At 33.1% G+C, this 131,618-nt stretch overlaps 2 protein-coding genes across 5 annotated transcripts; both read right to left on the minus strand.

Moving 5' to 3' along the window:
• Positions 1 to 3,273: 3,273 nt before the first annotated feature.
• LOC129801938 (uncharacterized) lies at positions 3,274 to 111,566 on the minus strand. 4 transcript variants are annotated; one of them, XM_055847426.1, is made up of 10 exons: positions 111,156 to 111,566; positions 72,398 to 72,825; positions 48,350 to 48,465; positions 47,728 to 48,148; positions 44,602 to 45,278; positions 21,132 to 21,286; positions 11,143 to 11,790; positions 9,882 to 10,077; positions 6,113 to 6,240; positions 3,274 to 4,943 (listed from the first exon to the last, which is right to left on the minus strand). In XM_055847426.1, exons 2-10 carry the CDS (start codon positions 72,514 to 72,516, stop codon positions 4,842 to 4,844), a joined length of 2,562 nt encoding a protein of 853 aa, XP_055703401.1. In that variant the 5' UTR covers positions 72,517 to 72,825; positions 111,156 to 111,566; the 3' UTR covers positions 3,274 to 4,841. The 4 variants fall into 4 exon arrangements, with proteins under 4 accessions (XP_055703401.1, XP_055703402.1, XP_055703405.1 ...); XM_055847427.1 differs by lacking the exons at positions 72,398 to 72,825; positions 111,156 to 111,566 and adding exons at positions 58,457 to 58,614; positions 59,135 to 59,201; XM_055847430.1 differs by lacking the exons at positions 72,398 to 72,825; positions 111,156 to 111,566 and adding an exon at positions 59,848 to 59,906.
• Positions 23,925 to 26,158, minus strand: LOC129801939 (uncharacterized). The gene is made up of 2 exons (XM_055847431.1): positions 25,771 to 26,158; positions 23,925 to 25,710 (listed from the first exon to the last, which is right to left on the minus strand). The coding sequence occupies exons 1-2, from the start codon at positions 26,127 to 26,129 to the stop codon at positions 23,994 to 23,996; spliced, it is 2,076 nt and encodes a 691-aa protein (XP_055703406.1). The 5' UTR covers positions 26,130 to 26,158; the 3' UTR covers positions 23,925 to 23,993.
• Positions 111,567 to 131,618: the final 20,052 nt, after the last annotated feature.

Here is a 131,618-nt window from a genome sequence, read left to right on the forward strand (position 1 = left end):
AGCAGTAAAATTAAACATTTATTATTATTTATTTATTATTATTTATTAATTTCTCAAACAAATAGGGTTCGCCCCTCTTACAATGTTTGGCAAAAGAAGAAGAAAAAGAAAAAAAAAAGGTTATTGACAAAATTTAAGTAAGTGGATATAAGGCAAAGGCAATATTGAAAAAAAAAGTAAATTAATTTATTAGGACTGAGACTGGAAGTACCCTGTTATTCCGTCAACGGATAGTCGGGCATTCGGGGGAATAGAATTATATAAAACTATCCCCTTGACAAAAAGCGTGCGGGAGAGCTGATTCGAGCTAGCTCTAGGAACCAAGAGTCCGCGGACCCTGGCAGAGGCCCCGGGAATCAGGAGTGAGGCCAAGTATTGCGGTCTCCCAGAAATTATCAAACGGAAAAGGAATGACACCGCTCTCAGACGGAGAAGTGATGGGAGATCACAACCCACCAGGATATTGCGATGCTCGGAGATGTGATCACGGGGGCCGAGGCCACAAACGTACCTGACACAGCCGTGGAAGGTTACAGATAGCCTCCGCAGTGTCTCACAATCCGCTGCGAAGAACAGTTCAGCCCCATATGTTATTATGGGTATAAGCAACGCCTTAACCAAGAGAAGTCGAGTATTTTTTGGCGTGAGCTCACGATACCTACGAAGCGTCCGCAGAGTACAATAAACTCTTTGGTTGATATGAGAAATGTGGTCTGACCAGGAGAAGGACGAATTGAAGATGACGCCGAGATTGCGTGCTTTCTCAACAAACGGAATCGATTCTCCGTAGATTGTGAGAGGTGGAATCGGACCACACAACGACCTTTTAGATATTATAAGGGCCTGTGACTTTTTAGGGTTTAAATGAAGGCCATTATGAATCGCCCAGGACTCTATGCGAGCTAAAACCATGTTTAGGTGGTTAAAAGTCTCTGTTGGATTACTTGGGTCACCATCAGAAAACACTTGCAGGTCATCTGCATATAGATGGTAAGAGCAACCGAGTAAGGACGACGGAAGGTCATTTATAAACAATGAGAAGAGAAGTGGGCCCAATAGCGACCCCTGAGCCACGCCACAAAGCAAACTTGAAGGCCCAGACAAGCGACCACCTGCCCTGACTCTCTGAGTGCGTCCACCGAGGTAGGACCTAACCAGAGACACGGCGGGAGAAGAGAAATTAAATTTTTGGCACAGTTTAAAGCAAAGGAGGTCATGAGGAATGCTATCGAAAGCTTTGGAAAAATCTAAAAGAAGTAGCACGACAAATTTACGATTATCCAGAGACTGAGCAATATCATGTTGTACACGAAGTAATGCAGAAGTAGTGCTGTGCCCAGCGCGAAATCCTGACTGAAATTCAGCAAGAAGACGCGCAGAGTCTAAATAAACAGTGATCTGCTCTAGAAGTAAGGCCTCAAAAACTTTAGAAAGAACGGGTAATAGACTTATTGGTCTATAGTCCGACAGATTCACTGGGTTACCAACTTTAGGAATGGGTATTACCAAAGCCGACTTCCATAGACTTGGATAGGAAGAGGAAGTGATAATGAAATTAAATGTGCTACATAGGATTGGTAGAATAACCGGGAGAATCAATCGAACAAAAGCCAAGGAGACCTCATCATCCCCCTTTGCCTCAGATCTAACACGTGAGATGGCAAAAATTACTTCCTGGGGCGACACACACTGAAAACCGAAGCCCTCCCAAGGCTCATGAGGCAATGGTGGGCAGGTAACAGGTGCAGCCGCCACACTAGAAGTGAAGTACCTATTTAGTTGATCGGCATCAGGGCCAGATGCAACTGAAGAGCGAAGAGATGGTTTCAGGCCAAGCCGTCTGATATTTCTCCAGAGAATATTAGGTGGAAGATCAGTATCGAGACACCGTGAGTAATACGCTTTTTTAGCTCTGCGAATCTGGGACGAAACTCTATTACGCAAACTAATGAAGATAGCGCGATCGGAAGAGAGACCACTGCGCTTCCATTTTTTACGAGCTGCCTCGCGTTTCTTCATGCTCTTCAAGATAGGAATAGTCAGCCAAGGGGTATTTAAGTTTTTTATAAGTACCCGTTTTTTAGGAACAACATCATCAAAAATGGTATTGATTCGATGTGTCAGCATATCAATGCGATCAGAGGCACTTGGCAAAAGAGAGATTTCGTCCCAGCAGTACATAGCTGCCGCAGACTGGGCCAGAGATGGAGCACACTTAGAAACATCAGGGATTAAAGTTGTCTCATTTCTGAACATTGGAGAGTTTTAGGTTTTCATTAGAAGGAATATTGAGAAAACTGAAAAAAATGTGACGCATCTACAACTAATGGAGACGTAATTTAATAACATTGTTAAGCAATTTACTTTTGTAATCTGCACCTTTTGTTGATATGTCAGAACGGAAATAAGACTTGAAATAAAAATTGATGAAAAAGAAAACCACATTTTATTTTCCTCTATTCTTTAGCTATTCTGGGCTTTTGTAAAATCGATGGACTGAATTAATGGGAAAGTCTTTCAAGCTCTCTTTTGTTGGTATAGTGCACTTGCCAAAGTCTGGGATCTGATGGATTGTATATCCTAAGAAGTCTTTTGAGTAGTGGGAGTCAGTAGAATGGAATAGAACGCAGTCAACAAGAATAATACAGAATACATTTGCTGCAGTAAAATGCATGTATTATTATTATCCTGAAAGTAAAGGGGAATTTTACGAGAAGTCACATACCATTTGCCAAAACAGACGAGTTGGTTGAGTGAAAAATAAACTGAAAAGTTATTTTTCGCATCTCTTACTATCATCGCTTTTCCGTGTTATATTTGAACCATTTCTCACCAACTTTTTTTGTTTCACTTTTACCATCTCTTTATAATATTAATCTTTCAGGTATCTTCTATATGAGGGAATTTCTAAATGCACCCCACTGTGCTATAGGGGAAACTGGGGCACCACCAAACACGGGGTAAAACCAAACACTGTGATTTTTTAATCGGATATTCGACTTCACAGGACAAGACTTACAAAAATTTATAGGCATTGTAGGGATGCTTGTCTACTAAAGAAATGGTCGAGATAGTCCAAGTAGTTTAGAAATAAAAATTAGTGTTTGGTGGTGCCCCAGTTTCCCCTAGACCGGTGAGTTTCAACAACTCTAGCAAACTTTCTTTTTAATTTCAAAACGCATCGAACTTGAGTCACTCGGTGCTTGAATTATTTAAATTCTGTAATAGAACATTTAATCTATTTAAGGATTTTATAAAAAAAAGAAAAACAACTTTTAGCTGTTCACCTGTAAGTTTATTGATACATATATAACTTTCTTCATCTTCTTTTACAATTCATCATCTACAAATATCTCCGTTTGCAATTATCTGCCTTACTTGATTTTACTTCCATCTTAAGCGCAAAAATCATGCATAAATATTTGTTCAACAATTCATTTTGTAATGCCAAAGGTTTTTTCTCTGTTATTTAGAAGCTCCTGATACATTTAGTGATTATGCTCCTGTTTTAATCACTGCCTGTATGAGGAGTTTCTGTTTCTGAAGAAAAAACATTTGGCAAAATCTTAATCTAGATCAAAATAAAATTTTTTTGTAATGTTAAAAAATGGCCAACATATTGCACTTTGACATTTTTCTAAGTGATTTTTTGCGTCCTCAGATGTTAAGTTTATTTTATAATCACTCAAAAATCCGAAAAAGACAATTTTTGGGCATTTTCTATCTAGCGCATATTTTCGCATTTTGCGAAGAAGGTTTTTTTGTTTTCTAAGCAATTCTGGTGATCTTATGAAACCTGTACTCAGTGACCACCAAATGATGCAAAAAGTTAACCAAAAAAAAACTTAAATAGATACAAATTAAATATTTTCATAAATCATAATCATCTTTTTGTCGTTGTCATATGATCGTGTACACTGTCTTATCAATAGTGAGCAGCATTTGTTACTTTTACATTTTCGTTTGTAAGTAAATAAAAAAAATCAAATATCAGCGTTTCTTTGCAAATTGTCTTTGCTATGTTCTTTTTTCATCACTTCAAAAATTTCAAAAATTGATAAAATCTTTGAGCGTGCTTTTTTTCGTATAATCATTAAATGTCTGGATTTCATTCTTTGTTGATAAATAACACACGATATTTAATTGTAATTTTTTTTCAAAAATTTGCTGATTTATATTTTTAATAGATTTTTTTTATCTTCATGCTTCAATAAAACACTAAATAACATTCTCTGTTGTCAATCGAAAAAATTCAAAAACATCAAATATGGTCACAACAATTAATATAGAATATGTTTTATATATTTCTTCAGTGGGGTTAAATATAACATTTTTTACAATAGTTTGTTCAGTAATTTGGTTTTAATTTTTTTCTTCAACAAAAATCACAAAAAAAATATTTATTAAATAAAAAAAAATTAATTTTTTCAAAAAGTAAATCATACTAAAACATTCTCTAAGTTCTATTCACATTTTTTTGCGCATTTCCATAAAGCAGTAAAATATCTCTGCAATATATTCTTCATTCGTGTTAACATGAGAAAAAAATTAAAATAGAGTAGATAAACAAAAATTGTTCAGATTGAAAAAATAAATAGAGGAACAAATAACAATATAGTTTTTGATAGAAATATTCAACGGAGTATGTCTTATATTTCTAACAAGAAAACAAAAAAGAATTTTAGATAATTCAAATAAAAGAAGATTCTAGTAGAAACTTGAATGGAGGGATTAATAAAACAAAAAAATATAAAGATATCTTTCTTTGTCAAGATAGTTGGGGGTGTAGACGATAAAAAGAGGAGGTTCAACAGCCACTAAATAGAGTTGTCAATTTGACACTACATCATGGGTTGTCCGTTGACGTGTTGTGTGCCTGGTGGAACTCTGTAACCAGGATAGTTGTGACTGAGGGCGTTCTTGGCAAAAAATGTCGTGTAATCCTACAAAAAAGACCAACAATAGAGTACCAACAGGCAAAGACATTGTGTGTTAAAACTGCGTGTGCTTTTGTGTTGGCCCTGAAATGCATGAAAGAGAACAAACCACCCTCACTGGGGAGGTTCCTGATGACGTACTGATGGAGACAGGAAGGCTCCTGAAGGTATCAGAAAGGTGACAAGAAAGTAATTTGTATTAAGTGTACTTTGAGAGGGGGACTATCATCACACGAGGCACTCATTCAATTCCGTAAAGAAGTGTTAAGGACAGAAAATAACAACAGAAAGTTTCGGAACAAAACAGCAGAACAGAGAAAGCTTTAATTAGCGCCTTAGCTTTAAAAAGATAGTCAGAATTATGCTTTATTCAGGCTAAGATAGAGAATAGATTGTATCATCAGGAAAATCTAATTAAATATTTAGAAAACCACATATTAACTTGGATTTCAGCATTTCAATCTTTATCCAAGATCTATATATAGAAAACCTAATCAATTCTTGAATGTTTTACTGTCTTCGAGATTTGGTCGTATATTGTTTCAAATAGATCTCCAAGAAGCACAAACAACCATTATGACCTTTACAATATCTTGAGTCAAAAAGTTATTCTAGTTTATTAAACTTACACCCACTCTTTTACTCAATCTTACTTCTCATCCTTACCATATTCCTCAGATATTGTGAATAACGAAATGGATATTTCTGTTACCAAGAAAATCTACAAATGTTTATTTGGGTCAAATATTGCCAATTGAAACTTTCTTTTGTCCTCCATTTGGGAAAGTGTTGTTTTCTTTCCAAGGAATTGCAATGGCAAAAGCATTTCCATGCCAAATAACCCTTTTCAGAAAATCAAGATTTCATTCAGAAACTGCATTTTGCAAGAAATTTCATAAATAATTAGTTATATAGATTCTGCAATTGAAGCAAATGCACTTTTGACATTGTTCTTTAATGTTAAGTCATAAAGCAATAAAAATCCTCCTCCACAATTACTTTTAATTTTTTTTTAGATTTAGAATATTTAGCCAAATAAATTATCGAAAAACTTGAAAAAAGCTCCCCAGTTAGGGTGATGTTCGCATTAAGAATTTTAGTGTAGTGTTTTGTGTGCCTGGCAAAGAAGGTGAATTGTGGACGGAAGCCCACTCTTAGAAATTAAAAGTATTAACTTTATGAACACGTCGCGGACGACAAGCTGGTCCGGCGGCTAGACGCAGCCGGGCCTCGTTCTCAGCAGCAGCTTGCTGTTTGTACTCCGGTGGAGGCCACTTTTGATCACCACGCATATTGGAGCCTCCTGAAAAAAAAAACAAACAAAGAGTTAAGTCAAATAATTTTAATGTAAAATCGGTTAGTGAACTACTTTAACAAATTCGAACTGTCTAGTTTTTGAAAAGGGGGTCCGTGGTGCAATTGGTAAGAGCGTTCGACTCTTGGGCAGTGTGACGCCCAGATCGACTGTTCTGAGTTCGAGTGCCACCCGGTCCAAATGACTCAAGTGTCTGAAAGGACATATTTCTCACACACATTATAAACCGAATAAATATTTTTACATTGAATAATGTATAAAATGGTAAAAATAGTCCGATATATAAAAAAAAATAAAGTTTTAGAAGATAAGAAAGTTATGGATACCATCATTTAAAGTTGTGATCCTAAACGAATATTTTTACAGTAAGTTGTCTTGATTGACTCCTAAAACGCGATAGTGCACTGAGAAAAAAAGAGGGTGCGATTAACTTTTTTTCCACAGAACTTTAACACTTTTTAGGTGTAAAAATATATCAACATTTTTTAATGTTAATTTTACAGCTTTTAACTGCTCGAACTCCAAGAGAGAGCAGTTTTCACAATACAATTTTTTTTTTCAAATTCTTACCATCCTGGCTGCTAAACGGTAAGAGATATTTTTATAAAAAGATAAGAGACACCGGTCTTCGGTGACCCCCCCACAAGTCAGCATGCTCTAGCGAACTAACTTACCCAAAGTACCCCACCATCCCTTTTATCCCCTTCAAAAACATGTTTTTCGACTTTGCAAAAAATTTGCCCTAGCTTTATCAATGATTTTCGGATATATTTTGTAGTTAGTCGAGGTGAACATTTTGTCCTTAGACACCTATCACCGGTTAATTCGCCATCTTGAATTATTCAAGGTCAAAGTTCAACCAACCTGGAGGGTCTAATTTTTAACGGATTTGGTCAAATTTAGACATTTTTGAAAGATATTTTAATTCTGAACCCTACTGCATCGGTCACAATCGGTGGTGAATCGGTAGAGTAAGGGTAATAGCCCTAATTCAAAAATACTGTTTTTCGCACTTTTTCACTCTTTTGACCCATATAAAAAATCAACGGTAAGAGATATCAACTTCCGGTCTTCGGTGACCCCACCTCAAATGACATTACCTCGAAAGTACTCTCTTTAGTTTTTTCCTTTCCCCCTTCATACGTCTCCTATCCCCCTAAATTACGTCAAAAATGAGGTTTTTCTAACATTGCACAAAATTGGCTCTAGGGATTTCAATGATTTTAGGATATGTTATGTAAATGGTCCAGCTGAAGATTTCGTCCTTCTTTCACCGATTAATTTGCCATCTTGAATTATTCAAGGTCAAAAGCCTAATTTTCAACCGTTTTGTTAATTTTATTAATTAAAAGGTTTATGATTTTCTGAAACCCTCTTCTTGAACAATTTTCAACTTCAAGCTGGTTTTGTGGTGATTTATAGACAAATTTAATTCGACAGTAATTTTATATGCACCAGAAAAATTTGCAAAAAGGAATATAAGGCAGAGCTCCTTCGCGGGAATTCGAGCAGCTCGCAAAGCCTTGAACGCTTTGCCACCCTTTTTTAGGGTAAAATTAGCATGAAAAAGGGTAATTTTAACCCTTAATACACCTGAAAAGGGTAATATTTACACCGATTTTGGATCAATACTGCAGGGTAAAATTAACATTTTAGGAATGTTATTTTAACTTTTTCGGATTTCTCTCAGTGTGAACATATTTTATCAGCCTTCACCCACCCAAATACAAACAAATAACTTTTCTATGTGCAATTGATGCAATTAATCCATATTACTCTCATATACATAACTCTGAATAACAACATGATGTATTACATATTACATGCTGTTGAAGCCAATAGCAGTTTTGGGCTGTTTTCGTAAAAATACACAATAACAGAAAGTTGCTAAAAAATAATACGGCACCGTAAATTCTAGTGACTTTGCCTTCCGGGGGTGATTTTCCCACCCTTTTGATACCCTGACCTAGGATACCCTAGGCTGAGCTAGCTGATCCTAATATTTAAAGACGGTCTCCACTGATCCTCTCTGCCGTGTTTCATCGATAGGGGGAAGTGGGGCACATTTGAAAGTGGGGCACCTTTGAAATTGGGATTTTTCATCTATTTTTAAGTAGATCTGAGCCATGTCGTAATGTAATTTAGCTTCTCAATCTGTTTGTGCAGCTAAATTATATCACGATGAGGCTCAACTTTATTTAAAAATAGGTGAAAAATCCCAATTTCAAAGGTACCCCACTTTCAAAGGTGCCCCACTTCCCCCTAATGAATATCTTTAAGTGCCAGAACTAAAGAAAGGCTTACAAAGCTAGAATGACCAAGTTAAATAATGTGGAATCACCCACACGGTATCCAATGAAGAACATTCGAAATATATACGAGTGTTCATCTAAACTCGAACTTAATACGTTCAGCCGACCTATTATATGACATAAATTAAACATAAAGATTGTTAGTTAACCCTTTAAGGACGATTGGAACACCGGTGTCCCATAAAGAAAATAATTTTTCCTGACTATCTAAAGTTTTTTTTTCCTTATATCTGCACATAATTGTAAAGTGGAAGGTTGAAGGAATCTGGAATATTTTTTGCAAGTCTCTAGCTACTTTCTGTGTAGTAAATATTTTAGCTAAAAAATTGCGAATTTTTAAATTCCCAAATTCATAATTGATTTTATTTATTTTTTATACTTCCAATTTTTTTAAGCAAAACCTTTTTGGCAATAAAAACTACAATATTCATACGTAATATTTTTCATTAAAACAAAAAATATTATTCATTGGTATTGTCAGAAAAATTACTTAAATTTTTGGGCTATTTTTGTCCCTATCGTTCATAGAAGCACAAAATACAAAATGCGCCGAATCGGACTCTGTTGGACTTTCCAAGGTTAGATGTAAGACTTATCATTGACTATGTTTCTTAGATTTTATTGTTGATTTTCAGTCCGTAAAAGTATCTCGTTGTTAAAGGGTTAAAACTGCTCTCTCTTGGAGATCGAGCAGTTGAAATGTAGAACGACAGTGGAGCCAAATATATTTAGAAGAGGAAAACCCGTCATGAAAGAGACTCTTTGTATCAATGAGAAGTGTTACAACGCCTAACGTTGAATGCGACTATAGGTCGATAGTCTCAATAGTCTCCAATAAATAGAATGGTAATGTTTTTAAAAATATAATATTTTGTGTATAACACACCTTCATAAACATTGTTATTCAAGAAATACCATCTAATTAACAACGGGTTCAGAGAAAAGTTTCGTTACTTAACGAATTACTTATTGTAAATCTTAAAGATCATGTTCTAATGAGTAAGTTGAAACATTTGGCAATTTCAAAAACGACTAATGTATTTGCTTTTGAAAATCGTAAATTCGTAAAATTAAAAAAAAAATTAATTTAGGAACATAAACTAGAACGAATTCCCGCCTTCATATGTACTCAGTTAAACAAGATCGACAACCGGAAGAGGACTAAATTATTAACTTTCATGCTTGATCAAAATTAATTACCAAAGATTTTTGTACAAGTGCCAAAGCATCGTGTCTATCTCTAATCTGAAGCCAAATTTTCGATCCGAATTGAACCGATTATAGGCGGTCAATCCAAATCTGAAACCATTAACTAACCTTTGAAACTGAAGACTGGAGGTTGAGATGCGTAGACTGGTGCCGGAGTTTGAGAAACAGGCAGTTCAGTACGAAGGGTTATGACACCCGGACTTTGTTGACGAACTGCTTGGTTCTGAGCTTGATAGTACTGCTGATTCTGTGTATCTTGCTGATATGATGTAGATGTCTGGTAGGATTGTGTCTGGAACTGATTCTGAAGAATCAAAATATTTATAAGAAAATTGTATTTTTTTTTTTAAAAGCAACTATTGCAAGGGGCATCAGCGATAAAAATCGATACGCTCAGAATTTTCTACAAAAAGCAAAAAACACGATGAGACCACCCAAAATTATCTGACTTATTTCATCATTTTATGTCTCCATTGCTTATTCATCAATAAATAGCATAATAACATAAAGCACCATTAATTTAGTAATAACATCAATTTTCAGAGATCTTAAGAAATTTCTCCATGAATTGCTTCAGCAATACCATTATCTTGATAGAACTTTGTATGCAACAAGTTTCACGCATTTATAAAGCAGCAGAAAATAAATAATGCAAATTTCTCTTGTACTGTTTGTGACACTTTTGGCGAATTCACTTTAAAATCCACATTTAAGTGAAAGGATTTCGTATTTATAAATAGAGTTTGTTGACACAGCAGAGAAAGCTACTTCATAGTGTGGGATATTTTAAATAAGGAATGAGAACTAGCATTGCTAATAGATTTATGAATCTTTCTTTTTTTTTAATTTATTCTAGAGTTTACTTGCTAAAAGAATTTGTTTATACTAAACGCTTTACGGCTTTTGTCACATTGTTATTATTGTTATTAAAAATTCATTAAATATAAATTAATTATAATAATTGGCTCATTATGTATCCTAATGCCATATTAACCTTTAAATATACAGTTGTTCTTCAGAAGTTGTTGAACTAAGCAGATGACGTTATAAATAATATGATATCTCTTTTTCACGAAAAATTGCTAAGTGAAGTGATTGATGCAATAATGTCAGTGATCCCAAGCAGTTAGCAATATAAATTGGGGTCATTTCATGCAGCCACATCAAATATTGTTATGAAAAATAACTAAGAAATGCCTTGTCTTGCAATTAAAATGATGAAAACAATAAAAGTCAAGAGGCTATTTTGAGAACCGTCTGCATTTTTGTCGTTGTTCAGTAATGCAAGACGATGTTCTTCCGGAGGCCTCCTGGCGCAAAGCCAGACTCTCCGCATTGGTGTCTCAGCGTGAGAAATTCCCGAACGTACCTGATAGGGCGCAGCCTCGTACTGGGGTGCCTCGTATAATGGGGCCGCGGGACTCTGCTGGGTATATCCGACGCGCGTTGGGGTAGCCGCTTTCACTGGAGCCCAGCCGCGTGGCGTAGGTGAGTAACTTCCGCCAGGGGAGAGAGTAGATGCTGAAGGATCGGGTGAGAGTTGGGCTATTGGAGGAGATAGAGGGGCAGCAGCACTAGGTTGGGATGCTCCACGTCGCCAAGATGGCACCTGAGACTGAGGCTGTGGCTGTGGCGACTGACCGAGAGCAATACCACCAGAGAAAGCTGCAGTGCTAGGAGAGGATCCACGTGGGACCTCGGGACGATTGAGGTAGGATGGTGCTGGAGTTGGGAACTGACGGGAAGGCTGTGGTGGCTGCGTCACCGGTGCCTGATTGTATTGCGGCTGTGAGTACGACTCTTGCTGCGAATACTGCGGTTGGGTGTAGGTTTGCGGCTGGGTGTAAGATTGTGGCTGGGTGTAGGATTGCGGCTGATCGTACGATTGCGGCTGATTATACGATTGCGGCTGAGCGTACGATTGAGGCTGACTATACGACTGGGGCTGCGTATAATTCTGAGATGCACCTACCACTGGGGAGTAGGAGGCAGGCTGCGCGCTATAGGGGGCACCGTCCTGAAATTCAATAGTAAATGATGTGATATCATGCATAGACACACACAGTGCGAAAATGAAATAAACAATCATAATTTAACAGTTATTCAAATTTAAATTTATGACAGTTAAAATATTTTAAATTTCATGTAGATCCAAAACTATTCAATGTTCGGAAATTGAACTCAACAATGCAAAATAAATTTTTCATGCAGAAATAATACTGCAACAGAGCAAAATGCATCATCCCATAAATGGTACATTGCACTTCAAATTCCGACCAAAAACATTTACAGTATGGATAATGAATTTGGCATTCGATGGGACAATTGGTGAAATATTTTAATTATCTCACTTTACACCCATTTCACTTCTTGTTGGTAATAATGTGAATTAAATCTATAAAATAGCTTTTCATCATAGACCATGGTAAATTATTCAGATGAAAAAAGTGATTAAATTAGATGAATAATGAATAAATATAAAAGAAAAATTATTTCCGCAGATTTAAAACTCTTTTCAATTATTTTTATTTAGTAGATGACCCTTGACTCAATTTTTCCAGCCGATGCAAATGATTGAAGGGTCTGAAGGGACATAAATTTCTCATACAAATTGTAAACCGAATAACAATATGCAATCCGAATAATGCATGAAATGGCAAAAGAGTCCAGTGCATCAAAATAAATAAATAATCATAAGGTAAAGTACCCTCTAGTCGGCCGGTTCCTCAACTCGGCCAGTTGAATTATTTAACCAATTTTTTAACGTTTTATAGTCAATTTCTATGAAATTTTCACTGACTTACGTTATATATAATATAATACACCTTATAATGTTAAATCGGTAAGACCATATTATAACAAATCTAAGTAAATTGAATAAATAGTCGCATTGGCCGAGTTGAGAAACCGGCCGACTACAGGGTACTTTACCTTATTTGGTACATGCTCCAAAGTAACAGAAAAATGCTTTCAGTCCTCGCACACACTCTGGCTTCGAACATTTCATATTTTTCCCATATTTCTTTTTTTTTGGAAACGTGCGACTTTAGACTACCTTTTGAAATGTCATAAGATCAGATTCATTAAAAAATATAAGAAAAATTAGAAGTGTTCGAAACTAGTATGTGTGTGAAGCCTGAAAGCCTTCCTCTACTATTCAATATCAACACTTGTTTTTTTAAATAATTAAATTTTGTTTTCAACTGGTTCAAAGGCTTAACGGTTGAAGATGTAGATCGACCTCGAACCTTCCTCTACTCTCACTCCCGCTGATCGTTTTAAGCTGAGTTTCTTAATAAAGGTTTTTTTTAATTAGGGTAAGTGTGCCAAATTTCGACATAGTTGCCTGCAAGCGCCAAAGTCTCAAGTTTGAAATGTAATATCTTTAATAGAAATTGATTTTTTTATTCCTTCTACATAAGGAGTGTTGCTTAGAACCTTATAGACAGTTTATCGTCTTTAGTTACTTTAAAATCATTCTTAATACATTTTAAAATGAATAAAAATGTAGACATAGCTTTAATGCCCTATTTCGGCCACCTTCATTCTCATAGTTCCTTGCCCTTTAGGAATTCTTCCAATGCCTTTTTCACGTCATCTCGTTTGTCGAAGCTACATTTTTTTGTTATTCTTTTGCATTGTATAATCTCTAGAGTAAAAAATTAAAAATTCATGGAAACTCTAGGAACAAAAAAGGTGGCCGAAATTGCAAGCTGGCCGGAATTTGGCACACTTACCCTATTCTTTTAAAATAAAAAAATTCATCTATTCAGTTTTGAACCGTTTTATAAAGAATTAATATTCATTTCAAATAGATTCATATTTTTTAATCAATATCCATCTAAATATTTCAAAAAGTGTGAATTTTCTTATAATTTTCCTTGGTAATTGTTTTTGAAATTTACTTTGCTAATTTTCCTCACATTGTTATCCCTTAGTTTAAGCGCCTTATTTATGAACAAAGCGTAGCTTGAATTTCTTAATATGTACCATAGAGTTCCCAAAAGTGTCTCAATGTTTCTCACACTTTGCCAAATTTTCCAATTTCACGTGTGGTGAAATTTTGGTCCTACACCTCCACAAATTCTACTCCTGGAATTATCATATAGAAACACACAAGTTTTCACCAGTTGGAGGCCAAATGTTGGGAAGCAAAAGATGGGTTCTGCAGGATGAGGGCTCAGGAGTACTCCATCGTTATCGTGTTGAAATAATAATTAGGCGTCTCATTAAATTAAATTGTATGAATGTTGTGTAATTCCCCGACTTTGTGAACAACCCACGGAAGGCATTGGCAGTGTAATACTGAATCCAAAATGGGAAATATTCCACTAATTTTGGAACATTTTCCATATCTTCTGCACGGTCTTTCCGCCCTAAAGAAGCGCAAAGGCAGAATTTTCCGGTGGGATAAGTAATCTCTCAAAATTAACTAAAAAACCCCCCCCATCCTGGTAAAAATCATTTTTCCCTTGCGAAAATTAAAATGATCATTTTCCGTGAATCTTTTCGCACCTAAATAATCAATAAACTCGTTCATTTATGTGAAAAATAGAAATTAAAAGATCTGTCAATCAATTTATAAAATGTAAAGCTGTCCTTCGAGGAATTATACTAGAAAAAGCTCATATTACACAAACTTTGTGTAAATTATTTTAAACATTTCTAGGAAAAGAGTCTTTGTTGATCTTTGTGGAATTTACTGACAAAATTGAGAAGTCAAGAGGTTGAATGCAAAGTTACAGCATAAATTTAGAAGCATTGGAAATAAATAGGACTTTGGTGAAATAAATACAAGGAGGATGTGGCAACAGCGGATCCGGCGGATAGCTTAAAATATCGTCCACTTTTAGTAACCACGGATATTGAAAATAAATTTATTAAAATGTTATTGAATAATCTTCGCGAATATTTAACATAAATATAGTATTTTTCTGTCAAATGTTTATTCTTTTTATAATCCCTCTTCATGGAAATCGCTTAAACATACTGATTTTCTTTTATAATTTTCCCTCCTGAGAGTTAATAATATAATAGAGTAAGCTCCTCCCAATTATAGGTCACACCCTTGGTCTCACAGGTTCTGGTTTTTCTCAGAATTATTTAAGTTATAGTTATCTTTCTTCCATTATGAATTAAAAAAAATGATATTACATGATTTTCTATCGTTCGTAAAGGGTTAAAGGAATGATATTTTTTCTTATTTTGTGGCACCATTCGAGTTTCAACCAAGAAGAAATTGATGGAAATGATTTTCTTAAGCAGAATTGTAACACTAAACATAGAATATTTTAAAGTATCAACTTTAATTGACTGTAAGTCTGTAAGTTATGTAAAAGCCTTAATTTAATATGAAAAAAAAACAGAAATTATTCATTAGATTGAATACTAACTCTTTAAAAAAAATCAAGATTTAAAAAAAATTGGGAGTACAATGAAGTATTCTCCATTTTTCTTAATTAAAGCATTTTCCTTGGCTGAGAAGGTTTCGTTCTCAACTTTTGCTATTAAAAACTATCTCCAATTTCGTGTTTTAAATGCTGATTACTTTTTTTTATTTGTATTGAGCATACTCTCATTACACTATTCGTTTTATTCTGTGCTTTTTAGCTTAATTAAAAGCGGAAAGCATCACACTTAATTAGATTTTCAAAAATTACATTTAGTTTTAGATACTGCCTCTGATGTAGGGACTTATTTACCATGACATTATGGCATTTACTGCTCAAATTAATTTTCAATATTATTAAATCATCGTGAGGTGGGTCAAAGGTAAAAAAAAAAGAAAACACAGAGTATCGAGGGCAAGCTTTCCTTTCAAATTATAAATTTTCGCTTTTTAATTTCTCAATTTAAGGTAAATAAACTTCTCTTCTTGGCAAAGGCACACAAACTTTTTGGAAAAAAAAAACTTTTCACTCAACTGAATTATTTTTCGAGCACATAGCATATCGTGCTGAACGAGCACCTAGAATTTGTGAACTTTTAGGCATTTCTCACGCGATTGCCTTATGGTGAGCGACACAATTGCTGAAGCTCAGAAGTCACATCAAGTTTTGCAGTTGAGTTAAGAAGTGTTCTTGCATTTTTTCCACCTCAACTCAAAACACAATTAGAACTTTTGTGTTTCACGGAAACTTTCATGGGAGCTTCAAGAGTTTTTATAATTTTTGTTTGTCATATAAAAACTGGTCATTCTGGCATGGCACAAAATCTACAAAGAGCACCATCTTTTCAACGAAAAAATAAAAATGCACTTTATAGATACTTTAATTAAACATTTGTGTGATGAAAGTTTTGATCTTTTTCCCACAACTCACAAGTGTGTCTATATTCTTTCGCAGCATGAGATTGCACATATTCTTAATTAAAAGAAAATAGTAATTTTAGGATTTTTCCCTGAAATATTCTCACGCAGATTCAACCTTACAGGGTATTTCACAAAATAGATAAAATACCAACAAAACCTCATGAGAAAATAAATTTAAAATCCTTTCTGACCACTTTTACTGGGAACACCCGATAAATTTGAACTGGAAAATGTTGAAATTATTACCCGTTCCACCGTGCTGTCTAAACAATGATATACTGCAAAGTATGAACAAGAAATGACATTCCATGTTCCACGATGAAATTGTTAATTAAACTTACAGCTTAACGCTGAAATCTTTTCATTTCATTATAATGGTTTCCAAAGAAATGAAGACCTTCTATTACCAGAATCCTACAATAATTACACTGAAATTTTTCACGAGCTTGCTAGCTGACCTAAATATTAAGGTGTTGTATACTGCAGTATATACTGTACATATTTGCTCTAAATCTATCCGTGTTATAAAGTAAAAAAAACCTTTAAGTTTATGAATAGGTTCAAATTTCAAATTGGTTGTGACGAGTTCAGGCACTTTGCAAAGTCTGGGATGCTTTGCCACCTCTTTATTTTAATAATTATGGGTTTTTAACCGATGTATTCCGGTCTTACAATCACTATTTATACTGTTGTATCTAGTTGAACGTCTAAAATTATGGTTTTCCGTGATTTTCATTTCGAAGGTTATTACATAGGTATCACCGAGAAAAATGTGGATGGTAAAATTTACCATCCTCCATACAAAATTCTAATGGCCGGATTGTAAAAAAGTCACCCAGCAAACGCGATATTAAATTGGACTGTCAAAAATTCGTCGGTTGCCTCAGCAACTGTGCTAACTGCATTTGCTTTGTGTCAGCATTCGTTGTAAGCAACGCATCGCTGCGCGGCATTTGCAATGAATGCAGACACAAAGCGGATGCAGTTAGCACAGTTGCTGAGGCAACCGACGAATTGTAGAATCTATTGCATGGATAGTAAATTCTAATAGCCGGATGGTAAATTCTAATATCCCGGATAATAGATTTTACTGGCCGGATGGTAAATTTTACTGGCAGGATAGTAAATTTTACTAGCCGGATATTAGAATGAAAAATGTCGGAAAAATTTATTTTACCTTATTTTCATTGATTTTTATCCATTATTGTTTGAGGGCTTGGTGCCCCCTTCTTGGATGATATTCTCTGTTTTTCAAGCCATTTTGGTGCGTGAAAATTGATGACTGCGCCGAGATTTGAACACGCGCCCTTTGTGATGACAGTCCAGCATCTTTCAGCTGCGCCACGAATTGCTACAATCTATTCAAAGCATATCGGGAACCGTTGCATCGGCACACACGATATTCCAAAATGACATTCTAACAGCAGGATGGCAAATTTTACTGGCTTGGATAGTCATTTCAATCCAAATTACTATCCTCCGTTAAAATTTACTGTTTTCCAGTTAAATTCTAACATCTAATATGCGGCCAGTAAAATTTACTTTCCGGATATTAGAATCTAAGAGAGGTCAAGGTAAAATCTAAATGAGGATAGTAGATTTTACCATCCGGCTATTAGAATTTAATATCCATAGGATAGAAAATTTTAAAATGGCAAGATAGTATATTCTAAAGGAAAATTTCTATGAAGGATGGTAAGGTAAGGTACTCTCTAGTCGGCCGTTTAACAAGTCGGCCACTATGTGTTCTTCAAGTCGGCCGGTGGAATTATTTATGCATATTATCTAATTTTGCAATAATATTCCAGGAGTTTTATAACATCATAAGGTCAATAATTGTATAAATAACACAAATGACCGAGAATACAAATGAAATTAGACACAAAACATTAAAAAAATTATTAAAAGTCAGAGGATTCAAATTTACCTTAAGCAATATTGGTCATTTTTCAGCATATTTTGATGTTCTTTATAATATTCACGACATTTTTTCACAAAGAGTCATTCGATTTATTACCTGTACAGATTACTTTAGCAGTCAAATTTTGAGTCAAACCGCAAGTTGAGAACTTTAACTAACTCACTGTGCAAAAATTTATTTTCATTATTGATAAAAATATTAATTTTCTGTCTTAAATGTGAAGGTGTGAAATTTTAAAGCCATGTTCCTCAATTCGGCCGGCTAAATAAAAGAATAAAAAGAATTTTTCTCTTACAATTTTTTGTTTTCTTAAAATTACTATTCTTTAAAGGTTTTCTTTCTTTCTTTCTCAATATCCTTTTCTAGTCCGTAAAAATGTTACGGGCTTTTAAAATTTGAAAAATGGGTGGCCGACTAGAGGAACCCCAGGTGGCCGAGTAGAGAAACGCTTATATTGAAGTGGCCGAATTGAGGAACACTCTACATTTTTAAAACATTTTAATTTTTTAATAATCTAAAATTATTTTATCTCCAAATAAAGTGTACAATCAGATGGACAAAGATCTATACTACAACTTAGGGTGAAAATTTGATCAAAACAGGCAAATTAAATGTCCTTTTACATAAGTTTTTCATAAAACCCATCCTTAAGTGGCCGACATACAGCCCCTTACCTTATTTTCTACTATCTTTTGAGGCAGTAGAATGTAAAGACACGATTTGTAGAAAATACCATCCAAATTTTTCTCGGTGATATCTTTATACAAACAAAAGTACTTATTATCTCAATTTTGATTACAAAATGGCGGTGTAACGTGTGTAACAGTGCATAGACTAATGTTAGATATTTCGATTGTACCAAATGATTTGATATTTTTATGAAAGGTTAGCTCCGCATTTTCGTTGTATGTAAACAACGTGTTTTTACCTTTCTTTTGGTGAAACTCTCATCAAATTCTGTTAATTTTTCACTGAGATACGAAATAATAATGGAAAAAGAAAAGGGAACTGATCATGTACACGTATCTAAAAAATCCTGGAATCAATCACGCAGACCTTGGAAAACTCATAAATACCTCACGCCAGACCGTCCGGAGGGTGATTCTTCGACAGTAAAACCACTATCCAGAAACCTGGATGTGAAAAAAATCGGGGTATTGGAGATCGAGATTTGGAGAAAAAGATGATCATGCGCTACAAGAAAAATCCTTCGACATCTGTGAGGAATATGGCTAAAAAACTTAAATGTTCTCCCAGTATTGTGCACAAAATCAAACAGAGGAATGGTCTGAAAACTAACTCAGTTCAGGAAACTCCAATCTAATTGACCGGAAAATACCGGGCACTCAAGAAACTCATAAGAAACCTGCGGTTATCTATAGGGTACATGGGAAACCCACAAATTTTTCAGGGAACCTTCGCAACGCATACATTTTTTCGGAGAACTTGGGAAACACTTTCAGAGAAACCATGAGGAATTAGAAGAACCCACATATTTTTCAGGAAACATAGTGAACTTGAAGATTTGCAGTCGAAACTACTAATTAATTAATCTCTTCAATGTCGAAAATTTTCAAAAGGATAATAGTCAGGGAAAAGTCTTATTTTTCAAAACTTATAATTTCATGTGATTAGATTAGATTTCTGAAGCTATAAAGCCCTCTATACACTAGAGAAATTTATGTCCATATTCAAGCAAATTTACTACGCTTATGTGTAGTTAAAACTATCAAATAAGGACAAAAATTTCCTTAGTATTGAGAAAAGTGGTTTAATACTCTTCAATATGGACATAAATTTCTCAAGTGCGTAGGTAGAGGCCATTATGGCAATAACACACTTTTAGAAGTTTTCGTCAATATTTTGAATATTGAAGAAATCTCGTATGCTTGTGTATAAAATTGTCGAAATTTTTTCAATAATTATGCCACATATGGACAGAAATTTCTCTAGTGTATAGAGGGCTTTATAGCTTCTCCGGGTCCCTGTCGGAATCCCAAAAGCCAAAATCTCGGACGCCAAAATCCCGAATTCTTAAAAGTATCATAGCTACTCCCACGATTGCACCCGTGCATACTGAAGAAAAAGGGAAATTCTCTGTACCTTGGATAATTATTCTACACATTATTCTCCAAAATAATTTAATTTGCGTGATAACGATTAACCATTTTACATTCGTTAAATATTTCTACCGACCAAATCAAAAATTTCATTTAGTGGTTAATCTACACTTTGACATTTTTAATGTGATATCACTTTTTAAGCATTACATATTTTTTGAGTTGGAACAACTTCCCACAATTCTGATCAAAGGTATTTTCCTTGCACGTGGTTTTCAGTGTCACGACAAATCAAATTTATTCACCAAGGAAATATTCTATTATTAAATAAGAGTGGGTTTTAGATGAATTTTTATTATTTTTCCTTGACTGACACATTTTTCGTTTTTTTTTATTCTTTGATACTGACATTGGAGAGCAAGAAAAGAAATGTGATTTTCAGGGTAGTGACGTGAATTTTTGCCTCCTCTTTGATATTCATCGTGCGAGTAAATAGAAACGTTCCAAATAGAGTTTCTTCAATGAAAATCCATTTCTATCCTTTTCTGTGTATTTGACATGAATTTGCATATGCTATTGAGATATTTTCCACATCCTCCATAACTTTACTTACCGTCATGACATTTCCGTCAGTCCCCCCCCAACAAGAAGAACAGGCAAAGTAGCTGTTCAGGTGGAGGAATTCACTCAAAATTATTCCAAGAAGATATAACGAGATTTAAACGGAAATTATTTGACAGGTAGGAAAGCTGTATGGACGATAGTAGATTGACAAATCTTGCTTGGAAATCTTCGTAAATATTTGCTCAATATGTGAATGATTATATTCAAATGAGCTTAATATCCGTAAAATAATGTTTTTTTTTTTGTTTTTAATAAAAATAGGTAACTCATAGAGGTGGAAACTATTAAATATATTAGTTGTTTACCCCTTGCAAAATCCATAAAATATTCAGCGGAAAATGCGTAAATGCCACAGTGATATTTTCCCGCATGGATCATAAACTCTGGGGAGGAAACCAAGTGGGTGGCATATAGTTAAAGTTCCCGCGAGGATGTCAACCTACCTGGTGGGAAGTGGCGGCTGATGGTGGGACAGAAGCGGGAGCCACCGGCTGGTATTGCTGCTGGCTCTGTGGCTGTTGATTGAAGAGTTGATGCGGGACCTGAGAGGGGTGGACAGTGACGTCGGAAGGGGGTGGCCAGGCGACTCGTCTCAACCCTGCAAAAAAAATTTATATCATTAAGCTAAACTCTCAACTATCTGAAAATGTTATAGCAATATTGCGCAACAAAAATCACAAATTTTAACTGAATAATTCTATTCATGCAATTCCAATTTTTGAATGAGGTCATTTAGCATGACGAAAACAACCAGGTAGGGTAGAGGATAAAAATTTATTTTACATTCCCAACAGTTGATGAGGGGTATATCAGACATGTTAAATTATCCGAATTCCAAATTAATGTAATATGTAAATAAATAAATGATATGTACAAATAAATTGTGAAATAGAATCTTGTATTACCAGCGATTGCAATAAAAAAATTTATATTTGAAAACAATATTTAATGAAAAAAAAACAATATTCTGAGTACATGGAACATTTAAGCTTTTCCCTTGAAACGGTAAAATTAATATTGGAATTTCTATTTTGAAGTCAATTAAATAGTTTTTAGTTAGTAATTTAATAGTAGCTTCTAGTTAGGACCTAAAAGCTTTTCAGTGTTAAACATATTAGTCTCTTTTCCAATGAAGATATGTAATAAAACAAGAAACCGCCGAGTGAATCAGAAACTATGCTATAGGTGCATATACTTTAAATTTGAAAATGCAGCTGTCACAGTTGTTGATCCAACTGACGGAATGCAATTTTTTTTGATAAGTTTCGTGAATTTTCAACAAATTCGCTGCTCAAATTTCAAACTCAAGTTACCACTTTCATGTGAGGTCCTACAATCTGAATCAAACGATTTCTGACAATCAGTGTCACGATGTCTCGATGTTTGTCCTCCTACTCTGTTCGACCGTTGGCAGGCCTAGAGTCTTTAAGGTTAGAGATAGCGACCTGAGACATCCGAGGGACCATCCATAAAGAGCCTTAATCACGGGATTTCGATGCTGTTAAAAATGTTATATATAGAGAACGTATTTCTCAACCAAATGGGGTAAACGTTTTGATTCGTTAAAATATCTTGAAAGATCCAATAAATCTAAAACTTATTAAACTGTCAGAGTGGATTAAAACTTATTTATAGTCAGAGTATTATAGAGTATGGATATGTTGAAGTGTCTCTTGTAGCCTATTGATTTACTTTATTTACTTGAAATATTAATACGATTGTTCGCACTGACTACTCGACATAATCTTTTGAGACAGTTAATGTTTGGCATGCCAACCGCAACATCTTCGGTACTGACACTATTTTTCTTGAAATTGATTGTCATCGAAGAATCTCTTAGAAAGTCTAACGCTATATTTCTTCTTGGTGATTCCTCACATTCAGTCCCAAGGAGGAGAAGTTATGGTTAGCATGTTGTGTATAGACATAATACATAAAACTTTCAACACATTTGGATATTTCCCTCTAAGTACGCACGATTTTCTTTTAGTAAAGAATAGGACTAAGTCAATAATAATAATAATAAATAATAATTCTGGCACTACAATCCATTCGGTAACTACTTAAAAAAAAAAAGTCTTATCGAATTAACAGGAAAAGTTTGTCAAAAGGATATTTCCTTATACAGGGATGAGGATGTCCGTCCCATGCCCATGCCTTCGTGATTCGAAAACCACTGATGCTAAAAAAAATTCTGATGACCTAGATGAGATTCGTACCCGGGACACTTGCGTCATAGAACAAGTACTCACTATACGAGTTGTCCCATTGAGTGCCCTATGTAAAAACATCATACCTACTATACTAAACGAATTTACATAATAAAAACTATGTTATGCTACTTGGGATACACATTTTCGTGCAGTCTTATAGGGGAAAGTACTCTAGGTTGGACCAGAAAAATGAAGTTCAATCTTTGAGATTTTTTCTGGGTAAACCGCAAAGTGAATTTCATTTTTCACTACACCGAAAAATTCTCTACTTTATTAAGCTCTTATGCCTACCTCATTTGGCGTTCAAAAGTTCTTAGTTTTTCTTTACAAGAAAAATGGAAATATGATGTCAATTTATTCCAAGGCATGGTCTTATTTTTGCCTTCGAAAGTGACGGTACATCCCTTTGAATCTAAAATTTTCTAGGAAATTATTGCTGCTGAAACACTAAATGGAGTATTAATGATTAGCCTGAGGCCTAATGCACTCACGGAAAGCAACACTGCAGTAAAAAATGCTAAAAAATATTTCTTTTTTTAAATTTTCTGAAGCACTTGTTTTTGGAGGAATAAAAATTGTTGGAAAAGTCATTTTATTAATATGACAACCCTAAAATACAAATGGCATGTTCAGCTGCTTTGAAATTAATATCAATTGAGGTTATGTCCATCCCGGAAAAAAATATAAACAAAATGTTGCGGAAGTTGTGTCTTATGTGATTTCTTTCTGATCAATCAGTTCTCCTGCCTCTTTCGAGAAACTGAAAAACTATTTTGAAGATTTTTAAGCTACAAAGTGCCCTTACAATGAAATTTGCGGTAAAATACCCCACAAAAAGTTTTAAACAGCACAGGATCTAAGCTGACCAACTAAATCAGATTAAAAATTAAATTTAAAATTTGTTTTAAATTGTGAGGACTGTTCAAATAAATTATCATATGTATGTAATTTGAAACTTTCATTTTTTTACAGATATTAAAGATTGATTTAATTTCATGTAATCCTTTTTTATTTCATTTTTTCCGTAAAGCTAAAGTGAGTGATGCAAAATAACAACAATGAACAGCATAAATAATTAAGAAAAAATAGGTTTTATACCGACTGCTTGCTTGGTCGTCCTCTCTTCTTTTGCGGATTCTCCTTAGAAATGGGATTCTTTTTTGTTTCTTCCTTAGGTTCTTTCTTGATTCTCTTTTTTATTTCTTTCTTTGGTTCTTTTATGAGCCTCCTCTGTGTTTCTCTCTGTTGCTTCTTCTCCTCTTTCAGGCGCTTTTCCTCTGCTAATTTTTCCTTTCGTTTGAATTCCGGTGATCCGGTAGGAATTGCCGATGTCATACCACGATTTCGTTGTTTCGAAAGATGTCGAATTTGTGGGTTGGGAAGTGGTCTGAGAACTTCCAGTCCTCCAAAACGGAGTCGTGAATCTGATGAAAATGTCGAAGTCTTCATAGATAGATCTATTGGCCTTTCTGCATTGGACATACAAATCTTCTTAAAAGGTGCTACTTCAACTTCATGGTCATCAACATTTTTATGAGTTGAAATTGAGAGATCTAGGACTTCGGTTGGTGTTAGCGATATCTGCTCTGCCTCGGTTAGTGGATTCAGACTTAGACCAGTGCTCATAGTACGTTCTTCAACAGAATCAAATGAATTGCTGAAAACATGACTTTTCGACGGAATTTGATGGAAAATAGGGTTGCTCGTAGTGTCTGTGCAAAAATTTGCGGAAAAAGCAGCATTTTCCAAGGCACTTGACTCACGTTCCCACTTCATTGGATTCATATTTTTTTCAAAACTAAGCTGTGTATCTTCTGGTGAGGTGGACGGATCTGCAATCACGTGAAGATCACTTCTGTCATCCATCGGCATTTCAAATCTGCGATCAACGAGATCCAATATTGGTTGATACGATGTACCAGAAATATTAATAGGTAACTCAGGCTCCACTCTCGAGTTCAGAGCTGTCTTGATATTTACGTGAGCATTTGTGGACACATGATAGGAAGACTGGGATGAGGTGATAGGTTCTCTGTCTTCAAAAAATTTGAACAATTTGTTACCATCCAGTGGGTAGATCCCTCCAGCCCTGAATCCAGATTTTATGTTACTGGAGGTAAAGCTCTTTTTAAACGGCATTGCGGAGAATCGTGCAATATTATGCACTGTCACTTTTTTGCCCTGGAATTCAGACACACAGTATTCCTTAAATGGATAAAAAACAGCCAGGTCCAAGGGTTGTGTCTTATGGCTGGTGTGTGGTGGTAGAGTGATCATATGGATACCGTTATTTCGGCAGAATCTAAGGGCCTCAAGAGATAAGTGAGATGAATGATTATCCAAAATCAACAAAAGTGGATTTTCAATCGACACTTGTACATGATTTTTGAAGTGCTCCAAAGTTCTCAAGAAAAACGTAGCATCCATATACCCTTTTGTATTAAACAAAGGTAGCGCACCATCCACACAGCCTTCCATATACTCCGGGTGATGTCGTTTGCGAGGGAATATGATGACAGGTGGAATATACTCCCCTGCTGCATTAACGATACCCACAATTGTCACAGATTCACTCCTCTCGGCAGAGACACACATCCCAACCTGTTTCATGCTTTTTCCGGCTACCACATTCTGCGAACGCAAGACTGTACTCAGGCCAGTCTCATCAATATTATATATTCTGTCTGGCCCGAAAGAATATGTGTTCATTATACCTGTCAAATTTTGGAAATATTGAAACACACTCTCTTTATTGAAACCAAGGTTTCTTGCTGCAGAAGTATTTTCCGGCTTTCTAACCGAAAGTTCTCTGAAAAAAAAACGGAATTTTAGAATTGAGATATTGAAATTGTGAATAAAAAAAGCATACTTGTGTCTTCTCAAAAATCCTCTTGCCCATGCTTTCCCTGCCATCTTGTCTTCTGACCAATTATTTGGAATCGTCCTGCCTTCACTGACTGCATACGTATACGCCAACTTTCGTGTATCTTTCAGGGTCAGGCCATAGTTCATCTTGGAACATTCCAGCAAATATTTTGCAAGGTTCTCTTCCTCCTTCATTGTAAGGACTTGTTTAGTCGCAAACTTGTTGTTGACATCTCGGTGTTTTAGCCCCATCATTAATGTAAGATTCTGGCTGTCTCCCATTTCTTCCTTAGCCCTCTTAAATCGTGTGAGCAAAGTTGTCTTGGCAATCCCGTAGTAGTGTGATGCCTGGTGTAGACTCATTGTTTTGTCTCTCAGTTCTTGGAGAGCCAACAACATCATGCCCTCATCAATTGCTTTTCTCTGTCTTTTATACTCCATGCCAGAAAAAAATCACTACGAATTTTTCAAAATTCACTACTTCAAACTGCACGTGAAACCCGTGAAACAAAACAAAATAATCTGTCAGGTTATGTCGACTAATGACACATCAAATGGCGGTAGAGTTACCAGATGAGCATTCGAATGCATGAAATTCTAAAATTCGAAGGGAAGGTATGGGTGGTTTTCCAAGGTGTCTCCCACCCACAAATATGGTATACCTCTCAATAAAAACTGTGTTGACGAATATCAACCATAATAAACCCCCCACTATCTACAATATTAGTTTTGTTCCAAAAATCATTTTAAATATAAAAAAAACACATGTTCAATTGACCACTAAAATAAATTTTTGAGTCCATTTTTCATTTTTCTTATAGATTCTAAAAATGAAGGTCTAGACCCTCTATTTTTGGAGGAGATTCGTGATTTATACTAAAATAGATAATATTTAGTAGAAAACTGTATGTCGTTGAGGAAAAATATAAGAAATTTACAATATTCGAAGGCATGAACTTTCGAAGGGAGAGTACTTTCCCCTAGTGGTTTCAAGGACCAAAATTTCAAAACTTTAGTCTTGAAATAACAGTAGGGAGAAGTAAGTCAGCTTTTAACTTGAGCTTTTTCCTTAAAACTGAATCTTATTAAGATATAATTTAGCTCAACAAACCAAATGCGTGGCTAAATTGCATTATGATAAGGCTCAATTCTATTTACAAATACGAGAAGAAACCCAATTTCAATGCCGCCCCAATTCAAAGGTGCCCCACTTCCTCCTATCAAATTTTTCAATATAGTAGTTTCATTAAATTTGGCATAGTTAACCTATCTTTTCCTACACTTGTACTAGTTAAATTTTTCGCTATTTGGTGTAAATTACATTTAAAACTGTGTGTTGTGTATCTAAAACATCTCTCGTGGTTAGAATGGTAGAATATGGCAAAAAATTGAAAAACAATTGTTAATAAAATTTAGTCACATCGAAAAACTATTGAAAAGGAATCGTGAATATATTCCATATTTTGTTGTTCGAATCCCAAGTGAGGGCAATATGCAAATTTAGCTCATCGATTTTTATCTATACAGTTGTAGATTGTCCTCCCGCAAAAGATTAATATTGTGATAGAATATTGAAATTTTGAAGTCTTCCTGAAAAAAATTTATAGCCATTTATATTCATATTTTTGTACGTGTATCTAAATATTGCTAACATGAGAAGCTGAACCACAAATTAATAGGAAACCAATGAATATTGTTAAATGACGTTCTGATTTCTGATCGGTCTATAATTGAAAAAAAAATCTTTCATACTTTTCATGTTTATTATTATGCATGACATTTGTATCGAGAAATTTGTTGACAAATTTCTTCGAAAATTAGAATGACTTAGTTCCTCTAGTAAGACCATTTTATTCTAATGTTTATGTAACTCACAAGTTCAAGTATTCCACAAAGACTTTTACACTTTAACAGCCCTATCTAACAATAACATTAGTGCAAGAGATTCCTATTTATATCATATCCAACTGTGAATTCATAGTTGATATAAAAGCAAGAAATACAACTTTTACGATCAAATCATGGTATTTTTATATGCAAAACTAAAGAGTTTCATTTCTTTTAAATAATCCCACAGAAAATAAAATTCAAAATTTTTATTTTTATAATAACTGAAAACGATCAATATCTCAAAGCGTTGAAATGTATAAATTTTTTCAATCTACAAGATCGCATTTTACACACAGTTAAATTAATCGGTATAGAACAAATTTTAAATCTTTCTAAATATTTCGAAAAATCCATCAAGTTTTTATTGCAATTTTCACTATCAATACTTTATACAAATATTCTGCATCGAAACCAATTTGAAACGACCTACACCAAACAAATTGCATTTTATGACAAAAATTAATTTTTTCTCATGCATGCATTACAACTAATTGATTATTTTTCATATGAAAATTTTTTTTTCTGTAATTTGTCATGCGGAATTTTAATACTAAAATGCATATTTTCAAAATTGAAATGGATAAATTCATTCCGTTTATTGATTGTGTGTCACAGGTATCAATTAAATCAATGAAATTAAATTATACTTCCGAGATAATTAGAGGAAGGTACAGTGAAATTTTAATGAGATGAATATTTTATTCATTCGTTTCAACGTCAAAATGTTAAAAAGATTTGTCAATAGATATGTCCCTGCGGGATAGGAAAACTGTAGGATTTTTTTAAAAAGTGAAATTACAACATAATCAACAAGTTAATTAATGGGCAATTAGTTCAAAATTTTCATTGAATTATATTTAAAATTACATTTTAAACATCGTGTTTTTACAGACATTATATATGTTTGGTATTTTGTGTTATCCCAGCATTGAAAAAAGAATTTCAGCATCGAAAAACATATTATAAATTAGTAATTTCCGTATATTTGTATTAAAATTGCATCATGGATGAAAATCCAAAATCTCATTATGGAAATTGAAATATTAAAAGGTTGTGAAAATGGGTCAGAAAAAAAGATATATATGAAAAAGTACAATAATAAAATAAAATTCTGGTGATGCTTATTAAAATAGAAAGTTAAATTATTGCAATTTTTCCCACAATCTTACCACTGAAACATAAAACTGCAGCTTATTAAAAATTCTAAAATAAAACAATAAATATTTAAAATTCTCCAACTACCAAATTATGAAAAACTCATTGAAATCCATGGAACCATCATGAAAAATGGATTGAAAATATTTAATGATTTGTTGCATAAGTGATAATATTTATTTGAGATTCTATTATTTCGTATACTATCGTATTACTTTTAGTATATTTCAGTGAGATATTTCTCATAAAATAACACCGAATAAATTATTTATTTTAGTTCCAAAAATATACAGCAAATCAACTGTATTAAGGATTGTGATTTGATTAAAATATAGGTAAGCATTCATTGCCATGACATATTTTAAATCCATCTATATTTTTTTATTGACTAAGACGTTGAGTGCTCTCAATCTCTCAATTACAAAATATAAGGATAATGAAATCTAGAGAATTATTTACATAGGTATTGTGCTTAATATAGACTAGTTTTTCTACGAAACATTTTCTTGATTCTAGAAAAGAAATTTACCTAAGAAAAGAAAAACAAAAATATGCTATAACTAATAACTTAAAATCTATAGCAAAATATTATCATTTTGGTAATTTATATACAAAAAACGGAATCAAATACTGTCAGTTTTCGTAAGCCATATGAATACCTATCTGATACAGGATAAAGGGACTTGGCATTAAGGCTTAAATTAACACTCAAGCTATAAGTACTTTTCGAGACTTTACCGCCGCGATTTGAACTATATACGCCTCAATTCCAAACTGATTTTTTCCAGTATTCAATTCGATTGTGAATTGCTAAAATATCTTGCATAAATTTGGACACCAAAAATTTTCATTAAAAAAAATATTTCGTTTTGTAATTGACAACTAAGCAAAACGGTTAGCAATACTATTTTAATAGTTCAGATGCACGCCACTACGCGTGCAAAGCAGTAGAGAGAAGTGGGGCACCTTTGAAAGTGGGACACCTTTGAAATTGGGATTTTCCACCTATTTTTAAATAAAATTGAGCCTCATAATTTAGCTACACAAACATATTGAGAATATAAAATATATCCCGATTAGGCTCAATTTTATTTAAAAATAGGTAAAAATTCACAATTTCAAAGGTGCCCCACTACGCAATATTCTTCACATTTAAGGACTATTTTCTATGGAACCTTCTTAAAAGTAAGGTATGAAAGATATGGCTTAATTCAAGCTTTAAAGGCATCTAAACACACTATCATTTTGGGCACAAACTACCTCCAAAACAAAACAGCCGTTTTCGAGAAAAAAAACGGAAAGATGTTTTTAGGGGAATCGAGGAAGGTTGGAGAGAAACGTATCTACTGTTTTTTTAGGGGAGGAAGAACTGTAAGTGAACACTAAAAGATGATATCTCTTAAAGCTTAAGATACAGAACGGTAACAAGTTGAAAAAAAGCTAATTATACATAGTGCCCTTTCTTTGAATCCGAGCACTAAAAAACACGACGCCAACTTTCGAGATCCTCTTCGTTAACTACCAATTTAAAATAGAATGTTGGGGATCTCATTGGCTCTATAGATAAGACCATTGGCTCTTTGGCGGTGAGATCTCTGACTTGACTCTCACAGCTGTGAGTTCGAGTCCCGCCCGATGCAAGTAACTGAGAAAAAAGACATTTTTACTGTGATAAAACGTAATAAAATGCACCACCTCTGCCCAAAAACCTTCAGGAATACGGAAGAAACATTCACTACGGGAAAGGCGTTCCTGGGCGATCTATGATCAGTACGTTCTTCCAATACGAGGCACATTGTAGTACCAAATAAAGTGTCTCGATACGATTAGTAATAATAGAATGTTGACAGTAACGGCAATGTTGTGGTTTTTACGCCAAATTTTAATATTGCCAAAAGATCATTATCAAGTAAATTGGCGTTAATATCTCAAAATATTTCATTTTGAGAGTGAGTATTGTGTTTATACATATATTGAATTTAATGTACAGTTTTCCCAAAAAATAATATTGAAGTGTAAGTGTATTAGGAGCTCTCCCATCTAGTTTTTTAAGAGTTTTAAACCCGCGTAACCCCTTAATGTAATTATTATAAAAAAATAATTATTAGATTTTACATTTCCATCAGTTTTTGACTAACTTACCTCTCAGTTTGGGTTACTGACAGAAATATAGTAAAAGTAAAATCATTATTCTGATTATTTTTACGTTAGGCCGTCTTTCGGCTAAAGTCGTAAGTGTGCCTAGGGCATGAGACAGTTGTAAATATAATAAAATAATATCATGAGTAATTTTTCAAAATTTGCGTTATAATTATACTTGCTTTTAGTTTCCTAAATTGCATAGTGAATAAAACTAATATTCTAAACATAGCACAAAAAATATTTTGATCAATTATTCAATACCAAAAGACTTTTTTACGTTAGCACCATCCCATGTTGAAAATTTCACCAGATTTCTTAACATAAAAACCCCATAAGAATCAGGTAAGTGGGCTACAAACCGTAAAAGGAGCCCCCACCCTATATTACTTTCGAGCAATTTAAAAAGAAAGAAATTCTGAGGAAAACTCATCAATTAGCATTCAAAAGGCATCATGTAAGTCAACGTGTTTTTCTCACATCTCTTTTCTTCAAATACCACAAATTCATTCAATTGATCGATTTTTGTGTGACAAATTCTTGAAGAAGCTACAATAACAGCAAAAAAATCAGTAAAAAGAAAAAGAAAATGGGTGAGATATTTTTGAATTGTGCGAAATATCACGAGAAATTTCAAGTGGTCGGGAGCACAAAATGTGTACAAAATAATTGTCTGAAAATACAACTGATGGTATATTTTCATCGTGACGAAAATTGCTCTCATGAAATATTTACATTGTTATTTTGCAAATCATACCACACAGTATCTTATCCCCAGTATTAACCTCACCAATTCAAAATCTACGTAAAATATTAACAGTGTCTCACCATTTTCATTTGACTTTTTATGAAGCCAAAAAGTGCCATTTCACGAAAAATCATTTGGGCTTATTATCTAGAAGATTAACTGAAAATTACCAAGGACACATTTGAGTTTCACTCACGTGCTAAAGTTCAAGGAGTTGATGAAATACTTGTGATGACACAGAGAGTGATTGCACTGGCTGACATTCTTAAATAAAGTATCACAGTGACTTCTATTAATAATAGAGCGTTTCGGGAAAATTAATCATAATTTTTTTTTGTGTCGTCTGACGTACAAATTCTTCTATATTTTCGTCACTATGATTTTCGTCAATTTTTCGCACAAATACAAATTCAGAAAACCCGAATCACAGTGAAGAGTTTTTTTTTAATTAAGAAAACTTTAAACATCTTAAGAAAAGAAATTGTTGAAAATTATTCTTTTTAATTTTTGCAAATTCCTAAAATTAAGAATAAAATGAAAGAGTGGAAGTACTTCTTTTTGAATATATCCCCATATCAGAGCATTTATCTAGTAAAACATTTGTAGGCACACAACAAAGACACTGTAGGGGAAAGCGTGGTACTTTCGAACAACTTAAGTTTAAAAAAATTTCTTCAATAATGTGTTTCAAAAAAATTTGGCCTATTATTATATTAGTAGTTAGTCGAATGTCTGAAATTTCCAGAAAAGAAGTATAGGTTGAATTAATTAAGAAGACAGAAAAAGTTGAGTTTTCCGAAGCCTGAGTCGTCCAAAAGTAGCGCGCTTTCCCCTACTTATTTCTCTAGTTTCCTGTCTTATAATGGTAATTTAAAGATATCTCAGTTAAAATGAAAACATGCCCTTTATACGTTGAAAGTATCGTTGGTAGGGGAATAAAAGCTTGGTTCGTACACAGTAAACAATCTAATGAATCCAATTTTCTATTTGGTTGCAATGAGCTAGTTCGCCACTTCTTAGCCATGAGATAGTTTTATTAACCTCATGAGACGATATGAGAAATGGTAAACCAGATTTTTTTGAAACAAAAAGAAAATTCGCATCGTTTGAGGGTTCATTGTGTTCGAACCATGCCTACATTCCCCTATTTAAAAATTCGAATTAAATTTCGAATATATAAGAAAAAGTTTTACACAACGTTTTGTGGCTTTACAGAACATCACTACAAAATTCTGAACTAAAAAAGTTACTATCTTATTATGAAGAATTGTTGTAATTTATTATGAAATTCGTTTGATTTTCTCCAAAATAAAGTAAAAACCGTGCACGTTTAACCATTTAGTAACTTCGAAACTTAAATAGAGAATCATGTAAGACTCATAGTGAAATTAAAACATTGTCCAAATAACTTTTATTATTTGTCATTTAAAATAGATCTAATCAAAGTTAAAAAAAAAACGAAAATTGGCATTAGAATCCAGAGAAGTTTTTTTGTATTATTTATTAATTACGAAAGGTGGCTGACATAAGTTTAAATTTCGAAGTGCTTCAAATGTCAAACAGGTTTTTCAAATCAAACAAATGTCAATCGTGTCAGTCCTGTTAGTAATCAAATCAACGAAAATATTTCTGTAGATAGTCCTGTTTTATAAAAATTTCTCACGTTATAACTGAATAATTTCTGCAAACAGGAAGCATTATTTAGCAGAGACACTTTTAGATAACAAAACTCCGGCTGTGAACATAACACGTTTCTTTCAGTATAATACTAAACATGTTCATTTGTTGTCAGTCTTAAAAGCTTAAATGTTCAATTGCGAAAATTATGATACTCAAAAACGTATCTATAATCATATTGACACGAATTGCAATATTGTTTCGACCAATTCTACAATACCTTAATTTGACATTTCTTTAATGATGTTGTACGATTTTATAAAGAAATAGGGGATAGTTTCAGGTAGCTGACGGTTTTCTGATTCAATTACCAACTTTCAAAAAGTGCATTAAAAAAAAACAAAGCCCTGCAGCAAGTTTACCTTGGTTTTAATTTGTTATTCCAAAATATTTATTTTCAAAAGTCAGAAAATGCCTGAAACTACCCTTGCCTTACGCTCAATGGATTGGTGTTACCATGTCAATTTTTCTTTGAAGATCACATTTTTTAAGCAACGTAATTTCCATGTAAATAACCACATAAAACATTATTAAAAAACTTTCTATCGTATTGTCTGGAGTACACATTAACGTTTAAGCATCACTGCTTGATTTTAACACTTTTTTTTTTAAATTTCCTTTCAGTGTATTTAGTATGCCGATTTATTATACAATTTTTCACATTCCATATTTATGCACTAATTTAATTATGCATCCATATGTCTGGAAATAAAATTATAATTTAAATGTTTAACTGTACTTTTTTTTTAAAAGCTTTAAACAGTAACTGCAAAAGTCTATAAATTTTCACAACACTCTTAGAATTTCATCTACTTGATGCTATTTTAACTTCCCTCAACACGTGGTGTGAAATCGTGATAATAATTGTAGATATAAGATATCATATTTAATGTCATTAAAATTTAAAGTGCACTCGAGTGGAAACTAATTTCAATGAGAAACACGCGACACTAAAAATGCGAACACTTTCGGAGCTTTAATTTTCTGACAAATGAACCCAAATCCTCCACTGAAATCCACTTGTTTTCAACCCCCACGGAAGGCAATTTAGCATTCATGCAACAGTAGAGAATTACCTTCAGTAATGACTAAATCGTTTGTCATTTCATGGAATGTTGGTGGAAGATTATTAATTGTGTGTCGAGTGGGCACTAGGAAAAAAAAGAACTATATACACACACACACTTCACGAACAAAAGCCCAAGCGAAAGTGGAAAGCACCACCAAAGCTCAATGGGGTGGTTGGCAAAAAATTCCATCGTGGAGCAGAATGGGGTTTGGAAAAAAAAGCTCTGCAAACAACTAAATGAAGGCTTAGGAGGGGAATTTTTTGGTGTGAATAAAAGGGGCAAACTTAAACTGATTTAGTGTCACGAAATTCACTACAACATGGAGGAGAGGGTGGTAGGCAAACGGTTAAAAAAGAGCTTTGCGTGTACTTAATTGTTCAACGGCTCGAGTACAATTAATTGAGAAAATCTCGCTAGTGCTAAATTGTGCACAAGCCACACATACTTTGTGGGGGTATCTCGAAGAGGAGACTCAATTGAGCTGATGTTGCCTACAATACTAAATGTCACCGCAGGTGAGATTGTGCTCCTCTTAAAATGATCTCTCGTCACAACACAATGTGAAAATTGCCACATTACACGCGCTTCTTTCCCATCTGCCTTTACATTTTACCACGCGGATTCATCTACACTTCTTCTGTTCCCTCTCCCCTTCCCCAAGTGAGAGTAAACGAGACGCAACAGTTAATCTGATATTTCTATCTCATCATCATCGTGAATTTTCTTCTTATTTTCTGTGTGATTATTTCTGGTGAGAAGGAACATAATGCCAAATTCTTTGGGGCTATCAATTGCTACTGGTAATGGACTTTTCAGAAATCGTCTACACTTGTCAAAATTCATCAAAAATTATACAGTAGACTCTCACTCAATCGGCTCTTTTTCAATCGGGCGTCAAATTTTGTTGACAATTTTCACGCTTAATTATGAAGGTAATTCGCTCAAATTCGCTGTAGTTCTTCCTATTTTATCGTGATTCTTTATAATTGAGCCCTTTTTGTGGAATTTACAAAGGCTTTGATGCCTAAATCTGTTGATAAACCGGATGACATTTCGCCCCATATTCCCGATTGAGAGAGAGTCTACTGTACAACCAAAAAATTAGGTTCTCATCCAATGACCCTTAGATTTCAGAATATGAAGATACCTGTCCCTTAAACTTTTTTTTTGAATATTAATTTGTAAAAGTGAGAAAAATGGTACTTATAATTTATGCCAAATCTTTGCTCTTTTCTATGCTCGAAAACTACTCTGAAATTGATATCACGATATACAATATACAATAGACTCTCGCTGAATCGGATCTTTTTCAATCGGGCGTAAAATTTTGTTGACGAATTTCACGTTTGATTTTAAAGCAAATTTGTTCAAATTCGCTGTATTTCCTCTTATTTTATCGTGATTCTTAAAACTTGAGCGCTCTTTGTAGAATTTATAATGATTTTGATGCCCAAATCTCTCGATAATTTGGATGACATTTTTCCCCATATACGCGATTGAGAGAGAGTCTACTGTACATTGTGATTTTAAAAAAATCAACAATATTTCCCGTTAATATACGTTTTGAAACAAATTTTTTGACAATTAATAAGGTAATTTATTAATGGCCTCTACTGGGATATAGTTATTTATTCAATTTACTTAGATTTAGCGTGTGGATTTGTATTAATGTCATGTATAATATAAAGCACTGACAATTTCATAGAAATTAACCATAACGCGTAAAAAATTGAATAAATAATTTCACCGGTCGACTTTAAGGTACTTTAAATTATAGCGAGATGCAATTTTAATTTTAAAATGCAAGATTATTGTTCATGTGGTAAGTTTATATCAATCATAGGTATATAAAATCTCGTTCTGAACAGATTTTGTCAATCAAGTTATGGAATTTTATGTTTCGTTCGCAAAGTTTTATTGGAAATTATTCAAATTAATAGCCTAATGCCTTCACTGAGAGAAATCCGAAAAAGTTAAAATAACATTCCGGAAATGTTAATTTTACCCTGAATTATTGATCCGAAATTGGTGTAAATATTATGCTTTTTAGGTGTATTAGGGGTTAAAGTTACCCTTTTTCATGTTAACTTTACACTTAAAAGGGTGTAAAATTAACATTAAAAAATTTTGATATATTTTTACACCAAAAAAGTTACGAGGAAAAAAAGTTAATCGCACCCCTTTTTTCTCAATCACTGATAAAAAAAGAGGGTGCGATTAACTTTTTTTCCTCATAACTTCAACACTTTTAGGTGTAAAAATATATCAAAATTTTTTAATCTTAATTTCACACCTTTTTAAGGGTAAAATTAACATGAAAAAGGGTAACTTTAACCCCTAATACACCTAAAAAGGGTAATACTTACACCGATTTTGGATCAATACTGCAGGGTAAAATTAACATTTACGGAATGTTCTTTTAACTTTTTCGGATTTCTCTCAGTGATGTTAGGCATACTTATAACTTAAGCCGAGAGACAACTTAACGTAATTATAATGAAAATAATTATTGTATTGCATTTCCATTTGTTTTTTACTGAGCCAACTTTCGGTTTCAGACGATAAATGGCTTAGTTAGTGGAAAACTGATGGGAATGCAGTCAAATCATTATTTCGATTATAATTACGCTAAGCTGTCCCTAGGCTTAAGTCGTAAGTGTGTCTAGGGCTTAACAGAAGAGATCTGTACAATTTCGTCGCACTGCTAAATAGTAATTAATGAGGTTTCAAATTAAAGCGAATGAGAAAAATATTATAGTATTTATGAGGAACCATTTTTATGCTATTTAAAACCATTTGTACCTATTTTTGTGGACCAAGTTCAGCTTTTACTACTGAATAACAATTTTGTAATTTTAGCAAATAAAAATGAAAATATTTAATATTTCGAACGCATATTAGAAACACTTAATGTTAATCATTTAAAATTTTAATGAGCGGTGTATTATACCAAAAATTAGACAAATACTTGTGTATTATTTTAGATTGTGAACTGGTATAAAAATATTTCATGATATAATTAAAAGTCTTGACCATCAGACAAAGGTTTTCAATTGATATCTTTTATTATAAACACTATTTGAAAATAAGCATAGAATGGACCTCAGAAATTTCGTATTACTAATCAATTTTATTTGACAAGAATGGTATAATTTATACGACATTTTGATAGGAGTCTTAGTTTTGTTTAGCACTCTTATTTGCCTAAACAAAACATGCATTGAACACTGTGAAGTTAATGGTTCTAGTTTGGTTTGGCTCCTACTGAAACGGTCCCACTTTGGTCTAAAGCATTTGGGTGAACACATACATATGGAAAATTCAAAAGTTTCATAGAATTGCAGGGTAGGGTAAAGTGATATAATTTGGAATTAGTGTTACAAGTTGGACAATTCGCCTGTACAATTTGGACATGGCTTTTTTCTTGATAAATACAGTACAAAATTTGTTTTTAAGCACAAGGAACCAAATTATAAAATTAAAGCATTAAAAATATACAAATAAAAATGAAGTACTAAATTTATCAAGATAAAAAAGCCCTGTCCAAATTGTACCATTGTCCAACTTGTACCACTTTACCCTATTCTATTCTCATAAAATAGGAAGTTCAACATTTGAACTTTTACGTCCACCTAAGACATAGGATTTGATTTATTAAGTAGCAAATGACCTATTAGATTCTGAAAAATCAATAAAATTGGTTTATAATATTTAGGATTTTCAAACCTTCAGGAACTGGAATAAACCTTTAGTCTGAAGACCGTTTTAGTATCATATTTCAAACATAGTGAATCATTTTATGTTAAATCGTATTGGTAACTTTTACTTTTCACTTTTAAAGAAAACTTTAGTACGAATAAGCCTACGTAAATATAGCAATTGCCAAAGAACAACATTACAAACGTACAACCCTTGTGAATTTATAATTTGTATACTGGTCGAAAGATGGCGAATGACAGTTTACTAATCATTTAGTAAGTCTCGACTTATTAGAAAATTTTATCTATAAGTACCTAAACAAATATTTTTATCATTTTATTTACATTTTGAGCAGTTCTGAGTGAGAGTAAATATGAGGAGACCGGAGAAATCAAAACTCGTCTAAAACCGTTATGCTCTAGACACACTTACGACTTAAGCCGAGAGACGACTTAGTGGAAAATGTTAGAAATGTAGTTTAACCATCATTTCTAATATAATTACGCTAAGCCGTCTGTCGGCTAATCCTCATGTCTGTCAAGGCCCTTGAGCAGAGAATTTGTATGCCCCTTGGACATAGCGATTGAAAGAAGGAACAAATTCCTGGCTTCGCATTAGATTCGCATAAAGACTCACGACTGAGAAAATAGACCACTCCGTGGGTTGCTGAAGCACAAGGCCTCACAGAGAAAACATGTTATATATCTCATTCCACCTTTTTCAAATCACACCAATTTTTCCCGTGAGATTGAGTGCGTATTGGACTTATCATTAAAAATAGAACATCACACAATCACGGTCATACAAATTTTCGTGAAAATATCGCAACTAATTTTCATACGTCATATTAGATGGGATTCTTTCTAATTTTAATTGCAGGAAAAATTAATAAACCTCTCTTCACGCACTCTTTTCTGAAATTATATGGTTGACATTAGTATAGTAAGAACCATTTCCCACTTATTTTCAGAACAAATCATCTAACCAAATTAGCATGAACTTGAATTTCTTCTCGACAGAATATCTATTAAATGTGTAACATTTTAGTGCATCTTATTTTATTATAAATGGTATTATCAATGGGTAACCGAGGTAACCTCAAATTTTGTTAGTTTTACTATTTAAATTATAAGCACGTTCTATCTATGCAAAATAAGTATGAAACCTAATTCTGTGATTCAAATGGTACACTTCACCTCGATGATTTGCAAAAAGCATCAAAAGATGAATGGTTGGATTGATAATGGCTGTAGAGATATGAAATAAAATTCAGAAATTTCCATAATAAAATATTCGACATGACGATGCTGAGCACCATGACCCCTTGTATGGTGGCAGCTATTTTCTTTTCAATATATTTCTAAATTATTTTATTGCATTTTTTTCAAATCCCAATCCCAAAGGGAAATACTGGAAAATGGTAAAGAGACTGAGATAGACCATACGACAAACATTGAGAAATATCTCATATTTTATTCATATCTCTTTGACCTTTACTCTGATTTGATCAATATGTACAAAGGTAGAATTTCCCTTTCATATTCAACAAATATGTTTGGTTTTCCATTAAGGCACTTCACCTATGCTATGAAAGCTAAATTTATTGAAGACTTTGAGAGAAACGTCTCTGGTTTATTTTAGAGTTCGGAATTACAGAAAAATATTTTTAAACCTTTCTTTGAAAGCAATAGTTATCTTAAAACTTGGTAAATTATTTTCAAAGAACTCATCAAATTTTCTGACTGAGAACAACAGAGACAATCTTAAGAATCCTCAAAAGTTTTACACAAACTAAAAACTCCAAATCACTGCAAGTTGTATGATCTATAAAGCTTTTAATACATGCATGCAAATTTTGAAAACTTGCTTTTATAGATAAATTTATTCTATTTACTAAGATGAAAGACGTAAATTTTAATGTCTCGTTTCCTGAAATTTTATTTCCATTTTACTTCTACGTTACAATTTTATTAAAAAAAAATCAGAAATTTTTCACACAGAAATTTCTATTTCATTCGAATAGTAAATCAATGAAAATAATTGCTGAAAAAAATGTAAACTTAAAAAAGAGTCGTTTCATAATCGTGACAGGGAAATAAAAACATCATGAAACTATTTGTGCCAATTTGTAAGTTTAAAGTTTTATGATACGTTTTCACTGACAAGTTTGTTCAAAAGGAAATACATAACAAAATAAAATTATAAAATCAACAAACAACCAAGCAATATGTATGAAGCATGGAAAATAGCAATTTATCACGTTTAATAGCTTTAGAGTCTATAAAGTAAAATCATAGATATTATATTTTCTTTATAAAATATACTTGACGATTCTAAGGTAAAGAGATAATAAATATATAGTTTTAAAATTAAAAACTTACGATTCTATCATTTAATGCACTATGAAGAGGCAATATTTTGTACAAACTTTTAGCTTTCAAAAATAATTTAATGAATGTAAAAAAAACATATCCATTTCAGCAAAGTGCAGTTTATTTGTCTTGAATATTCTGAGACAAGTGCTAAGTTCTTAATCTTTAAATTAGCCCATAAATTAGCCTGTAAAAATATTAAATCTAAAGTGTCAGGCTTTCAGGCCAGAAACCTCCCGAATAATCAATATTACAAATTTTTTAAAGTTATCTTAAATCTTATCATTCAAACATGTCACGAAAATAATTTTTAAATTTAAATCTTTAAATATGAACAACTCCAATTTAATATTTCAATATTTACACTAAAAACACAAATGGTCTCTACATACCACAGAAATTTATGTCCATATTGAGGAGCTTTTCCTACACAAGCGTAAGGAATTTGCTTCAATATGGTCATAAATTTCTCCATAAAGCTTTCTTTATATCTTAATTAAATTCTAAAGTTTCAAAATTCATCCTAAATTAAAGTTACAATGATTTATATCAGAATTCAAGGGGAGGACCCTAATATTAAAAAAAAACGCCCGGTAAAATAATGACTCCATTAAAAGAAATGCTTAGTGCAACCAATGACACAATTAAGCCATGCAATATCTCTGTTTCATTCAATTTGCATTAAATCTTCAGCTATTTAGCTTAAGTCTAAATATTGAGATTCAATATAGTGTTCTTCCAATATACAGGCCATCACCCAATATGCAACAATTTATATTGATTTTATTTTCAATAGTATCAATTTACCCGCCCCTGATATCCCAAAAGATTAGAAAAGAAAATAAAATTGAATGGAAAAGTGTCTCAGCTTCGCCAAATGCTCGAATTCGTAACTTTGATTCTATATAAAAAATTCAAAATTCAAAAATTTAACTTTCCAGATTTTTATTCACTGTGTAATTTGTTTTTAAGTTTACCGGTTCAAAACCTACTTTAACCGATATATTAAATCTCTTAAATGGTAACTCAAGACTGCCTATAATTGAAGTTCAGATGAAAACGGATGTAGGGGAAACTGGGGCACCACCAAACACGGGGTGCGATTTTTTAATCGGATATTCGACTTCAGAGGATAAAACCGATAGGAATTTATAGGCATTATAGGGATGCTTGTCCACTGAAGGAATGGTTGAGATAGTCCAAGTAGTTTAGAAATAAATATTAGTGTTTGGTGGTGCCCCAGTTTCCCCTAATACGGATTTAAAAAGATATAGACTAATCAAATAATTTAAGACTTTTCCAACAAGCATAAATACGAATCCGTTTGGTTGAAGAAAAAAACCGCTTTCAAAAACCTTTTTAAGATCTATCCTTGTAAGACGAATATTAGGAATAGGGTGGAATAACCGGCTATCGCCATGTTTAGGAAAAAATTAAATTCATTTAATCATAACTTTTGAATCCTTCTTACAAGATAAGTCAAATTTGACACAAAGTTACTTAGATGTATTGGCTCTACTCTAGATACGTGAAAACAATAATCCTAGAACATAACGCTGGACTACTTAAAAAACTGATTTTTATTAATAATGCAAAAATAACCATTTCATCGCCACTTTTTACCACTTTTCGCCAGTTTTGTAAAATTTGTAACCACTTCTCGCCACCCACTTGAAAAGAACCACACTCGGTTATTTTAGGCAATGCTATGAAAAGAATACATCCACCATTTCTCTTTCCTTGTGATCACTTTATTATTACTCTCTTTAAATGATTTTTCTTCACTTTAATTTGAGAAATCAAATTATGGGGCTTTTGCAGAAAGTAAACAATGCAGATTTGACAACTGAGAATGTACGAAGTGAAGTTAGCGTCGCCTATTGAAAAGATATGGCGACAGATGGTAAAATCAATTCCAGAATATTACCACTTCTCGACATGCCTCATTTTTATACAAAAATAATATAAAATGAAATATTGATTGACTAAATACAAATTTTATGTATTCCACAAGTGCAATTAAATATTCAATAGACAAATTATTTACCCAAATAGGTATTTTTGGCCTGATGAAAATTTGACGACACTTAGTACATTTGGTAAGAGATGTTGGATTCGATGCACTTGCTTAAAATATTGCTCTAAAAAGTGATCAAAATCGTGAATCCAAAACGAATAATTATTATTTTTCGATTCTATGCGTAGAAGCAGAAACAATACAAAAAAATTGCGACTCATTTATTTCATAAATTGCGAAAAATAGCGATTTCAATGTAAGTGGCGAGAAGTGGGGCACTGGCGAGAACTGGTGATTCCACCCTAACTCAATTTATGTTGTCGTAGTAAAAAACACGGGTTAAAGAAAGATTAAACTTACGTTAATGATCCTGGGATCGACTTATCGAAGTTATGAAGTCACTACCTGTAAATATTTGGCCACTAACCTATGGTAACTAATGAACCGATTAGGCAACGATCGGAAAAATAGCATGATATGATGAAATCTTCTGAATTATGAAGATATGTACAGAAAAATTATCTCCAAGGTCTCCAAGAGCTGGAAGAGGATAGTTTTCGGATGCCAAAAAATCGACAGATTATATATAATGCTTTTTCAGACGAGTTCGAGCAGTAGAGGAAGCAGAAACTCATTGAAGCACCCTCAATTCGTGTGAAAGAATTCCCATTCAATCGGATTAAAGACCGAGTATACAATTTAATCGACACTGAAGTCTTAAATCTTCTTAATCATCATGTTCGATTGGCGGGAAGTATTAGAACGTATTTGCTTGCTTGACAAACAAAACCACCCCGAAACTCAGAGCTTCTAATAAATCAATCGATACATTCCTATTCTTCTGCAAACTTATACAGAAAATGAGTTTGGACACTCGAGGAAGAATGTGACAATGAACTAGAACTGTGGATTTCTTTTATTGTCTAGAGTAGAAGGAAATAATTCGAAGAACATCAGTATTTATTGTTATCAATTGTGTCGAGAGTTTCGTTTGTTCGTTTTGAATTATTCTCCTCTTATTGGAAGAATTACTCAGTCCATTGATCCATTAATTTACTACCCAGGATCGCCACTTCTTAATGCGGATGTTTCTTCCATGTCCCCTTTACTCAAGCCTTTACTAAATTTCGTATAGTGGTCAGTTATAGTGCTTAATTAGATGAACCTGAAATTATCTTACCAATTGAACTATTTTTCCAAGCATTGAGCACCGTTCTTGGAACCCATTACGTCATAATTCAATTTATTCTATCCAATGATTCATCATCGAAAAGCAGTAAATATTTCATTTTATATAGAAATATAATACTTTATATTAAAATCAATTTATTAATAAGTCGAAATTATTGAACGATTTTTTCTATGATGGTTGGTACCGACGATAAGACGACGGTAAACGTACAAGACATGGGTGCCAGAAAAAGATAATAATACAATTCAAAATCAATTTTAAACAATTTAAGTATTCTTGATTTTAATGGCCAGCGCACAATAACTTTTGTTTTGTATACATGTTTTTGACATTTCAATGAGAGTGAATGAAACCGAGATCTAGTTATCTCACTCTCTCCAATAGGGAATTTTGAAAACACGTTTACAAACAAAAGTTATTGTGCGTTTTTGCATAAGACCTATTCCATTAAATAAATAAATGAGAAAGCTATTTAATTTTAGATTTCGCTGTGGAAAAATTAAAAATTTAAGTTAAAGAATTTTTTCTTATCCCCAAAAATGTTCAATGGTTGTTTTACATTCTCAATGACTGGAAGGTTTCCTCCCACATAATTCGGTGAACTATTGCATTCAATTTAGTGATATAACAAATTTAGAATTTCTCATTCGAACATAAGGAAGAAGCTTATTAGTCATTGGTTAAAATGTGGTTTAAATCACCACATATTAACTTTAAAGTAATATATTGGTATTTTTTTCAGTAACTCTTTTACGAACTTTTGTTTTTTTTTGGGTTTTCTTTGAAACAAATAACTTTCGTCAACATGTCAGTCACATTTCATTCATGGGATACACGAAAATGCGACAGGGTGAATGCCACGGGTTGGCGTGATACCTTCAGTGGGGAGGAATCTCTCGCCGGAGACGAAGGGTTCTGTGATGATTCCGGCACTCTCACGTTCCTCCCGTTTATTATGATTATCGCCAACGAGGCCATCACTCAACTTGGGCAAATTGCGACAAATGCCCTTGTCAGGAGTGTACGCTGATTGTGATGAATGGTCAGTCGATGGAGCAGACAGCTCCTGAATGATAGCATTTCGTGGGCTCTCAGGGCGCAATCCAATGCGACCCTGAGAGTGAAGCATGGCCAGGAGAGCAAGTTCCTGAAGGCATCCCTCAACAATCGGAATGTAGGCTGGATTCATGATTTCAGGACGCTTTTTCACCACCGACGCGAAGTCAATGAGCTCTCGGATGGCAGCATCTAACTCCTGTGCCTCTTTCTCACGTGCCAATTCCTCCTCACCTTTCGCCACAATTCTACACGAGGTTTCCGCCAGCGCTTCTATCTCAGATAGATCCAGGTGCTCGCGGGATCTGGTGGGACAGTGGCAATCTCTAGCAGCGCAAAAGAGACAGTAAACAGGTGTTTCTATCACTGTGAACACCACGTCCGTGTCCGCAGAGGAATGCCAGTCATTCGAGGGTGGTGAATCAGTTGGACGGGACATCAATTGAACGGTGTCCAAATTAACTGACGCACCTGTGTCTGATGCCTTTTGCCCACAGCTATAAATATTGTATGACACACTCATGACCTCCCCCCAGTGACTTCTCACTCATGCCACAGGGGAGAGTATCTGGTGAGCTCTCACAGAACATCCTTCTTGCTCTTTTGCATTTGCAATATGTGTCATACTTTACCATCAATTCACGTAATTAGCTCAGTATAAAGTAAATATCTTTTTTGCAAAATACTACCAAGGGGACAATTGATTGAGAACAAATTAGCGGAACGTTAGGGACGAAATATGGCAAGCCAAAAACATTTCAAAATTAATATCTTCTAAAATTATAGTCTCTACACATTGCATTGTGAGAATTAACTTTGTTCAAATGGAGTAATTAATGAAGCATTTATCGTCTATGAATGTCGGATCGTCACCCCAAAATCAAATGATTTTTCCAAACTATTGATCGCTTTTAATGAATTATCTTTTATTTGCAACGTATATATTCCTTTTGTAACTAATGCAAGAAATTTTCCAAAAAAAAAAAACAAATTAGTAAAAAGCAATGAATAATTTTCAATAAATCTTAGTATTATTTTGAGGTAACGATTCAACTTTCATGGTCGATAAATGCTTCACTTACCTTACTTTGACAATTTTAAACGCGAGCATTTTGAGGCTTTTTGGCCCTTTTTTTGCATAGTTGAGAGCATTTTTTTTTTAAATGCTTCATTCACTAATGGTCTCTACACACCACGAAAATTTATGTCCATATTGAAGCAAATTCCATACGCTTGTGTAGGAAAAACTGTTCAATATGGACATAAATCTCACTAGTGTGTAGAGGCCATTAGACAAAAATTTCTCACAATGCGCAGAAAATCTAAATAAGGTAGATATTTCAGATTTTTACAATAGATGATCATCATGCCAAATGCTTAAAGAAAATGCCAAATTAGAAACTTGAAATATTGAAATTTGATACACCTTATTGCCTTGACAGTCTTCACACATTGTGAGAAATATGATAAAAATGAAGAGTTTTTACGCGATTTCTTCAAAATGCTTCATTTTGACAAAAAAATTTTTAGAAACCATAAAAGCGATAACAATTTTTGTCGAGTTATTATTCAAATTTTATACATTATTGAGTGTTTCCGGAAAACTTGGATCTATTGAACCCGAATTAATCGTTCATTTTTGTATTTTTCGAAAATTTTTCCCTCTTTAGAATTCACTTTTCTTGAAAGTACGGGATCAAAAGTGGCAAAAATCTGCAATAAGTATATGGTATTTATTTTATCCATTTAGTTAGTCTCGATTTCAGCTTTTCCGCCGTCTTTTAAACAGCGAATAAAATTCTCTTTGCAAAATTAATGTATGGAAAATAACAAAAAACCTCTGCAGATTGGAAGCAATTTTACAATTTTCTTAAAAATATCTTTTTGGCGTCCCAGTCCCAGCTTTGTGGAAATCATTATCTTTTGATACAGTTTTAGGCTACATACCGTGTTTTTACCGATTCGAACAGGAATCTACCAGAAGACAAACTTAAGTTAAAATGTTGTAAAGCATTTTGTATTTCAGTACTTTTACTTTTTGTAAAATGATGCAACATTAATCCATATGTGCTTCCAATATTTTACATTAAAAAATCAGATAAATCAGATAATATATGGACGAAAATTCTCGTCTAGACACCTTTTTAGGTCATTTTCGAGAACGAATAAAGGAATCATTGGAGCTGTTTTCGATATGAACCAAGTATTACATGATATTATTGGAAGTTTTTTGAACATTCTTTAATTTAATTAAAGAGGATTGTGGATTAGGGTTGATGAGTTCAAGCGTATCGACTGGAATTAAGAATTTTCGACTATGTCAAATTCCTGACTATGTTATGATTGCAAATACTAATTCAGAACCTGCTACAAATAACAATTTTCCACACAGTAGGGACTTTTTCATTAACAAAACATAGCATTAAATTTTTAATTCTCTAGAAAAATCTCATTATCTTTATTTGTGATCTACTAGACAAAACGATAATTCATTCACAGTGCATTGTTAAATTTCAATAAAAAAAAATACCATTTGAAAAAGGTTCTGAATTATACTCTATGATGTTTCGATTATTTAATTGTTAATTATTTTCTTGATTTTGTATTGCATCGTGAAAAACAAATTAATGTATTTTAGTGAGTGATTTTGAATACCCCTTTACTAATTGTTTTAAATTTTAATTACTGTTACTTTCAGTAATATTTTCATTATGAACTAAAAATCAACTCTTTTAAATTTCGAAGTATTGGGCTCTTCCCATTAGAGGTCTGCCAAGGCTTTCCTCTGTTAATCATTTGGCTTAAGCATTGTGGTACTACAAGATGTTTTGATTTTTATGCATTTGTATATCAGTTTTTTGAACTCGTTAATACTTATTGCACTGGAGAGATAAAGCACCAGATATTCACCGCTCGGTCGGTTCTAACTCATCCACCATGTCCCACCTATTTATATGCTGGCTCTTTGTGCTGCTATTTCGATGCCATTGCGCTTGATGGCTGGCGTCCAGCCCATTGGAGCCCTGGCCAGTGTCGCGATTTGAGCGTCGTGGTTTTGGCGGCGGGAGGCACGAGGCGCCTTTTCGGCGAACACGCTGCTGCTGTGCCAACTCCCCACGCTGCTGGAGAGCACTTAAATCCTCTGCAAATGTCGCCCCCACGGTGCAGTCCCTCACATTCGACAGTTTCGAGTCGAGGGACAAATCTCGACGTTCCCCCTTTGCACTCCCCCTTGGCACCCCATCAGCCGACTGAGTACGGGACTTCGGTGGCCAGCTGAATTGGCGCCGCGGGCGATGACGATTTATGCGGAGCACCGTGTCACGATCAATTTCCCGATATCTCGATCGACTGCGCCTCTCACAGTCTGCCAAACATTTTCCGTGGGTAAAGCTATTAATGCGTAATCCCAGTGATTTCGACCAACAGATATGGGACACCAAATACAAACTTTTCCGCTATAGGAATCCTCATCAATAAAACTTGATACCATATCCTCGAATACCAGCGAATGTGCATAAAAAGCTAGAAAGCACGACAAGCTGCAACTATTGTTAAAGAAACTCACCAGGATTACTTCCTGATCGGCGCTGTTCTTCCTCTTCTTCTTCTAACATCCTCAGTACAGCTGAATTAGCTAAATTAGCTGGTTTGCTGGCGCTCGGGTTGTTCTCAAAGTCGATTCTGCAAATAAATATGATAATCTTTTTCAGTTGGATAAATAATTCTATAGGCAATTTCTTTCAAATGGCACAGCCACATCCCATTGAGTACCGCCCAGAAAAGAATTGAACTATAATTTTACTTAGTTTCGTATCGATTTATAGATTAAAGATTGAGATTGATAAATTTTTATAAACATGGATGTAAACTCCGATTCCGTATAATAAAAAGAAATTACAAAATTTGAATTGTTTAAGAATTAATCAGGAACTTAAAAAATCTTTTTCGATCTTTTCAAAATTTTTTAAATATAAATCGGCTCAAATCGACTGTAAACTGATGAACTTATTATCCAGATCGATTTGATATGAATGTTTTCGTATTTGAATATTTGTTTTAGGATATATAGGATATATATAGGATATATATATATATATATATAAAGGATATATATATATATATATATATATATATATTTAGGATATATATAGGATATATTCAGGTAAATATTCAGATGAACATTTAATCTAATCAAAGTGTGCCTATATCATTCTTAAGATTTTTCAAGATTGAAAAATTTAAATTTAGAGGGCATTTTTATGTATTTGCTGGGCAAGTTTGGTTACTTTTGGGAAGGCCTTGGAATTTCTGACAAGCCTAAAGTCGTTTCAAAGTTTATAAATCAGTAATCTCCGAACTCAAAAAACTAAAAAAAATATATATATAAAACGTAGTGTCTTTATTCATAAAAGTTATTATTATTATTAATCGTATCGAGACACTTTATTTTGTATTAATGCAATCATTACAAAGTGCTCGTATTGAAAGAATCTACTTATCGTAGATCGCCCAGGAATGCTTTCCCCGTAGTGAATACTTCTTCCGTGCTCCTGAAGTTATTTTTGAGCATAGGCGATGCATTTTTAAGTCTTATTTATTTTATCGCATTGAAAATGTCTTTTTCTAGACATTCAGTTATTTGCACAAGGCCGGACTCGAATTCACCACTGTGAGAGTCGAGTCAGAGATCTCGTCCGCCCAAGACCCAACGGTCTTGCCTATTGCACCACTAAGATCCCTAAGTATACATAATACCGAAGTGAGATAAAATATGTAGCATTATTTTTTAAGGAATAGTATATGTAAGTTACAAGTTCGAGCATTCCGAAATGCTGGGACGCTTTGTCATTCCTTTTGATAGCTGATTGAATACTTGTTATGTCAAGAATCATGTTTTTTGCATAGTTCCAAGTTTTTTAACCTACAAATAAAATATGATTTTTGAAGAGACGTACTAAGTAAAGAGCTCAAAACATTATGAGACATTTTCATCAAAACAAGTAATTTTTACGTAAATCGGGCCAAAATGCTTCATTTTGATGAGATTTTTTTTGAAATTAAACTCAGGCTGATGCTCGATAATATTTATTCTACACAATTTGAAAGAAGGTTAGATAAAAAAATAAGCAAAGGACAATCAATCCTAAGTCCTCATTATATAAGTTATACAGTTTGGGATAACACTTGACTGCCAAATTTTACATGCTAAATATTCCCCAAGATCAGCCTGAACCTATTTGAATCCTAAGATTAAGACACAATAGCAAAAGATTCACTTATTAGAACCTGCGAAAAAAATTCCAATTTCAGTGTCTGTTATTTCAAAACGGAAAATAAATTGGTAACAGTCTCTCCGCTTTTATATGTTTTAACATCGACTACAACCGTAATCCCAAAAACCAAAATCCTCAATCACGTAGTAACTCATGTCACTTTTACCAATTTAGGATTTTGGCTTTCGGAGTTTTGGCTTATGGGACTTTGACCGAGACCCATTTAACACATAATTTTATAAAATATTTGTATACTGAATCTTTAATTTTCAATCTATTCCCCCATATACTCTAATTCCAAAAAGTTTCCTGGAAAAAAAACTTTCTTCATTAGCGCTTAATTTTCCTTCGTCGTGTTGCAAAATCCATTATCACATTTAAATAATTTACTCTAAACTACGCGTTTTTCGAACTGGGAGTTTTCTACAAAGTTAGCAGATGCAATAAATTAACAACAGAAAGAGAAAATTGGCTTATGATTTTCTACCATTGAAAATTTCACAACGAATTTAATTAGTTTGCACACATTTGTGGCATTTGGCACTTTGGGAAATCTCCATAATTCAATGTTTCACCGCAAATTTGCACTGATAGAGAAAAGGGATATACAGAATATCTGCTTTTTATCCCATCCCCATGGCATCAGCAGTGTCATGAAGATGGTTGAAGATGCAGAGTGTGGGTAAATTCGGAAAAACATAGTCCACAGCAGATTTCATCATTTATCAAATAAATTACCGTCCTTGGGATTATATATAGACAGTGTCTCGGGCGACATCATGAAAATCTAATCGTGCACAAGTCGATGATGACTCTTGGTACTCTCTTTGTTGGTCTCTTCCATCGCTATTTCTCGCTAAGCATAATTTTCTCATTTATTCCCGGATTTTCGCTGAAGATGCCTGGGCTCATTTTGTGTTTTTACCCATGCTTAGGATTACTGGCCACACAAATTTCACCACAGATTCCACCCATTATCCCTTATTATAACATCTACCCTAGGCCTCACCATCACCAAATCCTCCGAAATATGCTTCCTCTTCCGCCACAGACAAAGTGGAAGTCACCTCGCAGCTAATCACAATTTGCACAACCATTGAGGTGTTTTCTACGAAGATTTTTTTCTTCACTGAATCACAATCCTATATATTGATTTTACGAAGAGAAGAAAAAGCAGATGGGGAAATACAAAAATCCTTAGAAATCCGGAGAAAGTCGGAAAAATTCGTAAATAAAATTGATGATTCTCTCGAAAAGATTTTAAAGTCCATAAATTTGATATTTGTCACAACAAATATGATTAATATGAATTTCTTCCTCTATTCTTCTGCTTTAATCAAGCTTTACTGACTGCTTTTATATAAAAACGATTGAAAATCTTTACATAGAAACAACATGAAAAAGCTTTTCCATTTCGAAAAACATATGTATAAAAATTCAACTATATTTCAAATATTTGTTTTTAAATTAATCGTTAATTAACGATGTAATCAAATCATATTATCGAACTCTTGAGTTTCAGAACATGTCAACAAATAACATAACAAACGAATGCAATATAAAGTTCATTGATCTCAAATTTGAGGTAAAAGTAATAGGAAAAAGTCCCTGTTTTTCGGAATGCTCAAAATTTGGCTCGGATTATATTTTATACCAAAATTAGTTTCGCACTTTTACCTAGATTAATAAGTTTATTTAACCCTTTTAACCCATTAAATACACCCGATGGGTCACCAGTAATCCAAAAAATCATTTTCTCTGACCACGTTTCTTTAAAACACCATTTTAATAATGTTTCAAAAATATGAATAATTTTAAACTATTGTATGCTAGGGTGGATACCCCGAATGATGCCACTACCCCATTTGAATGCCACCTTGAACAAAACGGTATTTTCTTCAATATACATACGATTTTTTCAAATTATGAAATATATGCAATAGTGATTGTTGCATTTATTTCAAAATTCGAATATATCGTAATATTGAAAAAATACCCTTTTACGCAAGGTGGCATCATTCGGAGTACCCTCTAGGTTAGCGGTGGCTCATCAGTTCCATAAGGATATGAATATTGACTTATGGGTGAATCTCTTAACCCTTTAACGACGAGACACTTTTTACGGACTGAAAATCAACAATAAAAATTAAACTTAGAAACATAGTCAATGATAGTCTTACACCTAACCTTGGAAAGTCTAACAGAGTCTGATTCGGTGTATTTTGTGGCTCTATGAACGATAGGGACAAAAATAGCCCAAAAATTTAAGTAATTTTTCTAACAATACCAATGAATAATATTTTTCGATTTAATGAAAAATATTACGTATGAGTGTTGTAGTTTTTATTGCCAAAAGCGTTTTGGTTAAAAAAATTGGAAGTATAAAAATTAAATAAAATCAATTATGAATTTGAGAATATAAAAATTCGCTATTTTTTAGCTTAAATATTTACTACATAGCAAATAGCTAGAGACTTGAACAAATATCCTAGATTCCTTCAACCTTCCACTTTACAATTATGTGCAGACATAAGGAAAAAAACTTTAGATAGTCAGGAAAAATTATTTTCTTTATGGGACACCGGTGTTCCAATCGTCCTTAAAGGGTTAAAAGTTTCCATTTCTAATCTAACCGTTCAGCCTCAAGTTCTATTCTCGATCAGGCGAACGGATGACAAAAAGCCCGTTTTTTTAATCATTTCATTCGCCGATAATGATAAAAACTAATCCCTGGAGGGTAAAAAGGCGAAAATACCGAGGTGTCAAAAAGTCAACGTAATAGTACGTATTGTTCTTTCTGTGGAGTTAGAACAATAAAATCTATTCAAAATGAAATCAGTCTAATCCGAACTATATTTTCATTGTATGTTGTGAAAATATCTATCTAAAAAAAATACAATAAAAGAAAAGCATCGAAAACCACGAATGTAGGTGATCAATACATAGCAAAAGCGGCAAAAGCTTAGCGCTGAATACACAGGGTGAATGTTTGTGAAAAATTCCTCACTAAAGGATTTTTCGTGAGGTTTTATACCATATCTTGTGCCGGAGATCTTTTCGTGATTTACCCCCTCCCTCCCCCCCTCACTTCACCAAACCTTCCTTCTCTCGACGAGAAGTACAAGTTTATCACGATTCAACCATTTGTATATTTATGCACGCACCCACCATCAGACATTCTGAGCCGGGGAGAGCTTTTTTTTCCTGACTGGGAAACCCTATCCTATATTCTCACGAATACCCATGGTATACATGGTATGGGTTCGATATATCGTATGCAAAAGTGGACAAAAACGAGAACACGAAAGATTCATAAAAATTGCTGAATCGTCTGCTTGTGGCGGCAATGGGAGGCTCCCCTTTCAGGCCATTGCTTGGGAAGGAGATTCAAATGGTTTGAAATGAAAGCCATTCACCATCCGTCGGATGTGAAGAGCAACAAAATACACGGATTCATCTTGCTGTGATAAATCTGATTTACTTCCAAATGGTTGCCCCCCCAAACCACCCCAAACGCAACCTTCAATGGCTTTTCGACACCATACAACATTTAGGAGGGGGCCTACCCGGACAATAGACGCATAAATGACCGATATTTAAACACTAAGTGGTTACTAATGTGCCTTGAGAGACTCTTCAAGTCGATGGGAAAGCGAAATGGAGGAAATTGCAGCGATTAGAGAGAGGAGTTGTGGCAACATTTCATCATCCTGATAGATTTAAAAGGGTTTTCAATCACCCATAGAATAGATTAAGATCAAAATAGAATAGTAAAAATATAAGCATATTTTTTTAAAATTTGTTTTGGGTAGTGGAGACCGGGGTACAATTAGCCAGGGGTAGAAGTAGACAGTGGATATTTCTCGTTTTCCTTAAAATGTACATTGAGTAAAGTATTTTTTAATGAAAGCAGAAACACATCCCCATATTCCCAGAAATATTTGTAAGTCTTATCCTGTTATCCTACAATTTAGAAGCATTTTTATAAAATGGGTATAAAATTGTAGTTTTGATGTTACAGTTTATGGCCCAGCATTTCGTTTTCTAAGTTGTTAGTCAAAATCTCATAGTTTTACTTTGTTTCTGATTTAATAAAGTTAATTAAGAGATATTTTTCAGTTGGACAATAATTATCTACTTTTTTGTATAAAATGATACACACTGAACAGCCCTCGGGGCAGATGTAGTCACTCTTCCGTGACGGGATAAAACTATTGATGATTTTTCACTAATACCTGGATAATTGTTAGATGAAAAAGTACTATTGATATTCCAAGCGATATTGCCATTCGGATGAGCAATTTGTGAAATAGATTTTTTCAGGATGTTTACATCAATTTTTCCACAATTACAAAAATGTCATAAAAAAGTCGGCTAAAGCCTTTTTCTTTGGGTTTAAATGAGATGTTTAGCATCAGTGGGCTTCAGTGTATCAAATAAAACATATTTGGTATCTTCAATTTGAAATTTCGTCTGGAAAACTGGTGGCAATTAGTACCCCAAAAATGGCTATATCTGCCCAGACCGGGGCACGTGTAGCCAATGTGTCATACTATTTTCATTATCCTCTCTAGAAAAAGGCAAGGATTTTAGAGCTTTGAACTACACTGTTTCATATAGCCAATAACCTAATACTACTTATGAAGCATAAAAATATTAGGCAAACCTTATCATTTTTTCACAAATCATGCGCGAAAAAAAAGCCTCATTTGCTAGCTAAAAGTACCCCAGTCCCCCCTATATTAAATCTGTTTAAGGTTAGAATAAATAATTTTGGTTTTAGACGGACCATTTCACGTACTAAATAAACTCCACTTATAAATGTTGAGTTTTTCGTCCTCTTTTGTAAGAGATATTATATAAATTGATTATTTTTTGTGATTTAGTCGTCACTAGAAAACCACAAAGTTTTGAAAGTAATTCAAGGTATAGGAGTTGAAAAATTCAACCACCTAAAAATAAACCATGCCCCGCCCCATATGAATTGAACCCATTCCTTAGCATGGTTATACATCATAAGCAAATTAAGTGATTTTTAGATTTAGATTAGAAATTCAGATGATTTATTCCTAGGCAATTGTTATCCGAATTGCTGTCGGGAATGGATTTTTAGCAACTTTAGTCTTTCAATTACTTGGAAAAATAACCTGACAGTGATGAAGATACATTGTGTTGTTCTTTTATCGCCTCGCGTGAAGTCATGTAAAAAATTTTACTCAAAATGGCGGACGGAAAATTCGACATCCCGTCGAATTTGTTAAAATTGGTCTTCATCCTCTTTCACCGAAAAATGAAACCAAACCGTTTCCTTGTAGTGCAAAATCTCTATTAGCAATGGCAGAGTGATCCTTTGTAAGGATCTTTTTGAAAGAAGAAGAACGACACTTTCAATAGGGATATCATATGGGAAAATCGAAGAGAAAAAGTCAGCGAAACCGAAATTTATTGAAAAGAAAAACAATAAAAAATCCAGAATTTTTTTTTGTATTTTGAGGGTTTTCAACAGGTGATTCTTTTGAAAAGAATCCTAGAAGTGAACCTTTAAAAGGACCAAAATTTGAGACTTTTGTTAAAATATAATCTGATCCTTTAAATGAAATGAACTATTTGAAAGGAAGGGGTGGATTATATTTGTATGACTACCCGAAAGGATTTCGAAGGAGTCAATTTGACCCTTTTATTTTTATCAGTGCTCATTTTTTTATATTCTACATATCATTTTTAATAGCTAATAACTCTCTAATCCTGCATCGTACATTTTCTTAAAAGGGCCTTCTAAAATTCCTAATGAATGAAAATTATAGTTTTCGAAGTTTCAACGATTTTCCCCAATCTTTAAAGTTGTTAAACTTTTAACTTTGAGAGACTGATTTCACGGTGCGACAAAATTTACCTTTTTGTGGGTGTCTTTGACGAGAGTGCCAAAACTTGTTAGAGGGTCATTTAAGGACCTCAAATCTGCAATCCGTTTGTCCGGGTCACCTCTAGATTTTTTTGAAAAAGCATATTTAGTTTTTTGATGTTTTATAAAATTCAAAAATTCATATCTCCGGTTCTAATTATCCGGTGGTAGTCACATAAAGCTAAACTGACGCGTAATTTCATCCTCTATAACTCTTGTGAACATATCAAGCATCTACGATGAAAATGAAGTATATTTTTTAAAGATTTTTTGAAAAAGGACACCTAAAATGGTGCATTTTTCTGTGTTTTTTCCATCTTCTAGTAATTTTCCCACCTTAATAGAGCATTTTATATGTCAAATAACTATGCCTAAAATTTAGAGAATTTAATATTCTTTCATATCTTTGTGGTTTAAATTCTCTATCCTAATTCGTTTATTCACAATAATTTATTGAAAATAAAATGCATTATTATAAAAATAAAATCTCTTATTATATATAATTATTTGGTATCTTTGTCTAACCTACTGAAGAGCATTCTCTTTTGCACTCTCACTTACACATTTCATATAAAAAGAGGCGAAATGAAAAAAAGAGACGTATATAGAAATAAAGAGAGAAGAATAGTTTTTTGGCACTCATAACAGCTATTCTTCTCTCTCTATTTCTAAATACGTCTCTTTTTTTCATTTCGCCTTTTTTTGTATGAAATGTGTAAGTGAGAGTGCAAAAGAGAATGCTCTTCAGTAGGTTAGACAAAGATACCAAATAATTATATATAATAAGAGATTTTATTTTTATAACAATGCATTTTATTTTCAAAAAATTATTGTGAATAAACGAATTATGATAGAAAATTCAAACCAAAAGAAAATGAAAGAATATTAAATTCTTTAACTTTTAGGCATAGTTATTTGACATATAAAATGCTCTATTAAGGTGGGAAAATTACTAGAAGATGGAAAAAACACAGAAAAATGCACCATTTTAGGTGCCCTTTTTCAAAAAATCTTTAAAAAATATACTTCATTTTCATCGTAGATGCTTGATATGTTCACAAGAGTTATAGAGGATGAAATTACGCGTCAGTTTAGCTTTATGTGACTACCACCGGATAATTAGAACCGGAGATATGAATTTTTGAATTTTATAAAACATCAAAAAACTAAATATGCTTTTTCAAAAAAATCTAGAGGTGACCCGGACAAACGGATTGCAGATTTGAGGTCCTTAAATGACCCTCTAACAAGTTTTGACACTCTCATCAAAGACACCCACAACGTGTCGCACAGTGTTTCATTATTCAAAACTTTTTTTGTATTTAGATGAAATATTCATCTAGTCAAACTAAAACATATCACAAAGAGAATTATTATTGAAAGATAGTTATAGTAAATATAATGATATAAATAGAACAACATTGAATTTTATAACAATTTCCATTTACACCTCAAAGTTGATAATAATTTTAGCAAAGAAAAATAGTACTAAAATTGACAATAAAGTTAAAAATAAATTCTTTTAATAAACGTGACTTGATTTTAATAAAAATAACTAAAGATAAAGTCAGAAATATTTAAGTACAATCGATGGTGAAGCGGAACAATCTAGGGTTTGCGGATATCTTGTTCGTCATCTATGGGTATTCCTGCAGTATTTGAACGATATCCTCTAAAATCGAGATTCATCTTGGATTAAGGTGAGATTTTAGGGAATCTCAAATAACTACCAACTAGTACAAAAATTAATTTTATGTTAAGCTTTTAAATAAATAAATTGTTCTTTTTTAAAGTTATATGATAAATTCTATCATACTTATGAAAATAGTCCCAGATTTTGTTAAAAATCATTTTAATAAATAAATTGTAAGCACGAAATACTAACAAATAAATCATCTATATGAATCAAAATTACGAAACTTTTATTATTAGGTTATGAAGTAAAAAAACTGCTGTAGTTTCTCATAAAATGACATTTGGAAAAATACTTTTTTTTTAATATTATATGAATTAATTAATAATAATAATAATAAACTAGTATTTTATTGATTTTTAAAAAAAATGTTCCAAAAAGTTTTATTTTCTTAATTAAAATGAGTTCATTGGCAATTCTTTTTCTCGGAAAGTTCTTCTTTTAAGTATTGCTTTTTTGCATTAAAATTTCTATTTTTGCAAAATAAGTATTATATCCACACGTGATTCAATATTTAACCTCATAAAATATTTTATCTCTGTTGAGTTCTCAGAATTCTAAAGCTTTGAAAGTTATTTAGAGAAAGCATTGGGACTAAAATATTCAATGGGATTAAATATTGAAATGGATAATACAGTTAATTTTATCTTAAATTTCGCACCATTTCAACTCTGATATTGAAATGTGACTGCCTGTTTTTCCTATATAATGAAACATCTAAATGCTTGGAAAACGGCAAAAAATCAATTGAGCGAGCTTTTAATCAAATAGAGTCACTTTGAATAGAATTAAATTTTCCAATACCTGGATCTTGCCACTGTGGCCATTTATAATGAGTTGGTCGTTCTTCGATTTCTGTGTAAATTGTTGAGTAGATTCGCACGTTCTTTTGGGTCGATTTGTGCCGCCAATAGAGAAATTATCAAGTAAAACAATCACCTTTTTTTCAATTATCGCTTTTCCTTTTTACATTAAATTCCCCATGGAGTTTATGGTGAGTTCGGTGTATTTTTATTCAGGAACGATGAGAGATATTTAACAGAGAAAAGAATGTTTTAGACGGAGAGTTGGAGATGGGAGACAGAAATAAATGAAGGACAAAGTGGGGGCGACAAAATAAAATAGTGTTAAATTTTTAGTGGGTGGAGTGAAAAAAAAGGTCCCATTTTAGCGATAAATCAAATATATTCATCAATTATCGGGAAGAATCTTTTAAAAGTCAATTTATAAGAACAACATCATTAGAATTTTGTGCCTTTTGCCGAACAATGCAGCCAATTCATTCTCTTATTTTATTTTATTTATTTATTTTTATTTTTTTGTAATAAGATTCCTTATCATCGTTTTATTTAGAGAGTGTAATTTTGAAAATTATCAAACATGAAGAATATGAAATGGGACATCCCTTCTCACACAATAAAAATGAATGGCTCTTGTGGAAACATGAAAAATTGCACTGATAAAATTAACACATGTCCCCACATTGACTATAATTATATTTTATAATGCGATATTTTGTGTGTTGCACAAAAGCTTTAAAATTAAACACCACTCTATTCACATTCAAAATTAATTGTCCAATTTACGGTGCACGCAAATATACATGATATAGAGCATTATTTAAATTTTGTAAACCAAAAAGCACTCTTTCACAATTTCTCCTTTCACATTCAATGGCTGCCCCACATGGGGACATTCACATGAGAGTAAAAGAGATGTTGCTAGGAATTTTTCATTGAAAACTGAAGCACTGCGACACTAATAAATAATATCATCAATTGTTGCATGTTGTATATTAAAACTTTACACTATATGATTTAATTTGTATGCAGAGAACTTTTTACTATTCCCAAAAAAAAATGTATATAAAATCTAGGCCAAATGATAATTAAAAAAAAAAAGTTTTGAAAAAGCCTCTGATAATTTAAAATTACACCAGAAAGGGCGAGAAACTCTTACACAACCCTTATAATTTTTCCCGCCCTTTCATCCCCAAACCCAAATAAAATGTCTTAACCCGCAATATATTACAATATTTCGCTGAAAAATGCCGATAACGTGAATATTTCATCTATTTTTTTTGCACGGCACGATAAAACTAAACAACATCACTTTCGCGATTCGTGAATTTAAATAGAGAAAATAAACAGGCGAAAGAGCAAGTGATCCCAAAATTAGGTTTTCCCCACACTCACTCTCACGGGGCCAGAATTTTCCGTGTGTGTTAGGGGGTCCGCTCTCATCCTCAAAATGTGCTCCATCATCGTCGGTGTCTCACATTGGGAAAATTGGAATCACTTTGCCTCCACCTCGGTGTATTTTCACGGCATTACACATGAGAAAGGTATTATGTAAAATCATAGGATTAAAAGCGGACGAGGGAAGCGACTGTGGCACTTTTCGTTTGCTATAAATGTTTGCCATGAGATTCTGACTCTCTTTCACTCTCATTTCATGACACTCTCCCCTGGTAGATGATCATTCTCAGGAAAATACACCTCAATTGGCGCTTCATAACCCACAAAGTGAGGTCAAAGGAAGTTCTCTTCAATTCAGAGATTATTCACCCATAGTGTATATTTACTAAGTAGTAAAATTTCGCTTTTCCGGCAACCATATATTCACATAAAACATGCAAGGGCAGGTATCCAAAAACTCAAATTGTCAGTATCCACATGTTCTCAAAAGAGAAATTGAATAAATCTTGCTATAATAATAACACAACATTCTGCAGAAAGTGATATTTTGTAAACCAAAACCAAAAACGGGTGGCAGAGCGTCCCATATTTGGGAAATGCTTGAATTTATGATTCAGATGTTATACCCCAAAAGTTGTCTCACATTATTTACCAATATTATTTTAGTTCTTTAGGGACCTAATTCATGGGAATATAGTATTTACGAGTTCTAGGATTTCGTAAAGGTTTTCCAATGTGTAATTTTTAGGTTTACAGGTTCATATACTGAGAGAAATCCGAAAAAGTTAAAATAACATTCCGGAAATGTTTATTTTATTCTGCAGTATTGATCCGAATCAGTGTAATATTATGCTTTTTAGGGGTTAAATTTATCCTTTTTCATGTTAATTTTACCCTTAAAAAGGTGTAAAATTAACACTAAAAAATGTTGATATATTTTTACACCTAATGTTAAAATTATGAGGAAAAACAGTTAATCGCACCCCGTTTTCTTCACAGTGTAGCTAATTCATGAATTTCTGAGAAAAAGGCCTAATATAGTTCAGGAGTAGTACAATTGAATTTCAGATAAGAAAATGCTATTAGTTCATTACTGGTTTATACCAATTGAAACCGGTTCAATCTCGTCAAAGAACTCAAGACCTTTCCAACGAACCCAAATATGGTCTCATTCAGTTTAGATATAAGATATTTAAGATAAGATATTTAGATATGATTCAACGAATTACTGTGCGTACTCAAAGAGATAGCAATGTTTCGTGAAAAATGCCCATTCAGACGCTTTAATCATTTGAACCGGACGGGACTCGAACTCAGAACTACGAGTGTCGAGCCGGGCGAGGATCACACCGCCCAAGACCCGAACGCTCTTACCAATTGCACCACGGACACCCTAAGGACATAATCCACTCTTCTGTTAATATGTGACACGTCTAGAGGCCGAACGGTAAGAGATATCGCCTTTTGTTCTTTAATGACTACCCACTTTTAAAGTCAATATTATCCAGGACAGTCTTTTTTTCCCCTTACTCACTTCTTCCCCTCCGAAATCTTGGTTTTTGGTTTATTTCGATAACAGCTCCTAGAATTTTTTTCCAAATAATGTTTTATAGGTAGTCAAGCCGAATATTTCGTCCTTAGACATGTATGTTCGAAATCATTTGAATGTCGAATTTTCGAAGTTCAATGTTAAACCATCATGGAGAGCCTATTTTGCAACTAGTTCGCACAATAATTGGATTTTTTAAAAGATTTTGAAATTTTGAACCCAGCTGCATCGGACTTAATCGGTAATGAATTGGTAAAGTACCCGTAAATGATATAGTACTCTCGGATTTACTTTTTTATTTGTCCTTCTGTATGTTAGTCATGCTAAGATGTTCCAAAATGTGGCTTTCTTAAGCAATCTTTGATTATTGAATCAGTATGAAACCGGTATGCTTCTAAAAAGCATGCGAGAAGATATTATTCGGAGAGCTTTTTCTCTTGAATTCAAGCACTCCGCTAAGCTGGAACCCTTTGCTATCTCTTTTATGTATAGGATCGTAATATCTACGTAAGAAAATTATACCTAGAACGTATATCCAAAAAAATATAATAATAAAATGGTATGACCTATTTTAGAGTTATTTACGGGGTTCTCGAGAATTTATTTTAGGGTCCTAAATTGCTATCTCTAATCGTTTAGCCTCTAGGTCTGATAACAACTAGGTGGATACACGGATCAAATGGTTAGACGGGTCATTCAATCATTGGGGCACTCAATGGATCAAGTGGTAGAGCACTCGCTCTATGATGCAAGTGTCCCGGGTTCGAATTCGAATCTCCTTTAGGTCACCAGGAATTTTTCTGGTGTTAAAGGTGTTCGGGTTGCATCCAGTGAGCTTCACTGCACTTGATTCCACGGGCATGGGACTGACAACTTCATCCCGTACAAGAAAAAATAATAATGCATGTCTAGAAAGCCCCTTGCGAAGGCCTAAGTTCCTCTTTTGAATGTCTTGGAATTTCTGATGAATCTGAACTGGTTGCAAGCAGTTAGGTATGAGCTGTAATGAATCGTTAATAAATCGATTGGGTGATCTTTAGAGTGATTTAATGTATGAGTTCAAATCGGACGATAAATACTGCGAAAATACAATTTCGAAGTATAGCATCCGAGTCACGATTTCGAGCATGTCGGTAGCCTGGGATGCTTTATCATACCTTTAAAATATTTTTCATATCCATTACGAAAAAAGAATTGATGGTAAATCACTTTGGCTTTTGATCTGAGTGAGATAAATTTATCAAGAACTATATTCTGACTACCGTGAAGTTATAGTTTTTAAAAGGAAGTTCTAAAAAGGTGAATTTAATAAAAAAAGTGAATGAAAATTTCGAAAAATGTTCAGATTCATTTTTGAGATTATGTACGGAATAGGATTTTATGTTTTGAAATTAAGAAATATGAATGCTTGCTCCTATTTCATTACTACTAGTTACTTTTAGGAAAAACTTTGATAGATCTGAGGGAAATTCATCAAGCTTTTCCATCAACTTTCAAAAGAAGATAAAAGAACGTGTAATTTATCGTTCATTCAGGAGTGCTTACGTGACTCCACTCTGCAAATTGCACCTTCTGTATTTTCTCTAACTGAGAGCAATCTCAATGATTATCTTTTCTTCACTTTAACATGATGAATTTCCCAGCTAATTATAGGTGAAGGAGATTTTGAGAGCAAAAATACACCAAAATACTCACATTCAAAGAATCCCGTGTGAGTATTCTTCAGCATTTCAAGAGCGATTAGTCACATGTTCAACAAAGAAAACAAAGAAGAAAAGGTGGAACATGATTCAAAATTAATTAAATTGCGCCACACATTATTCATCTTGGTAGAAGACAATTTTCTGTGAGAAAGAAGCCCCTAAAGTGTGAGCTTTTCATGTATTATTCAGCATGGATGCTTTACTCCCCCCCCTCAAGTCATTTGAACAAGGAAAACATTGTGTTACAATTGTTCCTGGGGAACATGTAACTTACGTGTTTAATTACAAAGAATTAATGATAAAGTTAAAATGTATCTTATATCAATTTCAAAGTGTTCTATTAATGCCTCATCGAATTAATGACTTTTTAACCAAATTACTATGATAAAATCTGAAGCAATGGCATTTTGAAAACCAATTCATTTTGCTTTTATAGAATCATACTGAAAAGAAAATCAAATGAATTAGCACGAAATATATTGAGGAAGAACTTAATGGAAAATGGAAATCTTATTTCTATAGAACACAATTGCTTGATTTTATAAAATAATATTAGCAGTTTAAATGGAATTCTCATGAATTAACAATTCATTCCCATAAATTAAATAGTCACAAAGACGTAGTCGAATGCGCGCGACGTGTAATTTACTGTCACTGAAATCAATTAAACTGATTAAAATGCAAGAACGATGTGGTTGCACTAAATTTATTGTATTTCCTACAAGTATTTAAAGTCCAATGGTTTTAGGAAAAATTAATTTGTTGCAGTAGTTGAACTTTGTTTAAAAATAAATTCATCTCACTGTGAAGTTAAACAGAAGAATTTCTGAAGAAAAGTTTTAAATTCAATTGAAAACTTGAAGAAATTCAATATGAGATTTTGCATAACACAAAACGGATGTTTGATAAATTTTCTGCAATTTTAATTCATCTAACTTAACATCAAAGAGAATAGTTCTGACGCAGCTTCTCTCTAAATATCGAAAAGTTTATGATTTATTCATATGGAAGAACAAACCATAATAAACATTTTCCGAAAGTCGTTGTTGATTAATATGTACATAACATAGGATCATATTCAACATCAAATTCTCATCGACTTCAATAAAATCATCGAACTTTTCTCAAATTCAAGTTAAACTTAAAAATAAATTCCCAATTATTGTTTTTTACTGAATTTTCTTATATGTCTTATCAAATATTTGAAAAAAAGTTCAAAATTTTGAAGAAAGTTTGCAAAAAAACTTTGTTCAGAATTTATTTATACAACAAAAAATTGATTTTACTTCTTCACAGAATTTTAAAAGACAATTTCAGTGGTTTTGTCACATGCAAGAACTTTTTGAACTCTATAAGTTATTATTCACAAATTTTTCGGGGTTAAGTATTACCTATCACACCTAATCATATATCTAATGAAATTTTTAATTTCATAAAATATGTTAGCCCCATGGCTTAGGCTTTAAACACTGTAAATGTAAATGCTTACAAATCTCTAACTGATTAGGAAACGTGAAGGGAATTAAATATTTTATGTAGTGAATAGAGCTAAAATAACATTGAATATAGTGTTATTTCATAATTGTTCAGTAACTTGCCAATTTTTGTTTTAAATCAAATTATATGTATATTTCAAAGTAGGGGAAATTGGGGTACATTTGAATTAGGGCTTCTTTGAAATTAGGATTTTTTCTCTTATTTTCAAGTGAAGCTGAATCTTATCATGATATAATTAGGTCCAAACTATTATGTTCCAAACTGTGGAACCTTTTAATCACGACTTTCTAACTACTTGTGATTTTTTTTTAACCTGATATCTTCCCAAAATGTTTCATGTTAATTTTAATATAAACTACACCAGTCTTATTGAATTCGCCTGCCTTTAAATACTGAGTCGAGCGAGGTTCACTATATCAGAAATGCAAAAAAATGTTCTAGCACACTTTTAGAATTTTATTGACTGACATTCGAACATGAAGTTTGTAAAAACTTTCACTTCAAAGGAAAATTAATTCAGAAATAATGAAAGTTTATTCAAAAGGTCTGCACAAAGAAGATTCTCTAGTAGAGCATCAATATGCACAATATGCTAGTAAAATAATGATGTAGTATTTTGATGAGTTTTTCCTCTGCATGTGAAATTATTCCTTGGTAAAAAATTTAGATGAGAAATTCATTAAAATTCTTAGTGTAATTTTCGCAGAAATATTCTGGGTCATTTAATTGAAGTGTCTCAGAAAAGTGGAATGTGGAAAAACTGCAGAGTCTATTAATGAGGACTTGAGCCTCACTGCCCCTTCAATCCCATACACAAAATATTTTCCATTTCTGTAGGTTCCTCCCTCTTTTTTTCTGATGGTTTTCCTAAACTTTTCAACAATGGAATTTTGGGTAGGAAAATTTCTGGGTGGAACTCATTCTCTACAGTAGTGGCACAAGACACCCACAGCAAATTTGGCACATTGTTTGTCATACGCATCGCAATTTACTCGCATTTATGCACATTGTGAGGAATTTTGCATTAATTCTGTGCATACAGTGCGAGGTGAAAAGCTAATGGAGCTCCAAGGGGGGAGTAGAAATGGGGATGGATGTGAAAGTCGATGCAGGAAATTGGGGGAAGATTATAACAATGTTGGAGAAATATCAACTTTCGTACAACACCGTCGTCGTGCTGAATTTTGCGCACTAATTAAAGGGAAACTCCGGTTAATCAAGCATTGTGGAAAAGTGAATTTGTGTGAATGACGAGGTACTTTCCAGGTGACAACTTTCGCTTCACAGCCCCCATACGCCCCCCCCCCCCTCTCCTCAAATAAACTTTTCCGTCTCACCTGGTAAGCATTGATTAAAGACTGGGGGATTTTTTCTACGCTCAAATTCTCTCTTCCTTAACACAATTTACATATCATTTCGAGAAAACTAACTCACGTAATATGACACGCCAAAAAAATACGGGAGAGCTTTCTTTTCACGCACGGCTGAATCATGGGTGTTTAATTCAATAATTTCACCCTCAGGCATTTTAGATGAGATTCTTACATCTAACAAAAAATAGAAATCACAGAAAAAAACCGAAATTGCAGAGAGCAAGGAATGGGCGTTATAGATTAAGAAAAAGATAATAAAAACCTCAAAAAAAAACTAGATTATACAGCTGTCAGTCTGCTTGTATAGCTTTTGCTGAGAAATCAATTATAGGCACAGGCTTGAAGTTTTCAATAATGATCATATTGTGAGTGTTTGAACTTGGTATGTATTTCCAAGAAGATATTAAGCGAAAGAGCGCTACCTTCGGCCGACTGAAGCTTCGCACAATTAGTTTTTTTTCAATGTGTTTTAAAGCCGATTTTTAATATTAGATTTAAATAGCTGATCCAATGCTTCATATTTCCAAAAAGAGCTGTCTGTAAAATCCATGAAGAACATAGGAAAAATTTGAGTTGTCCGAAGGTACCGTGTTATCCCCTACTTTATTGGAGTGCCAGTCAGAGCGTGCGGCACCCATACTTAATATTCCTCATTGTGAGAGATTTCCGTGCGAAACTCTTCAAATTGTGAAAATCTTGGTTTATTGTATTGCAATATTTTAAAAAACAAAAAGAACTTACATTTTGAAATCTTGAAATATGAAATCCAGAATCGCAAATTTCGAAATTTCCTCGGGTATAAAAATTCCAAGATCTCTGACAGATTTTAAATCTTGATCTTGACTGCAGAATAGCAAAATCTTGAAATTTTCTTGAATTCGATCTTGATTTTTTTTTCGGAATTGAACCGAAACAAAAATCAAGATCGAAACTACCTCTGCCAAATCCGGGAGCATGGAAGAAGTATCCACACTACGGAGTACGGAGAAGGCGCTCCTGGGCGGTCTACACATGGACTTAGCGAATTCTTCCATCACGGAATACCACAGCAAGTATAACATGATTACATTCTAATAAAAAAAAGTATTCCCATACGATTATTAATAATAATTTTTCCAAATCCAGGAAACAACCGTAATCATATTTTTTAGTCTTAAAATGAATGGTCTTTCTCCCATTTTGAATTAGCTCACTGTAAAGAATATTGTCTTCCTTAAGATCTTCTAGATTTAATGCATCTCTTTTCAACAATGTTGCTATAAATTTGTGTTAGTTACAATAAAATATGTGAAGGGAATTTGTATTTGAGTAAACGGTACTTAGCATGTCAAGCCGACTATTAATAAATTAATCGGAGATCAAGCCACAATCTCTTATGATGATCGTCTGCAAGAAAATGCGAAGCAAAAAAGCGTCTTTGAAGTTTTAAGACAGCAAACAAAAAATATCTAAGTTCTGTTAATAATTCTATTTAAAACACAATTTTTTTGACAAAAATAATTAGATCAAGAATAAGAGAAAAATATTTTTTTATGAGGAATAAACAAATTCAAAATCACTTAAACTTGTTTCTAAAGCTTCATCAGAGGTATTAATGGTTTTAATTATTGGAAAATTCAGCAAATTTGTGCCAAGTAATACTCAACTTTGGATTAAATTGATTTTTACTAATCTGGCTCCATTAAAAATGTTCTATGTGGAATTATTCGACAAGTAATTGCGATGGTGATTTTTTCAACAATGCATGAGGACATATATGTATGTGATTTGGTTTTCCACTTTCCATCCACAAAATCCAGGGAGAAAAGCTGTTTGGATTTCTGGGAAAGAGGTGTATTTTAAACCGTGCGGTTGATGTGGCAATCATCAATTTATTCAGCAATAATTGAACACTACTGAACCGATAATCCGATTTATGTGTTAGAGCAAAATGTTTAATTTTTAATTAAATTGCAAAATTTAAATGGAAATGTGGTTTTCCTCGATTTCGCTGGCACCAAATTCTCAATTTTCTCAACTTGATTGCCAATAATTGTTGCAATTTTTATCAACTTTACTCTTCCCGTTTGTGCGTTCTTTTATACCCACATTTCCTCCTTACACAACAGCCTTTTTCTTCTTAGGGCATAATTTCATTTTCACAGCACGAAAGCTCACGTGCCAAAATGAGCGAAGGCATGAAGTGGAATTTTCTGTGTGAGACGCAAATTTGGAAGTTATCTAATTTTCACACTGTAACTGCTGGAAATTTCATCTTTTTCTTATTCCATGTACGACTTCAGTTCAGGAAATGCTATGGCATGGGAGGTTATTAATCAGTAGAAACGAAATGAGCATCAGTAATTGAGAACAAAAAGAGAGATGTTGAAGACGTAAAAAGAGGCTTTGCAATTCAAAAATTTAAATTGACGTTTTAACAGGTGTCATTATGACAGTTTGCCAATTTATTAAGTATCCAGATGTCACTTGCTTTAGGAGCTTCCGTAAAATGATATAAATTAGTTGAGTCTACTATGAAGAAACTTGATCATCAGGACACCAAGGATCAGGCGTTAAAAAGAGATAGCAAAAAGTGTCGCTGTTTTGCGGTATTCTCAAACTCACAACACATGACTGTCCGTGAAATCTATTTGCTCATGGTTTTAGGTACATACAGATTTACAAATACTTTAAAAGAAATCGATTTTTAAATAACTAAACATTCCAAAATTGAAAATAATAAAAAAAAGAGTAGAAAACAAAATTTTCAAAAAAAATCAGTTACAATAGACTCTCTCAAATTCGGGCATTTGGGACCGAAATATCATTCGAATTAGAGAGAAATTTGGTCGTCATGCTGTTTGAAATGAAACGATCTTTTGTTCATTTGCATAGTCACACTAAGTTTACGTACTCATATTTATTATAAATCTCATGAAACCTCTCAAAAATGCAAAATCATGTCACAACTAAGGCAAACCGTAGCAAATTTAAGCATATTTGCTTCATTCGATAATCAGAATCAAACCTGGAAAATGTCAACAAACTTTTTCCAAATTTAACTACTGCCCGAATTAAAAAATACGATCTTAAAAGAGCCGAATTAGTGAGAGTCTACTGTACCAGTATTTTTTGATTGATTACCAATCGAAACTAATGCAGTCGGGTTGGAATTTCAAAACCTTATAAAAAAAATCAGATTTAAGTGTATCGAATGAAAATTATGCCGTCTAGAGGGGTTGAACTTCAACCCTGTAAAATTCAAAATGGTACTTTTTCCTGTTAAAGGTATCTAAGGATGAAATGTCTGCCTGGGATCGGAAGTCAATGTCTTTGAATTTAGTGAAATTCGAAATAAAGCGAATTATATTATATAGGGGGAAGTTTTAATAAATTGATTTTTTGTGAATTTAGCTTCTCAAACTAAATACGAAGCCAAATTACATTTTCTTGGGTTATGTATCTGGCGGAGTTCTATTTAGTCGCAGCTGTTCCGGTAATCGCTAGAAAATTCTTTCTTTTCAAATTAAAAGACTTTAAATTTTTGCCAAAGCCTTTGATTCCAGGTGTGGATCTTCTTCAGTATTTTTCTGACAATTTTCTAAAATCTCCTACTTGTCCAATTAACACTAAACCTACCGACCGTTTTTGGTCGTTTTTCCTAGAGCGCTCGGTCAAATGACAGATCGCGATAGGGCAAGATACTTAACAATTTTTTCTTGGAAAAGATGAAAAAAAATAAATTGAAACACTGAAAAATATATTACATACATTTTTTTGTGAAATTCATAAAGTTTGATAGCGACATTGTACCGTTAAAATATGTGTTAATTTTAAAAAGCTTTGAACCGGCCAATTTGACCGGGTCTTGGTAGATTTAGTGTCTAAGCCGTTTTACAGTTTAAACTTCGTTTTTCGTCTGCCTACGCTAGACTTTATCACTTTGACGTTTATTTGGAATTTTTGTGTCAATTTTAGACTAATCTAAACAAATAAAATTCTCAATTCGATGAAGAAGACCTAACAATGGTCGAAAGCTCTGGCAAATATTCGAAGTCTTTTAATTTGAAACGAACAAATTACTGGTGAATACCGGAAAATCTGCCACTAAATTATATTATAATGTGACTCAATTTCGTTTTTCCAGTTTTTTGGGAAGTTACAAATAGCTTAAGTTTTTATTTTTATATCTATTTGCCAAACTTAAATTAACTTTATTGAAACTAATTAATTCCAGTTATTTAGCTAGTTTCACTTGGATATTGGCTATTATGTATTAATGTTTTATCAAAATTTTACGTTTTTAAAAGTTATACATGCCTAAAACTATTTCACTCTATTGTCGAGTAAAAAATAAACGGAATGAAATAAAGTCAGAGTTTCTTAAGGAGTTACGTAGGACAAAAAGATTAGAAACGACTATTTTTCGAATTTGTTTTATTCACAACATAATGAATTTTTATTTTTATTTAAACTAAAGCATAAAAGTACAGCATTTCAACAATATTTTCTAAATTTTTCATCAGAAAGCCGTAGGGTAAGTGTGCCAAATTTCGGCATAGTTGCATGCAAGCGCCAACGTCTTAAGCTTTAAATGTTATATTTTTTAATAAAAATTGAATATTTTTGCTACTTTTTTTAAGGAGTATTGCTCGGAACCTTGTAGACAATTTATCGTCTTTATTTTCTTTAAAATCATTCTTAATACATTTTAAAATTAATAAAAATGTATACATAGCGTTGGTGGCTTATTCTGGCCATCTTCATTCTCATAGTTCCTTGTCCTTCCGGAATTCTTCCAACGTCTTTTTCAGATCATCTTGTTCGTCGAAGAGACATTTTTTTCTTATTTTCTGCATTGTATAATCTCTATGCAAAAACTTACAATTCATGGAAATTTGATGAACAAAAAATGTGGCCGAAATTGCAAGCTGGCCGGAATTGGTACACTTACCCTAAATATTTTGTTTTTATTTGAAAAGTTTTTTTTTTTCAAAACCCGTTTCCAAAACTGAATTTTTGAAATTTTGAAATGAAAATTTCAGAAAACATGGTTAAATGTTGTACATTTCCATGCTCACCAGTTCGAATGATTTTTTTTTAAATTATTATCAAGATAAAAAATATCAAGGAAATATTTTTTTCAGTTTACAGTGACCCTCGTAGCTCCTTATGTGACAGTAGTAAATTTAATATTAAAAAGCATTAATAAATTAGAGAATAATTAGATATGCCTCTTATTATATACATATTTTTTTTAAACTTCATTTCTACAATAATAAAAAAAAACCTTATTGTAGAGAATTTCATTGCGGAAATGTAAGTGTTTAACGTCACATTGGCGTCATGATGTTGGAGATGAAAAGGAGAGGGATGCGAAGTACGTGAAACATGAGCTGATGACACATTTTTGCGCGACAAGCAGAGGCCACAAGATGAATACTAACCATATTTCCCATCCAGCACCCTCATAATTTGTCTTGTGCAGAATGGGATGGGGTTTGAGCTTAGCTGGGTAAACCGTGGCCTAGAAGGGTAACTGAAGCTTTCACCAGGGTCGAATTGATATTAATCGCCTCTCGGGGCAGGCCACTTAAAATACCCAAACAGAAATTACTAGCCAATGGTTTTAGCCTTCCCCGGACCCCAGTAAACCCATCAATTCACGTGGAAATTATTACTTGTGAGGGGAATGGTATCTGACAAATGAAATTTAACCGTCAAATTTGTTTTAATTTAATCTCCTGCTCGCAGAACCGTTTTTTTTTTGGCATATGAAGGTCATTTATATGGCAGATTGAGCGGCAATTGGTAAGAAAATTTATAAAATTTAGTAAAAATTTAATAGAAAATTCGAGAATAATTTGAAGACATAAAAAACCCTCTTTATTGCTTTTCTCTTGCAATATTTTTCGGGCAATACTTTGTAATATTTTTCAGGGCGTTGAGCCAAAAACCCACTATTATTATTATTAATATGAAGAATTCATGCATAACTATGTTAATGAGGTTCTCAAGGTGTGTTGAGCTTATGCACGATTCACCTGAATTAGCATAATCCTAATGAGATAGAAATGTAATCATAATAGCTTACTGCTTGACGAAACTCGTTCAAATACGGAGATTCCGATAGTTGATAAATTTTGCAAGTAATAATAATTATAAAGTCAGAACTTCTTCTCAAACGTATATTTTTCAAATAATTATCCCGAGCAGAAAAATTAAATCCACCAAGCGCATTCATCTCATTACACCTGCCGTCGTCGCAAAAATGGAAATAGATAAAGTTTTCCATGGAAATACAATTTTTAATTGTTCTTTAGAGAACTCCTACAATTTATCGTGCGGATAAAATTTATTGCTTTAATTGTATTTTTCACTAACATTCTTTCTGTTGAGCAAAATTTTTGCAGTTTTCTTTTATAATTGATGCAAAATAAACTTACCCAACAGCTCCACTAGAAAGCGTCCTCAGCTCCCTGTCGAGAGTTTCCTGGACATTTCGATCGGAGTAGAGGCCAATCGGTGAATTAAATTGCTTGTGAACAAGAGTTCGTTGAGCCATGGTTATATATCTTTTGACAAACGGTCCTCCTTCTAGTTTCTACTAAATTATTGATGTGTAGAATGATTTATAGATCCTCAAAGTTGCCGCTTTCGCACAGTTTCTTGTGTTTCTAGCAACTATACAGCAATTGAGAGGCTCAGAATGGTCTTTCTCTGTTTCAAATTCAACGGAAAAGACACAGAATCTTGCTCTCAATCCTCCAAAATTCAGAGGAATTTCGTTCGAAGTTCGTGGCTTGTGGCTGAATTCTACGGATGCTGTTTATTGAAAGCGGCTACAGTTGAGACCACGTCGAAAACTACAAAACTGCAAAAAAAACAGAAAAAAACCAATCAGAATACTAGATAAATAAAATTAGTGTCTGCATTTTTCAGCTGTGGCACTTTTTTTTAAATTCAATTCACGAATAGTGAAAATTAATTTTAGATAAGATTTATAATAATTGGACCTCGGGAAAATTATTAGGAATGTATTCGGAATTGTTAAAGTTCGTAAACACTTTTTCTATTCAAGAAATTTCTTCAATTTCTCATAATGTTTTTTGTATTAAATTCATATTTAAAAATTTATCTACAATAATAACGTGATCTCATCCGTAGTTTAAAACGCAAAACCTTTAGTAAACCTTTAGTAAAATCTGAACTAAAGTTCAGATTTTTAGAAAAGAATATTATATTGAGTGAAAATTGCTACTTTGAGTCATAACTTGGAATCTGTAGAGCGTTTTACAGGAACATTTAGGAAATGTTTCTCAAAAATGCCATATATTATTAAAACATCGTAATTCCAGAAAGCTACTACTTCTAGTGTTGTTATTGAAAACAAAATTCTCAAGCTTTCTGTTTGGTTTGCTTATTTTTGCCTCCACACCATTTTTGAGATGAATTTTTTAATGCTTTTGATGTAGGTTACACTAAAAAAGAACCTTCACATGTATAAGAATAAAGAATATAAAGATTATATACTTTCAGAACTTGGAGTATAACAATTAAAACCGAAAAGTTTGCAAACTTATATCTTCCAAAATAATTGACTGTAATAATTTTGTTATCACTATTAATAAATTGCTAATCCCACAATTTCAATGCAAATATAAGGTATTTGTAGCAAATTTGAAGTTCGTAGTAAGGTTCGTATGAATGTGCACTAGAGATGTTAAAATTTACAAACCTAATTTTCTCAATATCTTTAAATCTGAACTCTGCACACGTATGAAAACGATTAAGACCATTACAACAATCAAATCCTTTGACAACATTGCAGAGAACACAATTTAAGTATTATAGATGTTCAATATGTGACTTCTACTTCAATAATAAAATATTATTTGTGTATTTTTTTTTACAATTTCACTAATTTACAAATTTTATTTGAAATTACCACATTGCGAATCTATAATTTTAGCTTCAAGTTCACAAGCATACTTAATAAACTTACATTATAAATAATACATACTATAAACAGATCTAGGCTCATAACTTAGTTTTAAAATAAATTTTTATCACATTAAATTTTAAATATTTTGCAAGTTATCTTCATTGCATTTAATGACAAAGTTTGATTAAGTTTGTGAACTTTGAGACTTCTGAGTGATTGATGTAAAGTTCTGAGAGTAATTAATTTCACAGATTCCGCGGAAAATTAGTTTTACTTTTAAGCTTCGTGTTGTAGTCTTAAAGCACTTCAAATAAAATTTCCGGAAAATTTTTTTTTTCTAAAATTAAAATTAATAACAATAATTATGAATTACGTATCGTTCATGCACAAAAATTAAATCTATATTACTAACACTTCTCCTATTCATAAGCTACCGACTTTTCGGATGATTTTTTTTCCCCTAAAATAACAATTAGGATTAAGCAATTTTTAATATTCGTCTTTAAGAACTATAAATTTGTAAAATAATTATAAGAATTGAGCTATATTAAGTGTATTCTCAAACAGCTAACACCTAAAAGAAACCTACATATATATCATTAATTAGCTTGAACATGCTTTTCGAAAAAAATGGAATAAAAGGGACAGATAATCCTAACCGGCTTATGTACCCTATAAAAATTCTGAGCTGTCGTAAGCACTACTGGTAAGGAGGTTGTAGGCATTACTAGTATACAATACGAAGTCCATAATTAAAGGGAATTTTTCGAACAAAACCCCTTAATTTTACTCCTAGCCGTCAGGACTTCACGTAAGATATACCTATTGGATACCGGTATGGCATAAGTATGGTCCCCCTTACTTATGCCTTACGACTAGGGCATATGTATAGAACACATGTAATGTATAGTTATATCTCAGTTAATTAAGGCATATGAGTATGCCTTACATAGGCCCTACATATTATGGCTTACATAGGTCATAATTAACCCTTACTTTGTTATAAAGTAAGGCTCACGTGTAGCTCATGATAGTCTTACGTAAGGTATTCTTGTAAGTTTTATGTATTCTATACTTGTAATGTGTAAGTCAATATTACAAAAATAAAAAGACAACTTTCGTCCTTTTTTTAGTGGTAATACCACCCACCAACCACCTCCCACCTCTCTACTATTATTGTGCAGAACTCTAACTACCAATCTAACACATTTTTAGTTGGATAAAAACTCTTCCTTACCTTGCCGCTGATGAGATTCGAACCTGCTATATTCCGTATACGAGTCCACTGCCTTAACCACTGAGCCAATTCCCATATGAGATCTACTTCGCAAAGTTTCCTCATAAGGTGCGTCTCATGAGTGAAATGTATGGCATACGTAAGCAGTTTTTAATGATTTTACGATTTCCAAATTCCATTTCTTGATACCCTATCTATTTCTTTACATATGTCATACAAAGCAATAAGCTTATGAAAACCATTTTACACTACTTTAACAGATCTGCCAAGGGATCAATCGTTAAAGCAGTAAACTTGCATGAATATAGTTATGGTTGCACGTTCTGCAGGTTCGACAGAGTCTTTAAAAGAAATCTAAGTAACAACTTTTTTCTAAGAAAAGCTATAGTATTGTTTTTACTTTAACAGTTCAAAAATTGATTAAAAATACATTCATACAATGAAAATACATTTCAAGTATCATACTATTGTTCTACAATATGGTGACGTCTGTGTATAGAACATGTAAAATGGCTTAGGTTTATACCTTACGTAGTCAATACAAGAAACACTATACTATGGTATACAGATGAAGTTGTTTCAGATAGTCCTTACATATTACCTTCCTGTATGCAATACTTATTCTCTACATAGTACACCTTCCAAAATGATATGTCATAACCCCTTACCAGTATTGTATTAGTATAGAAAATACAAAGCGACTTCCTATTATACCTTATATAGTCAATACAGGTAAAACAAAACTATGATATACAAATGAAGTTGTTTCAGGAAGTCGATACAAATTGCCTTCATTTACGCATTTCTAATTCCACGCATACTACATAATATATTTCTTACAAAAAGATATCTAGTGTTTAGTCTATCCAAAGATACTTTATCCGTTTTATCGATTCTATATTGAGTGTTTTTTGTAAGATTTTTAATAATTATGAGCCTTTTGAGTATGTAAATTTGCTCTAGAGGTGAACAAAAAATTATTGAATTTTCGATAATTTGTATAACATTTTACCCGAAATGCCCAATTGAGAGAGAGTCTTCATTTCAAATTTAACTCATTGCAAAATTGGTCATTTCTCAGCCATCGAAATGGATTTACAATGTAATAGTCTTTAAATTTGATATACATATTTTATGTGAATTTGTTACTTAGGCCTTTTTCCAGTTTTTAGTTCATACGAATATTATATTAAACATTAACTGGTATGTAAACATTGTTTATAGCAAATGTATTTTTTATTTATTGCATTCAAAAGCAATACAAGTACAGCATAATTGCACATTACAAGAAATGTAGTAGTACAATATAGTCTACAAGATGTAGGTATACCCTTCGCTTATTCATTTTGTTTAGACTTCTTGAAGTCACTTCGTATGAATGCCCTACTTAATGTCCATGTATGGTCTATGTAATCGTAAATTGAAGTCATTTCTACTTTTTGGCTACAAAATGATTACTTGTATGGAATACATGCTGCTTACATGTAATGACTTCTATGAAGTCACTACATGTATTCCTTACAAAAACCTTACATACTACTCTAAAGTAATTACTTACATGAATGATGTAAGTAATGTTTACATTTTACCTCTACATGTTCCTTTAATACACATCACTTGTAATGAATGCTCTACATAGTGCTTACATGTAAGGTCAGAATTTTTATAGGGTAGGTGAGATTCTTAACGTGAGCTAACTCGGAGTGCATGCAAATTCGATTTAGAGCTGAAGTTGGGAGACGCCATTCAGTTATCTTGAATAAAATTCGTGAAATTATACAAATTTTGTATTTAAACCAAAATATCAAGGATTTGGATGAACTGACAGAAAAGTGTTATATGGGTGAAATGTAGACCAGAATGTTCTCTATCATTTTGCCGTAGAACATGATCTCATCGATTACTCAGAAGCCAAGATAAGCGAGGTTTTTTGTTTCTTAACTCGTTTTTTCATCCAGAGTTCCCCAAGTAGTCATTTGTTGAACTTCAACTATATCAAAGAATTGTTGTATTTTGCGGGACTTTCCATTTAAAACCCCTATTTTAAGTGCTTGGTGGAGTAGAGGCAGTCAAATTGGCATCTGAGTGATTTGAAAGCGTTATTATTGGAAAAATCAATTTTTTCACACTTAAACGGCAAAATCGGAGTAATCGCGTAGTCTGAGTGGAAAATGATGTATGGACGAAATGTAGAGACAAATGTCCTCTACAATTATGTTGAAGTAATCATTAAAATCGGTTCAGCGACAGTCGAGATAATTGAGGTTATGTGATATTGAAATTGGTTTTTCGACTGTGGCGCCCCTGGTGTTGGTCCCACGAAGTTCAAATATTCTAGAAAGCTGTAGCATTTGGTGAGATCTTTCGTTTAAGCCCTCATTCATCAAAATCGGTCACATAGAACCGGAGATATGATTTTTTGAATTTCGTGAACTTTGACCCCTCATATCTCCGGTTCTATTAAAACCACAGCGCGCATACGCACCATTTTGGAAACGTCCTAGACTGGACTACAACATACTAAAATTTCATTAACTTGCACAATGCCGTTTTTGAGAAAAGTGACTTTGAATTTCGATGAATTTTGACGCTATCACAGCGCCACCTGTGGTGACTTTTTGAACTTTCATCTGAAAGTGCTCATCGAGACGAAACCAAAAAGGTAAAATTTAGGTCGCTATGTTAATTAGAACCGGAGATAGAGGCCGGTCAATGTTCGAACTTTGACCCCTTATAGCTCGGGTCAGGGGTTATGGATCGACTTAAGGTTTTTTTTTGTTTGATAGGTATAATCAACGGCTACAACATACTAAATTTTCAGCCCGATGCACAATGGAATTTTTGAGTTATTTAACTTTTAAGATTTAAAAATTTTCTTTTTGAAAAAAGCGCCCCTAGCGGTGGTTTTATGAACCTGCGATGTTAGAAGGGGAAGTGGCATTTCACGAGAGCTTTCCAAAAAGCCCTCACTTTTTAAATTCTGACAATTAGAACCGGAGTTATGGCCATTTTAAGAAATTTTTTTTGGACCCTTATAGCTCGGGTCAGGGGGGTCGGGGGACCTTAAGTTTGGTATTGATGGAAAGCTCTAAGGCCCAGCTATAACATACTAAAATTTGAGTCCGCTGAATGCCATAGGGGCGGAGCTATTGAGAAAACAAAAAAAGGGGGGTCTTCAAAATGGCGGAAGGAGGGGTGGGGGGTGGGGGGTCTATGCACCAAGTTACAATTTTCACCCGATATATAACCTTTGCCGAAAACCGCAAGTCGATATATTTTTTAGTTTAGGAGCTATTAAGCTCCAAAGAGCGGCCGGCCGGCCGGCCGGCCGGGAACGTAATTTTGGCCAAATTTTGGCCAAATTTGAGGTCGATCGGACGACATGAAATTTTGTTAGGATTATAGTAGGTGAGATTGTTAAGAATCTCACCTAATAAGAGACAAATAACTTGTTCACTGGAGGGCCTATCGCTGCATCCCCTAATTAGTGAAAAATGTGCAGCTCGTAATTCGTGTATGAAAGAAATCTAAAAAACTGCACGGTTTTTTTGACCTAGTTTGGATTCATTCAATTATATTCGCATATACAAAGTTTTGGGTGCGATTTTCCGCCTCACACAGATCTTTAAATATCCAAAGAACATTTTTTTTTTCATTTCCAATACTTTCAATATAATTAAAATTAAAAATAATAATGAAAAATACAAGTAACAACGAGATCATCTCAATTCCGATACCACACTGTGAAAAGAAAGGGGTGCGATTAACTTTTTTTAAAAAACAAATTCTTCTTTTGATATTTTTCGACCTGAGAAATGGGGAATCGTCTCGAAATTTCGTATGCAAAAATAACTGAATAAATCTGAAGAAAGTCAAAAAAATCCACACAATTATCTTATAAACCTTAGCATGACCGATTTTTTTCCAAATATCTTTTAAAAAAATGATTAGGGGAAAGCGAGCTACCTTCGGACGATTCAAGCTTCGTATAACTCAATTTTTTTCTATGTTACTTATGTATTTCACACATGTCTCTTTTCTGGAAATTTGAAGCATTAGACTAACTATTAAAATATAATATCATTATGGGCATAATTCATTTAAAACACATTAAAAATGAACTATTCGAAGCTTGAATCGTCCGAAGGTAGCGCGCTTTCCGATATTAGAACTGTATTTAATACTTAAACCAAAGAAGAACCAAAGAAAATCGTCGAACAGGAACTTTTAAATGGTTATCATTTAAAAAATGTATTAATTCATTCAGTAAATAAATTTTTTACTAACTTTACCCACCAATTTTATAAAATCGTAAAAATAAGAGAAGTTTTGGATGTTTGTCCTAGCGCTTGCATATCTGTTCGGATTTCCTTAATCATTCATTCTGTATCGTGCAGAATACTTCGAATCGACTTCTAACTTTTTTTTTAATATTCTTAGATAGTTTATCTCTAGATTGTGACAAGAAAAACTCGATTTTTATACAACCTTGAAATTCAGACCCCTCCTTAATAAAAAGTTAAAAATATTATTTTTAATAGAGGCATTCGCACATTTCCACTGAATCACATTAAATATGTAATTAAATTAAAATTGTAATTAAATAATTAATGAATTAATTAGGTAAACACAAAATGAAAAAAATAATAAACAGAGCACACATAATATTGACGATATATTGTTTGTATAACATTTGATTGAGCTGAAACTGGTTAATATTTTAATTAAAAAACCGCGGATAATTCATTTTTAGGGTGCACTATTTCACAAAGTCTGAAAAACTCTCCTTTAATTCATTTAATCGTCACACGTCTTTGGTATCATATTTAAAGAATATAGAGAATAACATTACAGATCTACGAATTTAAGATATTATAATCAAAATTAGACAAATAGAATCGGACATTATCATTTTGACAGTTTTAAAATTGAGTTTTGAAAAACTCAAATAACTTTATATCCATATATATATATATATATAGAAAAAATCAGGACGTGACTGCGACGAATGATTTTCCAATGTGATATCCTTGAAAGTTTTATCAGAAAATTGATAGGGGAATCAGGGGCAGTAGTTGTAAACACTGATTTTTGCGTCTGTACTATTTGGACTTATGTGGACCATTTATTCAATGCGCTAAAGGTTCCTATAGCATCTATAAATTGATATAGGTCTCGTTCTCTGAAGTTTTACGTATTGAAATTACATTTTTGGCCTATTTTCGATTTTCCGTGTTTGAATCTAGGGTAAAGGGGTTATACGCTCTCAATTTTTTCAGGAAATGTGAGGCATATGACTAGCAATTAAATTATATTACAATGAATAACTTGTATTGAGGAACATAGGAAAAAATCAATTATTACGAAGCTTGGTCCTACGAAATATGTATAAAATGGGCACTTTCCCCTACCTAGTTTTAAAAAAAAATCGCACTATCTACGAGTACCCCATGTTCGCTACTGTCCCAGTTCCCCCAGTTTTGTACAGTAACACTTGTATCATTTATATTGTACAGTATCATATAAACCGGTCTAAAACTTCCCCTAATGTTCTTTCAGAGTGTAAAACAAGATTATCTTGGAAATCAGTTAATTCTGTACCTAAATATTATCATGAATCGACTGGAAAACTCTTGAAATTCTATTACTTTGATAGGTAACTGGTACACTCAGTCCCGGCATGGTACACTTCGGAATTATGCACCTGACGAGATTATGCACATACAATTATACAAGTTTGCCTACTTTCGGGAGTCAATTTATGAAATCATTTTTGAAATACGCCTAAATGTATACTATCTCGTGACGCGGGAAATTTGAAATCACTGTGCTTCTTTTTCAGAATAAAACTTTAATTTCTTCTATTAATGTAATTTTTTTAAAATTCTAACCATTTATTGAAGAACTTTGGCCAAAAAGTACTGTTTCTTAATGCATTTTTATTAAACAGTTGAATTTTTTTTTTGTTTGAACTACTTTTACTCCGCGCGAAATTCGATCTACGGCCGATTTATTCAAAAGAAAGCCCCTGCAGGTATGCAATTTTTTCGATGCATAATGCCATTTCGCGCGTTTTTTTTTCGATCCTGAAAATGTGCATAATCCCGGGACCGAGTGTACGTTTCTGGTATTATTGTTGCAAAATCCGACATTTTGAAAATTTTTATTTTAACGTAAATTTGTATAAAATAATTTACATTTAGAAAGACGAAGGTTTTAAACCATCCCTGCTTTCAAAGAGGTAAACAAAAATAGTAATATACAAAGCTAAACTTAAACTGTCTCATCCTCCTCTAACTGAAATACTGCATAAAATGAATAAGGACCTAAGATATATTAGAAAACTCACGACCATGGATCAACTTTAGTAAGTAAGTGTTAGAAACACATAAAAATATTTTGTAAACTTTTTCTTTAAGATTAAAATTTCATTAAAAATAATTCTTGTCATATGAGCTCTGTTGAATTTCCATTTATTTCGTCATATTTCTTAATGTAAGCAAAAGAAGGACTTGGCAAATTCCCAAGAATATTGGAGTTCTTTAGAAAAGATGGTGGTTCGGTAAATTAAATTCTATTTAGTTCTGGATGGGAGGGAAAATTTCTCTCTCAGAACCATTAAATTCACTTTATGAGATCCCTTAATTCCACATTTATAGTGTCACTACGAAAGAGTTAGACCATCATTAGAGACGACTTGTACAGATAATCTTCAAAGGGACCTGCTCATTTGCCCACAGGACTATGGCCATGGAACATGTGACACTCACAGAATATGGCCACGATAAAGGGATAATTGTCAGTGGGGATCTATGGATAAGGATTAGTAGAGGGTGTGACAGAGGGGGATAGTGAATGAGGATGACATACTGGTTGTATCTCAAAACTAATTGTTATATCCACTGAGTGAATTTCATTGATTTCTTATCCACTGATCTGTGTCACAGTTTCACCCTTAGGTCAATTTTGCACTTTAACAGAAGTATCCTTTATGCAACTTGCGTTCACCTTTGGCTCTCGAAGCCCTTCATCCGTGAAAAAAACATGACTGTTTTCCAGAGGAAATGGCAAAGAAAGAAAAAGAAGATGATGAAAATATCTCAAAGGAGTTCCTTGAGTTTCTCATTTCTATGAGTACAATAGGTAAAGAGACTTTTGTGTTTGAATTGAGAAAATACTCCAGAAAAGGTGTCATTATCCCCAACCGCTATTCTCTTGCCCTCCCCCCCCCCCCTTTCACCTTGAATTTGTATCTTATTTTTCCCATCAAATGGCAACAGCTCTGAAGATGAAGTTGCTGTGCTGAATTTAAAAGAGACACATTCCCAATGGTTTCTCGATGATCTATTCCACACGAATCCCCATCAAAATTACGAGGACACTTCATATAGGGTAACTGGAGAAAAAAAATCTCCTGTGCGAGATAAATCCTTTTCGATTTACACCCATTTTGTAAGAAAAAGAATTCCATAGCATAAAATACGAAAAATCTCTGCACGATGGAAATCTCGTCGAAAGGTGAGAAATTTATTCGTTTTTCACATCATAAAATTGGAAATTCTTGTGCGCAATATACAAAAAAACTGCATCAAAAGTTTTAGAATTTTCTCACGAGTCCAATAAACATTTTCATCCCTAGCTTTTCTTGTTGTTTGAGTTTTTCTCAAAAAGTTCTAGTGACTTTTTTTAGCCTTTCGAGAATTTCTCTTAAAGTTGAGTGTTTCTCAGCCTTTAAAAAAACTATAAAGTTTGAAATAATATTGATTTCATTTTTCTTTTTTAAATTAATATCAATAAAGAACTTTGAGAGCTTTTCCTAAATGAGACCTTCAAGTTATTATAAAATGAAAAATATTTCTTGCATAAAGAACAATGACATTATTTTTCAAGTACCACGTTATCGAAATTATAATAAAATCTTACGGGTTCCTAAAAATAGATATAGGATTATATTTGTTAAGACTCCGGCGCGGAGCATCTTTTAGATCAGGAAAATTTCACAAAGTCAAAATTCACAACGCTTTCTTTCTTAAAAGTTTTGAATATGTCTATCTTACTCTCTCTAACTCTTCTTCTTCTTCTTTTGAACATCACACCATATTAAATTTTATGTTTAGTCCAATTTTGATCCTGAGAGAAGAACACTCTCAGAAAAAAAAGAGGTTGCGATTAACTTTTTTTTCGTCTTTACTTTAACACTTTTTGGGTGTAAAAATATATCAACATTTTTTAATGTTAATTTTACACCTTTTAGGGGTAAAATCAACATTAAAGAAGGGTAACTTTAACCCATAATACACCTAAAAAGGGTAATATTTACACCGTTTTCGGATCAATACTGAAGGGTAAAATTGACATTTCCGGAGTGTTATTTTAACTATTTCGGATTTCTCTCAGTGAGGGAGTCATTCAACTATCCTTAAAGGCCTAGATTTCAATCGAATTTGGATTTATCTGAAAAGTCTTGAAATTCCAAACCGACTGCAACAGATCCAATCAGTAATGGATCGGTAAAATATTTGGTACAATTTTCTACAATTAATTTGATCAATTTGATCAATTTACAACTTCGAGTAGGTTTTAAAATTACGAGAAAAAGCTTTTTTATGGAGTTCGACCAGAATGCAAAGCCTCTAACGCTTTCCCACTCACTTTCTCTTTTCTTTATAAACAAAAACAAATACAACTTTTCCCTGTTAAAGGCACCAACAATTTCTGACAAGTTAAAAAAAATCCTTCATCCAAAACAACGATGTTTGATGAGGGAAATGTTGCAAACTAACAGTTTATTTGTTCATAAAAATGACATTGTTGATTCTTTTTATGACTCCACCCTCAATAAAATTGCAATTTCCTGTGTGATCCATCTCACTCGCAATTTGATGATCCCCAGAAGAAAATCGTGCTGAATTTGTAGAAACTTGTAGTGATAAGCTCATTTTACTATAAAGGAGCTGTGATTCTTTCACTAAGAATTTCATTTTTTGATTTTTTCATTATGACTAAAATAACTTAATTATGATGTTAATGAAATATTAAGATACGATGTAGAACGCATGACCAATTAGACCATTGCTAACCCAGTCAAGGGTGAACTCATCAACCCTAATCTTCTATTCCTTTATCACAATTGTATTCTTAATACTGTGAATGGATGCTATTACTGCGACTTTTATCATATAAATTTAGTTGTTCTGCACTTTCATGAATGACCTTTTATTCTAAACGGAGTTGAATAAGGATTATAAATGTCACAGCTCAAGTTCTAAGACTTCAGAATTAGATAATCATTTAAGAAGAAATTGCTTTACAATTTTAAATTAATGGAATTTATGTATTTCCTAGAAAATACAAAAATATAAAGCATGTTTATTCTCTTTAATAGAAATGTATGGAAACGTGGTGTAAGGTTAAAATTAAAGGCCTATCCAAAAAAAAATTTTTTTGAACATTAATGGGTCTGAAAATACCTATCATGTGAATATCAGATCGATTTGTATAACCTAATGAACTACATAAACTGTGGTATAGAAAATCTTTTAAAAAACGGCCCTATTGAAGCGCGTGCGGAACTTTAGAGAACACGGGACCACACAGGACAAGGACGAAAAAGCTATATTGAAAGACTGTGCTCATCACAAGCAGTAAATAGGATTTTTAGGAGTGCTTTAATGTGCCTGGGCTAGTGTAAATAAAATATATTGAAGTTGTTGGGCAACTAAGTACAACTTTTCGAAGGGAAGAAAAATTCCAAGTAAAGATTGCGGGAAAATTCTCTCCATTTCTTAAACTTTTTCAATGATGAAATAATCTTCACTTATCACTGAGAAAAATTATCCCTGAATAAGCTTGATAGCCCAATGTGATTTAATATCGTATTCCCATAATAAGATAATCGTTAATGCCACTCCATCTCACAATATATGTCGTGAGAAAGTGAAGAATGGGTGAAGAAGAGGAAATAGACATGTGATCCTAATTCTATGCGACACATAATGGATCATAAGTGTAAGCTTCATTAGCTATAATAGTTTGTTCAATATTCATGTTTGCGGTTATAGTCTTTCCCTTGCCACTTCCTTTCACGACATCCATAGAGAAACATGGGATTGCTCTTCGTAGGGGCTGAATTTTGCTGAAACTTCAATACAGAGAGGATTAAAATGGGTAACGGATACAGATAATGGTGAGAATTTCAAACATGGTGTTCTTATCCTGTTTTGCACTCATTTGCTGAGGCTACAAAGTCACACAATGTGCTTCAATGGTGAATTTAACAATCCAAACCCCCCTGTAAAAGACGCATTGTGGAGCGTAAACATTCGCTGTTTTACCCGGACCAAGGGGGTTGGGGAAATTTACAAAATGGGAAAACTTTTCATTATGTTTCTCCTCATCTTCATCCCATATCTTCCTAAACAGCTTACACTGTCTCTTAAGTCGAATTAAATGAATGGTGAAGTTTACAATAGATTCGCACTATGCATATACTTGCTACTACTTCCGATCGTGGAATTTCCTGGGTAACTTCTCGATACCATTGAAACTTTCGATGGAATTTACCCCAAACTATCACAAGGATGAACTTACAAAATACACTCCAATATCAAGAACTGAAACCAGGAGTTTAATACGATGCCCTTAAGAATACTCTTGCAATAGATAGTTTAACTGTTAACTATATCCAAATAGACAGCAAATATATAATCTTTGGATTTTAAAATGTTTGTTATCTGTGCTCACTTCCCAGTGAAATACTTTGTCATATTTATTCAAAATTTAAATTTTCTGTTATGGCTAACGTAAAGTTGTGTAATGAATTATTGTGAACTTTTGTTAATTATTCTAGTAAGATATATTTAGAATGTATTTAGGCATTTTACTACTCTTAATCGGCTTGTGGATTTAGACTATCAGATGACTTTTTCACGAGTAATTTTTTGGGAAAATATTTGAATTTTATTAACTAATATTAAAACTACAAGTATCCTTGTACCCTTTTACAATTTGAATAAGTATAACAAATAAGAGCATTTCTCTATAAACTTATGGTAAAGCGTATCGAATAATACTATAATTAAAGAAGAAGGATAGCAAAGCGTCCCAGGCTTTGGGAAGTGCTCAAACTCGTGACTTAGATTCTATTCCTCAAAAGTACTTTCACAACATTTACCGTTCTCAACCAATTTAAACCGATTTGTAAATAACTCGAAAGATCCCACAAAATAATTTTAAGAGTAATAAAACTGATTTTCGGTCAAAAAATTCTTATCGGTTCATAACCAGTTCATTACTGGTTCATAACCGATTTGAATGGATTTATAAATCACTCAAAACATTGCCTGAAATAACTTAGGACCAGTATATAATTGAATTTCGAATAAAAATTAGTTATCGGTCATTTTTTTTATCCCACCTTACCTATAAGGTCTTATTGGCTTATAACCCATTAAAGACCGCAAACTAGTTATCGGTTATGAATCGATTCATTGCCGGTTCAAAACCGAGTGGAACCAGTTCAGTTTTGTTGGAAATAATAATAATAATAATATTTTTATTGCATTTAAGCATACACAATTGATACAAAATTCATAAAGCAATAAGGCATTAATCTCCTTGCGTCCGCTGCCCAAGACCTTTCCAACGTGCCCAAACATGACCCCATTAGCCTGATAAATGCGCTCTCTAGAACCTTTATTAACTATTAACCTTGAAAAATCGTTATTAGAAATGATCCAACGGTATTTTTGCACATGGTTGAGTGTCCGCCTGGGTAATCTCTAAAATATATCCATGAAAAATAATCACACGACGCGTTTTCGAAAAATCCCCAAAAAATATGGTTTTCGGAAAATAAGAGACATGTTAACGATCCTTGGGTCGACTTTTGCGGGAAACCCTTAGGTCCCAAGTCGATATCTCTAATCGTTTGGCCTCTAGAGCTGGGACAGCCGGATGGACTGACGAATGGTCTCCGGGGGCCCTAAGGTGGGAATTTTGGGGGGGGGGTGAAAAAATCGAGAGATTATATAGTAGAGTTCGAGCACTTAAATCTTTATTCGTGACCTCCATATGTCAAAATTAAGTAGAGGTATCTTTATTTTCTTTTCTTCCGCCTACGCCTACATACTTTCTTACACTCCAAAAACATTTTTGAATTAATTCGAAAACGGCTCTAACAAGGTCTCTAACGTTTTCTTTTACATTTAGATATTTTTGGGTCTAGCTCCAACGATTCCTGATTGATCAAAGTTCAATCGCTCTAGACTAGAGGGCTTATTTCACAACTGATTTGATCAAATTTCGGAAAACTTAAAATTACCAATTGCACCGCATCTAGTAATTGAAAGTACCTGTAATTGAATTATTTTTCTCAAAATTTTTCTTTTTATTTGTCCGTATGGTGTTGCTACTAATGTGAAAACGTCCTTAAATACACATAACCTTATGCAAGATTCGTTTTCGAAATAATTTTCTAATTTATGAATTAAATATGTACACATACTACAAAATACACATTTGATAGATATTTCACAACAAGCTCTTGTCATCTCTTACTAAATTATGACTCCAAGATATTATTTTCAAAGATTATGTGTTCTTTAAATTGCCCTATCTCCCTCTAAATTTATTTTTCTTGAATTATTATATCCATTATATCAAATCTTTTTTTTTCTAGGAATTGCTATATTTCGACAACGATTTGCACTTAATAGCTACACAAAAAAGACTTCCCTTTACAATTTTTTTAGGTATTCAAATTTATGAGATCAAAACCGTAAACAATTTTGCTAAAAGCTCTTTATCACCACGTCAATTGATACTGAGCCCATCCATTTGTTCTCAATGAAAACAATCCAGCATTACTTGTATCCAAGTGAATGAAAAGTGGTGAGAATTGATGTAACATCACTTTAGCTTGATGGTTTTTCTCATTTTCCAAAAAGCACGAGGCATCATATGAGGCCTTTTCGCGGGTATTATTGAGAGTATCACACACATTTATCCTCACCACCACAGTGTATCCCTCAACTTCCGCCAGGATACATTCTAAACATCAACCTCAATCGATTTCCCACTGTAATCCGGCATTTAAACATATATGATTCCAATTTGGATTAGTGTCAATGTTTGACTAATAGTTGTGTACTCATCTCAATGGTGTGGTTATTTTCACTTTTCGCGGTGTTATTTAACATGGGTATGGGAAGGGGGGGAGCAAGAGTCCCTGAATGTGGGAGCTTTTTAGTGGTCAATTTCATGCTGTTACCTAATGAATTATTTTTCTCCGGTCGAACAGATGTTGCTCTCGATGGAAAACCCACGATTGGCAAAAAATTGTGTACAAGCTCTATCACTTATTTTATCACACCATAATGTTAATAGTCCAACGATGAAATACGGTTACAATGTGTTCGATGGGAAGGACCGGTGCATGAGTAAGAGCACTATATTATGGGAGATATTTTCATTTAATAACATATAAATATTAAATGACCAAAAATAATGTTCAAAATATTGGTTTTTTATTAAAAGAGCTTTCACCATACGCCATACTTCATTAATTTTTCCATTCATTGCATATCAACAAAAAGGGACAGATAATCCTAACCGGCTTATGTAGGTGAGATTCTTAACGTGAGCTAACTCGGAGTGCATGCAAATTCGATTTAGAGCTGAAGTTGGGAGACGCCATTCAGTTATCTTGAATCAAATTCGTGAAATTATACAAGTTTTGTATTTGAACCAAAATATCAAGGATTTGGATGAACTGACAGAAAAGTGTTATATGGGTGAAATGTAGACCAGAATGTTCTCTATAATTTTCCCATAGAACATGATCTCATCGATTACTCAGAAGCCAAGATAAGCGAGGTTTTTTGTTTCTTAACTCGTTTTTTCATCCAGAGTTCCCCAAGTAATCATTTGTTGAACTTCAACTATATCAAAGAATTGTTGTATTTTGTGGGACTTTCCATTTAAAACCCTATTTTAAGTGTCTTGGTGGAGTAGAGGCAGTCAAATTGGCATCTGAGTGATTTCAAAGCGTTATTATGGGAAAAATCAATTTTTTCACACTTAAACGGCAAAATCGGAGTGATAGCGTAGTCTGAGCGGAAAATGATGTATGGACGAAATGTAGAGACAAATGTCCTCTACAATTATGTCGAAGTAATCATCAAAATCGGTTTAGCGACAGTCGAGATAATTGAGGTTATGTAATATTGAAATTGGTTTTTCGACTGTGGCGCCCCTGGTGTTGGTCCCACGAAGTTCAAATATTCTAGAAAGCTGTAGCATTTGGTGAGATCTTTCGTTTAAGCCCTCATTCATTAAAATCGGTCACATAGAACCGGAGATATGATTTTTTGAATTTCGTGAACTTTGACCCCTCATATCTCCGGTTCTATTGAAACCACAGCGCACTTACGCACCATTTTGGAAACGTCCTAGACTGGACTACAACATACTAAAATTTGATTAACTTGCACAATGCCGTTTTTGAGAAAAATGATTTTGAATTTCGATGAATTTTGACGCTATCGCAGCGCCACCTGTGGTGACTTTTTGAACTTCCATCTGAAAGTGCTCATCGAGACGAAACCAAAAAGGTAAAATTTAGGTCGATATGTTAATTAGAACCGGAGATAGAGGCCGGTCAATGTTCGAACTTTGACCCCTTATAGCTCGGGTCAGGGGTTATGGATCGACTTAAGGTTTTTTTTTGTTTGATAGGTATAATCAACGGCTACAACATACTAAAATTTCAGCCCGATTGCATAAGGAATTTTTGAGTTATTTAACTTTTAAGATTTAAAAATTTTCTTTTTAATAATAGCGCCCCTAGCGGTGGTTTTATGAACTTGCGATGTTAGAAGGAGAAGTGGCATTTCACGAGAGCTTTCCAAAAAGCCCTCATTTTTTAAATTCTGACAATTAGAACCGGAGTTATGGCCATTTTAAGAATTTTTTTTTGGACCCTTATAGCTCGGGTTAGGGGGGTCGGGGGACCTTAAGTTTGGTATTGATGGAAAGCTCTAAGGCCCAGCTATAACATACTAAAATTTGAGCCCGCTCGATGCCATAGGGCTGGAGCTATTGAGAAAACAAAAAAAGGGGGTCTTCAAAATGGCGGAAGGAGGGGTGGGGGGTGGGGGGTCAATGCACCATGTTGCAATTTTCATGCGATATATAACCTTTGCCGAAAACCACAAGTCGATATCTTTTTTAGTTTAGGAGCTATTAAGCTCTAAAGAGCGGCCGGACGGCCGGCCGGCCGGACGGACGGCCGGCCGGCCGGCCGGCCGGGAACGTAACTTAGCCCCCCATATATTCGTGATCAGGAAGTGGCGAAACACATTTTGGCCAAGTTTGAGCGCGATCGGAGGACATGAAATTTTGTTAGGATTATAGTAGGTGAGATTGTTAAGAATCTCACCTAATACATATTTCATAATGCTTGCCGAAATAATACAAGAACAACGAGCAATTTTTTTAAGTCCCGGTGCAATGGCTGTAAAATTTTTACAAGGAAAAGTGAAAAATAGCTTCACTCTTTATTAGGCTTGATGGGCCCCTGTTTCAGCTATGTCTGCAGTAACATCTTCATAACATTGCGTAGGATTCTTTTCATTATTATAAGTTATATAACTTTCAAAGAATGGTATACATTGGTCAAGATCTTAATTGTAAGAAACGTTACACAACTCCTTTCCCTTAGTTAGGGGAATTTACAGCGGAAACTCGTCAACGTTCAGTGGGGTCTTCAGCCAAAACTGATCCAAACTCTATTCCTTAGCAGAAATTGCTCCACCACGGATGAGGAGACAAATCATCTCCAGTAGAGAGATATCCAAGGTCCTTTCTGAACCGAAGCATCTTCTTCATGATTACAAAAAACTAAGAGCAAGGCTGAAGTCTCGCAAGAGCTTTTGCCACTCTGTCAAACCACTTGATCAATCTCAGAAGGAGGCCATACTTATTCTGTGAAAGGCAGGTTTTTCACCAGATTTTGTTGAATTAAGGGAGGCCTTCCGTCTGGTGGTGACTGACTGGCAGGGTTTGCGGAATCTTTGTTTTTTCCATTTTGTTTTTTACACTTTTGTTTTTCCTAGTTTGTTTTTGGAATCTTTGTCTTCGGTAATTTTTGTTTTTTGGAAACTTTGTCTTTAGAAATCTTGTCTTTCATACATTCATTAAATAGTATTATTAAATATTTTATATTTATAATATTTATTATTTATATTAAATATTTGTTGTCTTCCAGGCCCTGAGACGACTCAATCCCAATCCTTGAGGCCCAGCACTCCGAGCCTGACCTTCACCCTTTCGTTGTTCTCTCCCGACTGACTATTTTCTTCAACCATACTGTCTGACATTTCTTCCACTCGTGGAGAGGAAATGGCACAGAAATTTTAAATAGTAACCGTAAAGATTATTAAAGAAGGACAGCCGCCTACATATTTTATATTTATTAAATAAAATAGGTGAGATTCTTAACGTGAGCTAACTCGGAGTGCATGCAAATTCGATTTAGAGCTGAAATTGTGAGTCGCCATTCAGTTATCTTGAATAAAATTCGTGAAATTATACAAATTTTGTATTTAAACCAAAATATCAAGGATTTGGATGAACTGACAGAAAAGTGTTATATGGGTGAAATGTAGACCAGAATGTTCTCTATAATTTTTCCATAGAACATGAACTCATCGGTTACTCAGAAGCCAAGATAATCGAGGTTTTTTGTTTCTTAACTTGTTTATTTCATCCAGAGTGCCCCAAGTAGTCATTTGTTGAACTTCAACTATATCAAAGAATTGTTGTATTCTGTGGGACTTTCCATTTAAAACCCTATTTTAAGTGTCTTGGTGGAGTAGAGGCAGTCAAATTGGCATCTGAGTGATTTCAAAGCGTTATTATGGGAAAAATCAATTTTTTCACACTTAAACGGCAAAATCGGAGTGATAGCGTAGTCTGAGCGGAAAATGATGTATGGACGAAATATAGAGACAAATGTGATCTACAATTATGTCGAAGTAATCATCAAAATCGGTTCAGCGACAGTCGAGATAATTGAGGTTATGTGATATTGAAATTGGTTTTTCGACTGTGGCGCCCCTGGTGTTGGTCACACGAAGTTCAAATATTCTAGAAAGCTGTAGCATTTGGTGAGATCTTTCGTTTAAGCCCTCATTCATCAAAATCGGTCACATAGAACCGGAGATATGATTTTTTGAATTTCGTGAACTTTGACCCCTCATATCTCCGGTTCTATTGAAACCACAGCGCACATACGCACCATTTTGGAAACGTCCTAGACTGGACTACAACATACTAAAATTTCATTAACTTGCACAATGCCGTTTTTGAGAAAAGTGACTTTGAATTTCGATGAATTTTGACGCTATCACAGCGCCACCTGTGGTGACTTTTTGAACTTCCATCTGAAAGTGCTCATCGTGACGAAACCAAAAAGGTAAAATTTAGGCCGCTATGTTAATTAGAACCGGAGATAGAGGCCGGTCAATGTTCGAACTTTGACCCCTTATAGCTCGGGTCAGGGGTTATGGATCGACTTAAGGTTTTTTTTGTTTGATAGGTATAATCAACGGCTACAACATACTAAAATTTCAGCCCGATTGCATAAGGAATTTTTGAGTTATTTAACTTTTAAGATTTAAAAATTTTCTTTTTAATAATAGCGCCCCTAGCGGTGGTTTTATGAACTTGCGATGTTAGAAGGGGAAGTGGCATTTCACGAGAGCTTTCCAAAAAGCCCTCATTTTTTAAATTCTGACAATTAGAACCGGAGTTATGGCCATTTTAAGAAATTTTTTTTGGACCCTTATAGCTCGGGTCAGGGGGGTCGGGGGACCTTAAGTTTGGTACTGATGGAAAGCTCTAAGGCCCAGCTATAACATACTAAAATTTGAGCCCGCTCGATGCCATAGGGCTGGAGCTATTGAGAAAACAAAAAATGGGGGGTCTTCAAAATGGCGGAAGGAGGGGTGGGGGGTGGGGGGTCAATGCACCATGTTGCAATTTTCATACGATATTTAACCTTTGCCGAAAACCGCAAGTCGATATCTTTTTTAGTTTAGGAGCTATTAAGCTCCAAAGAGCGGCCGGACGGCCGGCCGGCCGGCCGGGAACGTAACTTAGCCCCCCATATATTCGTGATCAGGAAGTGGCGAAACACATTTTGGCCAAGTTTGAGCGCGATCGGACGACATGAAATTTTGTTAGGATTATAGTAGGTGAGATTGTTAAGAATCTCACCTAATATTATGAGTGAGGGATTTAATGTAGTGAAATTATGAGAAATTTATTAAATTTCCAGTGTTTTTCCTCACAATATTATATAGATTATTATGGTGCTCATGTGGATAGAACACCAAGTTAAGATAGTGTACTTAAGCTACATACAACATCCATAGTCGTATTTCTTCTTAATATCAATTCTCTGAAAGCTCTTAAGCATGATAGTAATTTTTTTATCATCTTCGTCAGACAGTGTGTTAAATTTCCCAAATGTTCTTTTTTTCACATGTAGCACTTTTTTGTAATTCACCCTGTAGCAATAGAGATTGAAGCCAATTTCGTGAATATACTTTGTGGTGATGAAATGTAAATATTTATTTAAAGATGAACCTCGCAAAAAGCGCCAAAAGTTAGGCGAATTAGCACGCCACAAGAAAATGAGAAGAATTATCATATGGGAAATCTTCTATAGTGAATTCAGGGAAAATTTGAAGATTATTGCCCATCAAACGAATATCTTCGCATGTTTATTTACACTACCAGATATTTAAATAGTTCCTCAGGGTGTTTCAAGTGGGGGATGGGAATTTCTCTACATGCGGTGCAAATCCTCAGACATTCTCAAAATGCTATTTGTACGCCACTTTAATGATTTGTTTATTAACTTGTACTTTCAGAATAAATTGTGGAATTTGTCCAAAAGCCCCATGAAAATTTTCAAGAGGAAGAAACTCTTAAGTGCATTTAAGTGAAGGATAATTTGGAGAGACTTTAGTGACTGAAGTGTAGCAAGAGTTGCAATTATATTCCTATTTTGATGAACATTATTGGCGTTTGGAAGATAATTAAATTCTGCAAAAGTTGCTTCATAAAGTCACAAAGTCTATCGTTTGACTAATAAATTTTATATTAATTATGCGCATCCTAGAAAATTGCCATTGATCTTCATTCGACAGTATTGAAATGAATTGAATGAAATTCATGATTGAAAGACTATTCAAAAAAAAAAAACACATTGAAAAATCAATAAAAATGCTAACAAAGCTTTACGGAATGTACGAACTCGTGACTTGTATTTTCGTATTATTTATTTTGGTTCGGATTAGTAAAGTTGATTAGCTATCGAACTCGTGAGAAAAGCGTCGTGCTCACTGCATTTCGCAAACCGTGAATTGAATAACGAAATTAAATTTAAAAAATAAAACAATTAATATTTCTTAACTGTATAGAATTCAATCAGAATTCTTATGGACTCAAAACCTTTAAAATAAATTCAAATTTATGCAAATCGGTTGAAAAATACATTTTCTAGTATTTTTTAACTTGTGCCCTTGGAAAGCCGTTAATAGAATTGATTCAAGGTCATTTCGTCCATCCAAAGAGTCAATCTGAAATATACCTATAATTAAACTTTGTACGAGTTTAAATCTAAACCGTTACGGGAAATGCAGGAAAAAATGCAACACAATCCACTCAAATGTTAAATGAAATTAATATCTAATTATTATTATTTTTGCAATTTTAATATCTACAAACCACATAAGGCTCCCATTTAAACCAACCACAAAATAAACTCGGTAATGAACTTTTGTGGGAAAAAAGTTAATCATCAGCCGACTCTTCGGAAATTCCATGAAAATTAAAAATTCGTTCATATTGCAATAAACACAGGAAATCACATAAAAACGAGTATACACAAATAAATATTTTTCTCGTCAAAAAAGGACAAAAGAAAAGCAAATAGGAAAATCAATGGGGAGTTTCTGTGAATGATAATAACACAATTATTGTTGAAGCGTGTCAATGAAAGTTTCCCTGTTTCTGCCTCTGAATCGTGTAAAACGGGATGGGCAGGGTTAAGTATGTAGGATAAATTTAATAATGCTCCACATATAGTGATAAATTTGATATAAAGGTTGATTCCACTCATGGTTCAATAAATCTCGATGTACAAAATGAGATTATTTAATCTAAGATCATTTCTCATTTTTTGCCTTCACGTTTTCGCCTGGACCATTTGTTTGCTTTATTGCCCAAAGCAATTTTTCCCCATTGAATGTCTTTCGGGCTCCCCCCAAAAGTCCACCAACATAGTCTATTTCATTCATCACAACCATCAAAAAGCAATGTTCTTTTCTTTGCACAATTCACCCAACTCGTACTCTCCTTTCTTTGCCATGAACCAAACATTTCATGACCATTGAAAGCTCTTGAGCGAGCTTTTATTTTAACAGTGAAGCAGTCTCTAAACATTTTTTCTCATGAAAGACCATTCAATCACCAATTAAAAAGTCCTCTCGAGAAGCGAATGATCAAATTATGCATAAAAGAAGATGTAAAAAAACAGAAAATACCAGGGGTAAACCGTTTCACCTTAGTTAAACTGTGATTATTTTAGTGGAAACACGATTTTCTCAAATCACAAAAACGATTCTCGATAAATTTTCAATTTATACGCACTCTTTGATACGCATTGATGGTCTAAGTACATTTAAAATTGAAATGTAATTAGGGGGACGTGGGGCTACTTTGAGCTCTGGGCTACATTGTTATATACGATTTTTTTTGCATATTTCTAAAGGAAACTTGGTTTTCACATGATGTAATTCAGGGGCCTCTCGACATTCATTTTTCCATACATTTTTGCATAGAGGCACTGAAGACTAATAGCAAGTATTTTCCTAAGTAGAATTAACTTATCAGTCTGATAAATTTCGAAATTGTGCAATAAAATCTATCAAAAATAGATATTTCATAATGTTCGCCGCAATAATACAAGAACTACAAGCTAATGTGTTAGAATCGCGGTGCAATATCTGCAAAATTTTTACAAAAAAAAATAATAAAAATGAAAAATAGCTTCACTTTTTATTAGGCTTGATAGGACCCTGATGTAATTTGTATAAACAAAACAATTGTGGGTCTGAATAAAATAATTGTGATAACCTGCCTCATTTAGAAATATGCGAAAAATCATATAACAATGTAGCCCACAGCTCAAAGTAGCCCCACCTCCTCCTATAGTCTTAAAACAGTTTAAACAATATCTTCCAAGTGGGCTACATTCATGTAGGGGAGACTGGGGCAACACTTGTCAAAACGCATATTTAATTCCTTCACGAGCTCTAAAAAAAACTTAAACGTTTTATAATGAGCATATTCTTATAGGAAATTTACTGATCTACAACATTGCAAAAGACTATTTTCCTCTACCTCGAAAGAAATGTGATTTTCGAATCATTTTCTAAAAGTTGATTTTGTGGAGATCTTCAAAATTGCTGGGGCAAATTTTGTCAGTCTTCGGATAATTTGTGACGTTTTACTCTCGCAAACGTTAAAAATATCGATTAGACATATTTTTATAGGAAATTTATTCCTCTACAACTTTGTCGAAGATAATTTTTCTCTATTTTAACGAGAAATGTGCTTAAATTGAGATAATCAATATTGATATTTTCTGTAAGCCAAACATTCCAAAAATAGGGCTCAAAATTTCATTATTTTTTATTTTACATATTCCTTCCTCGAATCTCTTGAAACTTTGTAAGTTTAAGAAGTCAGTTTCTTTTATTTTAGAAAATAGTGAACATTAAAATTTTCGTTTTGGCAAATTTGCCCCAGTCTCCCCTACGATTTTTTTACATATTTCTAAAAGGAACTGGACTTTAGCGTAATGTAATTTAACTCTATAAAGCAATTGTGGACCTAAAATAAATTATGACAAGTCCTAGGTTTCTTAAGAAAAAAGTGATAAAAAAACATAAAAATTTTTTAGTTTTGTTATCAGTTTTTGCATTAATACATTACATATTGTAAATTATTTCAGGTCAATCCCAGATTTTCATGTATTCCACAATACTGACACAATTTTTTCTGGGAAAATTCATTTTTATGTCCATGGTCGACAAAAACTTTTCTGTGAATTAAAGTACAATTAATTTACAATTGCCTCAATCAATTGAGGGACACATCTAGCTCTTTTCTATTTTTGAGTGTTTTATCATTAATTTTTGTCAACCACATTTATTTAAATGTATTTAATTTAATTTCCGTGGGTCAAGTCCGGCTTTCATCAAGAAATACATCAAAATCTAAAACTTAATTTAATAAGAATTTGAAAAATAGAATTTGAACGCAACAAAGGGAACGTGGCCTGCATTTGAATGAGTTAGACTTTGAATATTTCAATTTCTTTCTCATTTATCAAATTAAAATTTGTATTGTATTAATCGAAATTTTCAGAAAATATTTAATAGTAGCGGTATGTTTATAAAATAAAATTTTTACCATAAGAGATAAAAGAAAAAATTGAAATATTCAAAGCGACCACTTTAACTTACTAGGGGGAGATGGGACACTTTGAGCTGTGGGGCTACATTGTTATACGATATTTTTTCGCATACTTTTAATGGAACCCGGGTTTCAACATGATTTAATTAGGATACACAAAATAATTATGCATCTAAATAAAATAATTGTAAGCACCAGCTTCATTTAGAAATACACGGAAAAGTCGTGTAATAATCTAACCCCACAGCTCAAAGTTGCCTCTCCTCGCCCTATAGTGACAATTATTGTGAATATGAGATGATACCAAGTCTATCCGAAATTTACATTATCACTGACATACATTGTGCCAAAAAGAATTAATAATATAATCTTTCTGGATATTGCGAATATTAGCCAATTCATCCTCATTAAAAAAGCTTTTAATCCGTTAATTGAATTTAAGCACTAACCATCATATGGCGTTATCTTAGCCTATTTTCAATATAAATTAAACTTGTAGTGGAATCTTTAAAATTTATATGACAATAAAAATTAATTCGCCAAAACGTTAATTGCATAGCTTTCACTGCATTGCAAATATATCGTGTATGTGTCACAAAAATAGCATTTGCATAACTCAAGCACATCGTTTGGTTGAGGAAACCTACTGCGAACACGTCTCACCGAAAATCATCCGTAAAAATTGATTTAAACTCTTCAGAAATGACTATTTAAACACTGAGGACTGAAAGACCAAAAACAATTTAGAACGCCGATCTACAAGCGCTATGGCTGAAATTGGACAAAACTATCAGTAAGCATCACAACCGACAACAATTAATCAATTTGAGCCATGCATTTCTAGAAAACGGGTAGAATGTGACAGTATTCGGAAAAATTTTTATCACATTTCCTAATAATAAAACGTGTATTCAATTACCTGAAAAAATCTTTCTACTTTTTTTTACTTATTTAAATAAAGTGTAACTTTTTCTCTGTCGTACTTGGAATTTCTTATCATTTTTTGGCTTTATTGAACTATTCACAAAGTTCAAAAAAATCCATAGAAATTACTTATTTAAAAAAAATCGACTGCAAATTTGTCTCTTTCAAAACGGAGTTATGACCAATAAAATCTGGCCATTTATAGAATTAGTAATAAGACTTTTACTTCGGCCAAGCATATCCTAAAATAAGAACAATAGAGAGAAATGTTTAAAGAATATTCAATTCGATTTGTCGTGAAGGTGTCCTCAAAAATCGTATGCCTATATCTTAAACCGTTTGACCGCTAAGTTTAAAACCTTTAAAACATATAAACCAAAAACTAAACAAAACACGATTTAATTTTCTCTCGATTTGTTAGATATTCAAAATATTCGCAATTATTTTACTCTTGAAGACTAAGATGTAGTAAAACATTCTGAGCATTTTTTTTCTCAAGGTAGCATAAGATTCAGTTTGTTCTAAATAATTATCTCATGCACATTTTTATCAAGTAAATCAAATTTTTAAATTCTCTCTCTAAGTATACATAAAAGACTCAAAATGCCACGAGAAGCAAATGGAATTGGTCTCATTCAATTTCAAATAGGGGGAGGTGGGGCTACATTGAGCTGTGGGGCTACATTGTTATGCGATTTTTTCGCATATTTCTAAATGAAACTGGGTTTTAACATGACGTAAATTGGATAGACAAAATAATTGTGCATCTAAATAAAATAATTGCAAGGACCAGTTTCATTTAGAAATATGCGAAAAAGTCGTATAACAATCTAGCCCCACAGCTCAATGTAGCCCCACCTCCCCCTAACCTATGGGTCTCTCTGTGCAGCTCATACAACAAAAATGTGAATAAGAACTGAATCGGAATGATTGACAAATCCACAGTTTTGCAGAATCTATTATTTTGATAAAATTCCATCCTGTAACTTGACAAGAAGAATTTTTCATCATCAACAGAAAAATTCCAAAACTTTTCCATTCTAACCAAAAAAAGAATTGAGATTTATTTTGTCTCATTGTCCACCCTTGTGGCCAATGTTCTTTCTGGTGAGAGATGAAATAAAATTCCCATAGTACTTTGTTTTTATTTTTCTGTCTGTTGTTCTTTGTCCTTCTCATCTGTCGCCAGAGTCATTGGTTGAGGCCCGGTGAGTGGCAAAAGTGGATCTCTGGATTGAAATTGACGAATAAAAAATATACGACCCAGAAATTTATTTGATGGATTCACGCACCACCAATGTAACATATATTCTAGCACACGTATTTGAGTGTTTTTTTCCCTCTCTACAAAAATAGAGAAGAGTCGAATGGAGCTTCTGGAGAGGCAGAGTGGAAGATTGACAGCAATCCATTTGGCCCAAAATTGCTACAGAGTACAATAAAAATGGTAAAAAATTGTTGTTTTTTTTTCAACTGGAAAAAAATTTGCATTACAACACTCATTCAGGTCCCACCCACACTTGTTTTAACACCCCTCACATCCATACTTGCTCCTCCCCCTTCCCCATATCATCTGGAGCATGAGCGAGTATCTCATAAAATTTACGTGCCATATCTATTTTGTCCCCAAACCTCACAACCAGAGAAAAATATGACACCTCAATGACGAATTCCTATTATTTTCAGCCACGCATTTCACCGGGACCCACAATAAAAAATAAGTGAGATCCTCAGTGGGTTTATCTCTATATGAGTGACAAAAAAAAACAACGGTTGATATGTGTTAGATTTACACGTGTATTTTGTTCTTCCTGCCCTCAAACAGTTTTTTTTTTATTTTTATTTTTAGAAAGGTGAAAAGGTCAGAATAAAATCAAATAAATACGTACATTGCATTAACGCGATGCTGCTATATTTGATTTTTTTGTATTACTCGAACTCGAAAACGAGCAATTTTTACAGATGTAGGTTCGCAGGAAGACCTAATCTGCATCTTAGGAACTCGTGTCAGGACCTATTGGCATCGTATTTTCTTCCATTTGGGATACGAAATTTGAACACCTAACCTCAGTAAAACATAGATTAATGAAAAAAATTCATATTACTTGCATTGTATTAAATAAGTCCCGGGCGAACAGGTGTTCCTTCAACCCTAAACCATCAAATTTTTGCAAAACTTTTCTATTATAAAGTTTCACGATCCCATAGTAAGAAGATCACGCTGTTCGCCAGTTCTGCCATATATCTGTTACCGACCTGGTCACTTAATGGTTCAAGTGGTAGAGTACTAGGACTATGATGCAAGCGTCCCGAGTTAGAATCCCACTTAGGTCACCAGAAAACTTTCTGACATTAAAAATATTTGAATTGAACCAGTGAGATCGACTGTACTTGATTTCACAAGACATAGGACTGACAATCCCAACTGTCCATAGGACTGCCAACAAGAAAAACAATTGATGTCCCGAAAATCTCGATTGCGAGAAGACCTAGTTCCTCTATGGAACATTATACCACCAATATTATTTCTGTTACCGATCTACCCAAGTAGCAATTTTTTCTTAAAATAGTCTTGTAGAATTCCCTAAGAAAGGCACTATAGAACCAAAAATCTATTTATTTACTTATAACGCTCTTGCTTCCATCACTGAGATTACTATGAGTAAAGTGGCGCACTCTTAAGGATCTTAAGAGCTGCTATGGGAATTTCAACAGTAAATTTTCACTTTAAGTCTTTTAAAAGTGCACTAAAAGACTTGTCTAATACTTGGTTCTATAAGGCAGCTATTTTGCTTCTTGGGTAGTTCTGTTACCGATCCAAACAGTGCTATCGGTTTCTAGTTTTTTGCCCTTTCGTTAGCGTTTTCTGTCATTTGCCCTCAATCCTTGGCTACTAAATCTTTCAGAGTCAATACAAAGTTCTGTAGAATATTGAAATTTTCGGAGGAGCTCCTTAAAAAGTCGATTTTTATATTCACCCTATGCCTCCCAATTGAATGATTAAAGTGTGAAATTATTTAAGAAAACTTGAAAGAGCGTTTAACGATTTTGAATTTTTTTATTCGAATTTGATCTCCCTGTTTTAACTGTACAGGGCAATACTTCGTTCATACACGATAGTGGCATTGAGTTGTCATTCTTAATGGGTCCTTACCCCTCCGGTAAACTTTTAGATCAGAAAAATTTCACTAAATCAAAATTCAGATCTTTCGTTCACAAAGGTTTTGCATGTCTAATTAACTTTTTGGCTTCTAGTTAATTTGAATCGACCTTGTAGTGATGTTCAAAAGCAATATCTGGGAAAAGATTGGATACTTGATAAGGGAAATGAATTTTGATTTCATAAAATTTTCCTGATCTAAAATGCGTACCAAAGCTATTATGTCTTTAAGGACGAGAAGGTTAAAAATTGGAGTTAAAGATTTTTTTTTTTATTTTTAGCGTATAATATAAATTCAGATGGACGTAGAAAATTTTTTTAGACCACCGGTGGATCAATCGTTCTGAAAGGGTTAAGAACAAAATTGAAACAGATGTAGGAAGCATTTTTCAACGGATTGAAGTAAACTTGGATTCATTGCAAGGGTTTTCCAACTCCTAACAAGCTTGAATTGATTTAAAACCGTAATAAAGACTTAACAACCCGATACTGATACGTTTATGAACCGATAATAACTATTTATTATTTAAAACCCAATTGCATTATTTCCACTCAGTTTTGGGGAAGAATAACACAGTGCAGTGGAGTAAATTTAGTAAAAATCGGATAATACGAAATGTTGAAATTTAATAATATTCCAAAAGCTTGACAAAACAAATTAAATAATCTTCAAAATAATTCAAAAATTGTACAATTATTATTATAAATGCTATACTATTATTAAAATCAGAATTCCTAACTTGGTTTGTACGACATTCCGTGGTATCCGAATGTTTAGCTTACACATTGTTGAGTTTTGACCGTTCCGCAATATCTATTATAAAAATTATTCTAAAATCAATTTTAATTCCATCGAGATTGAGATTTCAAAGATTACATAAATGTTACTTTATACATTATTGTTGTAGTATAATATCATGAAATGAATTCAGAATTGCGCTAAGACCAACCCTCTAACTATATCATAATTTAATCCCACAAATCCATTCACCCATAAAAAGACTAAAAAGCCACAATTAGAAGATACGGATGCTACGATACTATCATTAGATTTTCATTCTGTGGTAGTAAAATTGAATTAGAAGATGGTTATGAGATTAGAGCGTAATGGTCAAGCGGTAGAATAATTTTGAAGTCCTCTCTGACCCTTAATTTCTTTAGTACACCCACAAATTTACGTGTCATCACCTTTTGAATTGGTTTTTAGACGGGGCGACTCTTATGACAGCAAAATTTCGTATGAAACCAGGAGAAAAGATAAAAATTAGGAAAGGTTTACTTTTTATGGCTTTGTACTCCAGCATTTGTCATATAAATATTCTTAATTCTCAGGGAAGTTCATAATATAATAATTAACATTATAGGAGATATGCGTACCTTGTATCATCCATATAAGCTTCTTTATTATAACAAACTTGGAAACTTCCTCGGGATTCATTACATTTGAGCTAAAATAGTTTTGTTATTAATTATTGTGATATGCCGTGTAGTAATATATAACACCACAAACTTTAGGGCTTTTAGTGCTTATTAAGCTGCGGTTTTTCCAGCTTAAAACTCGATATAATTAGTTTTTGCAACCAAAAAGTGTGGATATGAAAAGTGTATATCATAATGCAAAATTCGACGAAATTCGATAAGCGCCAGGTGAACATTGTCCTGATTTCGGATTGAAAATTTCCCATGAGTTTGGTATAATTAAATTAAGTTAATTTTCTGCCAGCAGAATCACACTATGCGGATAATTTTGCGATTGGAATTAATATATGTGTAAAAAGAGCCCAGAGAGGAAAAATCCCCCTGTCTCTGCACTGAATCCCGATTTATAATATATCATAACTATGAGGCATTTCTGAACTAAATTCTATTTAATATTTGCCACTCGTTGTCTCTCCTTTATTTTAAAATACCGTGCCCAAATTCTATTTCTGCTTCTGCATCTCAATTCTAAATGTTTCTATCCCTTCTGAAATTTATCACACAATTCTGTCGCCGTGGATGCAGATTTGATATGAGAAGGTGCATACACACTGTCAAGAGTTGATTTTTGACCTTTTAGCCCCATACCCGGTACCCTCACTCCTTAGGCCTCGAGCTCCCAAAATCATTCGACCGAGATACCAACTGAAAACCAGATCTCATTTGAATAATCGAACATTTCTCTATCTATCTAATCCAAAATCTTTGATGGCTTTCTTCCAATGTAGAGCATCTTTTTTTTTTTGAAGAATATTTGTAGCCTGAGAAAAGTGAAAATCTCCTCAAAAGAAATCTATTTTTGCTAACCACCCACATCTCAGGAATTTTCTCTTTTGACTCAATTTCTCAATGGCTCAAAGAATCTCCGAAAAAAAACTTTTCACAAACAACGATTTTTTCTATAATATGCATATGAATGGACCAAACAGAAAAATATGGAAAAAAACATCAGAACATTTCTTTTCCAAAACTTCATAAACTCAAAATAAATTTTACCAAAATGTATGTGCAATGTGCAAAAACCCGAAATTGATAAATTACATTTAATCTACTCTCTCTCTCTTGACTTTGAAAAATAAAAGAAAAGAAATTCTCTTAAAATATCTTGTCTATAAAATAAACTGTTTCACAAAATTTTTGTCTTAAAATAAGACGGGTAATATAATTAAATTAAAAATAATACACGTTTAAGATCTGTGAGAAAATTTATAATTAAGTTCACAAACTAAAATTAGAACAATTCATTCATACATAATTCTTATCTCACTGTGCTAACAATAGACATAATTAAACCGGTATAAAACTTAAAGTTTATTTTGAAAATTTTTGATGTTTCAAAAAAACTGCATCGGTTTATACGGGTTAAAACAATGTATTTTCTTTTTGTCTGTATTCATGTTTCAAGGTTAATTTACAAAGAGAAAGTGATAGCGATAGTATTTGTGGTCTTTAATATTCACAAGAGATCCTTTTTTTCCTGTTGGTATATTTCGAAAATGATCACTACGACTTTCTTCACTTTTTGAATATGTTTACAAGATAATCTAGACAAATGTTTCACCTCTACTCGATAATAACCCCTGTTAATTCGCCCTGTTCCCCCTACTAGTACAAGGTCAAAGGCTAGTAAATATGATAAAAAAGCATTCGATAAGTAACAAAATTAAATTTAGTCAGTAAAATATTAAATTATGAATAGTAAGTAAGAAACCAGAATTTTTACATAAAACTAGGCTAAATTTATGTAATAAATCAAAAATAGTTACAGGCATAATTTGAAAAAACATACATATGAAAATTTTACTGCCCTACACTAAGTAAAGTAATGATAAAACTTGATTTTCAAAATTCAAGAATAGTAGGGTAAAGTGATACAAGTTGGACATATTGTCACAAGTTGGACAATTCGCCAGTACAAGTTGGACATGACTTTTTTCTTGATAAATACAGTATAAAATTTGTTTTTAAGCACAGGGAACTAAATTATAAAACTAAAGCATTAAAAATATACAAATAAAAATGAAGTACCAAATTTATCAAGAAAAAATCCATGTCCAAATTTACCATTTTACCCTAATGACTCTTTTCAATATTCATAAATTTACTAATAAAAAATTATTGTTTTTCGACAATGAAATACTAAAAAAAATAGTATCGTCTAATCTGTCAACTTACATTTAATTTTAATATTTAATTATGTTTTTAATGAAACGTTATACATATAGATATGATCTTAATAGATCAATAAAATTTTTAAGTAAAAGTAAAAATTCAAGATTCCCCAGCAAAACTATTCAAGCCATTGTGAGGAGACCTCGACCTCAGAGCAGACCAACGACAAGGTGGCTAAATCAAATTCAGGATCTTGTCTTGCAGCGCCTTGAGATCGAACCCGAACATCTTTCTGAAATGGCTGAGGATCGACAGGCGTGGGCTGTTAATCTTGATATCATGGACCCCCAACCACAATAAGGATAAGCGATTGAAAATGATGATGATGATGAGTAAAAAATTGATTTTTGGTGAAGTTTTTTTTTTTGAATTTGGATTTACGAGTATTTTCATTTCATTCTTGATCTTTCTCATCCCCCATGCGTCCACCGCCGTCTCAGAATTGATTCCAACCTCCAGGTTCAAAAGGAAGAAAGGTCCTTTCTCTTTCTGTATGTTTCGATTTTGCAATGTATTTTACATTTCATTGGATCTAAGCTGGTCAAAAAGAGAGAGCAAGATTGCTAAGCTAATCTAATCAGTTGTAAGGTACTTTTATTTTAACCTACTTTCTAAACTTCTCATAAGCTCTAACTCTAACGTGACTGAAAAATTTCTAGAGTGCAAGAATAAATAATTTAAATTATAAATTAAAAATTTTAAAATTTAATTTTTTATAATGAGAGTAATCATTTAAACTTTAATTTTGAGTTTTGAATTTTTGAAATTATCGCTATTTGTTTATTTTAAAAAAGAATTTCAGTGATTTTCCTTATTTATTAGGCTGAAAAATCTTTTAAAATATCCGGACATCTATTACAAACGAAAAGACTTCCAATTATGTCTTTTGAGAAATTCTTTCAAAAACACAACAGCTCAGGACATTCAAAATAAAAAAGAGCATGAAAACATAGCATGATAACTTCTTCCTTTCAACAGTAGCGAATGTGGATTCTAGAATTGTTACAATAACTGCATTTTTAGAACCTAATAAAAATATTTAACAATAGTCATCTTCTTTTAGAAACGTTACAATAAGGTCTAACAATCCGTAATAAGTCAGCAGGAATTTAATATAACATAACATGTACTAGATTTAGCGATACTATCGATTCGATATTATCGAAAAATTATTATTTCGCGCCAAGATAAAATCTTTGGTAAATTTTTGGAATATTATTGCTTAGATTGATAAGATTACAAAAAAAATTGTTAAAAACTTTACTATATCAGTTAACTTGAATCTTGAAATGTTTTTTTATTACAAGCAAAGTGAATATTTAAATATTGAATTAATACATTTTAACAGAAGAATAATATATTTTGGAAAGTCTTTGGGCCAAGTCCATTCAAATAAAGCTAGATAACGGCGTTTAAAGAATTATACATTTTTTCATTGCCATTCCGTGAACTTTCTATATAAACTATATTATTATTCTTCATCCGAAATAAATCTTTACGAACATGGTTAAATGCCTAGTTCAAGGAATAGGAAAAGTGCGAAAAATTCAATGTATGGGAAATCCGAGAGTTCCCCACCATCTTCTACTACTACCAACAAAAGTATAGAGTTTAAAGTTTAATTTTGTGGTACAATGTGATTCAAATTACGTTCATGTGAAAGACCTATTTACTTGAAGTGAGAGAGAAATTGGGCAATTAGAGAAACATTGAAAGTATAAGAGTGGAAAATGTAATGACCTACGGCAGTGGAAATGTGTGGAAATTCTGGTGAGCTCCACATGATTAAACATGGGAGAATTCTTTAGGCGCAAAATTATGTCACGCACCGTGAATCATGTTAAACAACTCCGAGGTGAAGAGCACCACGTAATATCCTCACACTACCCTTACATAATTTTGAATATGAAATAATAAAAGAGAAAAAAGCTCAAATGGGTGTGAAAATTCTGAAGAGTTGTAATTCTTCATGAGGTTCTCGCAGTGGATTTTTAGCCATTCATCTAGCTATAAATTATATACGTTGGCACACGCATTTTTCTCAAACTCCGTGGAAAAGAAAACCACATGAGTTCGTGAATAAGAGGGCAAAATATAAAAAAAACGTGGCACAAGAAACATATCTTATTTTTAACACCCAGAAGAAAAGTTTTTTGCTGTTTTTTATCATCATGTCGTGTGTGTGAAATTTAACAATTTGGTGAAAGATCTTTTTTCTTTGGTCCACTGAATTATTGACTGTGTATGCTACGCCAGAGATTGCGACCCAAAATAATTCCTCCTACCGGAGGTATTTTATTGGAAAACATATGATTGTGGTTGTGATTTTCGGACAGCAATATAAACTTACGATAAGCTTGTTTTAGCTTACGGAATATGTGATTATTTCATTGAATATTTTACACATATAGGCTTCCGTAGACTGATAATTTTTGCATAAAACCGACAAATTTTGAAACCCCTAAATTAGTCATTGTTTGATAGTGTCAAAATTAATTAGATTCTAGATCCATTAGCGTGACCTGATAACTTCACAACTAACCTTCCGGAGTACACGACATAAAGCTTTCGAATTAATCTCTAAAACTCTTAAAACTCAGTGGTTCTGTTAGGAGTTTGAAATTGGAGTTTTGAAATTGGGATTTTGCTCCTATGTTTAAGTGGAACTGAACAAAATCATAATGTAATTAGTTTCTCAATCTGTTTGTGCATATAAGTTATATCACGATAAGGCTCAATTTTATTTAAAAATAGGTTAAAAAATCCGAATTTCAAAGGTGCCCCACTTCCCCCTACATTGGAAACAATTTAACAATTTAGCTTAAAACTTATATAACTGAATTATATTTTTTTAACCCATTCATTCAATGTAGTAGAAATACTTGAGATAGAATGTTTATATTTTGCAATTGGTTTCTTACAGAATAATAGATAATTTTTCTGAAGAGAAGGAATTTTTATCTATTATGGAAGCACGGGGAGCCGCTGTTAAACATACGCCTTAACGGACTCTGAACTTAAATTCTTTGCATTAATTTATTACAAACTCAATTGATTTAGATAGAGTAACTATCCAAGAACACAAATTGACAATCAGAATATAAATCAGGAAAGAGGATGAAGGTCAATTTTAACAAATTCGACGGGATGTCAAATTTTCCGTCCACCATTTTGAGCAAAAATTTTGCATGTCCTTCCGCGAAGCAATAAAACAATAACAAAATGTATTTTCATCTCTGACGGACTATTTTTCCCAAGTAACTGAATGTCTAAAATCCCTAAAAATCCATTACCGACAGCAATTCGGATAACAATGGCCCAGGAATAAATCATCTAAAATCACTCAATTTGCGTATGATGTGTAATATCATGGTAGGGAATGGGTTAAATGAGTTTATTCATAATCAGGGAGACTGAAACCATCTACTCAAATAATATGAATTCGATCGAAAAACTCTTATTGGTTTACAGAATCACAAAAGCAACGTAATGTGTAAATTAATCACAGAAAATTTCATCGAATGACTACAAAAGTTGTAACTTTCCCTCAATATAAAACCTCAAACAATTGTACAAGATTGAATGACAAGTTTATGAACGCTGAAATTTTCACTCCCAGTCGGAATCGGAAACGGTGGAAATCAATTTTCAATTGGAAAAATAAACTGTAAAAAATTATTCTTTATATTTCTATTTTGAAATTTTATTACCATTGTGAATGAAATTTACAACAAACATATTTGTTTGATAGCGGTCAAAGATGATAATTCGAAACTAATTTGATAAAAAACATTAATAAAAGCATTAAGTTATTTTTGCAAGCTTGATAAATAAATTGAACGAATAAAGACACTTAAAAGAGCTTCGATATCCGAAAATTTTTTTCAAAGCACTTTTGCAAAAGATGTGCGAAACTCGGTTATAAAATCCAAGAATGAGACGTTTGTACTTAAAGGTTCGTCTACATAAAGCTTCACGTAAATTCATGCTCGTATTTTGAATAATCAACATAGAGGAAATTGCAGTACCTTTCAACAACTTACTTTTTCTATGTTTCCATTTTTTAATGTTCTTAATGAAGAACCTACAAGCAAGTCAGTGATAACAAGGTACTGATTTTTATACATTATTTTGTATCTTAAATAATGACACAAGTATCTAAAATCTCTTAAATAATGACACACACATTAATCTCACTGCAAAAAAGAAATCACGAGTGAGGTTCAAGCGTCTGAAATTTTGTGAAAAGTTTATTCACCTTATGTATTCAACTGATTGAATACATAAAAATAAATAGAACATTTCCCGTAAATTAATTTATTGTCCCAAATTTTATATTTTTGATGTCATGCATCCCTGGAAATGTACCAACCTCAGTTGAATTTCGTAAAGGTTATGATATAAAAATTTGGTAAATATAAAGTTGATATATTTTAATATATTTATCAGAAGGCTAAAAACCGCACTTTCCAAAAGATAAAAGGAATTCGAAGATCAATTTCGAAAACCAAAGACAATTTATTTCTCATTTTGTCCGCGTGGTGGCTAAAGTGTTTCTTGCTCAAATGTTGAAGTGTCTCGTGTGTCAACAAGTTGCCGGTTGTATCAACTGTTGTTGTATCTGTATTTATAAACATGTAAAAGAAAATACAAACATCGCCTCTTGCATGAAATTCTGATTCAAAAGAAATGAAGATACGGCAATCGTCGTGTTACGTCGTTAATTTTCCGTCGTATAACGGAAAATTAAAGCAACGAGGCTAGTTATAAACCTATTCCATTCATTATTCAAGCCCTTCACAATCATTAAGTAACTCTTCTGACAGATTCGTAATTTAATAAATTTTTATAACCTTGTGAAAATTTAATAAATCAATATTCGAAATTCTGTTTCAAATTTTCGAACATAAATGACTTTTTGTACAATTAAATTATTTTTATTTTAGCCGGAACACTATTGGAAAAATAATTTCTAGCTTGTCAATACATCAGATATTTTATGCATAATCTGAGAATAAAAAATCATTCGATAAAGCTTAACCGGTCCATTCGCAACTTCTTAATGTCACAATAGCTGTGATCAAGAAATAACCACATTTGAAAATGACAAGATTATGTTTTCAGTGACTTAACTCCACAAATATTTAAGAATTTTTCTGTTTTAGATTTTAATCTTAGAACGAATGTAATTTGCAATAACCTTTACCATAGATCATTTTTTAAACTGTAATTCTCTTCCTTGACTATTCTCATATCCGTAGGATTAAATTTCAGCAGAGTGGAAATTCGAAGAATCTCATTAGCACTAGCTCAATTACATAATAAAATTCAGTTTCTCATTTTTCTGGAGATTAAAGAATTATCACCAAAAATACAACGCACAAGATTTTCCTCTTAATTACGGAGTTATCGAAGATTTCTCACCCGTGATGGAAATTTTAATCCAATATAAAAAAAGCTCAGAAAAGCTCAACATTTTTTCTTTCTAAGGAGATTCTTAAGAAATTTTCCGAAGATTTTCTCTTGAATTGTGGTGGTAAATGTTCCACCCTCTTTAGCTTTAGTACCCATATCAATCAATCATTCTTGTCACCTTTTAGGAGATCACAGAATTTTCGCACTCTAACAATTTTTGTGTAGTCCATGAAGAGATGTCCTCTCTAGAATAGGTCCAACGGCGTGTGTACTGTGTATTGGTGAGGTGGATGAAGAAAAAAGTAACCAGTAGACACTTACCAGAAAGCAAAAGAGGCTGACACCCTTCAATGGTGATGGACACTGGGATGGCGTGACAAGATGAAAATCCCACTTTGGTAAATTCCTTATGCGAAATACTTCACAGAAACGCCAAAAATTTGTGTCCTCAACTACACTGAGAGAGTATCTCACCGTAACGCAAAAGAAAGAACTGTTGTTCGAGATAATTAAAAACGATAAAGAATTTAATGCAGAAAGCACTCGAAAACTGGCTCGCGGCACTAAGAGGAAAAACTATTGGGTGATAGAAATTTTCACGAAGCGACCACTGTGTGAGTGGGGCTCCTCCATCGTCACGATGTGTTGCCGCCCGCGAGAAAAACGCTATCGCGTCCTCTCGACTAGATCTTCCAATGTGAAAAACCCCAAACGGAGTGATCTCAGATTTTCTTTTTAATGCCCAACACCATGGTGTGAGTTGTGCCTCGCCTGTTTATCGCCATCATGGTATTTTCGTAGCAATATTATTAATAAATATGCCCTGGTGAGCAAAGTTTTCCCGAACATACTCAGAGCTCCAAAGATCCACCACAGACACATTATAGTGCCAAAGGTGCGTGGGAGAACTGTTTTGATTCAGCTAAAAATACCAACCATTTCTCCGCTATCCACTCTCTTGCTCCACTTCGCACATCACTCACATAACTCTATTTTCCTGCTCATCCGTCGCCCAAAGAAAAAAAAAACAGCACCATCAGCAGGACAGAGATCCTGAAAATTTTTACACTCTCTGTTACTCTTAAAAAAAAGAAATGACATGGCAAAGCATCCCAGCTTTGTGCAATGCTCGAACTTGTAACTAAAATACTACCACAAAAGTATAAAGTGCTTTAGAAGTCCAATGCAATAAGGTTTACAACCGATTTAAATCGAGTTTCAAATCATCCTGAATGGTTCAGGAGTAATACATAATTTCGGATTCAAATTCAATATTGGTTCATAACCTATTTATAACCGATTCATAACCGAATGGAACTGTTTCAGACTTTTTAGAGAGTTCAATACCTTTCCAACGAACCTAAAGATGACCTAATTTGGTTGATAAATAAGTTTCCTAGAATCTGTTTAATCTTTGATTTTAAGAAATGATTATGGGAAAGTCATCTAAAACATGAATGAAAAACTAGTGACAAGCCTAAAGCTTATTCAGATTCTAACGGACTAGTCAAAAACTGATGGAAATACAATCTGATCATTATTTTGATTATAATTACGTTAAGCCGTCTCGCGGCTTAAGTCGTAAGTGTATCAAAGACATTATAGTACTTCTTATGGCCTTTACAGACTACAGAATTTTATGTCAATATTGAAGAGTTTTTCCTACACAAGCGTAGGGCATTTGCTTCAATAGGGACATAAATTTCTCTAGTTTCTAAAGGTCATTATACGAACTTAAGACAGGTGGTATACTCGAAGTTGAAAAGCAAGGAACTTTGCCCCACTTCTTCAATTAGATACATGAAAGCTTAAAAGATAATGACATGTAGGATGAATAAACCCGGATAAAGTCTATAAAACATTTTTAAGAAACAAAAAAAAGATCATACTGTAGACATTCTCGCGTTAACCTAGAATAAAAAGTTTTTTATGATATTCTATAAAAGAGTGTAGGCATAGAGACGTAAATATAAAACCACAAATGTTCGTCTTCTATCGTTTGGCCTCTGGAATCAAACCTAGATTATAAGACCTAAGATTCGGAACGAAGGAGAATAAAGTTCGAAGAAAATTCCAAATACAAAATCATAGAATCACGGAATCATAGTTTCGGAATTAAGAACGTAGAGATTAGTCATATAACATGATTAGAAACGCACAATTAATCTTGCTAACAATTGTAAAATATTCTTGTCGGTCCTGGAACTTTACTTAGTCCTGAGACTCCTTGTGTAACAAATCAAATTTTAAAGTTGCCCTTAAACAGATTTACACTAAGAATTAAGATAAGAAAGGTAAAAGTTAAATAATTTAATTTTATCGGTATGCCGAAGGTCAAGTAAATTATTAAATTATGGGCTATTTAAAATGCCGGTGTGAAATACTCAATTACCAGAATATCTAAATCGTTTGATGAATAATTCGTTAGATAGCAGCCAGCTAGCATTTAATTTAAAATTTATTCAATTTGGCATTCACAACACATTCCTTCCCAATGTCCATTTCAGCAACCTTAATTAATTCCCCAATTAATTGTATATTAACTATTAATCACCACAGCAATTTTTCTTTCAGCTTTATCAAATGCTGTTCTTAAGCTGAGGAACATTCCTGATTCAATAATTGAATTACGTACCACAGTCCATTCAAATATTTATTACATTCAATATGCCAGTAAATTTATTTCCTATTGTCATACTTCAGAAAATATCACCATGCTATTTTACTCAAGAAACATGAGAAGTAATTACTTTCACATTTTATTCTTTGAAAATGATTTAGAAAAATTTCGAATACATGAGTCTAAAAGCTATTTTTACCATAAAAAATATATACAGAAAAAATTGCTCAATCTCCGAGTTGTCATGTTTTCATCAAATTTATTTTTAAAATTGCTACAGATATATGTGAATGAGTGGGAAAATATGGGTAAATGAACTAAAACTTCATTGCTCGAATTCCTCAGAAAGAACAAATTATAATCAATCGATTTGTCGATATGTTGGAATATGTACTATTACTGAAAAATTACATCTTGCTATTTATTCGTCTATTCGCCCATCTGGTCACATTAAGGATCGAAGTTCAAACGGTTAAAGATAGCGACATGCGAAGTTTTAAGATAGAGTCTTCCCAAGTTGACTTTTGATCTTTAATATAATAATTATAACAAAGACTTTCCCCTTCACCATCTGAGCCAGTATGACTGAACATGAACCGAATAATTTCCACTAAAAACTCACTTATATTTAATTCATAGAAATTAAAGTTTTTTGGCTACGCCTCAAGCCTGGAGACTACAAATAAGAATTTATTTGATAGGTTTTCGAATCCGAACATGTTCCAAATCTAAACCCGTAACAAATCTGTTTCAAATCTCTGTTTTGAATTTGGAATCTCATTCGAAATTTAGTTTTATTATCTTTATTCATCTTTTTGCAAGCTTTGAGGTGATTTATGTATCTTGTAAAAACATAAAAAAAAGCTAGCTAAATAGAAAGAACTTTGCGGAACAAACGAATTTATGCTCCAACATTCTTATTCGAAATAATTTTAACTATGTAGCGCACAGCATTGAAGTTACAAATTTGAGCACTCCGCGAAACCACAGAGCTTGGACATGTTTTTTTTATTAAATATTTTGTATTTTAATTAAAATTGAGTAATTCACGTGTTTTCAATTTTCACAATTGAAATTTCGTGTGTAAAACTTTTCACGCCACCACGATGAATTTATTTTAAAATATCTTCAGCTTTTTAAATTACGCAATACATATTTTGACATACAACTGAAAGGGTAGCAAAGCGTTCAAGGCTTTGCTAAGTGCTCAAACTCGTAGATACTTATTTAGATACTATACCTCAAAAATCTCAAAAGTACTTTCGCATCATCTACTGTTTGCCGATCCTCAACCGAATTGAACGGATTCATAAATCATTCAAAACAAACGATCCCCAAAATAGTTTTAAGAGTAACATAATTGGTGTTCAGACAAAAATTACTTATTCGTTTATTAGTTGTTCATTACTGGTTCACAACTGTTTTGAACCGATTTATTAAGTGTCTTAAAATTTTGCCTAAAATACAGCTTAGGAGTAATATAATTGAATTTCGGATAAAAATTCGTTATCATTATCAGTTATGAACTGTTTCCTGAAGTCCCAACCGTAAATTGGTTCAGGATTGTCAAGAATTCCAAAAACGACGAACAGACGGACAAAGTGTGTGACATTATTATTTCTCAGAAACCATCCACAAGGGATCCACCATTTTACATTTACCATTTTACCATTTTACACCACTGGAAATTTTAGGAGGTGCAAAAATCTAGGCACCACCAAACACGGGGTACCACCAAACACTGCGATGTTTTAATCGGATATTCGACTTCAGAAGATAAGACCTATAGGAATTTATAGGCGCTATAGGGATGCTTGTCCACTGAAGAAATGGTCGAGATAGTCCAAGTAGTTTAGAAATAAAAATTAGTGTTTGGTGGTACCCCGTGTTTGGTGGTGCCCCAGTTTCCCCTATATACTGCCCTCTTTGTGGAGATCTAGCAGTAAAAATGTAAATACGAGAAAAATAAGTTATTTACAAATATCTTACCGGTTTCAAGACTTTTCCAAAAAATCCCAATTCAACCAAATTGATTGAAAAAAAAAATCTTCGTTATTTGACTGTGACTTTCAAAAATTCAAGATGGCGATTTTTAGGTAATAGGTTTGTATAGATGAAATTATCACCTAAACTACCTTCTAATATCCAAAAGTAAAGGAAACCTTAGAGTCATTTTCGATATAAACAAAACAAAACATGGTTTTGGAGTTGTCTGGGTGGAAAATAAAAATCATAATAACGAGCCTTGGGTCAACATATGGGGAGACCTACCCCCCGGCGTAGTGTTTTTTTTATATGGTGCTGTTTGAAGCCAACTCACAAATTGATCAGAAACTCAGCTTACACTTCTCAGAACAAGAAGATATTTAGACAGGAATATAGTATAGTTATCCCTCTTTACAAGGTCTTGTATATAAGGTACACCTCAATTTTGTCATATATCGTGTAACGGTCACGAGTGCAGATAAATTTCCATACGTATCTGTATGTGAAAGTAAGAAATTGGCTTCAACTTTGAAGGCCACTCGACGGGGACTAGGGAGAGACACTCGAAGACCGGAAGTTTACGTCTCTTACCGTGTAGCCTCTAGTTGGGTAAAAACTTTACAGACAGAAAAGATAGGTAATTTACGGGTACTTTATGAATTCAATACCAATTGAGACCGATACAGCCGCTTTGCAAATTTCGAGACCTTCCCAAAAATCCAAATGTAACTAAATTACTTGCAAAATAAACCCTCCAGAATGCTTAAACTTTGACTTTCAAAAAATCAAAGTGGCAATTTTTTAGGTCATATGTTTGTATACACAAGATGTGTACATCTGGACTACCTCCAAAACGTACCCAAAAATAAAACAAGATGCAGTTTTTTGAAATAAAATTTAAATTTATATAAAAGAATTTGACATAAAAATACCGCATTATTCTGTAGATCTTATAGAATACAGAGTCCCCTACATTTAACCGTTTTCTACATTTACACGTAATTACATATTTAGTCTCATAAAATATTTTAATCTTATTGTGTTTGTTGATTGGTTATATAGCTTCATAGTCATGTACTTAATGTTTTCACCAATCCAAGAACAAGATGGGATTGGAATATTTTATGCGACTTTAATTAAGGTACAGATAAATAATGCTTTTCAAACATCCTTAAAAAAAAAGTAAAATAGGTCCATTAAAAAAGCGCATTCGCAAAATTTCGCAATGAACATTGAACTATTTAATTTAGTGTAATATACTATACTATGTTCATTTTCAGGAGTATAGGCTTATTTTAAAAGGTGGCTATATTGTTTAAATCGTAATGAGAGTAAATATCGGTTTAAATCGATTTTGAGTCGGTTAATGTTAAAAGTTTCGTATAACGAAGTGGAAAAATCTTCACGAAATGCTCATGAGTTTAATTCTTCTCACTATTAGATGGACTACTGAACAACTTTGTTAAGCTTTCTAGACAAATAATGCAAAACTACTTTGGAATATAGGGTGTAAGTAGTAAGTTCGAGAATTCCTAAAGGTAAGAGACTTTTCCATTTGATATATAATTGGTTATATTTAGTATTAAAGTAAAGCTTACGGATTATATTTATTTAACTTGAAATTGAAAAATCTTGCAACGTGATGGATTATTCTCCCATATAATTAACTTGTGATTCTAAAATAATATTTTATTTAAACAATTTGATTTCGACTTTAAGAACTTCTATAGCTCCCCTGTGGATATTTTCATCAAGTAAAATTTTCCCTATAGATATTTCTCAACAAATGGAACATTTCAGAGCTTTTCAAGTAGAATTTGCTTTTCTACTTCATACAGTATGATGGCGCTATTTTGCGTATTCCCCTGCAGTTTTCATTAATTCTGATTGTGAAGACAGGCTCTGTGTGTTTTCTCTCTTGATGCTATACGTAAATATTTTCTCACATTTTCCATGGTACTGGGAAATTCTTTTTCCATATGGAAACACGATTTTCATGTAAAATATTTCATTTAACAATAAGGGGTGAGGAAATTTTATTGCAAATATTTAACGTGTAATTTGAAAATGTTTCCCCTCAACGCACAGTGCATGCTCAAATGAAAATTGCGTGTTGACAAACTATATGATTAAGTAGAAAGACGTTAAATATAGCAGTTACTATAACACGATGGAATTGCGGTGCAGGTTGTATTTCCATCGAATGATAGCGACTCACAGATTGGTAAACATTGTACTATAGGTATTATAATATCGTACCATTCTGAATACCATTACTGCATTATGTATAGAGTAAGGCAAGAGTTGAGAATTAACCAACGACAAACTTGGGTTATTGAAGATTGCGTGGAGGGTAAATATTACAATGAAAATTACAACACCACACAGAAAAGTAATAAAAATATGTCAAGGTGTATTTAGCTTATCACCATGTATTAATAAAAATATATAGTCTGACGCTTTTGCATCATCGTGTCATAAATTGATTTTTTATATGTTCCCACACGTGTCTCCACTTTAGCCATCCATCAACGATGGCATTTTAACTCTTCAGGTTCAAATGGAGTGGAAAGGTTTTGGCATTTAGTGGAAATTATCCATCCTGGCAATTGGTATAAAAATAATAAAACACACAGGTATTATACTGCGAAAAGTGGTAAACTTATAGTAGCATAATGTGTAGCCTAAATTTCATTCTTGCCAAATTTTAATTTGTGACATGACTCTCATTAAAATCTGTAAATTTTTCAAATTTAGAAGAATATGTTTATAGTTTGTGCGTGTTTAGCAATTCAGCTAATGGCTTTAACACTTTCTAAAACATAATTAATAAAACCATTTAAATATCCTAGAACTAAAGCATTTTTTTTTTAATTTTATAATCTAAAATAACTTGAATGGAAAATACTCTATTGGAATTAATCCTATGATTAGAAAAGTTCGTGCTAAGTTTGAAGATGTATCTTAATTTTCAATGTTTAACTATCAACTAAGATAAGATAAGATTTTGCCAGGGGTCAGTTCTCCATTTCGGATATTCCGATGCATCCAGGCCACCAATTGGGCCCCTTATGCTTCCCCACTCCTATTCTATCTTATCCCCCGATACGGGTAGCCGCTCTATATCACAGCTCTGTGAGCAGTCAGTGCCGTTACTATATCACAGCATCCCTTCTCGGTGTGTGTTTGGGATCAGTGACAGCGAATATTTGTATCGACTGAAGTACCGCTTTCATGTCGAAACTCGTTCTCGTACCAGCCTCTATTGTTTAGGCGGTTCACTTTTTTGCCAATATGCACCATTGGCATTACTATTCATTCATTCACTGGACGAATTCAAAGCCGATATGGCATGAGAAATCTTTTTCTGCTGCTGCTCAGCTTTGAACCCCAGACCTCGCAGTCATAGAGCTACTACTCTATCCACTGACCCACTCGAGGCCTAACTATCAACTAACCATTCATAACATTTTTTTATTACAATTTCTATTGTAACAGTTCGCATTTTTTTATATTCTTGAAAGTCTTTGCAATTCTTTATGTCTTTTTTTAATTGCAAAGCTAAGACTGTGCAACTCCCGATGCCTCGATACACATAAAAATAAAAATAAAAGGTTTTAGTTCCCCATTTTAACCCGGTTATTATACATTTTGACACGTTTTACGTCAAATTGTTCACCCATTTTGACAAAAATTTTTCACAATCTGTAAAGGTCTTAAAACATTCGTAAAGTTTCACTAAAAATATCAACCACATACTTTTCCAACAAATTTTCATTTTCCAATTCAATCAGAAGAGCTCGATTTCAATCCTTAAAAATAATTTCTTGTGCGGAATTAATAATTTTTTCAATAGCCGATGATAAATTTACAAGGCGCGTGTCTCGGCAATCGCAAGCAAAATCGGTAAAATTCAAATCATACACATCAATAGCCACTCCAGAAGATTAACTCGTAGCTTAATTCAATGAGCACCGTCTTATCAAAGTATCGTAAATTATCTCCCTTCAAGTTCACAGAGATTACGTCTATAGATTTCTGTGAAAGTACATGGTATTGCTGATAAAAATACCAATTATTGATAATTTTTTCAGATTCATTCATTTAACGAAAATGCTTCAGGATTCACTTGAAGCGATTTTTAGAATTAAAGAATTTAATTTCCAGAGAAAAAGTTGTTATTTTTCTCATTTCTTTTTCCTTCTTCTTTTCCATCCCAATAAAGTTTATGAGCAGATAAACATTATTTTTCATCGATGGATGGCAAAAAGCGTAAATATTTGGGTCTGTTGATAAATAATAATCCCCTCCCATAAATGCCTTTATTGGTGAAGAGTGTGTTCTTTTGTGCGTCTTCAATATGATTTTTTTCCTCATTTTGATGAGAGGCCACTCCATCAAAATTTCGTGCACATTTTCTCTGAGAATTCACTGGGAAAATACATATAAAAGAGAGCCACTAATATCAGAATAATTGTACAATCAATTATTCTGCACATTTTGATTGATTACATTGGCATTAATGACGCTTGGGGTTCTGCAAAGGCCTTTGAAATGAATGGAGAGGAAATGAGCATGGACGTAGCTATGGTAAGATGCAAGGGGGTGCTTTCTAACCCCATTCACTGACGGGTATATTTTTAATGAGTACAAAAGCGCGTACAAAGAATACTTTTTCATTGTAATTAAAAGGACGGGAAAGGTTTACGGAATGTTCGAACACGTGAATTTCTTGTCAAGTCTTATAGCTATGCGAAAATTGTTTCGATGAATATCATAAAAATTAAAAATGAAGTAAACAATAATACATTTTTTCATAAAAGTTATTGTTTTTCTGTACCAGTCATCAAGATTCTTTGATACCAAAAATTGAATGAATTTTTTAAAATTATTTTTTGATCGTTATAATTTTTACTCGTACTCTAAATATTTTTTTTATATTATTACAAATATATCCAAGTTATTTATGCTTCAAAAATAACAGAGCAAACGAGTAAACTAGTCATCTGGAAAATTTTGTGCTTTTTTATCTTTATGGACGATTGGGTCATATATGACCCATAGTTTTCCAAGACTCCTAGGGATGGTAAAATTTCTTTTTAACCATAAATCTCTTATTTAGGCTAAAATATCGAGGAAAACTTGATTTCATTGAATTTCTCTCGGCGGAAAGCTTCTCGTCCTTAAAGGGTTAATATTTACAATATACTCTGAATTAAAGATGTAGCAATTATATTAAAATTGGAACACTTAATTGTATATATACCTGTACTTTTAATGGAATAAAATATAAATAAATAAATGTCAAGTCTAAGCTTTTTTTATTTAGTATAAAATGGTTGGCAGTCCATCATTCATTGACTAAAGTGACGTTTAAGACATATTAGTTTTATACTCAAGCTCAAAAGTTGAACACATCGTATTTATCAACCGCTTGAGCCAAATAAATTTTCGTTAAGCAGGTATATAAGTCTCCAAAAAGTCTGGACTAGTTCCTATCAGTAACTATGTAACAACAATAATAAATTCTTGTTTGAAATTCAATAGTTTAGTTTAGGTAGTAGTTTGGTTTAGGTGATATCGGTTACAAATCAGTACAATAAATTTGCTTCAATCCTAAGGTATTAAATATTCAAAATAAATAACTGTTTTTCAAATATTATGTGATACAGATTTATCACCATAAATTTTATAATAATTGACTTAAAAGTATTCCTAGATTTGCTTTTGTAATACAATTCAATTTTTTTAGTTTATTTAAAATTCATTTCGAGAGAGTCAGACAACTTTTTTTTATATACAATATTTCAAAAACGTTTTCAATGCGAAATTAAAAACGGTCCTCACTGGTTTGGCATTTGATCCATCTTTCTCCGAATGATTTTTTGCAAAATATTTAAAAGCGCAAAATTCTATGGCCGTGAATTTAATCTGAGTTCCAATAAATGCAGATTTTCTGTTTTCATACTCTACTTAATCTGCTGTTCTCAGAGATAAGTTGAACATCTTTCATAAGGATGTACCCTCAAAATAATAAGTTTTGAACGTTCAAGTATTTGTATTGACAAATAGGAAAAAATCAAAACAGAAAACTAGTCTTTCCTCTTACTAAATGTTTAATTATTTATTTTTTAGCAAGCCCAAAAATCAATATTCACTCACAAAAATTTCCCTATTCGTGAAAATGACCAGATATTCGTTTTAAAACGGAACACGGAACTGTAAAAAAAACAACAAATTTTATTTTAAAAAAAACTCATCAGAACCAAAAAGCTTTTAAATTATTTTATAAAATAAAATTAAAAAAACACCCAGTAAGTTTCTTTATAAAGATTGCAAGTAAAAAGCATGAATTTGTCTTACTTTATTTTGCCATATAGCCTTCACTTTGGCTGCAATAATTTTTTTAATACTAGAATTATACCTACGCCTTTGGAAAAGAGTAAATTCTGTCATTTCCACAGAGTGGCACAATCTCTGAAGCAATACTTGGGAAATTACACCTAATGTTCATTGCTATGAAATTCTTCGAGGGATATTTCGTTATGATAGACAAGCACAGATTCCCATGAGGCATAAAATGCTATATACATAAAATCGATGGGGAATCAAAGTTTATGGCAGGGATGCCTTTAGCACATTGCCACACACGGCAATAGAAGCACTTAAGACATCTCACCTCATCGTTATCTTCTAGCCGAATTGCTCAACTTCTCTCCCAAAAAGGTTCGCACGCCCAAAGGTATGGGGCTGAAACTTTCTGTACCATGTCTGGTGAAGCCAACAGGTGACGTTCCCTGCCCACACACTCTTCCACTGCTTCCACTCTTCACGTGGATGGATAACTATGTATAGCAAACCCATAATCCCTTGCTGTGTGTATGCCCGATTGAATGGGCAAAGTAAGGGTGAGTCATAAAGAAAGGAGTTGGCAATTAAGTGGCTAACCGGCCATTCATCCCCTGTGGATCATCAAACTTCCAGCTGTGACTGATCAAACTGCATACTTGGTATAGATTTGAGTGAACCAAATATACTAAGGCTCTAAATTAAATCATTCAACTCTACACACATCAAATTCCAACTCTTTAACACCAATTCGAAGTATGAGAAGTACCTATATGAATTAATGGAATTTCGAGCAAATAATCTAAAGTTATTATCTTTAGAATTCATAAGATAACAAACCATTAAAGAATAATCTTTGAATTATTCTTTTAGTAGAGGAAAGTGCTGTCCCTTGGAATGTTCATGGCTTCGAATAATGTAGATTTCTTTTGTTTTTCGTAAGAGATTTACACTAAATTATCACAGAATTATCAACAATTAATGATAAGCCAACTAATATTTAATAGAAATATGTAAGTCTCTTAGCAAAAATAAAAGAAAATTCACATTACTCGGAGGCATGAACGTTCGAAGGGAGAGTACTTTTCCCTAATTCTTGAAGGAATGAAATTTTAAGGCAATTTAGGCATCTGAAATTGAATTATTGATGCATGAACTTTCTTCCTCTTATACCACTCGAACTCTACAGAAATAGCAGTCTATATTCCTTCCATTTGTTTATCCTCCGTAATTTTTACTTACCACACCAAGGTATCTTTTTTTTCTTTTTTCAAAATAATCTTCAGGTTTGCGACAATTTCTCAGAAAAGACGTCCCGTTCTTTACCGTATATCTGAACGATCTGAACTGTCGTCATAAAACCTAGACGCCAAACGGTTAGAGATATAAACTTGGGACTTCCAATACCATTAATATGATCTTCGTTTTTCCCCTTTCAAAATCCTTTTTTGGGGATTTCATGAAAATGTGTCGTGTGATTTTTTTTTTAATTTTTGAATCAGTTGAATTATTCTTATTACTTATTAATCCCTCCGTTCCGAAATAAGTCGTACGTTTGGGAAAAATTCTTGTTCCGAAATAAGTCGTACGTTTGGGAAAAATTGGGATTAATGGAAAGTTTGTTGGTAAATGTTTTGTGTATCAACAATTATCTCTTGTAATGAACTATTTCTAATGTTCAGTACTAAAATTGGGATCCAGTCTTGGTGGTATGTTGAGGAACGAATGTCTTAAAAATGTCTTATTTTTGGCGTTTTATTTTTTATCTAAAATAGGTGCAGAATGGTGAGAGATACAGACTTAGGACCTTCGGGGGACCCCTCCATAAATTGACCCTGGGACCATTACTATGCCCTTTATTTTGCCCCCACCCCTCCCCTTCCCCTTCAAAATGATGTTTTTAGGATTGCTCGAAAACACGTCTTGCGATATTTTTCAATTCAGGATATATTTTAAAGAAACATATAAATGATCCCAGGGTCAACTTATGGGGGGTCCGCTGAAGGTCCCAAGTCCCTATCTCTCACCATTTTGCATCCAAATATTCGAATATATAAAAAAGGATGTTCTTTTTATTGCTTATTCTTCAAAATTTGAGCAATAAAAAATGTCATATCGGTAAAAACTGGTGAGTTTTACTTTTGCATACTAAAAATTTAGAACAAATTCTAGCCTGTAATGTTAATCACAGTCCATCTTGTAGTAAATAAATATCTACCGGAGCTCTCTGTAAAAAACGCGAAAAATGGACAACTTCAACATATCGGTTCCTCAACTTACCATCGTGATAGAATCCCCATATTATCCCTGAACATGGAGAATAGTTCATACATACTCAAGATATTTGCAAATAACAAAAAAATTCTCTGAAACCATTCCTTGATCCCTAATTTTTCGCCAAACGTACGACTTATTTCGGAACGGAGGGAGTATTATAACTAAATTGTAAACCGGTAAACAGTAAATGATGAAAAGTATTTTTAAGATATTATTTAAGTTACGAGTTCGCTCATTTCGCAAAGGATGGGACGCTTTGCCATCCCTTTTTTTGTAAATGATAAGGTTTTTTATGGTGTCTTCACAATAGAAGAAATTTCGTCAAAAATTGCTTTATTTAAAAAAAAAAAAAATCTGACGTTTCTGCCTACAAGGATAGGGGAAATTTTCTTTAAAAAGGCATTTTTTAAAGAAATTTCTACTAGTATATAGAGGCCATTAGATTAGATTAGATTAGATTTCATTTTTCTCTTAATCTATCTGCGGGTGCCGCCGACTTCACAACCGACCTCAACGAGCAAGGCGGCAGATAATCCCGAATCATTGATCGCATAAACGGTATAGACCAGACCATTTTGTTATGTTTCACAATTCATTAGAGATTTTCATAAACATGTTGTGAGACGCTTTGCAGATAGAAAGAAGGTAAACCGCAATATGGCCTTCTGTAAGAAGTACGTATTTGCTGGGACTAGTGTTGAGTATAGGACTTGTTATCATCGGATTAGAGACCAAATGGTGAGTGATATCATTTTCCAGTCTTTGGTGACCCTCCATAACTTAACATTCTGTAGGGCAAGTGTGCCAAATTTCGGAATAGTTGCATGCAAACGCCAAAGCTTCAAGATTGAAATGTAATATTTTTTAATACAGATTGAATTCTTTATTCCTTCTTCTTAACGAGTGTTGCTTGGAACCTTGTAGACAGTTTATCGTCGTTATTTTCTCTAAAATCATTCTTAATACATTTTAAAATTAATAAAAATATAGAAATAGCTTTGGAGGCCTATTCCGACCACCTTCATTCTCAATGATCCTTGCCCTTTCGAAATTCTTCCAATGCGTTTTTCAGACCATCTTGCATGCCAAAGCGATATTTTTTGCATTACATGATCTCTAGAGTATGCAAACACTAAAAATTCATAAAAATTTGAGGAAGAAAAAACGTGACCGGAATTGCAAGCTGGCCGGAATTTGGTACACTTACCCTATAGGGAATTTTTCACCTTTTTCCCATAATCCTTGTCCTATACCTCAAAAACTGTGCTTTTCTTTTTTTTCGAATAAAACGGAGAAAAAGTATAAGATTCGAAGAAAATGATTAATAGTAATAAAGTAAAAATTATATACGGCTATTTTAGGAGTAATAAATGTCTTCTAACTACCTCAACACAATTTGACAAATTTACCTCAAGATGGATAATATCGAGGAAAATCGCTTGCGTATGTGAACATCGTGTCAAATAATCCTCCAATTTGACAGAAAACGATTTGACGATGTGCAGAAACTGGTATGTATATGTTCGAGCATTCCTCAAAGTCGGAACGCTTTCACACCCCCATCTTTTTAAAAACATATTAAAGAATTAGGAAAAGGTTTTTAAATTCAACAAGCATACAGATACTTTCTGACGCGATTTAGGTGAATATCTTCAATTGAAAAAAATTCTCACAAAGTATAGAGGACTTTAGTATAGAATACGCAACGAGCAATATAAAAGATATGACTGCTGAAAACTCCTACTTGAAAAATCTTTTTCCTTCTTCAAATTTCTTGGCATCTTAATCTTATTCCAATCGTGTTTACGTGTAACCCAAGTTTGGGACAAATGCGGTTAATTCTCGCATTGGTGCCTGAATTAGAATGAGCCGTAAAGTATAATACTTGGTATTATAGCATTGTGAAAGATAGTCCAAAGTCAGCCAATTGAATTTCCACAAAAGTTCCATCCCTTTTGCGGCATTTACAGTCACTTCACAAGTTCGTCTGACCAGATTGTCAGGCTCTTACACAGGATGCGAAGGAAAGTCACACAAAACCAGAAAGTTAACTCACAAGTGTTGCAAATTATAACAAAGTCAAATGGTTAAACTGAATAATCTTCTTACAGTATTCAACAGAATTACAATGGTAAATTGGTTGAACAATTGTCAAGAATTGCGTGCAAGAAGTTTTCATTTTCTTGTATGCTTGGAGGATGTACTCTCCAGAGGATATAGCAAGTTTAATTTAATTTAGATTTAGATTCTGATATACACAAGTCCAGCACGAAACTGCCAAAGATAATAAAGGAATTTACGAAGTTGTGATTGGGAAAAATGTGATTTTCAAACAATGCCCCCCCCCTCGTACTTATCCTTGCAATTTCTGCCAGGAGATAAAGTTTGGGACTGACACTGAAAGTTCGACAATGCTAATAGATGGTGATGACTTGAAAGCTTCCGGTAACCTGCAACTTACCACTGAAGATGTGCTGTTGATTGGAACTCGTACAATTTACAATGTCTCACCCCAAAAGCCGCATTTCTCTTCATCGTGTCACAGAATGAGCACTTATAGCCCCCATGCTGAGAATGGTGCACATGGTGCTGAAGGTTTGGTTTACCCCCTCGGCAAAATTCCAAAAGGGGGGGGGGGATAGGTGAAAATGACATGGACGTAGGAGACACTGGCAGGAGTTGTTCTATTGAGTGCAGTTTAAAGTTCTGAATTGTATGAATATTCATGATTGAGAGATGTGTGTCCAGATGAAAATTGGCAACTTTCAGCCCCCACCTCACTTCAAAACTCACAAAAGTTCTTTAACACATCAATTGCAGTTCATGTGGTCTCTTGATTTTCAACAGAACACCCTTAATGGAGAATGCCCTTTTATAAACCAATATCCAACTCTTCCAATTAGTCGCTAAAAACGACATCCATTGGATTTGTGGTTCGTTTATTTTTGACAAGCCTAAAAATGCCAGTGATGAAAAAAAACACATTTCTGTCCTGGAAGTGGCCCTTAATTGAATATTTCACGTTGAGACCACAAATTGCTCAAACAATGACTGGAAAAATGGGTGGCTAAGTGGAAATACTTCGCGAAATGTTCACAACCATAAAAATTCCGAAAGATGATACATTTGCATTTCAAATGTAAAAATTTCTTTCAACCAATTTAAACCCAAATAAAACAAAAGGTTTAGCCAAATGGTTTTACTTCTTCAATTTATTAATAGGGAAAATTTTGGTTTTTGAACTAGATAATAAGGGCAAATGATCTATTAGATTTTAAAAATTACTAAAACATGGTCTATTAGGATTTCGAGACTTTCGAAAACTGGTGTAAACCTCTAGTCTGAAAAGTATATTACCTATAGGATACCAGGGGTTACATGGGGATTAAAATTTTCAAAGTAGTTTTTTTAATAGTAGAGCAAGTCAAGAATATTTCCTGAAAGTATCAAGCCCTTCTGAATAATATTCTAATAAGAGAGAGTGTTTTTCGAAACTTCGGTCGCTAATCACAAAGATTTTCCTTTTCCTTGATCACAATTTATTTTACAAAACAAAAAGTGATGTAAAACACACCAAAATGTGAATTTTATCATTGAATCTCCCCTGAAATATCAAATTTCCTTTTATCCAAGAATCCTTCACTCAAAATTATGAGTTTAACTAATATGTTAACAGAAAATATTTCGTTGTTATATTTATTTATGCTGAATCTAAATAACTATGACTAACGCAGAGTAAGTTCTTCAAACAGACGTCTCCGAAGTTGAATCATATGACTAAATTCTACGTATTAAACCCGTGGAATGCATACTAGCGTACCGTATGTAAACCAAAACATAATCATCTATAAAACATTTCGTCACATAAATTAGCAATTCTCGTATAATCTTTGTATTTCCCAGTTATTACCCAAGAATTTCTGATTTGTGCAATTATGTAAATATAATCAAATAATATGAAATTATAAGGTATATCAGCTAAAAATCAGCTTATTAACGACATATACGGAGTCTTTAAATCACTGTCTTTTACTATAAGTCGATGCCGACCTACAAATTTTACAATTTTTACCTAATTTTTTCAAATATTGTATGAGAAAACGATCATCTTGGCCCTCCATCCTTAGAACTTTAATATACATTTTTCCATATCAGAAATGATTTACACAGATTGAAGTGGTGAAGTCAGCTATTCTAGTCTAAATTGCAGTGGAGCGAATTGTCTGGTAATAAAATTTTGATTTTTAGGGAAATATTTTTTAAGACACAAAATTATGTATATAAATTCTCAAAATTACTCCAAATTTTATACAAAAATATATAAAAAGAATTGTAAAAATACTCATACGACACTAGGTGATGGATGCGACGATGTTGTATTGCTCTCGAGAGTTCGAGCAATAAAAATGCTAACCATTGAGTGTTATGCCTCAATTCAGTTTGATTAATTAGAGGGAAAATCACTGAAAACCACAGAAAATCGTCGAAAGAAAAATTCATTATCGCTTTCAATAGTCAATTAAATTTATTGTGGGTTTTATTCCAAATGAACTTGAGGTTTTGGTTTTGTTTTTGTAATTTCATACAGAGTTTTTTTTTTCAAATATTTCTACAACAAAACCCGTTTTACTACGTCAATGTTTTGCATATTTTAAATGCAACAATATAAACAATCTCATGTACATAACATTATGTATTTTGTAAATATTTCCTTCGTAATCAAGTTAGTTAAATGATTTAAGTAGCTTCATAAAATTACCACAAATAAATCAATTATCACACAAGGTGAGATGCACTCATTGTCTTTATCAGAGACCTCATAAATGTTAAAATACTTGTTTACACTAACAATTATGTAATTAAATATCAACAAATAAAATACAAATCTTGTGGCAAAAAGTAAAATTGACATAGTGATAAAGTTCGTGGGTGACATTTCTTGAATTATTTCCTCTTTACCCATACTAATGGATAACATTTTCCAATGTTTCAGTGTAGAAGATTGCGGAGGAAGTAGCAAATATTTAAACTGAGCTTTTCCAACATTTGCAGATTGTGTTTCATGTGGTATATCTAAGTCTGTGAGCAATGTGGTTTAATTAACTGTAATCAATAAACAAATGTTTAAACTTTGAAAATTACTTGTTAAAAATTTGAATATTTTAAAATTTTATAGGAACAAGCAATTGAAGAACTTGCAAATTACTTTCAATTTTGTTGACCTATGTGTAATATGTTGCTATTTGGCCCTATTAAAACAGTTCTTTATCAAAATAAATTTAAAATTCAGAATTCGTTCCAAATATTTCTCTTATAAACCGGTTGCATTTCATTACATTACCTTTAAAGTTTGATTCTGTCATGATCACAGCTCTTGTAACTCGACGATTTTAATTGAGAGTAATAGAAATATTCACAAATTATTAATAGTAATTCATATAATGATTGGATTTGCAACATAGGGGAGACTGGGACAGTTGTAAGCATAGGATAGCACGAAGCACTGATAAACACTACTCGGACTTATGTCGAGTATTTCCTCAGTGCCTAAAGATCCTTATAGTTTCTATGAATTGATATAGATTTGTCCTCGGAAGCTTAATATCTAATTAAAAAAAATATAGTGTTTACAACTACCCCGTGTTTACTTCTGTCTCAGTTTTCCTTATCCTAACAACCATAAAATCACATTTTAACATAATTTAATGCATTTAAACTCTTGTGAAATAAAATGTAGAAATGTTCAGCCTTTACGAAAACTATAGACCAAACAGTGCGAGATATCTACTTGTAGTCTTTAGGGGACCACACTATAAATAAGCCATGGGATGCAAAACAAGACACTCACTTTTATTTTATTTTTGAAGATCTTTGAGTAGTAGACAAATCTTAACAAATTTATAGCCGCTAAAGAACTTTAATTTTATTTTTAACTCAAAAATTTCTTATTGTAGTATAAAACCATTGAACAATTAACACCAGTTAATTTAAAAAAAAACTTAATTAAAGTTAATTAAAAAATTAGTTTAATTTAAAATTAATTTTAGTTAATTAAAAAAAGATGACAGGTTTCCTCGTACAGATTTACAGAAAAAAAATGTTAAATTGGTTTTCTTATGGATTCTCAGAAAGCTTTTCAGGATAATGCCAGGAATTGACTAGAGGTTTAGCCCAGTTCTCAAAAGACTCGAAAATGTAAATAACAAATAATTTTGATAACAGTGCTATCTTGTACCGTATTTCCCCTAATCAATTTTAGGAAATGATTTTTTTAACTGCTAATACTTTGTATTTTAATAGAAATATTTAAAATATTTATTAAAATAAATTTTGTCTTATTTAAATAATTTCCAAATTAATAGGGCACATCGGACAGACGATAATTAAACTAAAATATAAACTTTCTAAATGAATGTTTAATATACATTAAGAACCCTTAAATTTATAACTGGACTTATAAAAAATTTATTACAGGATGTTATTTTTTATTGATTTCAACTTTTAAACATGACTGGCATATGCGCAGCCTGAGAAAGGGCTTTTCCACCGCTTTAGTCTGAAGGTTGATCACCAACGCTAAGACGGCGATGGACCTTGAAAACTACACATGCTCTCATCAAAATGAAATTGTACTTCAAAAGCATTATCGATGAATAAATTTATCTATCTATCTAATTTTCAAATTTAGAAAAATTTCACAAGAAAATCACATTTCATATAAGATAGTTCGGTGGAACACAGGTTTCTTATTAATCTCATACATTTTATTGCAAAACTTTCTTCTCTATGAATCTAAAGTGTTGTTCCAAAGAAACAAAATATATGCGAAATAGTTGTGCTGCGATATTTTAATTTTATGCTCCTTTTTCTTTTAGGGGAAAGTGGGGCATCAGTCACCTGATGCTAAGCTATTAATTTTTAGTAAAAAGTGATAGAATTTCTGAAATAAACTATAAATATGTATTCTTACCTTGATAGGCTAATTTTACTAGAAAAATTAAGATAATATTGAAAATATTGCTCCAAGCTCCAAAGAAATATTTCCTCTAAGCTCTAATGAATTAATTTAAACCTATCACAGTTCAAAAAATCATGAATTATTGTAATTACTTTCTTCATTAACGCAATTCCAATACAGTATCTTAATCTGAATAGAAAATGTGTTTGAATTTAGAAGACTGTATAGTTTGCAAAATATATTAATCTTATCTTACTGCAAAATAATGTCAGAGCTCAATTCGAAATTCATGTGGGAAACTACCCCACCACCAATTTGTCAATTTCATTAATTCGATATTTTCAGTTAGATCGAAAACCTTTCAACCTGAGCATATATAAATCAGGAGAAGTATAACAATGTCTATGGAAAGATCAAATTTCAGATCTTTGAGACGAAAAAGACGGGTAGGAATAACTTAGTCCATGAATAAGACATCTCGCAGGTATCCCCTTCAAACCAAAGCTTCATTCGCCGTCCTACAAAAGATTTTCAATATATTTAAGCATTTCCCCAGGAGTTAATTTTCTTTTCGAAATAAATCCAGATATTTACA

This window comes from Phlebotomus papatasi, chromosome 2, assembly GCF_024763615.1.
Source record: "Phlebotomus papatasi isolate M1 chromosome 2, Ppap_2.1, whole genome shotgun sequence".
NCBI lineage: Eukaryota > Metazoa > Arthropoda > Insecta > Diptera > Psychodidae > Phlebotomus > Phlebotomus papatasi.

Bases quoted from the DNA above. Each gene is read 5' to 3' on its own strand.
- LOC129801939 (XM_055847431.1), bottom strand. From the start codon at position 26,129: ATGAGTCTACACCAGGCATCACACTACTACGGGATTGCCAAGACAACT. The intron at 25,711-25,770 runs GTATGCTTTTTT...TTTTTTTTTCAG, and splicing joins GGATTTTTGAGAAGACACAA to AGAACTTTCGGTTAGAAAGC.
- LOC129801938 (XM_055847426.1), bottom strand. From the start codon at position 72,516: ATGGCTCAACGAACTCTTGTTCACAAGCAATTTAATTCACCGATTGGC. The intron at 11,791-21,131 runs GTAGGTTGACAT...ATTGAATTTCAG, and splicing joins CAGCCGCCACTTCCCACCAG to GACGGTGCCCCCTATAGCGC. The intron at 10,078-11,142 runs GTACGTTCGGGA...TTGATTCTTCAG, and splicing joins ACGAGGCTGCGCCCTATCAG to AATCAGTTCCAGACACAATC.